The sequence below is a fragment of the Cervus canadensis genome, chromosome 2 (assembly GCF_019320065.1).
Source record: "Cervus canadensis isolate Bull #8, Minnesota chromosome 2, ASM1932006v1, whole genome shotgun sequence".
NCBI lineage: Eukaryota > Metazoa > Chordata > Mammalia > Artiodactyla > Cervidae > Cervus > Cervus canadensis.
The window spans coordinates 28,103,847-28,247,528 of NC_057387.1; the positions used below are offsets into that span (position 1 = coordinate 28,103,847).

Genomic DNA, 143,682 nt, shown 5'->3' on the forward strand with positions numbered 1-143,682 from the left:
TCCTAGAGAGAGCATCTGAGGTCGTGCACCAGCAATGTCACCAGTTCAGCCAACAGGGCGACCAGTGGTACCTCCTCTCGACAGTTCCACAAACTGTTTCGGAATGTAGTTCCCCAGAGATTTTGTGATCTAACTGATATTCTTCAGTAAGTAAATTCATTTTCTGCTTAAAGGAGTTAGAGTTGGTTCCTGATGTTTTGCAACTAGGAATTTTGACCTTTCAGTCTCAAAAAGTCTTTAAGAGCAGAGACTACTGCTTGTTTATTTCTTTATTCTCAGCATAGTACCTAGCTCCAAGTGGCTTCTGTACGCATGTTTGTTGAATGAACAACTGAGTTATCTCGGAGGAGTTTACTTATCCACAGTGCTTGACTTTAATAGCTCCAGGCTGGAGTTTCAGAGCTGAACACAATGTTTATGTTACTTGCTTCAGAAATCTGGTTCCTGCAGTCTATTTCAAGGAGCTCAGAACTACTCAGAGAGAAATGTTGAACAATCTATTCCATTACTTAAACTTTTATGTAGAATTCCTTTTTTGCTTGACTGTTCCATAAAATTCTTAGTCTCAGAATTTCATTTGACTTCATTTTTGAACCCCACTGTGTTCCTGCATTCTCCTTTATTGTTTCTTCCCCACACAGATTAATGGAAAGATTAGATAAATTTCACTGCTTAAAATGTGAAACCATTTTTCAGATACTGTATAGGCCACCTGTATGCTATCTTCTTATAAGGTCCTGGAAATGATTTCCTCTTTTGATAGCTTACCAGGCCAGTAACAAAGAAGAATGCTGGAGGCCTTTGATTTCTTAAGGCCTTTGAGAGAGTCTGATTTTATCTCCCCAAGGACAAAATAGAAAATGTGGGCTGAATGATAATGCATTAGCGACATGGTTGAGGTAAAGATGCCTAGCTGTCCACCAAGTTCCCATCTCCCACTCTTTGTAGTAAGAGGAGTGGAGGGGGACCCAGTCTGCTCAGTTGTATGGCATGTCCCACCTTCCATGCAGGCAAGTGGGCTTCCCAGGTGGTGCTAGTGGTAAAGAATCTGCCTGCTAATGCAGGAGACACGGGTTCGATCTGATCCTTGGGTTGGAAACATCCTCTGGAGAAGGAAATGGTAAACCACTCCAGTATTCTTGCCTGCAAAATTCCATGGACAGAGGAGCCTTGTGGGCTGCAGTCTTTGGGGTTTCAAAGAGTCAGACACGACTGAGCACACGTACACACACATGCAGGCAGGTCCCCACTGGCACATGAGCAGAAGTGACGTTTGCCACTTCTGGGCCTGGCCCCCATAATCTCTCTCCTTCCTTCAAATTCTTCCCCTTCCTGTTGGCTGTATTGGTGACCAGCAGAGTAACTGAAGCCACATGTTAAAGATGGAGGAACTGCCCTCAGCCTGGGTCCTTGACTGACAGTGGAAGGATGGCTTTCTGCCCACGTGGTATCTCCACTGATGGTTATGTGAGAGAAAAAGAAACTTGAATGGCCGTTAAGCCTCTGAATTGTTGCAGGATCTCTTAATACTGGACTCGCTTTCCCCTAATGCACTGCATTAGCTGGTTTGACAGCCACATCCAAAGAAGAGAGACCAATGCATCAACATGAACTTGAAAAGAGAACACCAGAGACAGGCCACAGGATTCTGTCTTAGATGCTGTCACAGGTTATTTTAAGCAATAATTCAGACAAAGCAGTGGAAGTCATACTTATCAGATTTAAAGATGACACAATATGGAGAGGGATAGCTGCTCAAATTCAGAAAGAGCTCAAGAAGCTAAAAATAACAGGTGATATTTTCTAAGCACTTACTGCAAGCCAGGCTCTGGGTTAAATGCTTTCCATAAATGATCTTATTTGATGCTTGTGATAACCCTATGATGTAGGACTTTTATCTCCCTTTTCAAGATGGGAAAACAGAAACTTTGAGAAATGAAGTACAGAGCTGGTAAATAAGAGCACTGGGTTTTGAACCTGGACTCTGTGGTCCTAACCTCTATGCTGAGGGTGGTCTGTGTCCAGGATTGACTGGGACAGTCCTGGTTATGCCTGCTGTCTCAATATGATTATTTTCACACACACATATATAGTGTAATTTTATTTATTTTTATTGTATGTATTTATTGTTAAAATTTATTTACTTATTTTTGGGCGTGCTGGGTCTTCATTGCTGTGAAGGCTTTTCTCTAGTTGCAGCAAGTAGGGGCTATTCTCTCATTGCAGAGTGTGGGCTTTTCATTGCAGAGGCTTTTCTTTTTGTAGAACACAGGCTCCAGGGCACGTAGGTTACAGTGGTTGCAGCACTCAGGCTCTAGAGTACAGGCTCAATAGTTGTGGAGCACAGGCCTAGCCACTGCGCGGCATGTGGGATCCTCCCAGACCAGGGATCAAACCCAGGTCTCCTGAATTAGCAGACCGACTCTCTACTGAGCCACCAGGAAAGCCCTGTTTATTTTTTTTTATTGGAGTAAATCACTTGACGCTGTTTTGTTAGTTTCTGCTGTACGATGAAGTGAATCGGTTGTTTGTATACGTATATTCCCTCTTTTTTGGACCTTCCTTCCACCTCCCCCAACCCAATCCCACTCACCTAGGTCATCACAGGGTACTGAACTTAGCTCCCTGTGCTTCAATGTGATTATTAATAGCAATAATAGCACCCCCTTCACTCTCAAAAGTTTCCTGATGTGGATGATGATTTATATGGTCACCTTTGTGATTCTGCCCAGTCTGAAACTGACAAAATAAGATTAAGGAGAAATCAATATCGAGTTCCATATATCAAATGTTCAAATATGGAAAATTCATTGAATTTTTTCCCTGATAACATAATACTGAACCAATAGTACGATGAGGCTGTCAAAATGACACTGGAAATTTGATGTCATTATTAATAAATGTGGTGAAAAAAAAAATGTGGTGAGTCCAGAAGGTGTGTCTGTGTATGCTAAGTTGCTTCAGTCATGTCCAACTCTTTGCAATCCTAAGGACTGTAGCTTGCCAGGCTTTTCTGTCCATGGGATTCTCTAGGCAAGACTGCTGGAGTGGGTTGCTATGCTCTCCTCCAGGGTATCTTCCCAACCCAGGGATCAAACCCAAGTCTCTTATGTCTCGTGCATTGGCAGGTGGGCTCTTTACCACTAGTGCCACGCGGGAAGCCCCAGACGTTACAAGATGGTTCTATTGTACTTGGTGCTGGACAGGCCCTATCTAGACTGTTGAGATCTCTTCAAGGAGCTGTATTTTTGCAGAGCCAACCACACATCGGAGCACATCCAGAGGATGATGTGCTAGTACATTGTCAGGAGGCTGAATCACTGGAGGACTGGGTGAGGGCACAAGGGATTCTGTGCCTGGAGTCAAGCAGCCTTCAGGGACATGCGAGCTGTCCTCATATATCCCAGTGGCTGCCATGTGTGGAAGGGAAGAGGCTGATGCCAGCAACTCCAGATGGCAGACCCAGGACTAGGTGGAATGACAAGAAAACAGATTCCAGCTCAATTTCAGGAAGAACTTTCTAACAATCTGAGCTGTCTGACAACATGCCTGCTTTGCAAAGGATGGAGCAGCCGGTCCCTGATGTGTTCAAGCCAAGGCATGCTAGACCCCTACCCTGGGAGGGGGTTGAAATAAATGACCTCTATGTTTCTTTCCCAAATTCTGTGATTCCAACAACAGGAGTAGAAATAGACTGCTGACACTGACAGGGCACAGAATTCATTCAGAGTTTGAGTAGAAGAACCAATCACAGCCTGGATTTTTTTTTCTTTCTTTAAGGCAAGTAGACTGTACTGTAAATCTGTGCTTTGAGTGGCCCATGGTCCCTAGCCAGCTCTGAGGTATTGGACCTGCTAAGCCAAGCCGGGGGCTTGAATGAAGCTAGTCAGGGATGATTCTATAAGTGGGACCAGGAGTTGGGGATTGTATCTCAGTCAGACAGAAGACTGATGCGTCTGCAGGGCCTGGGAGGCTGAAGGAGAGATGTCTGACCAGCCCTTGAGTAGGAATAGGGGAGAAAGAGGTAGATCTAACCTTTCCTAGCCTTCAGCTACCAGAGTATAGAGGGTTGATGCTTCCAGGGCCTGCCTGTACCAAGCTGGGGGCATAGAACTGCCAGTCCTCTGATTGCTTACCCAGATCAATTGATCTGGGTAAGCAATCAGAGGACTGGCTGTGAGATGGTGGTCATAAGGCAGAATTTGAAATTAGCATGTTCCTTAGTTGCAAGTAGCAACAACAAATAAACAAACCCTCAGCTAGTTTAGGCTTCCCTGTGGCTCAGACAGTAAAGAATCTGCCTGCAATGCAGGAGACCCAGGTTCAATCCCTGGGTCAGGAAGATCCCCTGGAGAAGGAAATGGCAACCCACTCCAGTGTTCTTGCCTGGAGAATCCCATAGACAGAAAAGCCTGGCAGACTACAGTCCATGGGGTCGCAAAGAGTCGGACATGACTGACATTTTCACTTTCACTTTGGAGCTAGTTTAAATACAAAGGTAATTTATTGGTCTGTGTAACTGACAAGTCTCAAGGTAACTCTAGGTTCAGGCAATGCTTGATCCAGGGGCTCAAATAACATGACCGGGACTTTGTCTTTTTCTCTCCATTTCCTACCTCTGCTTGGTTCCATTGCTGGCCATACTCGCCGACCCTAAGCCTCACCCCCACCAGTCCTGGGTGACTTCCAGTATCTTAGGAGTCTACATGTGCAGCAGGGGAGAAAGGACAGGTACATCATTTCCAGGGGAAGCCCTGAGGTTCAACCTGATTGGACCTAAATCACATGTCACCCCAAGTCAGTCACTGTGACAGGGAGAATGGAGACACAGGAGGCTGGTTAATTTAAGCTCCACAGCTGGAGCTGAACACTGGTGTCAACCTCACACGAAGCAGATGGCTCAAGTGGGGAGGAAGGACATTTCCCAAAGAAAATTTGATAAACTTTCTTGGAGGAGAGTGAATAAACAGTCGGCTGCCAAGAGATTCCCAAGAGGTGTGGTCATTGATCTCAGTGAGCCTCTGCGGAAATACCAGGTAATTGTGAATCCAAGGTGGTAGTCCCCTACTGTAGAGGAAATCTTGGTTGCCAGCAGAGCAGAGAGATATCTAGGCAGGGCGTGGGGTGGTTAAAGAAGCCCCTCCTGGAAGAAGCGGCATTTGCACTGAGACTGGAAGCATGAATGGGCTTTAAGCAGGCAATCAGAGGATAAGATTGGTCCAGGTAGATGACGTGAGCCAGTAGATGAGAAAACATGACAAGCTCAGGGACTGAAAGGAATTCTGTGTAGTAGGACCAGGAAATGATGAGAGGCAGGCACTCGAGAAGTGGGGTGAAATGGAGGGGTGGGAGCCTTGTTTGTTCACAAGGCTGTAGCTCAGCAGTGGCGGCTGAGCGCTCTGCACTGGGGGACAGTCCTGGCTTGTCCTCTCCCTGCCCCTGGCAGACAGCGCAGAGCCAGGAGGAAAGAGGCCATGCATGGGTAAATGTGGGTGAGGAGGGCAGAGACCCTGAGCTGCACAAGTCTCCGCTGGGACTCTGAGTTGCTCCAAGCTAAATGTCACAGTTTTGTCCCAAACTGGCTTGAGTGTAAATAAATGTTCTATTAAAGTATAGAATGGGGTAGGCACTGCATTAATGTTTTTCACTGGATCTTGACGTATAAGAGAGGATGCTTTAGCACAGGTTCTTATCCCAGTCTGTTCACCAGGATTTCCCAGGGAGAAGCTTTAGAAACGGTCTCATAGTGATTGTGGTTCTATTAACACAGGGCCTGGACTTTGCTCAAACTCATGTCCATTGAATTGGTGATGCCATCCAATCATCTCATCCTCTGTCATCCCCTTCTCCTCTTGCCTGCGATCTTTCCCAGCATCAGGGTCTTTCCCAATGAGTGGTCCTGCAGGTACCCTTGGCAGCTGCTGCCTTGTTGCGGGGGAGACAGTACACCTCAGTGGTGAGTATGGGCTGTGGAGTCAAATAGCCCTAGGTTCAGATCTCAACTCTTCTTTTTACTGTGTGACGGCTGGTGAGTTTCCTCCTCTATAAAATGAGGGTAATGATGATATGCAGATTAAATAAAATTATGTTTGTAAATTTTCAAGAATATAATAACTCCAAAATGGAAAACATTACTGTCACTGTGCCAGAAACGATTTCATCTTGACATACATTTAAATAGCATTCATTCATTCATTCTGGCAACATTTACTGAGAATCCCTTAAATCCAAGGCACTGGGGATATAGTAATGAACAAAATAGACAAAAGTCCCTGCTTTCATGGCTCCTGGGCTTCCCAGGTGGTTCGGTGTTAAAGTATGCACCTGCCACTGCAGGAGACACAGGAGATTTGGGTTTGATCCCTGGCTCGGGGAGATTCCCTGGAGGAGGAAAGGGCAACTCACTCCACTCTTCTTGCCTGGGAAATCCCATGGACAGAAGAGCCTAACAGGCAGAAGTCCATGAGGTCAAAAAGAGTCGGATGCAACTGAGCATGCACACCCACACATAGCTAATCAGAAGTGTGAGAGTTGCAAAAGAATCATGATGAATTCTTTTTTTATTATTTTATTTATTTAAAATTTTTATTTATTTATTTATTTGTTGGCTGTGTTGGGCCTTAGTTACAGCATGCAGGATCTTTGCTGAGGTACATGAGCACTCCCTTGGGGGAGGTGCAGGCTTCTCTTTAGTTGGGGCAAGCAGATTCAGTTGCTCCGTGGCATGGGGGATCTTAGCTCCCCAGCCAGGATTGAACCCGCATCCCCTGCACTGGAAGATGGATTCCAAACCACTGGACCACCAGGAAGTCCCTCGATGAGTTCTCCTCTTGACTATGTCACAGCTCACTCATATCTTCAGTCAAATGTCGTCTTCTCATTGAGGGCCTCCTCAAGCACCTTTAGAAAATGGCACCCCCACCTCCACAGTCCTCTTCTCTCTTGTCACCATCTGACACAGTACACATTGCATTTGCTTATTTTATTACCTGTCTCTCCCATACCCCACCAGCTCCCACATGAGTGGGAATTTTTAGTTCTCTGAATCACCACTGTAATCCCAGTGACTAGAAGCACATATCATGCCTGGAGCATAGTAGGTGCTCCAAAATCCCTGTCTCCACATTTACTGTTGTGCCTGAGCAGGGAAGGTAGGAATGAAAGGAATGACTCGAGTTGGCTGGAGACTCTAGTATTCTGTTCAGCAGAACTCTGCTTACGCGAAGAACAAAGAGAATCAATCAAAGCAAACACGGTGTCTGGGAGGCAGTGAGAATTCCAGAACACAGAACATGCACAGCGAGAGAGGATGTGTGAAAGATGAGGAATGAAAGGGAAGTCTAGAGAGGCAAGATTTGAGGGCAGAACTCACCACACTGAACAACGCTCGCCTTTGTTGCAAGCTGTCCTGGCACCTCGGGCCCCTGCTCCACGTCCCCTGCGGATGAGTGTAATCAGACCCAAGAGTTACTCCGCTGGCTGAGTGAGTGTGTATGTCGGGTTGGGGCATCTAATGCAGCTCTGAACTGTCTACCATGCTCTGTGGTATTTGTACATTATGTAAGCTCTCTTTCTCCCAGTTTTACATAGAAAAAAATCAGCTCTTACTTTTCAGAAGTGGTGTTAGGAGAGAAGGGAAAGGAGCTAGATGGGGAAAGTAATACATGTCCCCGTGGTGAATCTAGAATACATAGTTTCAGACCCTTGATCTTTGATCTATAGACTGAACACCATTGGCTTACATTTGCGGGGAGGATCATGCAGAATTTCCAACATTCACAATTCCGGTAAACTTTTCTTTAGGCTCGTTTGGAACCTCCTTTCCCCGTCCCACAGCATCTGCCTCAGGATAGGCTGTTGCCAGCCTATAAAGTATGCAAATTCTAAGTGGATAACCCTTCTGTGTGGATATACTCCATCAGCATATGGCTTAATGGAAAGCTGCCCCTTTTATGCAAAGACATCCCTTCTTGCAGGACTGGAATTCAGCCCTCCTTGCCTCCTCGGCTGGGCACCTTGGCACAGTGTATAAGCTCATATCCATATGCAGTGGCTCAGTCTTCAAGTTCTTTCCTGCCCTCATCTATAAATGTGAAATGCTTAACGAGTAAACTCTAAACCATCTGAAGCCAAGGGAGGATGTTGAATAGGATTGTTGGAGAAGTGACCTAGAATTTCTGTTTCTTTCCCAATGGGGAGAATCAGTCAGAACCAGTCCAGAAGTAATCCTTGATACCAAAAATCCCAGTTCCCAGCCCAGCCCACCACAGAAGAAGCTGAACAGAGGCAAGCCGATGCTGATGATGGAGCCAAAGGGCACATTGCAAGTGGAGAGAGGAGTCACTGTGGGTTACAAATAGGCAAAAGTAGGCATTTGGCAGAATACATTGGAAAAGGCACTCTCCCTGGATATCAATTGATACAGCCTTTGTTATTTAAAATCTGAGCTTTGAGAGATTATAGGTATGCATATTGAGAATTCTCTCCAATTAATAACAAGAGTTTTGATGTAAGAAACAATTCCCTGAACCTGGGCAAGTATGGACCAAGAATTAAGTGCAATAGAAGAAGCAGATCAGCTAGACCTAGATATCATAACATCAGTGGACTCACCAGTTCCTTACCTTGGTAGGAGCAAAAGTCAGAAGCCCATTGCAGTTTTCCCCAAGTTAACAGTACACTAAATTTTAGGTAGTTCTTATTGCAGAATGTGAGACTCAGCCACCCTCAATTATCCTTGGTTTAATCTTCATTGAAGTCTAAATTAAAGAACACCTCCAAGTATTTTCCTAGATGGAATCCATCTGGGAGAAGAGCCCCAGCTAACCACTGCTGACAGGATCCTGGTGTCCTGAGCAGGCAGGGCAGGGGACACAGGTCCCCGCAGGGGACGCCGCTTTAGTCAGCCCTCTCCCGGTCAGGAAGGGCTGCACATTGAAGTGACATGATGCATGGCTGCTGGCCAGGCTGGCTTTCATGTAGCCATCTGTGTGACAAAGTTTCCACCGAGCTGCCTCTGTGTACATCACCTCATGGCGTTAATAACCCAGCACATTCCTGCATGAGCCTGCGGCTAGCCTGGAGGGATCCCCAGGAGCTCCCGTGTTGCTATGAGCCAGCTCCCCTTCGCAGGTCCGTCTTTGCCTGTCTCGACCCTCTGGGAGCTGTGGGGGTTAGGGTTGGAAGAGGGCAGGGACTAGTAAAATTGAAGTAAGAACTAATTTGTTTCAAGAATGAAATAATGCCAGTTGCAGTAACATGGATGGATCTAGAGATTATTATAGTAAGTGAAATGTCCAAAAGAGAAAGACAAATACTGTATGATATCACTTATATGTGGGACCTAAAATATGACACAACTGAACTTATTTTCAAAACAGAAACAGACTCACAGACCTAGAAAACAAACCTGTTGTTACCAAAGGGGAAGGGGGTGGGAGCTGGCATTAGCAGATACAAGCTTTTATTTGTAAAATAAATAAACAACAAGGTCCTACTGTAGAGCACAAGGAATTACATACAATATCCTATAATAAACCATGATGGAAAAGAATACGAAAAAGAACGTGTAAATATGTGTACAACTGAATCACTTTGCTGTACATAGAGACTAACGCAACACTGTAAATCTTCCACACTTCAATTGAAAAATAAAAGAGTAAATAGAACTAGCTTAAGGCAGAACCAACGTACATGCCACAGTTTTACTGGTGAGATTTGCCCCAGTCTTCTCACCCTTCTTTCACCCCTACCTCCTCCAGATGGTCAATAGTGTTCCCCTTCGTCTCCACAAACTACCTTTTGACAACTCAGAACCCATGGCCTTGCCCTAGTTACCACCATTGGGTTCTACGCTTTCAAACGATTCTTTATCTCCATTCCATTTTCCTTCACTAGATGTGGGGAACGCAATCTGATTAACTCTAAAACACACACCACTGATTGGTGAGGTTTTATTTTAATTAGTCACAGGCACTCTTTCCCTGCCAGCAGCATGAAGGGCTTTTGTGACGGCTATGGCAACACGTTAATACTTTCTACAATGCTGCATATGACACTGCCGCATTATTTTGGGTGTTTTTGTGTATTATTGAAAATAATCCTTTTATAGACGACAACTGCAGCTTGGTTTTCGCCACTCCTTCCTTTCCTCTCCCCTCGTCTTCCTACTTCTGAGTGTTCTGTTTTTGAAATTAATTTCTCCATGTAGATTTTTCTTTTGACATTTATTCTGCCCAAGAAGGGATCACTGTCACTTTTGACTTCTAAAGGCTACTGGGATTTGATTCTGGGACCAATTACTGCCTCCTCATCGTTGCTTTTTTTGTTTGCTTGTTTCAAATGACTGAACTACTCAGCCCTAGTTTTGTCTCTTAAAAACACATTTTAAAATGGTGTAGAAAATGCATAACATAAAATTTACCATCTTAACCATTTTAAAATATATAGTTCACTAGTGTCAACTATATTCACCTTGTTATGTTCTCTGTTAACTTTTCCATCTTATAGCTTCGAAACTCTATATCTCATTCCCCGTTCCCCTCCCTCCAATCCCTGGAGCTCTCATTCCGCTTTCTGTTTCTATGAGCTTGACCTCATGTAAGTGGGTTGGGAAGATTCCCTGGAGAAGGGAAGAGCTACTCACTCCAGTATTCTGGCCTAGAGAATTCCATGGACTGTACAGTTCATGGGGTTGCAAAGAGTTGGACACATCTGAGCAACTTTCACTTTCACTTTTGAAGTGGAATCAAGGCGCTTCCCAGGTGGCGCTAGTGGTAAGGAACCTGCCTGCCAGTACAGGAGACATAAGAGACACAGGTTTGATCCCTGGGTTAGGAAGATCCCCTGAGAAGGGCATGACAACCCCCTCCAGTATTCCTGTCTGGAGGATCCTCATGGACAGAGGAGCCTGGTGGGCTACAGACCACAGGGTCACAAAGAGTTGGACACGACTGAAGTGACATAGCATGCACACGCAAGTGGAATCATGGGCTTCCCAAGTGGCTCAGTGGTAAAGAATCTGCCTGCGAAGCAAGTGACAATCCAGATTCAATCCCTGGATCAGGAAGGTCCCCTGGAGAAGGAAATAGCAACCCACTCCAGTATTCTTGCCTGGGAAATCCCATGGACAGAGGAGCCTGGCAAGTTACAGTCCATGGGGTCACAAAAGAGTCCGACATGACTTAGCAAGTAAGCAACAAGTGGAATCATACAGTATTTGTCTTTCTGTGATGAAATACGAATACTTTCACTTGATGTCTTCTAGGACATTATACTTGAGGATATTACAGTATAATGTAACATTACATGGACGTTACAACCATGTTGTAACATGTCGGAATATACTTCCTTTTTAAAGCTGAATAATATTCCACTGTACATACACACAACTTTTCTTTATCCATTCATCTATTATTGGACATTGGGGTTGTTTCTACCGCTTAGCTCATATGAATAACGTTGCACTGAACAGGGGTGTGTGATCTGGTTCTCTTTTATACTATAAGTACATTAAAAATATCCAGAAAGCAAAAAAAGAACTGAAAGACTAAAGCTCCACCTTAACACAATGGCAAAAAAAAAAAAGAAAAGTCTGCTGCCTACTTTGTCAATCACTCTGGAAGCTGCTTTCTAGTGTGAAAGTTACTTTGCATAAAATTATTAACTCAAAGCTTTCAATTCTATTTAAAGCTCCACTTTAAAGTTTGACTTTTTTTTTAGCCCTTCAGAAGGTTTTATTATCTGAAGGTACTCAGAATTGTCTCCATTCATCTGGGAGCTCTAGAATACCTTATTCTAGAACAAGGGTGTCCAATAATTCACAGTGATATGCCAGTGAATGTTGGACGGTCTCCCAACCCAGTTTTAGCTTTTATTTACTTACTTTTATTAATCTTTGTTGGAATTAATTGCTTTACAGTGTTGTGTTGGTTTCTACTGCACAGCAAAGTGAATCAGCTATATATATATATATGTATATATTTTACACACACACACACACACACATCCCCTCTTTTTTGGATTTCCTTCCTATTTAGGTCATCATAGAGCTTTGAGTAGAGGTCCCTGTGCTATGCAGTTTCTTCTCATTAGTTACTTATTGTATATATAGTATACATATATGTATATATATACATATATATATCAATCCCAATTTCCCAATTCCTCCTATCCCCTTCCCCCTTGATATCCATACATTTGTTCTCTATGTCTGTGTCTCTACTTCCGCTTTGCAAACAAGATCACCTATACCATTTTCCTAGATTCCACATATCTACATTAATATATATAATACTTGTTTTTCTCTTCCTGACTTACTTCACTCTGTGTGGCAGTCTCTAGGTCCATCCATGACTCTACAAATGACCCAAATTTGTTCTTTTTATGACTAATATTCTGTTGTATATATGAACCATATCATTTTTATCCATTCCTCCGTTACTGGACATTTAGCCTGCTTGCACATCCTGGTTATTGTAAACAATGCTGCAATGAACATTGGGGTGCATGTGTCTTTTTGAATTACGATTTTCTCTGGGTATATGCCCGGTAATAGGATTGCTGGGTCATATGGTTGTTCTATTTTTAGTTTTTTAAGGAACTTTCATACTGTTCTCCATAGTGGCTTTAACATTTTACATGCCCACTAACAGTGGAAGAGGGTTATCTTTTTTCCACACCCTCTCCAGCATTTATTGTTTGTAGATTTTTTTTATGATGGTCATTTTGACTGGTGTGTGATGATATCTTATTGTAGTTTTGATTTGTCTTTCTCTAATAATTAGTGACGTTAGTGATTAGTTGAGAATATTTTCATGTGTTTGTTGGCCATCTGTATGTCTTCTTTGGAAAAATGTCTATTTAGGTCTTCCACTCATTTTTTGATTGGGTTTTTTTTTTTTCTTTTTATATTGAGCCACATGAGCTGCTTGTACCCTTTGAAGATTAATCCTTTATTAGCTGCTTTGTTTGCAAATATTTTCTGCGATTCTGCGAGTTGTCTTTTCATCTTGTTTAGGTTTCCTTTGCTGTGCAAAAATGTTTACATTTAATTAGGTTCCATTTGTTTATTTTTGTTTTTATTCAGTTTTAGCTTTTAAAACCAATATACCTTTACTTAGTGGAATAGAAAGTAGGTATGGAGAAGGTATTTGTGGGCAGAAATCTTTCCTTAAATCCATAATTCCCAACCCTTTCTCTAGTAGGGCACCCAAGCAAGAAAATCCTCTCTAACCAATGCCGGGGTGATGACGAGGTCGTGCCTGCTGGCTTTAACATCACCTCTATCTCAGTCAAGAAAGCATAAAATACAAGTGAATGCAATGAGTGTTGTTATATGGGTAGCCTTGAATTTTCTCTGGTTTATTTTTTTAAGAGTAAATCATTTGTAAACTCCAGTGTTTTAACTGTTAATAAAACAGAACATTTGCAAGGCACCTTATGAGTGAGTCACCACACTGGTGTGAACACATTGTGGTTGAGAACCTTTGCCTTAAATGATGATGCTTGGCTTATCCTGCATATTGTGTATTCAGCCTTGAAAGAGATAATGAAGGGTGTGCTTGTGGTTTTCTATTTCTTTCCTTCCATCTAGGAAAAGGCAGAGGAAGAGGAACAGAGCAGAGCAGCACATTCCTTGAGGGTCCAGGAGTCTCAAACTTATTGTCCGGTTCCCTGCAACTTTGGTTATTTTGGGAGCCCTGAATGACAAGACCTAAGTATTTGGAGCTGAAGTCATTTAGCTCCTGGGGATACTGGGACAGTTTAGATAGTAGAGTTTCATGATTTAAGCATACGTTTTGGAGGCAGACAAATGTGGCTTCAAGTCCAAGCTCTGCAACTTCCCAGTTTTGCAATCTTAGGTGAATTATTTAACCAGTCTAAGCCTCAGTTTTCTCACCTGCAAAATGGGTTTTATAAAAAGTCTCTCTGAGGAAATCTCCCTCCTTTGTCTGTCTAGAATCCCTTCTTTACACTCTTCTTTCCTGTAGGTAATATGTGCCCTGGGGTTCAAGTTGGTATGACCCTCACCCACTTCATCCTCCCAGTCACAGGGAGGCATGTGACCCAGGTCTGTCCACTCACAGAACCTCATCCCTTGGCTGCAGAGTTTAATTCAGGGAGTAGCAAGTGACTCAAGCTGGTCAACCAGATTTTTCTGGTGGGGTTAGTGAGATTTTTTTCCTGCTGGAGCTGCTAACTGGAAGTATGGGGTGCAGTAGGCAAATTCTCCTACTCTGTGGGGAATAGGCTGTCTAAAGAATGTAACCAAGTAGAAATAGAAGAGGTTAAAAAAGAGAGAGCCCTAATGAAATAATTTAATTTCTGGGTCCAGCTATGTCTGAAAGCTCCCCTAGGTTTCCTAAGTATCTGAGTCAGTAAATTCCCTTTTGTGTTTAAACTAGTCCGAGCTGAGTTTATGATGTCCATCACCAGAAGTCTTGACCAGTATACGATTTGAAGGGTATTGCGGGATAATATCAGTAAAGGGATTTAAAGCAGGGTCATGGCATCACACCCTCCTCCCCAGGACAAGGCTGGGCCTGCGTCATCAGCCCTCAGGCAGGTAGAAGCCAAGAGAGCTCCTCCTTCTGTGTGTATGGCAGGGCAGAGCCCAGACTCCCTTCCCTTTTCTTTGCTCCATCACTATGCACATGACCGCAGAAAGAGTTGCTCTGGAGGGAGAAGTACCACCAAGTATAACTCTTTGAATGAACTGCTGACCATTTGGTTTTTTGTAGCTCAGAATCAACAGTGGCCATCCTATACCTGTATGGGGTTGATTTGGTTGTAAGTTTTACTTGATTTTTACATTAAATGCCATTTATGGAACTGCCAGAATGTTATAGCTGGGTGGTACCCTATGGGAGAAATGTCTGAATTGAACACCCCCTGAGGACAGAAGGGGAAGCATTGGGTCCATGGTCAGCCCCTTCCTCTAGCCAACTGGCCAAAGCAGGCCTACATCTACTGTGCTGATCTCAGTTCTCTCAAAGAATTCTGCCCTCAAAACACATTCAGCCAGTCTTCCCTCTCTCAGAGCACCCATCTGGTGTTACAATCCCCTAGGGTCTGCTTGACTCACAGGTAAGGTGGGGTACCGCCCCAGTCCAGGTGTCCTAAGCAGCAGGGCCGAGTCCCCACCTGCTTGCAGCGGACTCTCCCTCCCCGACCTCCCCCATCCAGTCCCCAGTCCATCTCCTCTTTGCCTCCTGCTCCCCATAGTTCTCTAGCTCAAGCCCTTGCTATCTACCCTTGACTCCCCTGCTCGCCCCCTCTTTCCTTCTCCCTCTCCCACGCTCCCCTCCTTCTCTCTACTCACCTCTGCTTTCTTGTCTGGTCTTGGTTGGCCTGTTATTCCTGGGAGGTTAAGTCCCAGGTATGGAGGCTAGTATCCTAAAGTCAGAATTTCCCCCCAGACGATCCAATGACCAATTATTTCAAAAGCTGTTAATATAGACTTTTATGTGCTTCCAAAGATTTCTGTGGACAAGTGAAGAGTTATCAGGTTTAAGAATTAAATTCAAACTTGGCTGTGTAAGAACTGCCATAGGATCTCATTTTCTTAAAATCAGCTTTGACGTGACCTGAGTCTCCAACCCACCAGGCTAATGGAAAATTCACCCCCTGATCCCACCTGCCCACTCCAGGGTTATGACAATGTCCTGGGGTTTGACACAAGGCAGGACCCTTGGATGGAGTGGCATCATCAAAGTGCTCTTGGTGCAAGCCCCATGGCCACGTGATGGGTGGCCCTGCTGTGCCTGGGCCAGGACTAGACATGGAGGAGCCTCAGGGCACAGAGCCTGGCGTCCCCACAGACACCCATCATGTCCTGACTACTCCTATTGGGCCCTGATGCCAGCTTCTCCCAGAAGCCCCCAACCTCTGACCCTTTTCATCTTAAAGAATTTCTAGCATCTCTCTCTACTTTTGCCTCCCCACCAGGCAAAAGCACTTGCCTTTGGATAAACTGGTAGCTCAGATGGTTAAGAATCCACCTGCAATGCGGGAGACCTGGGTTCAATACCTGGGTTGGGAAGACCCCCTGGAGAAGGGAATGGCTACCCACTCTGGTATTCTTGGCTGGAGAATCCCATGGGCAGAGGAGCCTGGCAGGCTACAGTCCATGGGGTCGCAAAGAGTCAGACATGACTAAGCAACTTTCCACTTTCACTTTGGATAAACAACCAGGTCCTACTCTATAGCACAGGAAACTATACCATATTCAATATCCTGTGATAAATCATAATGGAAAAGAATATGAAAAAGAATGTATATATTTGTATAACTGAGTCACTTTGCTATAGAGCAGAGATTAACACAACACTGTAAATCAACTATACTGCAATAAAATAAATTAAAAAAAACAAACAAACAACACTTGCCTTGTATTCCACTCCGGGAGAATCTAACTTCCTGGTGGCTCAGTGGTAAAGAGTTCGCCTGCCAATGCAAAACACATGGGTTTGATCCCTGGGTCAGGAAGATGCCCTGGAGAAGGAGATGGCAATCCACTCCAGTAATCTTTGCCTGGGAAATCCCATGGACAGAGAGGCCTGGCAGCCTATAGTCCATGGTGTCAAAGAGCTGGACACGTCTTAGCAATTAAACAACAACAACTGGGAGAATCTAGCAGAATTTCCTCCAAAGGCAGAAAAGGGTGAGTCAACAAGTGGCTACTGAAGTTGTTCAGCACCAATCTCCCATCTGTCGACAGGAACAAAAGGCTGATTACTTTCTCAGGGAGATGGGGTTGGAGAAGGAAAAACAGAGTGAGAACAAAATGCAAAATATGATCTTGATAAATGGTTCCCCACATAGCTCAGCAGGTAAAGAACCTGCTTGCAATGTAGGAGACATGGGTTCAATCCCTAGATCAGGAAGATCCCCTGGAGAAGGGCATGGCAACCCACTGCAGTATTCTTGTCTGGAGAATCCCATGGACAGAGGAACCTGGCGGGCTACAGTTCATGGGGCTGCAAAGAGTCAGACACGCCTGAAACAGCTGAGCCTGTACACACACGCATCTTGATAAATTGCCCTGTCATGCAGAGACTGGTCCCTTCTCAGGAATGTCTCAGGAGGCAGATGGACAACATCTACTATGTGCATTTGACCTGGGACTCCTCTCTAACATCTCAAGAACTAGTCCACAGAACACACCTGGGGAAATTCTGTATCAGGCATTGGCCATTCACGGTTCCTGCCAGCATGGACCAGTTTATGACATTATCCTGTGGACACATGGAAGGACAGAGACACACATAAGTGTAGGGGCGGGGCATGGGCTGAGGGTTCGAATCCTGGCTCTTACACTTTCACACTGTCTTGAGCTCAGTTTTCCCATCTGTAAAATGGGATTAGTGATAATACTGACGTAATAGGAAGGGGTGAAGATCACATGAGTTCACGCACAAGAAGCATCCCAGCTTCTGGAATGTAGCTGAAAGTCAGTAGAGGGAGTGACATTGTCCTTGTAAGCACTGTCAGGAGTCTGAGAGGTCTGTGGGCAGCAGAGTAACCCATCCTAGTGGGCTTGGGAGAGGTTTACCTGGCAGAGCTGAGGAGCGCAAATGAGGAGCAGGGTCTGGAAGTCAGGGGAGCAGCTGGAGGAAGGACGAGGGAGCAGGGGGACTGTCATCCCTCCCAGCACAGGTCCTCAAGGTGGAGCCTCTTCCACAATTGGAAGAAATATGTTAACAAGGCTGCTCTTTGCTCTGCGGTGACCTAGAGGGGTGGGAGTAAGGCTTAAGAGGGAGGGGATACATGTATACTGATAGCTGATTCACACTGATGGACAGCAGACACTCACACGACAGGGTAAAGCAATTATCCTCTGATTAAAACTAAAAAACAGAAAAACAAAACAAGGCTACGCTTAAGACTGTGATAAAAACAATAGCAACAACAACAGTAGAGACTTCTGGAGTGCATGCAGGACTCTGAAACACTGATCCATCAGCTAACAGCACAAGCCCCAGGTCTCTATCTTACTGTTAGAACATAGCTTCACCACTGTATGGAGGCCATTGGGTCTCTAGGTGGGGATGTAAAAGGACCCGAATTCAGGCAGTGTCAGAAGTTGGGGAGCAAGGAGAGTTACCCCTGATCACATGGAATGAGCCTCCCCATCAGACCACCCTGACTGCCTACCCCGCAGGGGACGGGGGTCCCATGGGCCTGGTTTCCTCCAGCCGGACCTCGAGGGCAGCCCCTGGCGGCAGGAACTGGACTGAGCTGTGGTTCAAGGCCGATGTTCAGAGGAATGGGCACCTGATTCATTTTGGGTCCTTTATACTTAGCACAGGGTGTGGTCCTCCTGTAGCTCCTCCCTGAGACGGTATTGCAGGGACAGAAGCATCTCCTGCTTCCTCGTGGCTCTCGTCCCCAGGGCTGCGAGGCTTGTCCCACGGGACAAGACATGGGCTGCTGCAAGACGCAGCTCCCACTGTCCCCTCCACCCCTGCAGAGCTGATCAGGAGCCTGGGCAAGGAGAACACTGAGCAAGGTGTGTGGGCTGCTCCCGCCCTCCTCCTCCCCCCTGCCACCCACCTCACTCCTCGCAGGGTCTCTGTCCCTTTGATTTCTTTGCAGCTGAGATTAACAGTTGTCAGTTTGAAGGGACTCTTGCTCCCAACACACAGCCATCTTCACAGGCACAGCTGGTACTGTGCTCGGCCCCTCCCAATGTGGCTTCAGGAGCAAAGTGATTTCGGCTGCAATGTTAGGAACAGGCTGTCGAGCATTAGCAGCACATTAATTCTGAGCGTGTACAGAGAGGTACAAGTGGCACTTCTGAGCGTAGACATTTTATTCGTATAGAATTAAGGCTGTGACAGCTTCCACCCACTGTCAGTCTTCATTCACTTTGGTTTGTGGAGCAGTGCAGGGCTGTCCTCAATAGCTTGGAGCCTGTGACAGAATCTATGCGATACAGGGCTCTGCACGGTAGAAAAGATGCCTCAGAATCATCAGAGCAGAGGTGGAGAAGGGGCCTCTGATAAGGTCCAATCCCCAAGCCTTGTTTTATGATGTCTCTGACCCTGAAGGCCAAAGAGGTAAAGGAAATTGGGAAAGGACACAGGGTTTATGCCAGAGCAAGGAGAACCCAGGGCTTCTTCCACTTGCATAGAATCCTTTCCAAAGACCTGTATAGTCTAGAATCCTTTTCCCTGAACTGTGTCTGCAGAGGGGACCAGACTTCAGTAGGTCAGATCTGTCTAGGGCAGGGCAGTCCTGAGCATTGAGGAATCCAGGTACAGGTGACTCAGCTACTCTGAAGCATCTTAGGACAGTCCTGTCCATGGGGCCCCACTCACTGAACAGCAGGACCATATTAGTCCACTAACCCTCCTCCTTCCTCACCTGCTCCTCCAGCTCCCATCCTCTCTGCCTTGGAGAAACCACACACTATGGAGAATAACGTGGACATTCCTTAAAAAAACTAAAAAATAGAATTATCATATAATCCAGCAATCCCACTCCTGGGCATATATCCAGACAAGACAAAAAACTCTAATTCAAAATGGGCAAAGGGCAGAAATTATAACTAATAAAATAAGTCAAATGGTAAATAGATGTCCAAAAAAACCTCTTAATTCAAAAAACGCATGCATTTCAATGTTCATGGCAACACTATTTATAACAGCCAAGACAAAGAAGCAACCTAAATGTCTATCAACAGAGGGATGGATAAAAAAAGATGTGGTACATATATAAAATGGAATATTACTCAACCAAAAAAAAAGAATGAAATAATGCCATTTGACACAACATGTATGGACCCAGTGATGATCATACAAAGTGAGGAAAGTTCAAAGACAAATATCACATGATGTCACTTATATGTGGGATATAAAAAGATGATACAAATGAACTTATTTACAAAACAGAAACAGACTCACAGACATAGAAAACAAATTTATGTCACCAAAGGAGAAAGAGTTGGGGGAGGGATAAATTAGGAGTTTGAGATTAACAGATACACACTACTATATACAAAATAGATAATCAATGAGGACCTACTGCATAGCACAGGAACTCTGCTCAATATTCTATAATAACCTCTATGGGAAAAGAATCTGAAAAGAATACACACACACACACACACATATAACTGCGTCACTTTGCTGTATATCTGAAACATTGTAAATCAACTACATTTCAATAAAAAAGTAATATAAAAAGAAAGCAGACAGTTCCACTCCTGATGGGCTGGACTGGGCCCTGCCTCAAAAGCTTTCCTCTTAGAACTGGAGGGACCCTTGGAGTTCATCCAGTCAGTGCCCCAGGAAGAAACTGGCCAGAGGGACCAGGCTAAGGCCACACCACTGGGGAGCAGCTGGTTGAGGTCAGAACTGAGCACTCTTGACCCCAGCCTCAGTGCCCTTCCCTTCTGACCAACCACTTGGGCATGAAAACCCAGGATACTGTAAGTGGGTTCCTCTGAGTGGGGCCTAAGGACCAATCAGCTTCAGAATGGCCCCGGGGAAACTTGCTGAACCTGCAGCTTTCTGAGGCCCATCCCAGACCGACTGGATCCAAATCAGGGGGGTGGACCAGGAATCTGCTTCTGATGCTCCACTTCCTTTGAGAACAGCTGAAGGCACATGTTACAATCAGTTGTGGAGGGTGTTGCAAATTATTTGTTACTAATAATACTTAAAGCTCTCAATCTGGGGGCATCATTTTCTTTCTGAGAAGAACAGATACAATAGCACAGCTCTCATACACTTGCAATAATAATGAGCTTCCTTGACCAACAGAGGAAGTTACTGCGTGCTGGTCCGGCTACTCCACTGTGGCAGGCACGTGCCCCGAGCCTGCGTTTTCCCACACTGCGTGACCAGACCCTCTAACTGTGTTTGGGCCTCCCCTCAGTGGGTATCTGTGGGGAGAGACGAGAGTACCAGCTTCAGAGAGAGATGGAGCTGGATTTGAATCCACGTTCTACAGTTTACCAGCTGTCCATAAAACCCCTGGACCTCAGTCAGTTTCCTCCTGTGCAAACTGGAAATAGCAGTTCCTACCCCCGAGAGTGGCTGTGAAGATTAAACAAAAACATCCTCGTGTACGTGTGTGGATAAAATGAAGGCGCAGGGCGGGGGAGGGGGGAGGGCGCATGGCTCTGGCAGCCTGGAGCAGGGCCTTTGGCATCGCCACCTGGCTGGTTGACCTTCCCCATTCAGAGGAGAAAGAGCCTGGTGACTGGAATTCCTGAAGAATGGCACTTGCAGGGGGCTGTGCTTGTATTGAGTAAGGCTTAACAAATGGAAGAGACAGTATTAGCCCGGCCACAGTCATCTCTCCCCCTCTAGCCTTCCCTCCATCGCTCCTGTGACTGTGACTGAAGCTGGGGTCCTCTCCCTTCTCCTCTCCCATCACGGAAATTTCTGTCCAGCCCTGAATCTGCTTTGGTGAGAACAGAGATGGGCAGGGCATCTGGTGGGAGGCTGGCTTTGGAAGAAATAAAAGACACACCTCTGACTCTTGAGAAGCTTCCAGCAAAGGAGAGAAGGAATGCTAAGCCCAATCATGTCTTACATCTTTGCTTTAATGCAATTCCACTTTGCACTCTGGTCCATCGCCAGCTCCTGTCTGGCAAGGAGACAGCAGGGAGCGCACATGTGGGGATTCCAGTGGGGGGTGGCAAATCTGATTCCTGCTCAAACTCTCCCCCAACACCCCTCCCTCTGCCCCCACCTTACTCCAGAGAGTGCTTACCCCTGATCTGAGCCGCTTAAAGGACTGCTCTGTTGTAGTTTCAATGTATTGATGGACGAGTGTTCACCAATAATGTCAAGCAGCAAGAAACAAATTCTCTTACTCACTACACATCAGACTCATTAAGGCCTGCAGTACTTGTGACATCTCAAGAGCAAATAACCTTTTTCTCAGTGTATCACCCTCTCGTAATCATGGGTGGAGGCCCCATGGGGGTCCCCATCCCTACTAACGTGCTCCCCAATTTCACTCACTGCACAATAAAGAAACACATTCTAAACCAGCTGAGAAATGGATATAATGAGACATCTCCATACTGGATCGATATTCCTCAGAGCATTTGCGAAGAGAGAGGTGACCCATGGCTCTGCTTGGACCAAGAGATTCAGGAGTGGCCTAGTCAGATGAGAGCCCCAGCTTCCATTTCTGAGGGCCGACCCCAGAGAGGCATTTATCAGCAGCGTCTGCTCCCTCCACCTTGCAGACAGCGCTCTGACTCCATGTCCGTGGCCCTCTCTCCACCTGTCAGCCAAGAAGTTCATTAGGGCTTGCGAGCTCACATCAAAGGTGGCTCTTGTCAAAATTTGTAAGAATCAGGTTGCTTTGATTATCCACGTCCTCAGAGGCTGGGTCCTTGGGGCACAGATGATTTTTTCAACTGCAGTTTATCAGGACAGGACTGAATAGCTGTGGAAGGCCTGTGAGATGATTACAGTAATGTGGGTGGTGGGAATCATGTTGGGATGGCATTAAAGAAAAGTTGGGTTTCTAAGCATTTTTTTTAAAATGTTTATTTATTTATTTTTGGCTGCACTGGGTCTTAGTTGCGGCATGCAGGATCTTTGTAAGGTGTGTGGGCTTCTCTCTCGTTGTGGTGTGTGGGCCTCAGACTGTGTGGGCGCTGCAGTTTGTGGCACGCAGCCTGTCTAGTTGAGGTAGTGGGTTTAGTTGCCCCGCAGCATGTGAGATCTTGGTTCCCCAACCAGGAATGGAACCTGCATCCCCTGCATTGGAAGGCAGATTCTCAACCTCTGGACCACCAGGAAAGTCCCTGTAAGCATCCTTAACCTGTTAATTATTTAATCCCTCAGATGCACAGACTCCTAGTAGAGGCAACCCAAAGATACACTTGGGGACCACAGAGAGCTGGACTTGGATTAAAATCTTGCCGTTGACCTGGGCGTTACCAGGAGACAGGCCCCTCCTCCTCCTAGGCAGGATGGAGGCTTCACCAGGGCTCAGGCTGGGCGGGGTTTTTTCTGTTGACATTTTCCTTTCCAAGAACCCACTGTGGCTGAATTGGCTCAGCCTCCCCCACTGTGCCTGGAGAAAGGGGGGCACATTGCAGGGGAGCCAAAGCCCCCACCTCATCACTGCCACCTCCTGTAATGACAGCTCACAGATGCCCCCTAGAGAACCCGGGCCCTTTGTCCTCAGCAGCCTCCACCAAGTCCCAGCTGCCTGACTCCAGGAAGCATTCCGACTGTCCCTCAGACTTCTAGGTTAGGGTTAGGTATCTCTCCTCTGTGCTTCCTTGCCACTCCGGGATCACTTTTAATGGCTTTATTTTACAAACACAAAGTACTTGCAAAGCACTTTTAGGAATATTTAGTCATTGAATGATTGAAGATTTACTCAGTGAAGATCGAAGGCAGGAGAAGGGGACGACAGAGTATGAGATGGTTAGATGGCATCACCAGCTTGATGGACATGAGGTTGAGTAAGCTCCGGGAGTTGGTGATGGACAGGGAAGCCTGGCATGCTGCAGTCCATGGGGTCACAGAGAGTCGGACGTGACTGAACTGAACTGAATTCATTGAATGGGGGCATCCCAGGTGGCTCTAGTGGTAAAGAACGAGCCTGCAAATGCAGAAGACTTAAAGAGACACTGGTTCAATCCCTGGGTTGGGAAGATCCCCTGGGGGAGGACATGGCAACCCACTCCAATAGTCTTGCCTGGAGAACCCTTTGGACAGAGGAGCCTGGCTAGCTACAGTCCATAGTGTCGCAGAGTCAGACACGACAGAAATGACTTAGCACACACACACTCATTGAATTTTCGTAACAACCAAGAATGTAGTTACTAATATGATGCCTCTTTTAGAGATCAGGAAAAAAAAAAAAAAGACACAGAAAGACTGAACAATTTGCAGAAGGTCACACAGCATGTAAATGGCAGGGTCAGAGTTCAAATGCAATCTGGTCACTGAATCTGGGCTCTGAACCACTCTGTTAAACTGTGTGTACCATGCCGTCAAATGCCTTGTAGAATAGTGCCTTTACAGGTCTTTTCTCCCTCACCAGCCCGTGAGTTCAACTGGAACTGGAATTCACTGCCAGGTAGTAGATGCCAGGTAGCATCTACACAGTAGATGCTCCAAAAACTTCAGGGAATAACATGCCCTGTGTACAAACAGTCCTGCCTTGAGTCAAGCAGGAGCATATATCAGCCAGTAATTTTCTCCTGGTGCCAAGAAGGGGGCTCCAAAAACAGAGACAACGCTCCCTGCAAAAAAGAATTTGTGTTGGCTTTAACTGCTCATTCCTATCAGCACATTGATTTCCTTTGGGGAAATTACCTGTTTCCTGCTGGGTAACAAATTGGCAGGATTGTAAAAAGGAGGTGACCTGTCCTCCCCCAGCCAGGGAGGGCATGGACCCCAAGTTAGGCCAGCTGCCCTCTATTTTCCTGGACTTTAAATTTGGAATAGAGTGGCACGTGAATGGAAGCACCAGTGGAAGGCAGGCCTGCCTGTTCCCTCTTGCCTTGTCTGAGCCCCATCCGGATGTTTGCACTCTGCATCTGCCTTCTTCTCCATGCCCAGTCATCACCTCTGCACCTTGACCTTGGTTTATTTTGCACCTGAGTCTATTTGGTCTGGCTAGGCCTGACACCTTGGGCTCCAGTGAGCTTGCACTGCTTTTTATCTGTACAACTATGCTATTTGTGGACTTCCCTGGTGGCTCAGGGGTAAAGAATCCGCCGGCCAATGCAGCAGACACAGGTTCAATCCCTGGTTTGAGACGGTCCCCTGGAGAAGGAAATGGCAAGCCCCTCCAGTATTCTCGCCTGGGAAATCCCATGAACAGAGAAGCCTGGCGGGCTACAGTCCATGGGATTGCAAGAGAGTCGGACATGATGTAGCGGCTAAACGACAAACAATAACATCCTATCTGTACCCTTGCTGGGCGTCACACTGCCACCTGGCTTGTTCTTGCTCTGGACATGTTCTTACCCAGCATCCTGTTCAGGCTCTCCCTGCCCTCTCCTTCAGCCAGAGTTTCTTGCTGTGTTCACTGAGCCTCAGGGTACCATCCCAGGGTGGGAATGGTGGGGCAGAGGCCAGGGGAGAGGCTGAGTGGGAAATCTCCTGGAGCCACTTTTATCTGTCTTATCTGTCAAGTTTTGCTTAAGACTTCAGTTAAAAGATAAAACCCTCTACTTATTAAAAAAAAAAGTTTGCAGACCATTATCTTAGATCTTTCTGAAGCCATCAGCTTATTTCTGTCTATTGTTCTAGCATTCAAGCTTTCCATTTGCTCAGAACTCAGTTAACCATTCATTTGATATGTATTTATTGCCTACTCTGTGCCAGATGCTGTGCTGGCTGCTTGGAAACCTGGTGAGGAAACATTTTCAGTCCTCAAAATGCTGATGAGCTAGAGTGCATACATGTTTGGGTGCTGAGTTACTTCAGTCATGTCTGACTCTTTGTGACTCTATGAACTAGAGCCCACCAGGTTCCTCTGTCCTTGGGATTCTCCAGGCAAGAATACTGGAGTGGGTTGCTATGCCCTCCTCCAGAGGATCTTCCCAACCCTATGTCTCCTGCATTGGCAGTCAAGTTCTCTTCCACTAGCGCCACCTGGAAAACCCCCATGAGCTAGAGTAATGCTCCTCAAGTTTAATGTTCACACAAATCACCTGGGGACCTTTTAAAATGCAGATTTTGATTCTGTAGATCTGAGTTAGGGCCTGAAATTCTGCCTTTCTAACCAGTTCTCAGATGATGGAATCAGGAACCCAGTGCTCCTTCTTGCCCTCTGGGATGCTTTTAACATTTTTTTTTTTTTTTTTTTTATATATGCACACTGCTTTATTTATTTACTTTCTTTCGGCTGGGCTGGGTCTTTGTTGCCACCTGTAGGCTTTCCCTAGTTGCAGAGAGCCACGGCTACTCTCTAGTTGCAGTGCACGGGCTTCTCACTGCGGCGTCTTCTCTTGTAAAGGAGGACAGGCTCTAGGTGCACGGGCTTCAGTAGCTGTGGCACATGGATTCAGTAGGATCTTCCTAAACCGGGAATCAAACCTGTGTCCTCTGCATTGGCAGGCAGACTCTGGAATGCTTTTACAAATCCTAATGTGGGACCTCCATGGTGGGCCAGTGGCTAAGGCTGCCCTCCCAGTGAAGGAGGCCTGGTTTCGATCCCTAGTTGGGGAACTAGATCCCACGTGCTGCAACTAAGACCTGGCACAGCCAAATAAATAAATAATATGTAGGCCATCAATAAATCAACATCTGTAATTTTTAAATATTCTTGATGATTTTAATGTGTAGCTAAGTGGTTCTTAAACCACTGATCTATAGGGAAAGACAGACTATTAGTTTCCTGTATCTGCTGTAACAAACTGCCACAATCTTAGTTAGTTAAAGCAACACAAATTATCTTACAGTTTTGGGAATCAAATTTAAAATGGGTCTCACTAAAATCAAGGTGCTGATAGGTATTACTTTCTAGAGACTTTCAGGGAGAACCTGTTTTCTTGCCTTTTCTAGCTTGTGCAGGCTGGAACATTCCTTGGCTTGAGGTTCCTTCCAATCAGCTCTGATGGAGTCTCTCTCACCTTGTATCACTCTGACTCTCCTGCCTTTCTCTCTAATTTATAAGGACTCTTGGGATTCTACTCAATACATACAGATAATCCAGGATAATCATCCCATCTCAAGGCCAGCTATTAGCAATACAGCATAATTTATTAACAAATTCTGGGGATTAGGACATGGACGCCTTTGAGGGAGCCATTATTCTGTCTATCACACAGACACTGAGTCAGGTAAAGTAGCACAGTCTGGTTCTGCCTTGAAGGAGGTGTACACTGGTCAGGTGGTTCTTATTCAATCTTGGAAAAGGGAAAGGAGGAGGAGTCGGAGTCGGGAAGGACTTTCTGAAGGAAAGTACTGCAGTTGACTCAGGCTGGATCTTGAGAGCTGATTGTCAAATTTCCAGAAGTGGTACCCAAAACAACCCTTGGTAGCTTGAAATCAGTCACAGAAGAATATTTACACCATGAAAGTGTTAGTCATTTAGTTGTGTCTGACTCTTTGTGACCCAATGGACTACAGCCCATCAGGCTCCTCTGTCCATGGAATTCTCCAGGCAAGAAGAATACTGGAGTGGGTAGCCATGCCCTCCTCCAGGGCATCTTCCCTACCCAGAGATTGAACTTGGGTCTTCTGCATTGCAGGCCGATTCTTTACCATCTGAGCTACCAGGGAAGCCGCACTGGCAAATGCTACAAATTTCTTTCCCAGAGATCCAGTTGTTAAACATTTAACAGCACGCTATTGAAGAGGTGCCCCAGAGTCTTAAGAGAGTAGACATCAACCATCAAGGAAGATAAAGCACTTGCCTTTGAAGTATATCTGCTCTCATCAAATATAGTAAAACGTCCCACTGGACAAACCACAGATTTCCATGCCTCTAGGGTAGGGATTCTCAAACCTTAACACGCACACAGATTACCTGGGCATCTTGTTAGACCCGATTTAGGAGGTCTGGGATGGAGCCTGAGATTCTGCTTTTCTAACAAACCCTTAGGTAATGTCCACAGTGCTGGTCCTAAAACATAAACATACTTTGAGTAGCAAGATTCCTGAAAAGTGGTCCCCAAAAGTGATCACAAAACATTCCATTTGGGTCTAGAGAAGATGATTCTAAAATTTCTATTTCTTATATTTTATTTACCAAAGAAGCCATTATTTTGTGTACAGTGGGAAGAAAATTGTTAAAGCTATACCAATTAAACCATTGACATGCTATCAGTTGTAGGATACATCCTAATTTCTGAGATATTAAAATGTAAAAAAATCATCTTTGAATCAATAAAATGCACTGTTTGTATTTTATTGTTAAAAAATAAGATATTACACTTAGCATTATTTAATATTTTAATGACACCAGAACCCTTACCTGGCCTACATTTTGGACGGTTCTGAATCTTGAATGGTCCAGAAAGACTCAGAAGCAAAAGCAGGGGCCCCACACCCAGAGGGTCCCCACATAAGTGGTATCCTCACCTGTCAATGTACTTTTTTGTTTTCCCATAATATTTAGTTTTTATTGAGTTAGAGATTATGATATCCAGTTTTAGCTAAAAGAGCCCTCATAAAACAGACAAATGGTTTAAAAGGATTCCTGTGGTTAGAAGTTAACACCAATAATAGAAGCCTGAATGAGCAATAAGAAAGGCAGAACTGACATTTCTGCTCCTGATACGCATTCTGCATCTGCCACATTCCGCTAAAACAGCGATGATCTAATCAGGTCTGACAAGACATTGCCAAAAACCAAAAGAAGGGACAAGAAAGAAATGATCAGGAACACTCTAAAATGTGGGTTCACATTCAATTTTATTAGGGATGAGTCCCACCCCTGGGAACTTGGAGTGTGTGTTAGTTACGGTGATGCGTGTGCATAATTCATACTAGGAAGAGCGGGTCTGCTCATCGCAGGAGCCCAAGGACCCTCAGAGATCTGGAGGCTCTCACACCAGCAATTAATTGCCCTGGTGTGAAAGTGTTACATGTTTCTTTGGTTTCCAACTCATTGGCCCAAGCCACCACGTGAGCCCAAACACAAGGAGAGCTGGAAATGCCATCCTGGCAGACGGGGCCACTAACTGCCCTGGCTCCTGATTCCTTGTTCTTCTCCCATTGTGCTGTCTCCTGCACGTTTGAGGTCAAGATCATTGCAAAATACAGACATATCTGGGTGCTCTCTGCCAGAGAAAGCTGCCCAGATAAACCTGTATAGCTCAGAAAAAGTCCTGCCTAGGCTACTAAAGGTATTTGAGTACGAAGATGTCTAATGTTTGGAGAAGTTTCAAAGTTTCTGAACAGATGATACAGTCAAATCATGAAGACAACCTACAAGGCCTTCAAAACTTGCCTGTCTCCCAAGTCAGCGCTGTTCTGTGCTGGAAAATGACAGTCAGTTCAGTTGTCAGTCGTGTCCGACTCTTTGCGACCCCGTGAATCGCAGCACGTCAGGCCTCCCTGTCCATCACCAGCTCCCGGAGTTTACTCAGACTCATGCCCATCAGGTCGGTGCTGCCATCCAGCCATCTCATTCCTCTTAGCCTACACCAAAACCTGAGCTAAAAAGAGATCTTTCCTCACCCTTCCCTTTCTGGCTCCAGTGGCATGAAGAGTAAACAAACTTGGTCAATATCACACTGAAGAATGGATTTAATCAGTGAAAAGGATCATGTCAAGCAGAACCCGGAGGCAAGGAAAAAAAAAAAATCTCAGTGCAGATCATCTGTCCAAAGAGAATCCAGAGTTACAAGGGAAAGTTTTCCACCTACAAAGAGTACATATACATTCTGATTTTTAAGAGCACCAGGTGGTATGATAACCATCACAGGAGAAAAAACTTCTTGGTGATGCCATTGGAAGGTGTCAGAGCTGAGTCTTAAATGAAGCAAACTTCATTCACATTTAATACTGAATAAATAAGTGGGAAACAAAAGGCAGTGTTTAATTAGGAGGTAATTATTCATCCACAGTGGGATCTCAGCGCCATTGTGTTCATTAGAGGAACATCATCTCTTCATTAGCAACTGGAGTCGTGTCCCAATTTTACCTACCTGGGGGCCAGTGATGTTTGGAAGAAGCAGCAGCTGCTCCTCAGGGAGGAGACAGCATGATGGGCAAGGAATAGCAGCTCTTGCACTATTTACAGTGATGCTGGGGGCTGGCAACCTCGTGAGCAGATGAACAAGCGAGTCTTTGCTTTGAGGAGTTGTGTTGGGCCAAGAGTATGACCAGTTTGGCCCATTGAATTAGTACCAAAGCTGGGATTTAAAGACATTTATCTATCCTTACAAAGCAGAAAGGGACTCAGACTTAGAGAATGAACTTATGGTTGCTCAGGGGTGGGGGTGGGGGTTGGAGGTGGGGGAGGGATGACGGGGGAAGAGATAGTTAAGGAGTTTGAGATGGAGATGTACACCCCGCTATATTTAAAATGGACAATCGATAAGGATCTACTGTATAACACAGGAAACTCTACTCAGTGCTATGTGGCAGTCTGGATGAGAAGGGAATTTGGGGAAGAATGCATGCATGCATAGGTATGGCTGAGTCCCTTTGCTGTCCACTGGAAACTAACACAACATTGTTAATCGTCTATACCCCAATACAAAATAAAAAGTTAAAAAAGATAGAGGCATTTATCTAAATATGAAACTTTTGGAGGACTTAGCATTCTCTTCTTAAAAGTCCTTCTGATACCCATGATATTTTCACAGAACAAATAGCTCTAAAATGTATATGGACCCACAAGAGACCCAGAATGGCCAAAGTAATCCTGCACAAAAAGAGCAAAGCAGGAGGCGTTTCTCCAAACTTCAGACAAAACCACCAAAGCTACAGTAGTCAAACCAGTGTGGTATTGGCACGAAAGCAGACATACAGATCAATGGAGTAGGATAGACGCCCAGAGATAAACCCACACACCTATGGACAATTCATCTTTGACAGAAGTGGCAAGAATATACAATGGGGAAAAGACAGCCTCTTCAGCAAGTGACATTGGGAAAATGGCACAGCCACATATAAATCAATAAAGCTAGAACATACCCTCACACTATACACAAAAATAAACTCAAAATTGCTTGAAGACTTAAATATAAGACATGACATCATAAAACTCCTAGAAGAGAGTGTGTGCAGAACACTCTCTGACATAAATTGTACCAATGTTTTCTTAGGTCATCTCCCAGGCAATAGAAATGAAAAGCCAAAATAAACAACTAGGACCTAATCAGACTTATAAGCTTATACACAGCAAAGGAAGCCCTAAACAAAACAAAAAAACAATCTATGGATTGGGAGAAAATATTTGCAAATTATGTGACCAACAAGGGCTTAATTTCCAAAATATATAAATAGCTCCTACAATTCAATAACAGAAAAATAAACAACCCAATTGAAAAATGGGCAGAAGACCTAAATAGAAATTTCTCCAAAGAAGACATACAGGTGGCCAGTAGGCACGTGAAAAGATGCTCAACATCACTAATTATTAGAGAAATGCAAATCGAAACAACAATGAGATACCACTTCACAATAGTCAGAATGGCCATCATGAAAAAGTCTACAAATTATAAATGCTGAAAAGAGTGTAGAGGAAAGGAAATGTAAATTGGTGCAGCCACTGTGGAAAACAGTATGGAGGCTCCACAAAACACTAAAAACCAGAGTTGCGATATGATCCTGAAATCCCACTCCAGGGCACATACCCAGATGATACTATAATTCAAAAAGACATGTGCATCCCTATGTTCATAGTAGCGCTATTTGCAATAGCCAAGACATGTAAGTGGGCTTCTCTGGTGGCTCAGATGTTTAAGAATCTGCCTGTAATACAGGAGACCTGAGCTTGATCCCTGGGTTGGGAAGATCCCCTGGAGCAGGGCATGGCAACCCACTCCAGCATTCTTGCCTAGAGAATCCCATGGACAGAGGAGCCTGATGGGCTACAGGCCATGGAGTCGCAAAGAGTTGGACACGACTGAGCTGCTAACACACACACACACACACACACACACACACACATACATAAGCAACCTAAATGTCTATTGATAGATGAATGGATCAAGCAGATGTGTTAGATACAATAGAATATTACTCAGCCATTAAAAAGAATGAAATAATACCATTTGTAGCAACATGGATGGACCTAGAAATTATCATCATAAGCAAAGTAAGTCAGAAAGAGAAAAACAAGTACCATGCAATACGTGGTACAAATACCATGCAATACGTGGAATATAAAACAAATGAACATATCTACAAAATGAAAACAGATTCACAGACATAGAGAACAGACTTATGGTTGCCAAGGGGAGGTGGTGGGGGAGGGAAGGATTGGGAGTTTGGGATAAGCAGATGCAACCTGCTATATACAGGATGGATAAACAAGGTCCTACTGTATAGCATAGAGAATTACATTCAATATCCTGTGATAAACCATAGTGGAAAAGAATATATATATTTGTGTGTGTGCATGTATAATTGAGTCACTTTGCTACATAGCAGAAATTAAACACAGCATTGTAAATCAACTATCCTTCAATAAATTAAAAAAAAAAAATCCTCCTGGAAATACCCAGACAAGGTTACAAGCCTTGTTGCTGTGTGTGCGACATCCTTATACCTGTTATAGTGCTGTTGTTATAACAGCATACTTGTGTAAGTATGATTGCTGACTTGTCCTCTGCCCACTGGACTACAAACTCCCCGAGAAGGGAGACTGCATCCTATGCAGTGCTCTCCCCTGGGGTGTGACACGTGACACACAGTTGATATATTTGATTGAAAGGATGGGTAGATGGGGTGACTCATTTCAAGCCCTCAGTTGAAAACTCTTTTGAAATGCCATGGAGGACCTAACGCTGAGCTGTGTAGGCTTTGTTTAGAGCAGGACTCTTGGTACCCCAAGGGAGGGGGTGTGGTTGATGCATGGGATTCAGGGTGAAGTAGATAAATTTGATGAAGTTGAATACAATATTTTATGTATATGCTCATTTTTTTTTTTTTTTAGAGAAGGTGCTCAGAGCTTTTTATCAGCTTTTCAAAATGATTCATGACCACACACAAAAGAAGCATAAGAAATTCATGTGCTTATGTAATCTTTGGCCTTGACCCTTGTGGAGGAGGAGGGATGGGAATGAGTCCTGGTTTTGCAGGGCAGCACCAGCCATCTGCTGGAGATACTGAGCGGTAGACAGTCACTTTCAGGCCCTTATCCTCTGCAGATCATGTGTCACTCTGCCCAGTATGTCTTCTTCCTTAACACAATGAGATCAACACAGGTCTAAAATGGAGTTGCAATCTTGGAGTTTTACCATTTTGGATTTTAGAAGGCCATGAGCAGCAGAAAAGACCTTAGAAAATGGCAAAGAGAAATAATCAGAAATGCTGGACGCAAGGGAGATGGAAGAGTTGCCTTGTGATCCATGAAGAAATGCTGTGTGGGGAAGGCTCTGGAGGATAAAACTGGAATCCAGAGGTGAATGTGGCAGAAAGTTCATTTCTGTCTTTACAGAAGAAGAACCTTCTCCTAGTTAAAACTGCTTAAAAACAGAATGGTCTGTCTTCTCAGGGAGTGAGTTCCTTGTCAGAGAAATTCAAGCAGAGGCTGAATGAACAAATATCAGGAATACAGTGGGAAGGGGTATTAATTCTAAGGCTCTGAGTTTTCTTTTCAGTCTCTGCTTCTCAAGTAATTCTATTCATTTTGAAAAGCATTTCATTTTTCTTAATTTGGTTTCCGTAAGAGATTCTCTTTCACCAGCCTCACCCACAGTTTCTAAGCTTTTGTCTTCAAGTTGAAGTCAAGGGCTTGTGCAGGCAAGCTGACTCCAAATAAACTGATAAGATTCTGAGCAAAATCTCTCTGGAAAATGTACTGAAATATATTTTTCTAAACTATGAAACAGATAAGCAAAATAGCTTTTATTTCAATGTACTGTTTTCTTGAACACCCTAAAAGCACCCACTTTTGAAGAGTGAGCTGTCAGAGCCAGTCTCTGAAATTAATAGTATGCAATTTTCCACCATTTGTGAAAAATTTTTGGCTTTTCTATGCATATGAAAGTCATAGGGATGAGCAGAAACAAGACTACTAGCCAGGAGGTTATTTTGACAAGCTTCCTCCAGCCATCCCTCTATTGCCTTTTCATGATCACAGCTTTTTGTTTTGCACTGAATACCAATAAAATAAAAAATGAGAACGTGTGAGAGAGAAGACCAATGACACAATGTTCAGACAACAATGAAAAGAGAATAAAAATGTTCTTCGATTTTAGACAGGGAGAGAAGAATTTGGTTAAGGGCAAAAAAAAAAAAAAAAAATGTGGAACTTTATAAAAAGCAAGGATTGGGAATACTGTAACTTTTCAGAGCCACACAGAAATTCAACTAGAATGTAATATATCCTGAAGCATTGTGGACAAACAACTCCAGCTCAAATCCTTGCTTCTTAGGGGCTCTGTTTGGCTAAGTTCTGCTTTCAGACTTAGAGTCTAGCCCCTTAATTCTGAAGGCTCCTGATCTTTTCTGATCTTGCTTCAAGCATACCGTGCTTTTGAACTTGTCTTTGCACTTGCTTTTTCCTCTTCCTGGGACATCTGATCCCTACGGCCAATTCGCTGAGACAACTCTAACTAGAAGACAGCTCCCTCCACTCCCAAGAGCCAGACACCATCAATAACAACACTCTTTTCATTTATATCAAAACACTTCTCATTTTCTTACATTCTCTTGTATATTTATTTGTGTACTTGTATATTATCTGTCTTCCTCTGCTGAAATTTAATCTCCATAAAAATCCATGCCTGTCCGGATCACAGCCCAACACCAGGAGTACAACACCATGTACCCTTCCTTGACCCAGACCTAGGGTCCGTGCCCTCACTCCTTTTTGCCACTTTCAGACGTTTTTCTCTCTTTCCTTCTTAGACTTCTCAGCTGCCTTGGAGCACAGGTCGTCAGATGACACTACTCAGTATCCTCCCTTTTTGCAATTGTCACTGTCCCTCCTGGGCCTCCCAGGTAGCTCAGCGGGTAAAGGATCCACCTGCAGTGCAGGAGACACAGGTTCAATCCCTGGGTCAGAAAGATCCCCTGGAGGAGGGAATGGCAACCTGCTCCAGTATTCTTGCCTGGAGAATCCCATGAACAGAGGAGTCTGGTGGGCTGCACTCCATGGGGTGGCAGAGTTGGACATGACTGAAGCGTCTAAGCACGAATGCACAGTCCCTCCTAGAGACCGCTCCTGTTCACTGCCTACTTTATCACCTGGCTTACCTGCCCTCTCTACCTGTCATGATTCCTGGTGACTTCCACAGCCATGTCAAAGTCTCTGGCCTCCAGCTTGTTGGCGTGTTCACTGCCCTAGTCCCGTCCTCCTTAACCACCTGCTCCCATTCATCTTTACCTACAATGTCACTCTGACTCTATCGCTCCTCACTCTCCATTCCCCAGCTTGTGCCTGCCTCCTGCCTTACCTGGCTTCGATTCTCAGGTCCATCCATAGAAGTGCCACCTTGCATCCTTGTAATAAACTCTCTTGCCCTTATCTCTTTCTTTGTATTTGGCTGGCAAAATTCCAATCCTGATTAAATCCAACTCTGCCTACTCCTCCCTGCAATCATGGCTAAACACCCCCCCACCACACACACATATTGATTTGTCTCATTTTAAATTCATGACCACAAACATTAAGCGGGCCCTCAGTGCCTCTGGGAAGTGCTCCTACATTCACCTAGTTTGCTTATATGCTCCAAGAGGACTTTTTCATACTTTCTCCACCTCCTCAAACCCCGCTTTTCCCACGACCGCATCCTCACTCTCAGTCAATCACTCGGCATCATTAAAGAACAGAAATTCCCATGGCTGTGTCCATCTAGCAGCCTCACAGTGAATGCATGAAGTCCACCTCCCTCCTGTTACCAGGTACGGAGTGGCCATGCTGCCACCAAAGGCCAAGCCCTCTTCCTCAGCAATGGATCTCTTCCATTCCCGCTCAAGGTCATCATTCCTGCACAGACTCCTCTTTCTGCTGCATCATCACTTTCCCCTCCCTCCTAGCTCATCCTTATCAGCATACAAACATGCTGGAACATCTCTCATCTTAAAAATAAAGGTATCCCTTGATACCACAATCTTCTCCAGCAGCTGCCTCCTTTCTCTGTGCCCCTCTATAGCAAAACTCCTTGAAAAACTTGACCATACTCATAATTTCCACAACCCCACAACTACTCACTCTTATATGCCCCCAGTCATGTTTTCTTCCAACCACTCCACGCATGGAGTCATGCTCCCCACTTGTCTCAGCTCGGCTGCTACTTTAAAAATGCCAGAAACTGGGTGACTTAAAAGAAAACGTTCATTTCTCAAAGGTCTAGAAGCGATAATGTCCACGGCTGAGGTGCTGGGTGATTCAGTTCCTGGTAAAGGCTTTACTCCTGGCTTATAGACAGTGGCCTTCCTGCTGTATCCTCATATGGTAGAGTGAGAGTGAGCATGCTCTGGTGCTTTCTTCTTCTTATATGGGCACTAATCCCATCTCAGGGGCCCCACTGCCACGACCTCATCTTAACCTAATCACTTACATCCAGAAGTCTGTGGGAGATAACAGCATGGCAACAAGTACTTGTACAATGTGGAAGATCCTGTGGGAAGTGCTGGGGGCTCCACTGAAATCACTGAGTGCAGTGTAGGTGGGAGGTTCTGCACAGATTAACATGGAGAGCAAAAAGTGATGCAAGAGAAGCTTTCCTAAAGAAGAGTGTGTGAGGGGCAGGACATGGTTGAAAGGTTTTAGGCAGGGTCCCTAAGCCAGGATAGCACCTTGAGCAAGGACACAGGCCATAGACTGGACTGGACGCCTTCCTCTCTCTTCATGTGTGAGACCTCCCTGAACTGAGGACCCATAGCTGCTCCCGGCCCATGCTAAGATAAACTTCCCAACGTCACTCTCTAGGGTCCACTCTAATGAAGTTCTGATGTGTTTACAGTAGCATTTTACAAACTGCCTGTAATTTCTTTAATGTTGCATTCTGTTCTCTACATCCTCAATGCTTCCCTATTGCATTTAGCCTAAAATCACTCAGGATGAGGAGCAGGTAGCCCTTCAGGACTTGGATCTAAGCTGTTTTCTCCAATTCATTGTATTGTTCTTGTTCCATCACTAACTCGTGTCCGACTCTTTGCAACCCCATGGACTCCAGCACACCAGGTTTCCCTGCCCTTCACTATCTCCTGGAGTTTGCTCAAACTCATGTCCAGTGAGTTGATGATGCCATCCAACCATCTCATCCTCTGTTTCCCCTTCTCCTCCTGCCCTCAATCTTTCCTAACATCAGGGTGTTTTCCAATGAGATGGCTCTTGCCATGAGGTGGCCAAAGTATTGGAGCTTAAGCTTCAGCATCAGTCCTTCCAATGAATATTCAGGGTTGATTTCCTTTAGGATTGACTGGTTTGATCTCCTTGCAGTCCAAGGGACTCTCAAGAGTTTTCTCCAGCACTGCAATTTAAAAATCATTGATTCTTTGGTGCTCAGCCTTCTTATTGAGAACCTCAATTCAGCTTCATCTGTATTAAAGCAGATATTTGATTCCTTTCTGATTTCCAAGTCTGTTTCTGATTTAAAATCTAGAGATTAGACTTACTGATTCTCTTGGAAACTTCAAAACCTCCAGAATCAGTTGACAGTGTGGTCCCTCTGGAAGTCTTCCCTGACTCTCAGCAGACACAGGGGCTCCCTCTGCTCTTTGCACACACTTGCCAAAGGGCTTAAGACATTTCTTGTGGCGAGCTCCTATAGCACCATCTATGTCTGCTTCTTGTCTGTTCCTCAGCTCTCAGCTCAGAACACATGCCCATAACCATCCCTTAAATCTATGAATGGAAGACACAGATGCAGCTTCTAAGACAGGAGCAGCACAAAGGCTCTGGCAAAGCCCCCAGCACATTTTGCAGTAATCATGTGATACTTACGCCAGAAGATGGCTATTAAACTGATACTATGCCAAAAGAATATCTCTGCTCCCAAGGCTCCAAGTCACACTCCCCAGCAACCCAAGCATAAAACAATTTTCTGGGGCTCAAGACTTGTCTTTGAAAAATGTAAATTTTTCCCAATGTCTCCAGCCCTACCCTGTATTAATGACTACTGGACTTTTCTCTAGGTCATTCTATCAGATCACCAACTTTAAATAGAGAAAGTCATTGAAAACCAACCACTTTGGATCCTAATTGAAACAAGGCAACTATAAAAAGACATTATTTTTCAGACCACAGAGTAATTTGAATATGACCTGAGTAATACTAAAAATTATTATTTTGTTAGTTTTATTATGTATGCTTAATATATATGGTTTTATTAGAAGCACATGCAGAATTGGTTGACAGGTGAAATGACATAATATCTGTAATTTGCTTCAAAGCACTTTAGGAAAGTAAGGAGTTGGGGGAAGAGATGAAATAAGATTGGGAGGATGTTGATAATCTTTGAAGCTAGGGGAAAGGTGCATGGAATTTTGTTTTACTCTCTTACATATATTTGAACTTTTCTAGTTTTTAAAAAAAAATTCAACATCTTGGTTCTTTCCTCTCAAAGCTGCAAACTAACAGAATCCCCCTCAGGTTCCAGAGGGCCGTGGAGTGCCCTGTGAATTTTTTGTCTGAATGTGCTTGTTTCTATGCATCAATTCAAGAACCCACAGATCTATTAGTATCTCAGCTTCATTAATAACCTTCAGGTTCAACTTTTAAGAAATGAACTGGCAATGATATCAAGCTTAAAAGAATGATAAGCTGATTCTGCAAAGGTCAAGGGATTAGGAGAGCCCAAAGGGGGCCAACTACTGACCTAGGGCGTGACCTTCATCACAGTGAGAGAACTTTCCTCCCACAGAAATAGCTGCACAACCAGGGGGAATGAAAGCAGAAGCTCTATGCCCTGGGCTTTGCTGACTGTGAGCAAAATTTGCCCCCCGGGGACGTAGCACCAGAGCCTGGACCACCCAGCAGAGGGAGTAATTAAACTAGGAAAGGTCACCGATTCATAATTCATGTCAAAGGGCTTGATTTAACCAGGAGCCCCCTCCTCCACTAGTGCCTGTCTCAGTGTTGAGCGAAAGGGACCGTCTGAAGATTTCCAGGCCTGCAAAGACACCTGCCTGCATTACCTGGGGGCAGAGTACTCCTGCTGGACCTGAGGTCAGTCTGGGGCCAGGGCAGGAGTGTGCATGACTGTTCCTACATGGTTAATGTGTTCAGTTGGGCATCTGGAATAGGGCACTTTATCAAGGCCATCCCCTTGTATTTGAGCTCACTCAGTAATCACTTACCGAGTCTGAATAATCTTCACAGAGCTACCATTTAATAAGTGCTTACTGTGTGCTAAGTCTTTCCCAGGTATTACCACATTCAATCCTCCTGGTAGTTTTAGCAGGTGGCCATATTATCCTGTCTTACAGAAGAGGAAAAGGAGGTTAAATGGGGGGCGAGGTGGTTTATATAAATTGAATTAACCAGATCCCCAGAATTTATAACCATCTTTGACTAACTCCAAGGCCCCTGCTCTTAACTTCTGCTGGGTCTTGCCCAGTGACAACTGTCTTGGGCTGAAAATGGAGGTCATCCAACTCTCTGGGTGACAGTTTGTTATTGTTTAGTCACTAAGTCGTGTCCAACTCTTTTGTGACCCCGTGGACTGTAGACTTCCAGACTCCTCTGTCCATAGAATCTCCAGGTAAGAGCACTGGAGTGGGTTGCCATTTCCTTCTCCTGGGGATCTTCCTGACCCAGGAATTGAACCCATGTCTCCTGCGTCTCCTGCATTGCTGGTGGATTCTTTATCACTGAGCCACCTGGGAAGCAGGTGAAAGTTTACTGTGGTCCTATTTATTTGATGTTTTGATTAAAGAGGTCAGTGTAGCCTGATCAGTTCATCCAAAGATGGGCAGTGGCTGGAAGGAAAGGAAGCTTTCTGCTCGGCCCTAAACTCTCTCATCTTGCTTAAACCACTCAACCACATAGCTCAACACCACCTCCCGGTAAAAGCGAGTTGTGAGCATTCTTAAGTGTCTGTGGCACTTGCCTAGGGCCCAGCCTGCTACGTGTTAACACTACCCCTGTTGGCCTCTGGCATTCTGGATCTACAGTGGGGGCCTTGGCTCCTGCTCCAATCCTGGTGGCCTTTAGCTTTGGACTCTCTGGTTGGTTACTGCACAAGCAACCCATGAACTGCCACTGCAGAGCCCACAATGAATGTCAGGAACCATTCACTGGATGGGAAGGACTCATTCCTGGCATTTTGCTGATGACCCCTGAGACCCCAGCCCTACTGGCTCAACCCCACAAGCCCAGGACCTCTGTGAGTGCCAATGCCAAAAGCACGTGCTCTTTCTGGTTTAAGTGTGGTAACTCTTTTCAGAGGTTCTGCTTTGGGAATCTAACTGCACAAAACTTTTTATGTCATCTAAAATTCCTTCCTTAGTTGTTCTGGAGGCTCTTTTTCAAACTGCTGGACTGTCATTGCACCTGAGAATACTCAAGAAATAAAATTCTGTCTTCATTTGGGTAGGGCCATTAAGGGATAGAGACATTCCTCTTAGAAGCACAACATAGAGGTAGCAGTAGGAATCTGCAACAGCTCCCAGGAGAAACTGAGCAGAAGAGATGAGGCTCCTGGTCTGAGAATAGGATTTCCAGAATGTGGAGCCAGGGTTTCTTCGTAGCTCAGATGGTATAGAATCTGCCTGTAGTTCGGGAGACCTAGGTTCAGTCCTTAGGTTGGGAAGATCCACTGGAGGAAGCATGGCAACCCACTCCAGTGATCTTGCCTGGAGAATCCCCATGGACAGAGGAGCCTGGCAGGCTACAGTCCATGGGGTTGCAAAGATTTCAGATGTGACTGAGTGAGTAAGGGCTGAGTGTGGAGCCAGTCAGGCAGCACCTGCCCTGAGTTACTTCTCTGGAGGCACCTAGCATCAGAGCCAGTGAGAACAGGGGAGGGAGACAAAGGCCTCCTAGGAGGGTTGCCCCTGGCTTTGGTCTAAGAGCTTCTGAGAAGATCTCAAAGCTTTAGTTGTTAGATCTTCAAAGCAGTTGCTCTCACTGTGCAGCCTATTTTAGGAATTTCAGGTTGTGGACACACCCTTCTCCCATCCTGTGGTCCACAAACCTACCCTTCGCCTTTAGATACTTCATGGCTATTCCTTTCTTTCCTGGAAAGGAGGAATTGATCAAATTAAAAACAACTCCTATCATCACCACCAATTTTGAAACTCTTATGTCAGTTAATCCACCTGATTAAAATTTATCGAGCACCTACTACGCAACAGATACTAAGCAAGGTCTGGGAAAACAGAAGTGAACAAAACAGATGCATGCCTTGCCTTCACATCACAGATGGTCTGGTCCTTCTCTGGTCTAGGAGTTGGATCATTAAGTAAACCATTCCCGTGAAGTCTGAGGGCAGTTAAGGCAGCAGAAATATAGGGTCTATAAAGGGCCCTCAGGAGTCTAACCAAGATAGGAAGATGGTACCCTTCTCCTAATGCAGAAGTGCAAAGTGAGGAAAGACTCAAGGGCCTTGTGGGGAGGGTGGGGAAGAGAGGAGCATGGGAGTTGCTTGCTTGGCCAAGGAACTGTCTGAGGGTAGCCAGAGGGGACTGAGGAAAGTGGGACCCACATTCTGGTCACAAACCCAGAACCCACATTCTGGTCACAAACCCCAAGGCAGACTCCGGGACGATCAGGATGGCTTTCGGGGAGAGGAACTGACTTCCCTTTGTTGTGCCATTTGGCTGCTCTAACAATTAATCCAATGAATAATGGAAAGCCCCCTGCCTCCCACCCACCCCCTCTCTGCCACCTTCCACCCCAGGTGACCACAGCTGTGAGGAAAGCAATTGGTATTTGGCAATTTTCATGTGCCAGAATCACAGAGAATTGAAAGAGATGAGACAAGCCAGGCTGTCCACCCCTTCTCAGTCTGTGGACTCCCCCCGGGTTGCAGAGCCGTGGCCCCACTGCCAGCCCCATGTCTTCTCAATCTGGAAGTTTCCTCCGCATCCAGGCCACACTTCAGCAACCTCCCGTTCCTGGTTCCTCCTTCTCAAGCCCTAGGCTTAACATTTCCTCCTCCTGCCTTGTCTCTCCCCGGGGCTCCAGTGTTGAGCTCCATCAGCCACTGTTGGTTTCTGCTCACTGGGGTGGGTCAGTGGGTGGTTCTCCACCTCCCCCCCAAAACCCCAATGAAGAAGCTCACTCAGGAACCAAGACTTCAGTGGGCTCTGGGCCACTCCTCCATGATTTTCTCAGCACTTTGAAAACTTCCCACTTCGTCCATTCTACAAAAACTGCTGAGGTTTCCTAAAAGCTCAATAGCCTTCCAGAGGCAAGTCAGAGAAACTGTCAGTGCTTTCAGGAGCAGGGCTGAAAAATCCCCCTGAGTACATGTGTCTGAATGGGGCCTCTGTGTGTATGTCTGTGTGGTAGACTGTGCGTGTGTGTGTGTGAAAGAATTACTCAGAATGAAACAAAACATGTTCCTATCAAGCTTAGCTGTTGTTCCTACCAGCAGCCTAGACAATGCATCACCTGGTTTCAGCACTAGGCCATCTCCACACTGCTGGGGTGAACCCCTTTAGTACCAGGGCTCTGGCACAACAGGTTCCTTGGGTGGGGGTGGCAAATAGTCAATACATACCCTGAGGGGCAGGCTGCCCTCACAGGCTACGGGGCCCCTCCTTTTGAACTTTACAGATGTTGTCCCTGAGGCCAACTTTTACCACCCTCCCCATCCTCCGCCCTTTGTTCTCTGCCACCCTCCCAGCTCTGGTGCACTTTTCTAATTTGGGAGGCCTGAGAGTCCCACCCTCGGCCCTCTCTTCTCCCACAGCCAGCTCAGCAGTTGGAGGGAGAGATGGAAAGAGAATATGTGTGCAGGAGTGAGAAAGAGCGCCCGAAGTAGAAAGGGAGAGAGGCCACAGGAGGTGTGTGGGTAGTAGGGGAGTGGACTCCGCAGTCCCCATTCAGTTCAGTTCAGTCACTCAGCTGCGTCTGACTCTTCAAGACCCCAGGGACTGCAGCACGCCAGGCCTCCCTGTCCATCGCCAACTCCCGTTGTTTACCCAGACTCATGCCCATTGAGTCGCTGATGTCATCCAACAATCTCATCCTCTGTCCTCCCCTTCTCCTCCCGCCTTCAATCATTCCCAGTGTCAGGGTATTTTCCAGTGAGTCAGTTCTTCACATCAGGTGGCCAAAGTATTAAGAGTTTCAGCTTCAGCGTCATTCCTTCTAATCAACATTCAGGACTGATTTCCTTTAGGATGGACTGGGTGGATCTCCTTGCAGTCCAAGGGACTCTCAAGAGTCTTCTCCAACACCACAGTTCAAAAGCATCGATTCTTCAGTGCTCAGCTTTCTTTATAGTCCAACTCTCACATCCATACATGACTACTAGAAAAACCATAGCCTTGACTAAATGGACCTTTGTTGGCAAAGTAATGTCTCTGCTTTTTATTTTATTTTATTTTTTATTATTATTATTTTTTTTATGTCTCTGCTTTTTAATATGCTGTCTAGGTTGGTCATAGCTTTTCTTCCAAGGAGCAAGCGTCTTTCATGGCTGCAGTCACCATCTGCAGTGATTTTGGAGCCCCCCAAAATAAAGTCAGCCACTGTTTCCACTGTTTCCCCATCTATTTGCCATGAAGTGATGGAACCGGATGCCAAGATCTTAGTTTTCTGAATGTTGAGTTTTAAGCCAACTCTTTTACTCCCCTCTTTCACTTTCATCAAGAGGCTCTTTAGTTCTTCTCCACTTTCTGCCATAAGGGTGGTGTCATCTTTGTATCTGAGGTTATTGATATGTCTCCCAGAAATATTGATTCCAGCTTGTGCTTCCTCCAGCCCAACGTTTCTCATGATGTACTCTGCATAGAAGTTAAATAAGCAGAGTGACAATATACAGCCTTGGCGTACTCCTTTTCCTATTTGGAGCCAGTCTGTTGTTCATGTCCAGTTCTAACTGTTGCTTCCTGACCTGCATACAGATTTCTCAAGAGGCAGGTCAGGTGGTCTGGTATTCCCATCTCTTTAAGAATTTTCCAGAGTTTGTTGTGGTCCACACAGTCAAAGGCTTTGGCATAGTCAACAAAGAAGAAGTAGATATTTTTCTGGAACTCTCTTGCTTTTTTGCTGATCCAGAGGATGTTGGCAGTTTGATCTCTCATTCCTCTGCCTTTCTAAATCCAGCTTGAGCGTCTGGAAGTTCATGGTTCACGTACTGTTGAAGCCTAGTTTGGAGAATTTTGAGGATTATTTTACTAGCATGTGAAATGAGTGCAACTGTGCGGTAGTTTGAGCATTCTTTGGGATTGCCTTTCTTAGGGATTGAAAAGAAAACTGACTTTTTCCAGTCCTGTGGCCACTGCTGAGTTTTCCAAATCTGCTGGCATATTGAGCGCAGCACTCTAACATCATCATCTTTTAGGATTTGAAATAGCTCAACTGGAATTCCGTCACCCCCACTAGCTTTGTTGGTAGTGATGCTTCCTAAGGTCCACTTGACTTCGCGTTCTCCATTAGCAGTCCTCACTAGCAGTAGTCCCAATTAGCAGCACTGATTGGACAGTAATTGGTATTATCATCAGAAACGTCCTGGAAAACAGTTAGCTGCCCCAGCAGACACACTTGCTTTCCAGTGATGCCTTGATACTTGGAAAATGAGCAATTTCCTCTCATGAAGAAACTTTTCAGGACCTAGACTATGGTGTGTTCACAGAGGGGCTTGGATCTTGTCCTCCCCAACTTCCTGTAGTTTCATCATACTCCTTCTGAGGGCCAGGTTCTGGTCTTCCTTGGCTGGCCTCCTGACTGGCCGGAACAACCTGGGCTCTGGTAAAAATCCAGGCAAGTGAGACTGAGCTTCCAGCCATGAATGTGGGGATGCGTGAGGGCTGATGGTCCTCTCTCCCACCTGTCCTTAACTGTGCTCCAGCCAAGGAAAGCTGCTCACTCCTGCTTCACTTGGAGTGCTTATTTTTGCCTGAAAGCCTTGTCCCAGGCTGTACCTGGAAAGTGTTCCCATTCCCCTATTCCTTCCAGTCTTACCTGCATAACAAACTCAAAACTCTCCTCCTCCAGGAAGCCTTCCCTGATTTGGCTAGTTTAATTCTACTCTGGAATTCCTTCAGCACTCATACCCTTGCTTTACACTGTATTATATTCACATATCTACCTGCCTTCAGAGCAGTAGTCACTCACTGAGTGTGAATTAGGTTTAAGGTACTGAGGAGATGAAGATAAATGAGACAGAGACCCCAGCTCAATGAGCTCACAGCCTACTGACAAGTCAATGATGTACTGTTGCTAAACTCTGTGGGAAAAAAAATGAGCATTGGGCTGATGACAAAGGGAACATCTGAGACAGCTTTGGAACTCAGGGAAGAGGCTGTTTTGAGTGCTTCATGTATTTAAATTCATTTAAACCTCTTGGTACATTGGTATACCGACAAGAGAGTGCACTCTGATACTACTATTATCAGCTCCATTTTAAGGGCAGGAAAACTGAAGCACAGAGTGATTTAGTAACTTGCTCAAGGTCACACAGCTATTACATGGGAGATCTAAGATTCGAACCCACACAGCCTGGCTCCCAAACCCACAGTCTTAACCTCCATGCCCCACTATGTCCTCTAGGAACCAGCTGAATAATAAGGAAAAGAGAAAAGGTGTTCAAGGCAGAGGGACAAGCAATTGCAAAGTTCCAGAATCTAGAGAGGGCTGCGGTAGAAGAGAGAGGATCTACAGCAACCATCAGCAGAAGCACAGAGGTTGGGTGGGATGTGAGGATGAGAAACAGGGATTATCACTCTGTGATCCTAGCACAAGCAGCCTGTGGGGGTGTAAGAGGTCTCTGGGAGAGGAGGCTAAATAAGTGGACCGAGGCCAGGTCTGGAAGGGACTTGAGTGCTGTACTAGAGAGCGTCAGCCTCATCCTGAAGGCCCTGGGAAGTCAGTAAAGGGTTTTAAGTGAGAGGGTGACATAATTAGAATATCCCATAACGTGACTTCCATGATCCAGAAGAGGGATGTTGAGGGTCTATGCTGGGGTAGTGACAGTGGTGAGGAGAACAGGGGTTCATTCATCATTTTAAAGATTAAAACAAGATGATTTGGTGACAGACTGAATGTGGGCGGATATGGAAGAGGCAAGAGTCAAGGAGCGCCCTGAGATTTACGGTGTAGTTTGGTTTAGTTATGTCCTTCTTTAAGGAAGCAGAGCAGGTTTGTGAAGAAAAATATGAATTCTATCTTGAACAGGTTTGATTCAGGAGGCCTGGGATAAAAGTGTTCACGAGAAGAATTTAGGAATGCAAGCCTAGAACCAAGGAAAGAGTGAAGAGTCAGATTCAGAATTGGGAGTCTTTACAGTCTGGGCTCTGGAGTGAGACTTCCTGGGTTCAAATTCTGGCTCTATCACTTGATACCTATAAGCTGCAGATACTAATAGGGTTGTTGTAAGAATTAAATGATGCAATCCATATTAAGCAGCTTCCCGGGTGGCTTAGACGGTAAAGAATCCGCCTGCAATGCGGGAGACCTGGGTTCAATTTCTGGGTTGGTAAGATCCCCTGGAGGAGGGCAAAACAGCCCACCTCAGTATTCTTGCCTGGAAAATCCCCATGGACAGAGGAGCCTGGGGGACTATAGTCCATGGGGTCGCAAAGAGTCAGATACAACTGAGTGACTAAGCACAGCACAGCACATATTAAGCAAGCAACATAGATTTTGAAACACAATAAATCTTAGTGTTTGATACTGTTAGTATTATTTAGTGTTTAAAGCCCTCAGAGTAGATGAGATCACTCACGAGAATGTGCAGGGACAGAAGAAGGGATGAGAGTTGAACCCTGGAGAAAACGGAAGGGTTGGGAGGAGGCAGACAGAGAGTGAGAGAATCAGGAGAGGAAGGCGATCCAGAGGGAATCATGTCACAGAAGAGAATTTCACAGTCGATGTGGGCCTGGGCACCTCTGCAGCAAAGAGGTCAAAGAACTCATTTTAAACCAATTTCATGTGTGGCCTCTCTCCACAAGTGATTATGGGCATTCTCTCAGGACAGAGTCCGTCATGGGCTGAGGGCTCTGCACGCTGTGTGTGGTCGGAGGCCAGTGCTTACGGGAAACAACATAGGACTGTATCTCATGTGCCTGGTACAGAACTGGGTCTTAGTAGGATCTCAACAAATGCTGAATCAATGAATGATGTGAAAACACAGGCTCAAGTTCTGGCTCTGCCACTTGCTAGTGTGGTCCCGAGACAGTTATTTTTAGCCTCTCTTGAGACCTCACCTTGTAAAAGAAAGATAATAATATCCACTTCTTAGGGCTGTTGCAGGTATGAAGTGAGAGAACATATGAGAACGTGTTGTGTAAACTGTACCACTTTACAAATGTACAGGAGTGGGAATGAAAGTGGGGGCTGCGTCAGTAAAGTCATGCATGGCACCTCTAGCAAACAGACACACATAGATGAGGCTTGGGAGCTGGGATAAAAAAGGATTTTTATTTTACTGAATGGATGGAGGCTACAATTTAGGAAACAGACTTGTTCTTTCCAGGGGGTACAACCCTTCAGTTGCACAGAAAGTGGTAGGCCCCTGACCCAAAACTCACTCTCTTTAGTTCTCCTGCTTGGGTTCTGTTGAAGTCAAGGATTAAGACTTTCTAGTTTTGACAGGACCTTTTGTGGATTTGTCACTTTAATTAGTTTTGGCATTTTATCTGGTTTCTTTTCATTAGTGGAACAGCCAGAGTCCTGAGATTACAAACCCCGTCCAGGCTCCTGGGGGATAATTCCAGTCTTTGGGGTCCTGGTCTTACAAGAGTCTTGGCTTGGCCCTTCCTGGGAGCTGTGCTATGACCACAGGACATAAGCCAGCTGCAGCAGAGACTCCCTGAGCTGCCCTCGGAGGAGTCTTGTCTCTGTCAAGAGCGGAGCAGCCAAGCATGTCCCGAGCCATGAAGCTGTCTGGCCCCAGCCCTGTGTTTCATCAATGATGCTGTTTTCTCTAGACCAGCAACTGGGTCCAAGGGGTAATTGGATGACTAAGGTCAGAGGGCCAAGACCTTTGCAAAGAGATAGGAGTTAATCTTTCACTGCTCTGTAATTTCTTTCCAAGTACTTTTTCTTTATTATGAAGTCAATTTTAAAATATTATAACATTTTTTGTAAAAGAAAAAGTTTTTCATACTCTCACCAGGAATCAGAAGACCCAGATTCCAGTTCTGTTACTTCTTAGCTTGTGTGACCAGGGACCAGTTACTTAATTTCCTCACTTACCAAATGGACTACTAGCACCCTTACATTCTAGCCTCAGGGTTGTTATAAAATTAAATGAATGAGGGGACTTCCCTGGTGGTTTGATGGTTAAGAGTCTGTGTTCCCAATGCAGAGGGCCTGGGTTCAATCCCTGGTCAGGGAAAAGATCCTACACACCACAGTGAAGATCTGGCACAGCCAAAAAAAGAAAAAAAAATTAAGTGAGAGAAATTTTCTCTTGGCAATCTTCAGTTTATGGGTTAATCTCTAGACAATGCACCTGCTGGCTTTCCCTCTATGGTCTGACAGAAAGAAGAAGGGGGTAGGAACTGTTGTTTGTTTGAACACCTGCCATGAATCAGCCATAAAAAAATAAGCATTTAACTCCAGGCATTTAATCCTTGTATACTATAAAGCAGACCTTATATGTCCCAATTTACAGATGAAAAAGTTGAGGTTCAGAGAGCTGAGATACAGTGCCTCAAGTGATACAGTTGGTAAGTGACAGAGCCAAGAGCTGAACACAGGTCTGTATGGCTCCAAAACCCATGCTCTTTCTTCTACACAAAGTCAGTGTGAAGAGGAGCACACTTGGCTTCTTTCCTAGCCCTTCCCGTCCAATATCATTCTCGCTTCTCAGGTAATGCAGAGTGCCCTAGGCTCACCATTGTTAGGTCCAGCTCTAAAACTGCTTTCAATTCAGTTCAGATCAGTCGCTCAGTCGTGTCTGACTCTTTGCGACCTCATGAACTGCAGCATGCCAGGCCTCCCTGTTCATCACCAACTCCTGGAGCCTACGCAAACTCATGTCCATTGAGTCAGTGATGCCGTCCAACCATCTCATCCTCTGTTGTCCCCTTCTCCTCCTGCCCTCAATCTTTCCCAAAATCAGGCTCTTTTTAAATGAGTCAGCTCTTCTCATCAGGTGGCCAAGGTATTGGAGTTTCAGTTTCTACATCAGTCCTTCCAATGAACACCCAGGACTGATCTCCTTCAGGATGGGCTGGGTGGATCTCCTTGCAGTCCAAGGGACTCTCAAGAGTCTTCTCCAACACCACAGTTCAAAAGCATCAATTCTTCAGCACTCAGCTTTCTCTATAGTCCAACTCTCACATCCATACACAACTACTGGAAAAACCATAGCCTTGACTAAACGAACCTTTGTTGGCAAAGCAATGTCTCTGCTTTTTAATATGCTGTCTAGGTTGGTCATAACTTTCTTTCTTTTTTTTTTTTTTTTTTGGTCATAACTTTCCTTTCAAGGAGTAAGTGTCTTTTAATTTCATGGCTGCACTCACCATCTGCAGTGACTTTGGAGCCCCCCACAATAAAGTCAGCCACTGTTTCCACTGTTTCCCCATCTATTTGCCATGAAGTGTTGGAACCAGATGCCAAGATCTTAGTTTTCTGAATGTTGAGCTTTAAGCCAACTTTTTCACTCCCCTCTTTCACTTTCATCAAGAGACTCTTTAGTTCTTCTTTACTTTCTGCCATAAGGGTGGTGTCATCTGCACATCTGAGGTTATTGATATTTCTCCCAGCAACCTTGATTCTAGCTTGTGCTTCATCCAGCCCAGCATTTCTCATGATGTACTCTGCATAGAAGTTAAATAAGCAGAGTGACAATATACAGCCTTGACGTACTCCTTTTCCTATTTGGAACCAGTCTGTTGTTCATGTCCAGTTCTAACTGTTGCTTCCTGACCTGCATACAGATTTCTCAAGAGGCAGGTCAGGTGGTCTGGATTACAGATGATGATTTCTGACCTTGAACCTATATCTGCTTTCCTGGTTCCCAGACTGCTTTGGCCTACAAGTGTTAGTTGCTCAGTCATGTCTGACTCTGTGCGACCCTATGGACTATATATAGCCTGCCAGGTTCCTCTGTCCATGGGATTCTCCAGGCAAGAATACTGGAGTGGGTTGCCATACCCTTCTCTAGGGGATCTTCCTGACTCAGGGATTGAACTCATGTCTCTGTCTCCTGCATTGGCAGGCGGGTTCTTTACCATTAACGCAACCTAGGAATGAGTGAGAGAGGGGCAGATATACCTTTGGCTTAGGTAGTTTGAGGAGGCTTCCCTCATAGCTCAGTTGGAAATGAATCTGCCTGCAATGCAGGAGACCCTGGTTCGATTCCTGGGTTGGGAGAAGCCATTAGAGAAGGGATAGGCTACCCATTCCAGTATGCTTTGGGTTTCCCTTGTGGCTCAGCTAGTAAAGAATCCACCTGCAATGTGCAGGAGACCTGGGTTCAATCCCAGGGTTGAGAAGATCCCCTGGAGAAGGGAAAGGCTACCCACTCCAGTATTATGGCCTGGAGAATTCAGTGGACTGTATAGTCCATGGGGTCACAAAAAGTCGGACACAACTGAGTGACTTTCACTTTCACTTTAGATAGCTTGAATTGTTGAGGACCTTTCTTTGAAGAAAAGCAAGACTGGACTCTCAAAAACACCTGGGCATTGACTTGGAGCTCTGCAATGTCTTCTCTATCTTCCAGCAAGGAGGAATTCCTGGAAACTCTTATGATGGCTTGGAAGGGCAAGGTTTGCAGAAGTCACGGAGCTTTGCCTAGAGTTGCTATGTTGGTGTGGGGGTGAGGGGTACAGGGTGACATCTGCTGGAAATACTGATAAAGCTGTTTTGGCAGAAACCCCATTGGGATTCCATGGAAGAGTGTGTTCCAAATAATGGTATAAAGTTACTCCCACTCCTCACTTCAGGACATCAACTTAATTCTTCACCAGCAGAACAGGTTGAGCTGATGCCTGTTTTCTTAGAGAAAATTGAAAACCTTCACAAAAGTGGCCAGATGCTTCAGTAAGCAGGAGATGGGAGAGGTGGAAAGAGGGGAAATCAGTGGTCCTCAAGGTTGGGTCAGAGTCCTCTTGGCTCCAATCTGCTTGGCAGAGTGGTGGGTCTGCTTGTGTCTATTTCTCTGTATCTATGAATGTCAGACTGCTCCCTTTACATCTCTGCTGGGGGTATGGAGGGGAGGAGGGAATGGGGAAAGGGTTCCCTATTTAGAAATTGCATTGAGATGGAAAGACAATATGACACATCGGCTCATGTCAAAGGAGCTCATTCTTCCCGCCTACAGCATTAGCAATTTCCTACTGAGGTTTAATTTTTTAGAAATTATTATTTTGTTTTAATTTATTTTATTTGTAGCATAACTCAACAGGACATTGCAGCTCAGAGCAGGGTGGGAAGTTTCCAAGGGCAATCAGGCCACTGCCTAAGAGACTTGGGGTGGGGGGCAGGGGAAGTGTACTTCAGTTATTTCTGATCAGAGGAGAGCATAGGAGTGGGAGGCCGCTGGCTTTTGCCTCAGACCTCCTCTCACTTTGCCTCCTGCCTCACCTCCGCCTCCTTCTCCTTCTTCTGAGCAGTCTGGCCTGGGGAGTGGGGTGGGGAATCCAGCTTACTGTGCTCCAGCAATGACCGTACAGAAGTGAGAGTAATGAGGGAGGAGAAGCCCAAAGTGAGTCTGGACATTTTAAACTCACCCTCTTCTTCAGAGCCAGAAAAACCTCACTCCCTCCTTTTCCCTGCTCAGCTTTCTCCTTTCCTCTCCTGTAAAATCCTAGAGTGTGGTTGCTGGAAGAAGCCTCAAAAAGCTTCTCATCCCACTTAGTCATCCTGTCGATAAAGAAACCAAGGCTCTCACGGGAGCGTGACTGTCCCAGGACTGGTTTGGTGCACCAGCTCTGGGACCCAGCCCCCTGGGGTGGGGGGGCAACTCTGTACCTTTGTTTGCTTATGTCTTGCTGGCTCTGTGCCTCCTTCACTTTCCCATCTTGAACCCAAAAACTTAGAATGTCTTCCTGGGACTTCCCTGGCAGTCCAGTGGTTAAGACTCTGAACTTCCACTGCAGGGGGTGTGGGTTGGATCCCTGGTCAGGGAAAGAAGATCCTGCAAGCCAAAAAGAGGACAAAGAATAATCTTCTTCTGAGAGATAAGAGTTGAGGGATAACAATTTCACTGCTTTCTCTCCTTCCCTACCCAGGTCTGAATAGGACCATGGAGTCTGAATTTAGTCTTTTCATATGGAAAGAAACCTAGATGTGTTTTGGGAGTGGGCTTGCAGTAGAAAGGGATTCTAAAGAGGAAAGAGTTCCATCTTTACGTGAGGATTTTTTCTTTCTGCTTTGTGGCTGGTTATGTGACCAAATGTATCAGCAATTAACTGTGAGGGAGAGGGCAGGAAGATGACAACTAGGGCAGAGCTTTTCTCTTAATGTAAGAATTATTAAATAACTACTTTTCTCTTTTATCTCTCTTTCTGAATCAGTGTTTCTTTATGGGTCCCTTTATATACTTGCCAGTTCTGTGTCTCTCTGTTCTCTGTATCTCTCTTACATTTGTCTCAGTACATATCCCTTTCATCCTCTGCCTCTCCATGTGTCTCTCTTTCTCTTATCTCTGTCTCTCTCATCACTCTCATACACACACATGATCACTTACACAGTCCAAATTCAATAGTTATTGACTGAACGGGGAGCCTGAGACCCCTGCCCGCAGCCCTGTCAGAGCGAACCTTTTTCTCCCAGCGTGGTTGAGAAATGCCAGGTCCGGAGCTGCTGCCGGGGCGCCAGAGACGCTGCAGAGCTGCCTGCCGAGTGTGGAGGCAGAATCCGGGAACAATGAGAAATTATCTGTTAATTTTCGGTTCCTGCCACCTGCTCTGCTCCGAACAGGCTCCTTTGCCTTCAGTTTAGATGCAAATTCCCCCACTCGTTGTAAAGCAAAATATTGATTTCCCTGCATCACAGGCCTGGGCCCTTGGAACGGGCCAGTGTTTTTTTTTTTCATTCTCTGCAAAGGCAAAACAAGGCGCTTTGTTCTGCAAATTTCCCCAGGAACTGGAGAAGGGGAGGGAGAACTCGCTGCTGAGTAACAGAGCTGCCATAAACAGGGGCAAAGAGCGGTTAGTCTCCATTTGTTATTTTATATAAACACAAACCTACCCCCTCAGAAATTGCTAATGAGTGTGTGACAAGTCTGAGTGTGTGTGACTGGCCTCTGAGCTCCAGTCTCTCCAGGTGGTAGAGGAAAAACTGATGGGACCGCTGGGCTCCTCAGGTGGGTTCTTAAAGCTCTGGGAGGAGAATGGGGACTCGACAGCCGCATTCGTTCTTGGCACTGCAACTGAGCACCTCTCACGGGAAGGTGGCCTGGATTGCATTGTGTGGCCGGGATCAGGCCTTCTCAGTCACTCCCGCCTGAGTGCCAAGTCCTCCCCTATCGCAAGCTCCTGAAGTCAGAGCAGAAGTTTCCAACCCGCCGTAATTGTCCGGCCTACCTCCCTCTCCTAATGGGGTGCCCATGCCACTAGTTGCAGCAACTGAGCCTTCAGCACCATGGACAGAGCTGGGAAGCGCAGGCGGTTTGCCAGGGTCCTCTTAGGCACCGTCCCGACCCTCCGTACCCGGGGCACCAGCTGCCCAGGGCTGTCACGGGCCGGCCAGCGCAGATGGCGCACGAGGGAGACCGCCAGGAGCTGGGGCTCCGAATCTCCTCTCTCCGGAAAATGAGTCACCGCCGGAGCCACTTCCAATTAGCGTGTTAATTAGGAGGAAAGACCCTCCTCCTCCACCCGCCGCCCGGACACACACCAGCCCCCTGGCTTCCAGAGACTGCAGCTAAAGTTTCCTTCTCAGCTCCGGGAAGGCAAAGGGACTTGAACCTGGAGTTTCGGGTGAACCCCACAGAGGAAGAGGCCCACCAGCCGAGAATGCAAGATTTTTGTGACACAGGGGCCTGGCGGCTGTTCACAGACCTCCAGGTTGAAAGGGGCACCTAAGAGCCCCTCAGTCAACCTGCTTCTGGACCTTACACCACAGTTCCGAGAGGGGAGTTCTGCCCAGTCTAGCCTCAATCCTTACGTTTAATTTTCGGTCTTTTTGGCCCTTGTTATGCTTGATAGCAAGCGTAACATCGGTAGTGTTGCACCGAAGCGGGGAGATGGGTCTGGCGGGAACGGAGGGCCCTCTTGAAATGCCCCCCGTTCTTATTCGCCAGAAACTTTCCCCTCCGGTTGCCATGGAGAGAGACGGCCGCTGCCTCCCGTCGCCATAGTAACGTGCGGGTACCGAGGACAGCAGGAATGCGGGGCTCAGAAAGTCTTTTTGCAGTTCGCATCGCCCCACAGTCTTGGGGTCTTCTGCCTTCGAAGCTGGGACAGGGGGCGAGTCTGACTAACTCCCCCGATTAGGAACCTTGGCCAAGGTCCTCCCATTCCTAGCAGGGTCATCCATCTTTCTAGAACAGGTTTCTCCATTTCGTTGCCACTTGTGTGGCATGTGGCAATTTACCCAGTGTTTTCACAACCACTGTCTTTACATCTCCCCGCAGCCCGTGAAGCACTCGTTTTCATTTGTACCCCTTTCACAGAGAGGAAAAATTGAGGTTCAGGGAGGCCCAAGGTCACACCAGGCCGTGAATGCGGAGCTGGATCCCAGGCTCTTTCCCAGGTCTTGAACCCTCCAGGATGCGGGACAACTCGGTCCCTCCGTCTTGAACCGCCCGGCCTCAGACCGGTCGCTGAGTGTAGAGGGGGCGGCCCTGAGGCGCCAGACTTGCCAGCTGCCGCGGGATGCCACGTGAGGGGCGGAGACCCTGCGGGGAAGTGATTAAAAGCCGAACGGAGCCGGAGGGGGCCGCTGCGGGGAGGGTCTTCTTGGGGCCGCCTTGCCCCGCCCCAGTCCGGCCGCGGCGCGGGTTCCGGCGGCTGCTTGGAGGGCTGCGGTGTCCGGGGCATGAGTGGGGTGCGGGGGACCGGGGAGCCTCGGTGCCAGGCGGCGCTCGCGGTCCTGGCCTCTCTGTGCCGGGCCCGGCCGCCCCCTCTCGGGCTGGACGTGGAGACTTGTCGAAGCTTCGAGCTAGAGCCCCCAGAGCGGAGTCCGAGCGCTGCCGACTCAGGTAACAGGAAAGCAGAGGGCCCTTCCCTTTCTGGGGTCTCGCCCTGGCTGTCCCTGCTCCCCAAAGCCCCAGCCTCGGGAAACCCGGAGCCTAGGTGGAGAACTCTAGCTCAGGATCCTGGATTCGGATCCAGCCCCGGCTAGTACACTGGCCATCGCTCGCAGGACAAGCATAGAGACGCGAAAGGGACCCGGGAGGGAGAGAATACCCCTGCTCCAGCCTGTGTGACTCTGCGGGGCCCCCGCGGAAAGCCGGGCTCCCAGGATGCGGCTCCCCGAGGGGCCTCAGTTTCCCTCTTGCTCTCTCTGCTCGCCCCGCGGGCGATCTTCCAGGGGAGGGGGTCCGTGGAGCAAGCAGGAGACCAGGGACATCCTGGCTGAGGAAGTAACTCGTCTCTTCGGAGGGTGTCAGGTCCCTGGGTGCGTCTGTCGGTCTGTCCCGTCAGTTGGTCTGATCTCTCGGGGAACGCGGCCCCAGCTCCCTGGGTCTCTCAGGGAGAAACTTGGGTCTGCGCCCGGCACGAGGTCTTTGTGTCCGGTGTCTCCGGCTGCGAGTCGCTTTCTGCGTCTCCGCCGGGGGGCGGGGGGCGGGGTGGGGGAGGGTGTCTCGGCATCCTCTCCGCCGCACCCCCCACTCCCCATCCCTATAACTCGCTCCCTCGGTCTCTCTCTGACTCACTCGGACTCGGGGCCGATGAGCTAAGGAGCCGGTGTCTCTTGCCGACTTCGCCAAGCGGGCGCCTCCTGCCCGAACGGCGCGGACTCTGCTCCGGACGCAGTCCCAGGCGGCTGCCGAGCCCAGGAGGGAGCCCGAGCCGGGTCGAGCTCGCCGGAGCCGGTGAGTCCGGAGCGCGAGCCCCGCGGGGCCCGGGCCTGGCGCGCAACTGCGGCGTCTCCCTGGGAGTCGCGACAGCGGGAATGGCGTGTCGCGCCCTGGCGGCGGGAACCGCGGGAGGGTGGGCGGCGTGGCGGCCGGCCCCCGGCGGGTATTTACCTGCCTCACCCTCGCCGCGCGGCCGCGCTTGCCCCCGGCAGCCGGGCTTCTTTGTCCGGATCCCGATGTCTGGAGGGTCCTGGGCGGGAGGGAGTAACGGGCGATGGGGAGAGGCTGGGGGCAGTGTGAAGCCTCGAGAGAGGATGTGGAGTGGGGGTAGGGAGGTCCTGCAGGGACCCGGGCTCCGGGGTTCCTTTGGCTCCACAGACTCCATCCCTCCTTGTACCCCAACCCTGACCCCCGTGGCGCTGGGCCTAGAGTTACGCTGGGGTCGCCCGGCGGCGGCGCATCATCCGCGCGGGAGAGCGAGGAGGGGGCCCCAAGAGGCGGGAATTTCATCTCCACGCGCTTCTCCTGGGACCAGAAGCGGGGACTGGAGCCGCGGCTCTGGGAGGAGATACAGGTGGGGTAAGCTCTCCAGAGGCCGTAGGTTCCAGGGCCCTGTTTTCACTTGAGGTTAAAGGTCGGAGATGTAGCTAGGTCCTAGGTTAGGAACAGGGCCGCTGGGGAGTAGGGGAGAGGGAGGAGGGTAATGGGCCCGGGGGAGGCTTGTGTGCGTGAGGGGGCTGTGTCCAACCGTGGGGCGGGTGGAACCCACTTCGGCTCTGTGTGGGTTGTAGGGGGCTCTGCTCCCCCCAACTCTGGTCCTGGCAGTGTTTAATCAATGAGTTGATTACTGCAGCAGAAAGGACTGAGGTTAGATATGCAGAAGAACTTTTAGAGGGTGGTACGATGATGGAGGTTGATTCTTCCTGAAGAATCTCTGAACAAATTAGGCCCAGTAAGTATTATCAGATTTTGGTTCTCAGGTGCCATCACCTCCTGCACTACCCAACTCTGTATGCCCGTCAGACACACAATTTTCCCCAAATCAGGGAGTCTCTTCCTGCTGCCTCCCCAGCTCCCTTCCCTTCTTTGCTCCAATGATCCTTCTCCAGTGGGTCTCTTAATGCTTGCTCTGACCCCCTCAGACCCTAAAGGGGCTAATTCAAGGTGAGAACACACCTGTCGAGTTCTGCCTGGGATGGAGACTGTTCTTCCTGTCTGTTTAGAGCAGAAATGCTAAGGGTGAGGGGCAGCTGGCATACATGTGTACACATCATACAGGGAGATACAGGGAGGCACTGGTGTTCTGACTCCAGAGGGACACGCCGTAGTCTGCAATGACAGGTACCTGGATGGCCAGGCTGGGTATGAGGGAAGGCTGAGGAGTAAGAGCCAGCAGGCCCAGATGAATCAGTATGCCTTCCCTGCAGGCTGCTTCAGAAAGCAAGGTTGAGTTGTCAGCCCTGGGGAACTTTAACTTTAGCTGCTGAGTCACAAGCCCTGGGGCCAAGCTGTGGGGGGAGGGGTCTGAAAGGGATGGGAGAGGCAGAAGAAGACCCTTGATCAGAACAGGAAAAAGAAAAATGGTTAAGTGTGGCTTTGGGATCTTGGAGGCTTAGGTGTGCATGGAGTCTGGGGTGATGCTGTGGAATTTGGGATCAGGCCCCAAGGTATCCCACCTCCCAGGCATCCCAGAACAACTGCATTCCAGAACAACTGTCTGGGTCCAGATTCTCCATTCAGAGAAATGCTGCATCTTTTTATTTGCAGTTTCATGAAAAATGCAAGTATTCCCAGATCCCTTTGCCATTGAATGTTTTCCTCTGCCTTTCTACTCCTGTAAGTCTCTAGCTCATGGGATTTCAAGTAATACCCTGAGATTCAACAACTGAGATTCAGACTCTACTATCATTTTCAGGGACTCTCTTATATGCCAAGGTCTGTGATATCAATTGCACAAGAAATCTCAATCAGACCCTGAATTGGAAACATCTGTACACAGCTGTCTGCGCTAAAAGCAAGTCCCATCTTTTCTTTAAAAACTCTAAAGGTAAAGGGTCTGCTTTCCTTTTTACTATCCACCTACCCTCACCTCCCACCCCCACCCCAGGGATACTAGCAGGCAGTTCTTCACCTTTCTTTGTGTCCTTTGCCTTACGGAGGTGAATAAACTTTTTTTCATAACCCAAGTTGCAGAGTGTTAGGTGTGGGTAGCTTGGGGTCTGATAGCATTCTCAAGGTAGTGAGAAGTACAGAGTTGCTCCAGAAAATGCAAGAATCTGTTGAGAGAGCCTGAGCGGCCCTGCCCCTCCCAGACTGGCATGCAGGAATGATTTTCTCTGGTGTACTTATGGCCATGAGATGTATGTGATGTTTGTTCACTTTTCTAATGATTCTGGAGATGTTCTGTGATTCAGCCACCTGGCTTTGAAGTTGGCCTTTTGCAGCACAGATAATATTTCTCCTGCTTGTGATGCCAAATTAAATGCACAGCATTTCATCCAAACACACAAAAAAATTCTGTTTCTGTAACTGAGTCAGTCCCTCACTCCTTGATGGAAGGAAGGAACTCTGCAGATTTTGCCCTCTCTGGGGAAAAGTGCAATACAGAATCCTTTAGAACCCATGGTGATGATATTCAGACTATGGTGTGTCTTGGGCTTTAAGATTCTAGAACCAGGATTGAGGATGTAGGAGTTGTAGAGCCTTTGGATTTACAGTTCTAGAAGTTACCCTCTCTCTGTGGAAACGTCAAGAGTGGGGATGGTAGATACAGAATGTTCCATCCTCCCAAGCTCTGCACAAAAGATGTGTTGTTTTCTAACTGTTCTAGCATGACTGTGTCCCCCCTGTCCGCAGAGTTGGGGTATGATGTGTGACTGAAAATAATGAGGACTAGGATTGAAGCATGTGGATCAGGCCAGGTTTTTTTAGGTCTGTGTAGGGCTTCCCTGGTGACTCTTTATGGTAAAGAATCTGCCAGCAATGCAGGAGACACAGGTTCAACCCCTGGGTCAGGAAGATCCCCTGGAGAGGGAAATGGCAACCCACTCCAGTATTCTTGCCTGGAGAATTCCAAGGACAGTGGAGCCTGGTGGGCTACAGTCCATGGGGTTGCAAAGAGTCGAACACAACTGAGTGATTAACACTTTCACTTTCCCACAGAACTGTCTGGAGTGGGGTGGGGGGTAGGGGGAACATAGGGTAAGAGAAAAGTCCTGACCCAGCTAAGTGGCACCCCTACTAGTCCAACTTAGGAAAAGACGCCTAAAAACAGAAGGTGGAGAAAAAAGGGGGTAAAAAAGTTAAAAAATAAATACAGAAGGACACAGCCAACTTAGGAATTGAAAGCAGAGGGACTGAAAAGTGGAAGTGAGCAGTACATCCAGCCCTGGATTCTCCAGGTATATGACACTACTTTATCCCTCCCTTCTCTCTATACGGGGGCTGAACTGTTTTTCTTGCTCCATGAGGACCAGGCAGACCTCTTTTCTCACCGGTTGCAGGTATAAACAGGGAGATGGAGGTAGAGGAAAAAGAATCCAACTTTCTGTCTGCCCCTCTCCCCATCCCAGCCTTGACTGCTCCATTCATAGGGGCCACATGTCCTGACCACCAGGCAGAAAGGTACAGTTACCATCCACCAAAATAATAATACTAAAATAATCCCTAAATTAATGCCAATGCTCTGTTAGCTATGACACTTCATATTAGTCTCTGATTTATCCCTGAATCCTCTAATGATGGTGGAAACAGGCACCCAGTCATAAAGCTTGGTGCGGCCATAATTAGTCCAGCATTGTCTCTCCTCATCACAGCTTTTCCAAGAGCGTTAATTCCTTCTCTGTTTGTACTCCACTAATTATCCCCATCGGTAGTTCAGCCTGGATCTTTGAAAGAAGGAAAGGAAGCAAAGGCTTCCTGCTTCCCCTCCCCCAACCCTGAATTTTAATTACACCAGGTTCTCCTAATAAATTTACAAGCAGAGCTTATTATTAATGGAAGATGTCTGTGAGCCTCAGAACAAAATAGCCTTCATTGCCCCCGCCCCAACCACCCCCCCCCCCCACACACACACACACTCTCTCTCTCTCAGGGATTTCTCAGGTACATTTCCTGGTTGGACTTTTCCAGGTGCCATTGATTATTTGCCTGATAGCTATAGTTTCTGCATCTTCCAGGCAAGGAGAAAGAGATAGGGGATGAGGAGGCTGGCCCCCAGAATTCTGCCCAGGTTCAGAGGGTCAGGCCAAAAACCTGAATGATGCTCCCCACCCTCTCCTAATTATAGTGAAGAAATGCCTCCCCAGCTTCTCTGCCCAGACTTTGCCTCTGGAATACTTCAGCTCCACTTCCAGACCCCTTAGGGAACTGCTCAAGACCCTGGGCTTCGACATCAGAAAGTCCCCAGTTCAAATCCCAACTCTTCCGCTTAACTGAAGTGCACTCTGTACAAGTTACTACCTTAACCTCTCTGCACTTGGTTACTTTATCTTTGAGAAAGTGAAAGTGAAGTCGCTCAGTTGTGTCAGACTCTTTGCGACCCTGTGGACTGTAGCCTGCCAGGCTCCTCTGTCCATGGGATTCTCCAGGCAAGAATACTGGAGTGGGTTGCCATTTCCTTCTCCAGGGGATCTTCCCGACCTAGGGATTGAACCCGCGTCTCCCACATTGCAGGCAGACGCTTCACCCTCTGAGCCAGGGAAGCCCTTCTTTGAGAGGTGAATACTAATTTCTTAGGGAGGATGTAAAGATTAAGAGATCTTGTAAGGGGCACAGCACTTACTATATAGAAATAAATAACAAATACTGTTACTAGGGCTTCCTTGGTGGCTCAGACAGTAAAGAATCTGCCCACAAAGCAGGAAATGTAAGAGACATGGGTTTGACCCTGGGTCAGGAAGATCCCCTGGAGAAGAGCATGGCAACCCACTCCAGTATTCTTGCCTAGACAATCCCATGGACAGAGGAGCCTAGTGGGCTACAGTAGTCCATGGGGTCACAAAGAGTCAGACGCGTCTGAGCAACTAACACTTTCATTACTAGTGTTCCTATTAATGGTTCTGACCAGAGTCTTTTCCCTTCCTAGATTAGACACTGCACCTTCCAGGGTTTGGGGCCTCTGAGTTTCTTGCTGGCTGCTCCCTAAGTTATGCGGGTCTGTGCCTCCAGCTGTGTCTGCCTGGGACCTCTTTCACTGAGGCAGCTTTCGCTCTGCAGAGACTGACATTGCCCATTTCTGAGGGTCCATCAGCAAACCCAGACCCTGAAGCCCGCCTTCTCCAGCTTTGAGGGGAGCAGAGGAAATGGTCCTTTCTTTTCACTTCCTCTCTCCAGTTTATCTTTTCAATTACAGTCTGTTAGCAAGAATGTCTGTTACTATTACAAAACGGATCTTCCTGACACTGAAGCCCATTAGAAAAATGGGAACAATAGCAAACGATGAGAAAGGCTGATAAATCCTAACACTATGGGTGGAGAGAAGAGGAGGGAGCCCTGGAGTATCAGGGCTCTGTCTCTGGAGAAAGAAGTGTCAGTGGGGAGATAAGAAAGGCTGGGTTGCTAATTAATAGCTTACCATTTTCCAGAGAGAGAGGGAGGCCATGAGCCATTCCCCCCTGTCAGACAGTCTCACTTAAGGTGACAAGCAGGTCCTGCCCTGATGGCCTTCAGGGAATCATCAGGAAAGAACGGGCCTGATCATCATCACCAGGAAAGAAGGGTCTTGAGGTCTGTCTCAGGTTTGCCCACTGGTCCCATGTCTCCCTCCCCTGCCTCAATGGCCAAGCTTTGGGTCCATTCTGTAAATGGAAGCTTTGGGTCCACCCAGTAAACTATTATCCACCACAAAAGCAAACACCAGGAAGAAATAACAGCAACTTACCTTTGGGAACTTTCACCACATGTTGGGCTTCCCCGATGGCTCCGTGGGCAGAGACTCCACCTGGTAATGCAGGAGACACAGGAGGCGCGGTTCAATCCCTGGGTTGGGAAGATCCCCTGGAGGAGGAAATGCAACCCACTCCAGTATTCTTGCCTGGAGAATCCTGTGGACAGAGGAGCCTGCTGGGCTACAGTCCAAAGGATCACAAATAGTCGGACACGACTGAGCACCTAAGCACACACACACCATGTATCCAGTATTGTGCTCAAAGCCTTACTTTATCTAATATTTACAGTGATTCTTTGAAGTAAAAGAGGAGACCAATGTTTGGAGAAGTTAAGTAACTTGTTCAAGGTCACACAGTTGATGGGCTTGCTCTGTGGTCATTCTGACGCTGGTGCTCAGTGCAGATGTCTGCCTCGTGTCTCTGAGCACTTCCCCAGTCCAGGCTAGAACCCACCTGCCCTGCAGAGCACCAGATCACTGGGTGTGTTTCCGAAGCCAAGTCCCATCACTATCTGCTCTCCCAGAGGCTGCTGGGTAATATGGTCAATATGGTTCCCCAAACCAGGTGCCCATAAAATACTGGTCTCCTCTGATACCTAATACTGAGTAACGGACTTCTTTCCCCCAGTTTTCAAGCAAACTTTGCAAAAGCATAGTATGTTCTGAATTGTACATTTTTCTTCCATGAATTTCTTCTTATTCCTTTGGAGATTGCTTCTGTTCACCAGCTGGTTGGTGACAGTAATGGCAAAGCAACTGAACAATGAGTATTGACAGAAAAACTTGGAGATGTGAGATCTTTCACATAGTATGTATTACATCTTGAGATACAGGGAGATCTAGCTACAATATATATGTATTATAATATATATTATAATATATATAGACATAATAGAATAATTGTATTATATTAATATATATATTATATAATAGAATAATTATATTATTTCTACTGGTAAAATTGTTCCTAGTTTGTAATGATAAAGTTAAAGCGATCTCTCTTATTAGTATTCATGGTTTGCATGTGTTCTGCCCACTAAACAAATTTTAAAATTAAAAGATGTTCAAAATCAGACTGGGCAGAACTAGATAATTCTAATAAAAATAGCAAATATTTATTATATGGCTTACTACATTCTAGGCACTGTCCTTTGCACTTTTGATACACTTGATCTCATTTGAATCTCACAATGACCCTATGAGGTAGATACTATTACTCTACCCATTTTACAGATGATGAAACAGAGGCTGAGAGAGATTAAGAGTCACAGTTGATAACCAGTAGAGATGGACATTGAATGAGCCCAGTCTGACTCCAGGACAATGCTTCTTTCTCTCCAGGCTGAAGGGGAAATAAAGAAGGAAAAGGAGAGGAAGAAAGAATACGAATACAAACACTCAGGAAGTTTGTCCTCTTTTTCAATGTGTAGGACTTTCTCCCTTACCAGAGGCTTACCTCTCTTTCTTTTATTGGAGGATAATTGCTTTACAATGCTGTGGTGGTCTCTGCCCTACCCTCTCCTTCCCCAACTGTGTCCTTCCTCTCTCTTACCATGAAGCTAGTGTATGGTATAATATGAAGAGCACTGGGTCAGAACTCAAAAGGTGGCTAAACTGCCCATCAAAATGCTATCTGCCTCACAGGGTTGAGGTTCAAACAAGACTTGAGTGGGAAAAAAAAAAAAAAGACTTGAGTGGGGAAAAGGCTTTGAAGGCTGTGTATGCACTTGCAGTTTACTAAAGGCAATTCATCCTGGTGGGTTGGTCCCAGCAGGCCCGGGGTCGGAAGGCAAGTGTCTTAGGTCACCTGGGCCTTTGGACAGCCCTTGGTGACACATTTTCAGCCAGGCTCTGCGGGCAGGCTGAATTCCAGGCCACATGCAGTGATTTTAAAGGAGCTAAATCCGCTGCAAATCATACCCACCGTGGCCTAATTCTGGTCTTACCAGCCTTGCCCCCCACCTTGTTCCCCTGTGGTGTGAACCCATTCAGCATCGGGACCTAATTCTCTTTGCATGGCCTGCCTGTGAGGTATCCTGGAAGAAGAGTCTCCAGGCAGAGGAAGGGCCTCCTGGCCTTACATAACCAGTATTGAGCACCGGGTGCCAATTCCCAATAATCTCACAGTGCTGAGGGAACAACAGCCAGGGGTCATGTGGAGACACATTCCAAATAGCAACCATGCCGAGGAAAAATTGATTCCTCCACCTCTCTTTTCATTTATGAATTCAGTTGTTTTTTTTTTTTTTGGTCAGACTGAACATTTAAATGCATGCTCTGCTCTCTGGATTCCCCCTATTTCTCCCCCTTTCTCATTAAAATTCTAATTATTACCAGAGCAAGAAAGATGTATGATCAAAGGAAAGCAAAACCCTAGAAATACCTTTTGTTTTAAGGTGACTCATATTGCAGAGAATGCACTCGGAACCACTGTAACAAAGAACAGATGTGGAGGGCTCAGAGATGGCCAGATACTTTTAAATATATATACATACATATATATACATATATATATATATATATATATGTGGTATATACTTATCTATATCTGTGGTAGCATTCCTGTGAACCCCAAGGGTATCAGGGCTTAAGGAAACAGTCTCCAAACTATTTAGATCATGAAATCATAACAGCAAAATTTGTTTTTATTTAATACTTCCAATATGTGTTTATTTGCTGCCATGTTCTATACACACGTACAAAAGGGGTATTGTAAAGGTGACTCTCCAAACACTTAGCAGTTGTGTGACCCTGGGCAATCTATTTAACCTTCTGTGCCTTAGTTTCCTCATCTGCAAAATGAGGATAATAATCTTCACCTATTTCACTGGAGAGTCTTAAATGAGTGAATACATAAGAAGCACTTTGTGCCTTGGACATTGCAATGTTCATAACTTGACTAAATTCAATAACAAAATTCATTACTATCAGTTTGTATATTACAATTCTGATTTTTTTATTTTTCAGATAATGAATAAATATTCAAGAAATCTGATATTTTTTTCTCTAACGCTCCCAGGACGCATGCACACCTGTAGTCTAGAAGTTAACTTAGAATCAGTTTGTCTGGTCCCTAGCAGTCTCTAGTGGACTAACCTCAATTCCTATGCTGAGGAAAGGCTCCCAGGTCTCTGTGCAGGGGCCTAGGGGCTGGAGAAGGTGGCAAAAGGCATGAGGGTCCAATGTTCCTATTCCTTAGTCCTGAAGGTGGTAGCTGATCAAGGCCAATACCCTACACAGCCAGGGAGTCGAGAGGCAATGCTAGCTCCCCAGAGAGGATGACTGATGTTTTGGCCTCTTCCTCAGGTCCCTCTGGAAGGAGGAGAGCTCTCCCTGCGGCCTGTGCTGTGAGAGTTCTCTTGATTCCCCAAGAGGGACCAAGCATCTCCCAACCTAGTTCAGTACCAGGAACATGGCAAGTGCTCAGTAAATATTGGTTGAGTGATAATGACAGCTGTTTTATTTGACATCGATCGGCTGATTCATTCATTCATTCTCATGTATCAATTTCTATGCTGAGCCCTGAGTCAGACAAATAAAAAATAACACAGGGTTGTAGTAACCTACAGTTTAATCCAGGACAAACAGTCTGGGACAGTGGATGAGCCCCAGGCTGGGCAGGCAGTGGACATCTGGACCCTGGTCTAGGCTCTGTTCTCCGACCACAGGCAAGTCCCTCGTCTGGAACACTGCTCCCACCTGCGAAAGCACAGCCTGACCTCAGTACTTGCAGGGTCATTCCTCACCTTAAAGCCCAAGATTCTTAAGGCTTGGGACAGGATAATTCAGAGGCTGCAAGTTATAGGCCTGCAGTGGCAGGCAAGTAACAGGGACAGGAGCGGGTGAGCACACAGCCTTCCGAAGGGCATCGCCAGTTCTCAGTCTGTGGGAGCACAGGTCCAGTTACCAAGTCCTCAGGCCATTTCCAGAGAAGCCAGGAATCTGGTGTGATGATGACAATGGTGATGATGGAACTGCTTGATTTTTCAGTCACATGCAAGCCAAACAAGCCTCCTCTGCTGGCTTGTCTACAAGTGACCTTTGTGCAAACCCATTGGTTCAAGGCTTCCTGATGTCTCAGAGTAAGAAGAGGCCTTGAGCGCAAAGGTTCATTCCTAAAGGTGGGATGGGGGTAGGGGGGCGTGCTTAGTAACTTCTCCCAGAGAGAGGCATCCTTCACAACTCCCCTGGGGTAATGGACATCCGGCTTGGGGCAGAGGGTGGAACAGTGAGTGCCCGCCTCTGAACTAATCACGACATTCAAAAATACCAGTGTTACAGCAGAGCTCTCACATAGCCACAGGAATGGGCACAAAGGACAGCTACTGGAATTGTTTGTATTTACCTCTGAAGTAAACTGTGGATCAGATTCCAACTTGGTGTGGTGTGTGTGGGCTCAGTCATGTCCAACTCTGTGTAACCCTATGGACTGTTGCTCTTCAGGCTCCTCTGTCCATGGGACTTTTCCAAGCAAGAATACTGGAAAGGGTTGCCATTTCCTTCTCCAGGGAGATTACAACTTCATACAAGTATTTGTTGAGCCTACTATGTGCACACTTCTGGGAATACAGGAGAAGCATTAGACCTAATCCCCACCCTCAAGGAGATTATGCCTGATCTCGTTCACTTCAAGTCAACCTACTCACTAATTATTAGCTCCTGTGGTGGGCTTGGCGGGCTTGGGGTGAGCGAAGAGAATGAAGTATCTCAGCCTGGGGCCCCTGGCTGCCTCACCACCTGTGGAGGAAGAGAGCTGTCTGCAAAAAACTACTCTGCAGTAAGTCTGGCCATAGTAACAGTTCTAATAGAAATTCAAGCAGCATCCAAATGTGAACGCTTCACGAATTTGCACATTTGCTTAGGCTGCTATTTAAATTACTTTCCCTTCCCTGGGCACATGCCAGTAGGGAGTCGGGGAGGCAGCCCAGGTGCTCCCCAAGCTGGCGGTGGGGGGAGGGGCGAAGCTGGAGAAATCAGCCTGAGGTGAACACAAGGCTGCAGATATTTCACAAGTTGGATGTGGAGCACTGACCCTACAACCATCCCTCCTCTGCCTGGGCAGCCTTCTCACGACCACTCTTTTCTCTTCTTCCGTCTCTGTCCCTTGTGTGTGGCCCCTCTTTGAACACCCTTCCCGGCTTCTCCCCACCTCTGTCTGTCTCTGTCCCTCCCTGCCTGGCTGAGGGCAGGCACCTCTGTCAGCCTCCTCGCAGTGGTAGTGATTGTGTGTGGCGTGGCCCTGGTGGCAGTTTTTCTCTTTCTCTTTTGGAAGCTGTGCTGGATGCCCTGGAGGAACAAGGAGGCCTCCAGCCCCTCCTCTGCTAACCCCTCCCCGGAGGCCCTCCAGAGCCCCAGCTCCAGAGGCAACATGGCGGACAAGCTCAAGGACCCCCACACCCTGGGCTTCCTAGAGGCGGCTGTGAAGATCAGCCACACGTCCCCAGATATCCCGGCCGAGGTGCAGATGTCCGTCAAAGAGCACATCAAGCGTCACACACGGCTGCAGCGACAGACCACAGAGCCAGCGTCGTCCACCAGGTGAGGGGTGGACCCCTCCCTTCCTTACCTCCACATTCCTCAACCCATACATGAATGAGATTCCAGCCCGTGAGGACCAGAGACCAGAAATAATCATATGCGTATTCTGGTTGGAGAATATGTCAGATGATGTCTTCCATGGTGGGTGCTCGGCTTGGAGGTAGCCACCAGGAGGGACTTCAGGAGAGGGGAACCTTTGAGGTGGGGTGCTGTGCAGGTGGTCAACCCTGAGATGTGTGTGGGTGGGAGGTGTTGGCTTGTCCAGAGGGAGAAGAATATGCAAAGGTGCAGAGGCATAAAAGTTAATGATGTGTCTATGTCCGTACCGCCTCTGAGATGGAGTCTGCAGTATGTGAGACAGAAGCAAGAGATTCCTAACATTTTGAGAAGGAGAAGAGCCTTTGACAGAGTTCCCTGCCTTACAATAATTGTATACATGACATTCTTTATTTGAACAAACAAAATGACAAAAAAACAACCACCATGTAATGACAAACACGCTAAATTCAGAAACTTTTAAAAGATGTGGAACATGCACGCATAAGGCATTGTATTTATTAAAAATTGGGGGGCTCCTATGGATTCCTGGGTCCAGGATCCCAGCAGACCGGCCAAAGGAAAGCAGGCCCGGTCTTCGGATTGAAAGCCAGAAATGGTGCAAGTGCTGGGTCACATTTACAGAGTTTGTTTTTTGACATCAGGCAAATTGCTCATTTTCCTAAGCCTCAGTTTTCCCAACTGTAAAATAGGGCTAATGATGCTCATAAGGTTGCTGTGAGGAGCCAATATAAGAATCCATGAGATAATAAGAGCTTCTTATATACCTGGCTCTGTTCTAAGCACTTTGTGTGTATTCATTTCACCCCTACAGCAATCCTATGCAATGGCTACTTTTATTTTTCCTTATCTTATAGCACAGAGAGATTAAATAATGTGTCCCAGGTCATGTAGCTAGAAAGTGGCAGAGGGAAAGGGGGTGATGATCGTGGTGGTGATGAAGGAATGCTGTAAGGAGAGTGGGAAAAGATGGTCCTTCTAAATAGGGGAGCTTATTTAATAGGCGAACCAGAGTCACCTCTACCAGGAAAGAAACCTAGAAAGCCAGAAGCAGAAAAGCAGGGGAAAAGATAATGATCACAATGGCTAACATTTACTAAAGCTTGTTATGTACCAGGCCCCATTCCAACTACTTTACATGGATTAAGACATGCGCACAAAGTGCGGCAGAGGTAAAGGGGGTCAATTAGCAAGAAGTAAAGGGGGCCTCACCGGGGCTATGATGAGCCGGGGCCCTGAGCCATGTCGGCCTGCACCCCTCTCTCCCCTCCCCCGACCTCACTCACTCACCCCTCCCCGCCTCCTCCAGGCACACGTCCTTCAAGCGCCACCTGCCACGGCAGATGCACGTGTCCAGCGTGGACTACGGCAACGAGCTGCCCCCAGCGGCGGAGCAGCCCACCAGCATTGGCCGCATCAAGCCCGAACTGTATAAGCAGAAGTCGGTGGATGGGGACGATGCCAAATCCGAGGCCAAGAGCTGCGGGAAAATCAACTTCAGCCTGCGCTACGACTACGAGAACGAGACCCTGATTGTGCGCATCCTGAAGGCCTTCGACCTCCCAGCCAAGGACTTTTGCGGCAGCTCCGACCCTTATGTCAAGATCTACCTCCTGCCCGACCGCAAGTGCAAGCTGCAGACCCGGGTGCACCGCAAAACCCTGAACCCCACCTTCGACGAGAATTTCCACTTCCCAGTGCCCTACGAGGAGCTGGCCGACCGCAAGCTGCATCTCAGCGTCTTTGACTTTGACCGCTTCTCCCGCCACGACATGATCGGGGAGGTGATCCTGGACAACCTCTTTGAGGCCTCCGACCTGTCCCGGGAAACCTCCATCTGGAAGGACATCCAGTACGCCACAAGTGTGAGTACCGCCGGCCACAGGGGCCTCTTGAGGGTTTATAGTTCTAGATTTAAGTGGATGTGTCCCTGAACCTCTGAACCCCTAGAAACAAATGGGCCTCTGCCCTTCAGGATGTGAAAGGGGACCCTAACTCATAGACCAGCCCACCCCGGGGGAAATCCTTGCACTGGGCCCCAGATTGGGGGGTGAGTGGGGAGGGAGGTTGAGAGCAGAGCTCTCAAGAGGTTGGGAAGGGAAGGAAAGGTAATTTGTATCTATTGCTTCTGATGCATCTTCTGCAGTGGTTGCCTCTACCTGCTAGGCCTCAGGACTACCACCTATAATGTATGTCTTTAATCACGGGTGAGGATGGGGCCGGGCCTGTAGACTGACTCAGCAGCGTGTGCCAAGGGCCTTGATGTGTACTAGAAGCCTGGCACAGGCGATCAAGGACAGGCTGTATTAATCAGGATAAACCAGGTTATGCCGTGGCAACGAATAATCCTAGGATTTGGTAGCTTAAAGCAGCCAAGATGTAGTTCTCGTTCATGTTACGTGTGCTTTGCAGCTTGACCAGGGTTCCATTCTACCTTGCCACCAAGTTTACAGAGGCTCCGTTTTGACCCTGTGCTCCTAGTTACCACCTCAGGAAGGAGGAGATGTGGCAAATCATGCACTATTTCTTAAAGCTTCCATGCTGAAGTGACACACGTCACTTCCACTCACGTGTCATTAGCCGAAGCAAGATACATGTGACTCCTAATATTAAGGGGACCGGGCAAAGCAATCCTACCACATGTCCAGAAGGGGGACTGGAAGTACTTAACAACCAGAACTAGAAACTACCATGCCACAGAGCCCCTGCTCTTAGGCCCTGCCTGCCTGGGCCATCTAGAATGTGGTAGGGGAGGAGGCCAGCCTGAAAGGAGACCTAGCTAATTCACACACTACAGAGGCAGATGCTGGGCTCTTCATGATCAATTAGAATTAACCAGGAAGGTTTCAAGGCACACAAGGAAAGGGTTATGTATCGGTGTACAAGGAAAGGATTATTAAAGAAGCAATGGGAGTTGGATGCGGTTAACCTGGGAAGACTTCTTGGAGGAGAAAGTCAAGCACTATTTTGAAAATGAGTAGGGCTTGAGTTGGCTTTTTAAGAGGGGGGTAGGTTTGGCACAGAGAATGAAGAGGGCATCTCCAAAACCCTTGGGTCCAGTGTAGACAGTGTTCTCCAGGGCCCTGGGTGGCTGTTGAAGAAGCTGTGTAATTGCATCCCGCAGATGTGGGTGTGGGATGTGCCTCTCTCTAAGTCCAGCCAGGCAGCTGAGAGCCCTGAAGGGCTGTTGCCACCAAATGCCAATGGCCTTATGTCTGGTGTCTTGAACGCCAGGTGGTTGAGTGTCCCCTGGGATATTTCTTTCACTATTTCTCTGGGTGCAGACTCTCCCACTGTCTGGGTGGACAATCAGTGCTCAATATCTATGTATTAAATTTGTAAGGAGAGAGGCTGGGAAAATCAACCCCACTCTGGTGGGAAAAGGAATTGAGAGAATTGGTAAGGCTCTGTTTCTGCTCTGGGAAGTCTCTGGGATAGCCCATTCTCCTAGCTGGTGCTCACTTTGGTCCAGTTTGCTATCCCAGCACCTCCCCTACTTTTGCTTTCCTGAAATGTCATCCCCAAGAACACAGAACAGCACAGGCAGGGGGGCTTGCAGACGGGGCGGGCAGACGGGGCCGGCTGGAACAGCAGCTGTGTGCCGGCCCCAAGCTCAGGAGCTCTGCTCTATAAATCACTGTGAAGTTTACATCTGGTGCAGCTCTTCCCTTGCGGTCTCAAGTGGCAGCAGCTTCATTATGGTGACTGTACAGGTAGCGAAGAGCTGCTTAGACCTCCCCATACTGAGGCTGAGGCCCAGGGGCTCAGGGAGAGAGGAGGGGTGGGGGCCAGGGGCTGTGAGGAACAGGGCTCAACTCAGCCCTCTGAGGAGCCTCCCTTCTCCTCCCCAGAGACCTCCCTTTCCTGTGACTTTAGCTCCAGGCACAATGGACACCCTCATCCTAGAGCAGGCAGTCCGCTCAGGGATGCCCCTCACCTGAATGGTAACTTCCTAGAATTCCGTGGCTGTCCCTACCCTCGTCCCACACCTCTTCCCCAGCTTGAGAAAAAGGACAGACCCTCACCATCCTCATCACCCTCAGTCAGTACCATTATACTCCTCCTCCATCTTCTCTTAGGCAGGACCCTATGAGAAGCACTGGGGAGCAACGGGGGTCTGGGATAGAAGACAGCCTCTTTGACCCAATGCAGAACTTGAATTATAGAGACAAGAAATGTTCATGCAGTAGCTAGTGATGCAAAGTAGCAAATAATGTGAGAGGTTGTAAGATCTGAGAGTTAGGACAGTAAGGGACGGTTTCTTGGGTGAAGGAGAATTTAGCTGTGTGGGGAGGAACTGGTATACATAACTTGATACGCAAAGAGGAAGGGGAAGCATTCTAGCCAAGGGCAGGAGGAGTCTGGGACCAGGAGTTTCCGAAGCTGAAGGTGGGGTGACTTGCTCATACACCCATCTTGCTTGCAGTCTGTGGGATGAATGTTCTGTCTGGCGAGGCCACCAGGGCCCTCCTCTCTGCAGCTTCTCAGCAGGCTGGCTCTCAGGGGCGGTCTCTTTATTCTGGGGGGGTGAGCATTCAGGCAAAAGAAGGGAAAAGGAAATAAAGGGCTGGTGCTTTTGCCTGAGCTGACTCTAAAATTGTAATTACGTTGAGGCCAGAGAGGCCCAAGTCGCAATGACGGGGAATGATCGAGCACTCCGTGTCAGTAAAATCCTGCAGCCAGTGCCAGGGGGGCCGGTGCGGATGAGCCCAGTCGGCTCCCATCTCTCCTGCTTGCCAGATTCCTGCCGGATTCCATTCCTAGAGTTGCATTTTGGCCTCCAGCTCCTCTAACCTGCAGGCTGGTCCCTGAACACACCTGGCATTTCTGCCTCTTGCCTTTGCCCCCAAGATTCTCTCTGGCAGGCAGGCCTTTCCCCCACCTCTCTGACCCAAACCAACCCACCTTTGAAAGCTTCCCCCGAAGTCCTTCCACTCTCAGAGCAGTCACGCCTGGATTTATTCTCTGGCTCCCTCAGTTATACACCAAATCATATTCTGTCTTGCAAAGTCCTCCCAGTGGCTTGGGAATGGTTTGTGTCCCACATTTGACTTTTTTATTTTCCCTCAGGGCTGAGCGTGTCATTTTATGCAAACGTAAGAACTCAGTACCTTCTTGCTGAATGACCGATGGCTTAGTTAATCCAAATAAAACTACATATTGGTGCACAGGGAAAGGATTATTAAAGAAGCAGTGAAGTTAACCTAGGAAGCCTTCCTGGAGGAGAAAGTCAAGTAGTATTTTGAAAATGAGCAGAGCTAGGCATGGCTCTGCATTCCTTCAGAGTGATGGTTCAGGTAGATGGCTTATGTCTGGAGTAGCAAAGAAATGAACCAGTGGGATCAGGTGGTCTGGACTGAAGTGGAGGGTCAGTGACTCACAGTCTGGTAGAAGGGGAGGCCCTGTGAGAAGCGGGCTGGGGAGGCTGCTCTGAGGTCACACCAGTCTATGAATGCTGTCCACTTGTTGCTCCTTGCACGCGTGGGGAGGATCATGTGCAGCCCTAGCAGGTGGAACCAAGCAGGTTCCTTGTTTTGGTCCATGCCCCGGTGCTTAAGGTGGTTTAGAGTAGCAAAGCCTGGAGCATTTGTGTTGTTTCCTTACAAGCACTGAACGTGGAGCTTCAAAGCTAGTGAAGGGAAGGTATGCATCCGATTGGGCGAGCTTTTTTCATTGCAAACCCTTAAGGCCCAAGGGACACTGGCCTCAGCATCCCCAGGTTGTTCTGGGCGAAGCTTAGGCTGTAACAGTTATCCCTCCCCCTCAACTGGAGGGTGAGAAGCAGGCACAGCAGACGTGTTGGGGCCATCGGAGCCCTCTTCTGTTCCTGGAATAAAGACACTCAGGCTGCCACTGAGGCTTCCCCCTCTTGCTGGCTTGACTAAGGTCCCCTGGAGGTCTCCTGGGAGTTCCCTGTGGTTTGCCATTTTTCTCTCCACCCAGAACTTCCATTGGCTGAGATCATTATGCTCTTCCCTTCCCCCCCTCCAGCCCCCAGTCTCATTATTTCTATATAAAGCTGTAGATTTATCATTATAATAGAGCCGCCGTCACCAAGGTTTGCTAACGTCTCTGTAATCTTGTAGTTATTGCTACAGAGGCCTCAGACCCCAGTGCACACAACTATTCTTGTCCCCACTCCTGCTCCTTCATAGAGGCAGTAATTGGGGCCATAAATATGTGCCATGCTTGGTGGACTTGGCCGTCTTTCTGCCTTACCGGGTTCCCCATAGGTCAGAGTGAGCGTGTGTGGTCATGTGCGTGTGCGTGTGTGTGTATGTGTGAGTGCATGTATGTGTGTGTTTTGGTGGCAAAGCAGTACTCTCTAGATTATCAGGGAGCCTGGACTCAGTCTGCAGGGGGGAAGGGAGGCCTCGTGTGGTGGGACAATCTGTTCTCTAGCCTGGGAATGAGCAGAGCTGGGTACAAAGAGCTCAGGCTTTGGTACCAGACAAACTTGTGTTGTATTCTAGCTTTTGCACTTTCTAGCTTTGAGACCCCGGGGACATTGTCTAAACCGTGCCTCAGTTTCTTCATCAGGAAAGTGGGGATAATAATGGTACCTAGCTTGTATTCTATGTAGTCAATTAAATAAAGTGGTATTATATGTAGTCAATTAAATAAAATGCACAGATGCCCAGGGCAGCCCTGTCACAGGCAGCCTGCTGAGCCCCACTCTTACAGTGCCTTTCTTCTAACGTGGCCTCCAGGGCACTGTTTATACCACCCCCAGGTCTGAGCCCCAGCTTTGGTCCGGACCATCTATTCCAACAGGTGGTTGGCTATTATTAATTCCTATTTTATTTATTTCTCTCTTTTATGTATTGTCCTACCATAAGTTCTCTGTGTGACCTTGGGAAAATGACTTGACCTCTCTGGGCTGCACTTTCCTCAGAAACCAGTTTTAAAGTTATGAGATTCTGAGATTCTCAGCTTCTCCCATAAAGAAGCGATTTCAGAGCAGAAACACCCAGTGCGCAGGAGTGTGGTCTCCCTAGTAGAAGCCCAAACCCTGGGTTGATAGGCCACTGGGCAGAATTCCCTCCCTTCCGTGTCAATAAGCATCAGTCCTCTCTTCAAGCCCCTGGGAAATGTCCTCCAGGGAGTTGCTACCACAAGCAAGGCCCCGTCAACAAACTGTCTGCCTCCTTTTCCTCCGAGATACAGTCCTGCACCTGGGCGCAGTGCCCGCCCCACCTTTCAGGTCCCCCATCTACCAGTTATTAATATGCAGGTTATCACTTGAGTTCCTACCAGGATCCAAGAGCACAAGCAACTTTATCCCATTTCATCCTCACCATAAGCCTTATTACTGTGCCCTGTATGTAAGCAAAGAAACAAAGCTTGCAGGCTCAGTGACACCCACTATCACCCAGACAGTTAGTGGTAGAGATAGCCTTCAGAAAGTCCAGGCCTTCAGCAGAGCCCACGTCCTGACACGGCTAGAGGGGAGTAAGTGTGATTATGTTGCTCCTTGGGCAGAAGACAGACCCTGAAATTGTGCAGCTCATCAGGAAATCCAGAAGAGTGTTTGGTTTGGATTTTTCTTCGTGACCTGGTTCATTCCTCTTGTTCCAGGGGATTTTTGTGCTGACACTTGGATTCTGTTACCATCTCCCCAGTGTTCTTCCTATGGGCACTGAGTTTGACATTCATTCCTCTTTCAGTCAACAAACACGTACTGAGTGTCAACTCTGCGCTGTCAGTTTGATCACTGAGCACATGTTGTGTATAGAAGCCGGGCTGGGCTGTGGAAAGGATGACAAAGAAAGAGCCCAGCTCCTACAGCTTAGGCTAATGGGAATTGTGTCCCGTGACCCCTCTGCCAACCTCCCATCCCTCTCACACAGAGGGCACACACTTGGGGACAGAGAACTCAGATGTTCACAAACAAAATTACCCAAGCTGCTGTACTGCAAGCTGTAAGCAGAAATGTTGAGCAGAGATGGAGAAAAGAAATCAGAGTCAGACGAGGTTGGTTTGGGAAAGTTTCTAGAAAAAGAAAATGTTAGGCCAGGCTTTGATGGCCGCGAAGGAAGAGAGTATTAAGAGAGAGTCAGAGGGAAGGGAGTGTGTTTCTCTATTTCCTTTGGAATGGGGGAAAGATCTAGAAAGAACGTCTCTCTTGGTGCAGTAACTACTTGTGGCGTAATTACCACGTACCAGACACCAGGCTAGCCCAGGGGATATGAAAACTTCAACTCGGTCCTGTCCTCAAAGCTTCACAATCATCAGATTGTGATCCCCCATCAGATGGGGGAGGTAGGAAGGCAGTTCTGTTGTCCCAGGGGGACATGCAGGTCCCAGTGTGTTGGTGAAAGACTGGCCTCCTGGAATGAAATTGCTTTCCTTGCCAGAAAAGAGTTAGTTGCATCCTTTTCTCACACCCATGTGCTTGAGTCCAACGGGATCCAAGGGTAGCTTACAAAAGGCCTTTTCAATTAGAGTCAAAGAATCTGCAAAATTGATTCACTGTGACTCATTCGATCACCCTGGGACAAAGCCTCCCAGATACTCATTGACCAGCAGTTTGACGCAACACCTTCCAAGTGCCCACCTTGGATCTCAGGCTCCCAGTTCTATCCTGGCCAGGAGGGAGGGCAGGAGCAAGAGGGAAGCATGATGAAATTTCACCCACATGTCTTCAGTAACCTCTTAAGAGCTTATTTGGGTCCAAGAATGCTGGGTATTGAAGGACAAACATAGTCCTTATTTTCAAGGAGCTGACGGTTGGGTGAAGGTTTCAGAGCAAGTAAAAATGTAACCAAAAGAACAGTATTTAACTTGGCATGAAAAAGGAATGGGGGAAGACAGAGGTGATATTGAAGCTGGAAGAGTGAGGGAGTGGAATGGGGGATGCAGATAGTGAAAGAGAATTCAAGAATATGATTTGAGTTTGGGGAACAGTCACAGTCAAGAAGAAAGAAGAGAGGGGCCAGCAAAGGATGCCAAGCAGGAGGAGAGCACAGAGAAAAGAGAACTGAGGACAGCCAAGGAGGGACGGTTCAGGAATTGTTCGTCCAGCGGTGATTTCTTCAGGCATCTGCAAGGTACGAAGCACAGTCCTGGACATTGCGGATGGTTGTTGCTATTCAGTCGCTAAGTTGTGTCTGACTCTTTGCGACCCCAGGGACTGCAGTGCGCCAGGCTTCCTTGTCTCTCACTATCTCCTGGAGTTTGTCCAAGTTCATGTCCTTTGAGTCAGTGATGCCATCCAAACTTCTCATCCTCTGTAGTCCTCTTCTCCTCCTGCCCTCAATCTTTCTCAGATCGGGGTCTTTGCCAATGAGTCAGCTGTTCACATCAGGTGGCCAAAGTATTGGAGCTTCAGCTGGCAAACCACTCGGGTATTCTTGCCTGTAAGAACCCCGTGAACAGTGTAAAAAAAACACTGCGGATGCATGGTAAACGAAGCCCCTGTTCTCAGGGAGCTTACACCCTGGTGTGGGGAGACAAATGAGTGAATGAGATAAATAGTATGTTTGAGAGTGGTGAATGGCCTGGAGAAAATAAAGCCTGGAAGTGTGGTGGGGCGTGTTGAGTTGCAAGGATGGCTGGAGGAGAGGTCCTGTGCTTGCGTACTCAGCTGCTCAGTCGTGTCCAGCTCTTTGTGACCCCAGGGACTATAATCCGCCAGGCTCCTCTGTCCATGGGATTCTCCAGGCAAGAATACTGGAGTGGGTTGCCATTTCCTTCTCAGAGGATCTTCCCAACCCAGAGATCAAACCCATGTCTCTTGTGTCTTCTGCATTGGCAGGTGGATTCTTTACAACTTGCACCACCTGGGAAGCCCAATCACAGTGTAAAACAGTTTAGTCAGGGGAGATATCCCTAAAAGGAGGCCAGCTGAGTAGGCCTGAGAAATAAGAGGGAGAGAGCCAAAAAAAAAAAGAGGGAGAGAGCCATACAGAGGCCCAGACAGAGAAAATGCCAAATGCAAAGATCCTGAGGTGGGAGAACACCCAGCTTGTTCAAAGAAGTAAGGGTTCAATGTGGCTGAAGCAGAAATGGGGCTGGAGAGGAGAGAGAATAAAAGATGAAGTAAGAGGGGGATAGGGGCAGGAAAAGTTCATGGAGTTCCACAGTCAAAAGTTTAAAAGCATCACTAGGGCTGACAGGTTGGAAATAGACTATGCAACCAGGGCAAAGACAGGGAAATCCACTGGGAAGCTGTTGCCGTGAAAGAGAGACAGTGGTGGCTTGGACAGGGATGGGGGTAGAGATGTAAGCTGTTCTTGATTCTTGATGTATTTCAAAAGCAGAATTAGCAGCATTTGCTGACGTATTGGGTGCAGGGTCTAAGGTGTAGAGAAAGAGAAGAATCAAGGTTGTCAGCCTGAGCAACTCAGGAGGGAATTGCCATCAACTGAGTTGGGGAATTCTGGAGGGAGAACCCATATGAGGAGGAAGATCAAAAACTCAGATTTGAACATGTGGTAGTTGAGATACTTTTGGGATATCCAAGTGGAGGTGTTGGATAGTAACTTGGATAAAGAATGTACCAGAAGAGAAGCCTTGGCTGAACAACTCAGTATAGGGGATATCAGCATGTAGATGGTGTTAAAATCCATGAGGTTAGTTGAGATCCCAAATTTAGAGAAGAGGAGAGACCCAAGACTGAACCATGGGACACTCTACTGTTTATACCTTTGGGACCATGAGGAAAAGTCAGCAAAGGAGGCTGAAAACCAGCAACCAGTTAATTAGGAGGAAAAAACCAGGAAAGTACAGTTTCCTGGGAAACCAAGACTGTGTGTCCAGGATGAGAGAGGGAAGGATCCACAACATCAGACCCTGCAATAGATCAAGTTAGATGCAGACTGAGATGTGACCATTTTGCTCAGCATCAGCCTGGCCAAGAGCTGTTGGAGCCCCATTGGAGATGAGGTCATTGGTGGAAGACTGGGACATGGTTGTATGTATCATTTTAGGGGAACTTTTGTTTTTCATTTATGATGTGTCATTTAGGGAAGTGAGCTCTCTGTGACTTGGCAGGCTGGTTTTGCAGTGTGCATGTATGTATCTGCACACTTGGGGAGAAGTGGGATGGAGCTGGGGGGAGTGGGTGAGCGGCCCCAGTCCACTCAGAGCAAATCAGGCCAAGACAGCACATTGCATCAGGAATTTGCCGCAAGGCTAGGTATCCCTGGAATTCTGCCTTGAATTCTGGACTGGACTCTTGCAAGCAGGACCAAGCCTGGAGAGAAGCTGAGAGAGAGAACCTTCCAAGAGAGGTGCACAGGGCAGATCAGGGTCCCATGGAGGCTCCAGGAGGTGTGAAAGGAGCAAGGCTGGGCCCGGGGCCCTGGCTGCCCGTCCATACCCATGAAGACTGCTCCCCAGGCCCTCCAGTCAGAGCTGTGCTGAATAATGTATGAAGCCAGCCAGCCCTGCCCCCTGTTTTGGTGGCCTGGCCACTGGGAGCCCTGGTTGTGCCCTCCTGGCAGCCTGATGCCAGCCTGAGTCAGAAGCCCCCGCGTGGCTTGGGGCTGCAGGCCTCACTTGTTTTACTTGCTGCTCAGCTGGAGCTGCCTGTCTCGGCTAATGTTCACTTGCCCCCACACTCCCTGGGGCGTGGCCGCATTATCCTCATTATTCTCAGGAATGCTGAGTTCTCCTGCACCTCCACCCTCAGGCCGTTGTTTGTTGTTGTTCAGTCTCCATGTTCTACTCTTTGCGACCCCATGGACTGCAGCATGCCAGGCCTTCCTGTCCCTCATCATCTCCCAGAGTTTGCCCAAGCTCATGTCCATCGAATCAGTGATGCCATCCAACCATCTCATCCTCTGTCACCCTTTTCATCTGCCTTTAATCTTTCCCAGCATCAGGGTCTTTTCCAGTGAGTCAGCTCTTTGCGTCAGGTGGCCAAAGTATTGGAGCTTCAGCATCAGTCCTTCCAATGAAGATTTAGGGTTGATTTCCTTTAGGATTGATTGATTTGATCTCCTTACTGTCCAAGGGACTCTCAAGAGTCTTCTTCAGTACCACAGTTCAAAAGCATCAATTCTTCAGCAGGGGGAGGGGCAAAAATGTCCAGACCAGACCCCCACACAGCTGGTTCCTTCAGCCCCCCTGCCAATGTAGAATGCAGCCGGCCAGCATCTCTCCTCTGAGAGGGGAGGAGAGGAAGGGCCTGGTTGCTTGCCTCCCTCAAGGATGCCAAGTGATGATGGGGATGTCGAAGCCGGGATTGCTTTCCCTGCTCCAGAAATAAGACCTGCAGCCCTACCTTCTGAGCTCTTGTTCTACTTCCGGAGGAAGTAGGAATGGGGTGCACCAGGGGTCCTACCATGCTCAGAGCTCAGGTCCTGAGAATGTGACTCACCCCACAGGCCCCAGGTTCCACAGCCAATGTGACCTTGACTCTTCTGGGAACTACTCAAAGGGCCAAGGCTCCTCTACACAAGGGTTGCTGAAAAGCCATCAAAAACCCAGCAAGGGAGAGAGGCAGGGCAACAAGTCCAACCCACAGGCAACAAGTCTTTTCTGGGGAGAGAGGGGACAGAATGCCAGAATTGCCGCAGGGTCCCCGCACCACAAGCAAGAGCTCCAGACCTGCAAGTTGTCCCTTCAGTAGAGGTGATGGCTGCACCAGCCTTCCACAACTTCTCATTTGGGTCACCTGGGACCAGTAGCCTTTCTTGGGTACATGGGGTTAAAGGTTTCCCAGTGGGGTTGGAAAACAAAGCTAATTGGTCCAGACAGGGCTCTGACCCAGTTATAAGCAGAGTTGCTCAGTAACCGCTCCATTGGCCTTGGGTGTTCTCTTTCAAGTCATTTCTAAACTCAGCCTTTCACAATAGGTCCATCTCTGCAGCTTCAGATGAAATGGCCTTAAGAGGCTGCCAGAGGCTCAGAACTGTGGAGACAGTTCCCTCCTCACCCTAGCATCCAGACAGCCCCAGTGCCCACTCTAGTCAGCTGCCCGCAGAACCCAGCTTCTACAGGCAACCAGACACAGCCCTGTTCTGCCTCCCTTCTCTGCTGGCACCTTGCGATAGCTCCATGCTGGCTGGGCCAGCCGACCCTGCCCTGCCCTGGCCCCATGTGCTCCTCATTAGTATGCTGTGCATCTCAATGGTATAAATACCTAATCTTCCCCTTACAAGAGAATGAATGGGAAATCATTAGGCAACAAGCTCATGCATCAACCAAAATTTATTCCTCCAACACTGGTGCATTTGATGTGCTTCCCCCAACCTTGCTGTGCAGAGCACACACTTGTCTTGTGGCTTCTACCACCTGATAACCTACAGTGACATTTTCTCCTGGAGAGATATTATTTGGCCACCAGCTTCCCAGGTGGCACAGTGGTGAAGAATCCACCTGCCAGGGCAGGAGATGCAAGAGACTCTGGTTCAGTCCCTGGATTGGGGAGATCCCTTGGAGAAGAAAATAGCAACCTGCTCCAGTGTTCTTGCCTGGAAAATCCCATGGACAGAGGAGCCTGGTGGGCTACAACCTATGGGGTCACAAAGAGTCAGACACAGCTAAGCAACTGAGCACAGACACGCAGGGAAGCAACAGGCAAACATCCCCTCTGGACACTGTCAAGGACATTCAGACCGCAGGATTCATTCCAGAGGAAGGGATTACAGCGAGTCCCCTAGATCAGCTGCAATCCATAGAGACTCAGATCAGTGGGTGTAGCCATGGCTAGAATGGCAACCAGCTGGAAAGAATTGGGGCCGTCCCTGAGGGGTGTCTAGTTTCTTTGGTCCCTGGTGTTATGACTCCATTTTCTCGAGGACTTAGGGAAAGTCAGAGCTAGAAAGGGCCTCGGAGATAATCTGGCCCAGTGTCTTCCTGTAACAGATGAGCAAGACGAGACCAGAGAAATCACAGAGCTTGTCTGGGGCGGCTCCGTGAGTCTGTGCAGCTCGGGACCCCAACCTCAGTCTCATGAGACCCAGCCTCATGCTCTTCTCACTGGCTTCCTTGTCTCTAGGCTTTTACAGGGAATTCTCTTCCCCTGGCTATTTCACTCATTCGCTCTCCCCTTCCCTCCCAGGCCTCTGCCCACTCCCATCTTCATTCTGTGCCTGTGAGCCTCTCTGTCCTGTAAGGGAAAGGGCCAAGACTTGGAGCATGAAGTTCAAAAGGCACAAAGACGACATTCTTTCTGCCAGTTAGTCTCTTCCACGCAGGAGACTCCCAGTCTCTACTGGGAATGGAAATAGGCAAACCAACAAGCAACGTCAGCAAGAAAACCAAGGAGGAAAGAGAAGCTATAGACCAAAGAGCCTCAGATCCTAAGCCAACTAACCCCTGACCACCAAGTCTCCCACCGCACATATGTATTTCTTCCTAGGAGAAGGAAGGAAACAGAGCTAGCTGTAGAGTCTAGGTCAACCTTGCCCAAGTGTTAGCATATTTTTATGGTGTTTCATTGTCAGCAGCAATGTAGATGACTGTGATCTCTCCAGGAGGCAGCCACCTACTACAATCCCCACCCCTGCCAACCCCATGCCCATCTGGCCCTCATTCATCCCCATCAATCCACCCCTGTAGCTGTGTTTTCCTCTCAGGTCTGAAATGACACCTACTCATTCTCCATGAATGTTTAATGCCTTCCTTTCTGGACAAAGTCTCCGAGACCTTGAGGGTGTCTCTGTTGTTCTTGTTCAGTCGCCAAGTCACGTCTAAGTCTTTGCGACCCCATCGACTGCAGCACGCCAGGCTTCCCTGTCCCTCACCATTTCCCGGAGTTTGCCGAAGTTCACATCCATTGCATCAGTGATCTCTAAAGACAGTCTCTCTAGGGCTGCAGCAAAACTTGGGATGAGAGTTTTCCATGGAGTCCACTTGGCCTTGGAAATTAGAGTAGAGAGACAGTACCCAGGATGGGAGGGACTGAGCAGGATGTTTAAAAGCCCATCCCTCTCTGAAGTGTCCCTCTGGCCCACATGGCTGGAGTCACCCAGTCTTGATGGCCTGAGAAGCACCAGCAACTGCTTCAGAAAACTCCCTGTCTTCCTGCCGATGCTCTGGACTTAGAGCAGCTTGGTGCTCAGGGAGGGCACCAACAACATCCTTAACAATAAACCTTGTTTCTCCAGGAACTGTTTCCTACTGTGATCAGAAATCATGAGTCTGAGCGTGTGTGTGCCCAGTGGGAGGGAATTGAGGTGAGATGGTGCCGGATGAGAGAACTAGACTCACAAGATCACCGTCTGCGTGCAGAATTCCAATTGCAGGTGGAAGCGGGCCATCAGCTGGGGCCTCTCTGTCCCCACATGCCAGGCTCTATGTGCTTATATTTAATCCTCACTGCCACCCTGCAGGGCAAGTACTGTTATTATCTGGTTTCCAGACGGGAGAACTCAGGCAACCTGCTCAAGGTCACAAAGCCAGTGGGAGGCGGAGCCAGGAGTCAGACTGGGTGCGTTGGCTCCACTGAATGTGTTCCTAACTCCCCTCTTTGCTGCCTCAAGGCTGGCTCTGGGAGTGGGGTGGTTGGGGGGGCTCTCCCTGAGAGCCTGCCTCTTCCTGGGATGGGGACAGCAGTTGTTCTCCTAGTCCCTTCTGGCTCTAATTTCCTGCCTCTTCTGAAGGGTCCCGCTCTTGGCCTCTTCTTTCATTGACTTGCTCATGGGATGCAAGCATGGTTCCACCCCACCCCAAGTTATACAAAGTGAATAGCAGCGCTTTGATCAGAGGTTTGTTCTTGTGGGAACTGGATGTCTCTGCCCCATTGCCTGATCCATGGCCACCTGGGGAGGCTTCAGGGGGCACTTGCTCCCCAAGGTTTTTCCCGCCGTGCCTCCCATGGAATGCCTGCATCCATTAGCTGGCTGGCTCCTCTCCACCTTCCCCAGCTTCTCTGCCTCAGTCACAAACAAACCATGCCCCTCTTTAAACTGCCCTAGGGAATTTAGTTCTCGCTAGCCTCTAAGCCCAGACTCAGTTCCAGCCCCGTCTTCAAACATTCAGAACCAAGAAGGTGTTCAAATAAATGATGGACCACCTTCCTCACAAGTGGTGGGACCTGATCGGTATATTGTTTTTGCAGTGTGGAAAGCTCCACCCTTCATAGAAGGCAATTGTGGTTTTAAGTAGCGTTTGTGGCCTCTTGTTACCTAAGAATGGCTATGGCCATTGGCCTTCTGCGAGCTCATAAAGGGGCATCTAGGGCCATCCCTGTATATGCAGGAGAGGCCCTTCTTTGGGGAGTGCAGATGAAATTGCTACCTGAGATAGAAAGTGGGACTCACTCTCCGTCTCAGCCCACTAGGCTGAGAATGAAACCACCCTGCCCACCAAAGTGAGGCCTAAGAGGGAGGCCCCAGGTGGTAGGAGAATGGGATGAGGTTTCAGTCAAGAAGGATACAGGCTCTTAGGAGTACACAGACAAGTATCCAGAAAAGAGAGAGTGCTGCGCGCCAGAAATGGGCAGAGAGCTGCCGGGGAAGGGCCTGAGAAGTCGTCCCAGCCCTTTGGGCCTGGAGTTCGGTGGTGAAAGATTCCGAAAGCACCCTATTAGTGTGCCGTTGTGTCCTCTGTGGTTATTTCTTTTGTTCACCGTTAGCATTTGGAGAAGTTCTTTTTCACATTGCCAGGCTGTCTCCGGGATGTGGTGGGAACCAGGAGTAGGCCAGGTTTGGGTCTACACTTGGGTTGGAGCTTTAAAGAGGGTGAGGAAAGGGCACAGGGCAAAGATGACACTCTCTCTGCCACTGTTAGTCTCTTGCCCACAGGAGACTCCCAGTCTCTACTGGGAGTGGAAATGGGCAAAGCAACAAGCAACGTCAGCAGGAAAACCAAGGAGGAAACAGAAGCTGTAGATCAGAGTGCCTTGGACCCTAAGCCAACTAACCCCTGACCTCCAAGCCTCTTCCTACACATACATTTTTCTTCCTGGGACAAGGGAGGAGACAGAACTAGCTGTAGAGTTTGGGTCAACCGTGTCCAAGTGTTAGCCTATTTTTTATGGTGTTTCTCTATCAGCAACAATATAGATGAATGTGGCCTCTCCAGTAGGCCTCCCCGCACTCCACAGCCAACTCCGTCCCCATCTGGCCCTCATTCATCCTCATCAGTTGTCCCCTATAGCCGTGTTTTCCTCTAAGGACTGAACTGATTCTCATTCTCTACTCTGAATTCTCTACTCATTCTCCATGAAGGGGCAGCTAGTCCCAAAGAGAAAACCCAAAGAGGAAGATGGGGTAGCTTGGGATGGGGAATAAGGGCAGTACTGCTTCAGGCTAGCCCTCTCCAGAGTCCTTGTGGGAGGAATGGGGAGCAGGGTTCCCCCAGCCCAGCCCCGTAACAGCACTGGCCTGGGGCTCCTTCCCCCGGGGCCCAGTGAGTCCACCTTCTCCGAGAGCCTTTGGTGTTGACTCATATCCCTGGAGTGACACATTGGATCATGTGGTCAGATCAGTCCAAATTCCAGAAAGAGAAAAACAGCTCTGGTGGTGTGTCATGAAAACACGAGAAGTTGGGGACAGGCTGGCTGTGTGACTGGAGGCACCTGCTTGAAAATGCCTCCCCCACACTGTCAGAAACCATCTCCCGCTGAGTCAGTCCCCAAGGGTGCTGCTAGAGGGACAGTTCAGGGGCCCTCCCCCCCAAGCCTGTCTCCCCAAGACCAACACATCAGACTAACTGAGAGTTAGCCAGCAAGTGAAAAAGTAGGAGGAAAAGACGCAGAACAGCTAAGTTTTAAGTGCCTGGAGGGCAGCGGGGAAGGGCAGTGTAATTAGGAAGAGTTCTGCAGCCCGCGTGCTGTCCGGGGAGGCAGACCCTGCACAGGCATTTTGAAAGTGGGGGTTAGCCCTCTGAGGTGACTTTTAAGAGGAAAAACAGGGGAACAAACTTTCTTCTTGCTTCTGGGCCATTTTGGTAGGCGTAGGAAGAAAAAGAGCCCCGAGAAAAAGACAGACAGCAACTGCCTTTGTAATTCCAATTCCTGCTGACAGGGCTTTTTTTTTTTTTATATTAGTAAATCCCATCCAAGGCTGGGCAGACACCCAGCTCTCTTTCGAAAGTGAGAGTTCCCTAAGGAAAAATATTCCCCCAACCCAATTTGGGCAATGTTTACCAGAGAAACTCTGGCTGAGCAACTTGTTTTCTCTTGCATGAGAGAGGAAGCGAGCCTCTCAACAGAGTCCCCTGACCACCTTGGGTCTGGTCGGCTGGAGCTGGCCTGGTCTTCCCTGGTCCGGACCTCAGGCAACCCTGCACACACACACACACACACACACACAGTCGCACACACGCACACTGTGTCCCTCAGACACTAGGGACCCAACAAGGGGCTTCTACCCATTCGATCTTGCTTGATTGACTCTTGTCACCTCCCCTCTGAGGACTCCAGGCCCCCAGAGAGGGACATCTTTTGGTTGCCCTGAGAAACTGCATTTGGAAAAGAAAAATTTCAGGAAGACCTTGTGTCCCAAAGATCATTCAGCTGTGACATGCCCATATGGGTGACTGTAATAAACCCACAACTGCTTCTACATTAGACTGTCCCCCACATGTTGAGAAGCAGGGATAAGGATTATCTCTTCACTTCTGGGGAAGCCGAGGCATGGATGGAGGTGCAGGACTGTTCAAGGCCACTTGGTCAGCTCTGTTCTGTCAGTCAGGCTCCAAGAGGCTCCTGCAAGGCATTTGGCAAACACGGGGCCAGCCTGCAAGAACCTGCAGGTCAGCAGGACTTGGAGTCAGGAAACCGGCGTGTGAATCCTGCCTTTGCCTTGTGGCCTTAGACAAATCACATCACCTGTCTGTTTCCTCATTAGTAAAACGTGGGAAATAGCCTTTATTTCACAAGGTTGAAGTGAACTATCCATGAGAAAGGGCCTCCAGAGGTTCTTGCCACAGTTTATTGTTCCCATGTCTAACAGCAATACCTAACATGTTTATAAAGTGTGTTCTAGGTATATATCTCATTTAATCCTCTCAACACAGTAAGAAATCAGCATTTCAGTTTTATAGATGAAGCACACTGAGGAGATTCCCTGGAGTCAGTTTGAAAGTGGTAGAACAGAAAACCAAAACTCGGATCGTTTTCTTTAAAAGCTGCACGACTGTAATATATTTTACCCTTCCTTGCCTCAAGGCAAAGCATTATATTCTTGTTTTAGATATTCTGGAAAATACAGAAAGCCACAAAAAGAGAAATCCAATTCACCATAAGCCCATTATCCTGAGATAACCGCCATTAACATTTTGATGAAATCCAAAATCTTCCTATTACTTAGAAAAATCACACGAATGCAATGAGGGGCAGGAACGCTATGGAGGCTGAGAGAGGGTTGATACATTGTCTGGTTTAGGCCTGGAAGTTTCCGAGATGAAGATTCTGGAGGAATGCTGGCCTGAAGGGAAGGATGTGGTGTGGAGAACAGGAGGAGGAGACTGTTATGTGAGCAGGGTGGAGGAGTCGAGGGAGATGACAGACCCAGGAGCCTGGTGCCCCTCCCACACCTCCAGACCTGCCTTCTCACTCTGTACCATGGCCACTGCTCATCTTTGTCAGTAAAACCCTGGTCTCCCTGGTGAGGAGTGGTTTCCTTCTCCTAGCTGATGAGATTGGAACATCCTGGAAGACCCTCAGGGGGAGACCAACAACCTCACAGTGAACATTGACCTTCTGGGGACTGGGGGTGGCCCTGGCGATATCATTGGTCCTTCTTCGGTCAGCTGGCTTCCTAGTGACCAGAGACCCGGGGACAGCCTCCAGGTAAGGGCGGGGTGGTCTTGCACAGCTCTAACCCCACCACGGCAGCCTGGGGCCCCTCCGAGAAACCCATCCACAGCTCTGAGTATCTTCCCAACACGGAGGACTGGGTCCCAGCCAGCCGGGGCCCCTCACTAGCCTCCGGGCCAGGTGCCCCGGGGGCCGGGATCCCATCTTGTTACCATATTGAAAACAATATTACCAGTAAGTCCACCTGGCCCTGACGTGGCATGATTGAATTTACAAAGCCCTTTTGCACACATTGTCTCATTCAGTCCTCAGCAAGTCTTTGTAGGAACATTATCCTAATTCTGCCGATAAAGAAAATCAAGCTGAGACAGAGTGAATTGTCTGAAAGTTGCACAACAAGCACTATAAACTTTCCTTTATTTGTGTCTGTCATTTTGTGTTGCTCTAAAAGGATTTAGCTGGCTCACAAGACCTATGATATGATTCAAATTAAACTTAAGATAGCATTCAAATGTGGCAAAACAAAAAATGAAAGAAAGTCAAATGGAGTCCAAGGAGGCCACTACCCAGCACCCATGCCCCACCATCCGAACACTGGCCAGAGCCTACTCACACTGGGCCTGGAAGCATTCTAGCAGCTACGTGAGAAAGGAAGCCTGGTCACAGAGTTCTGTGTCCATGAAATAAATATAAACCAGATGCTTGAGGAAAACAAAGCTACTCCTGCTCCTAGGACAGTAGAGTATAATGAACAACATCACAGGGACAATTCAGAGCATGGTCTCCAAATTCAGAAACCTTATGAATACCTCTGGGCTTCAGTTTCTTCATTTGCAAAGTGGGGGTAATCATAAGACCTAGTTCATGAATTTGTGGGGCACTAAATGAGGTTCTTTTTAAAAGATTTATAAAAACAAGTAATTGAGAAAACAGATGTAAAGCACTGTCACGCACTGCTTAACCAGGGCTCCAGAAGCATTAGAGGAAACCAGAACACCGGGTAATGAGTGGAGCTATATGATTCCTGAGGACAACCTTTCGGCAAACCAGCAGGGTTTGGCACAGTGGATGAGAGGCGCGGCGCTCTGGGGTCTGGCTGCATGCGTTTGAACCACATTTCTCTTCTCTTTAGCAAAGTGAGCTGGTTAGTATCTTTGTGAGTATCTCTCTGCTTGCTTCCTCATCTGTAAAATGTGGGTAAGACTTTATAGAACCATTATAGAACCCTGATCTATAAGCCCAGAGTTCTTAGCCAAATACCCGGCACGCAGCTAGTTCGTGATGAATGTGAGCTATGAGTGGCCTCTTGAAGGCTCTTCTTTGTCATCATCCTTACCGTGGTAGAGGTCTGCAGTCTCTGAAATCCAGGGTTCTCGACTTTCCACTGCCACCACTCAGTCTTATTTATTTGTACATCCCCTGTGGTCCTTAGGGCTTCCCAGGTGGCTCAGTGGTAAAGAATCCGCCTGCCAAGGCAGGAGACCTGGGTTTGATTCCTGGGTCTGGAAGATCCCCTGGAGTAGGAAATGGCAACCCACTCCAGTATTCTTGATTGAAAAATTCCATGGATAGAGGAGCTTGGCGGGCTACAGTCCATAGTGCTGCAGAGTCAAACATGACTGAGTATGCAATATGTGTACATGCTGTAGCTCTTAACCATGGCCTTCATCCTGCAGATGCTTAATTTATACATGTGGAATGAAATTGGAAAGTGAGAGACAGGGGCATTGAAGAACTCCAGCTAGCACCAACTGGCCACCCAGCCTTTCAAAGCCTCCATTTTCTGATCTGTAAAATGAGAAGGGATCTTTGTAATATCCAAAGCCCCTTGAGCTCTTATATTGATTAAATCACAGAGACTTCTTTACTCTCAAACTGATAATTGCAGTAGTTGCAGAAGGTGCTTGGCTAGGAATTCCATAAGAGACCCAGTTCCCACCCTAATCTCTAAGAAAGGCGTGGGCTAGAACCAAGTCGTGGGTGCCCTGCAGAGCCCTGGGGCATGTGGATGGTGGTGAACAGAGGTCCCAGAATCAGTGATTTCCCATGGCCTGGCCTGGAGGGAAGGGGCCTGGGCTGGCCTGGACATGTCCTACCACCTTGAGGAAGAGTGGCCTCTCTGACACAGACAGGAGATGGAGCTGTCTGGTAGGAGGGGGAGGCCGATGAGGGTGGGGTGGGAGGAGGAGGTGAGAGGATGGCTCTGCTCTGTGTGGGAAGCAGGGAAAGCTGGGCAGTGACTTGGATAAGGAGCCTGAAAGTTGGAGGGGGCAGCGGGCAAGGAGTGTGTCCAGGGAGCAGCAGGCCTCCTTGTCAGCAGCAGCAGCCACACCAGGAGAAGCGAGAACCCTGGGGATGCCCGGTCTGGGGATGCCCTGAGGCTTGAGGGAGTATGGCCTTGCCTTGATGCCAGGCTGGCCTCTTCCTGAGCCTGGGGGCCGTTCAGCTCACTCAGTGCCAAGAGGCAGTCCCTCTGGGAGAGGGAAGGAAGGACTTGAAAGAACTTCCCCTGTGGAACTCAGGCCTCACCAGTGGTGGCCCTAGTACGGGGTCAAGCAAGAGCCCCGGCTCCATGATCCCCTCCTCCACACCCCCAGGGCTGCCTCCCAGCCTGAGCCTTGCTCTTTGTTTCTGCCACTGGGCACTCGGTGCCTGGAAAAGAGGAAATAACCATTAGTGTCACCTGCTCACCAGTGGGAGACATTAGCTTCTCTGGCAGAGCATGCGGCCTGTAATTTTTGGAGGAGTTACAATAATGGAGCTAATTTGGTGTTTCATCATTATGCTCCTGGGTGAGCAGCGGGGGAGGGGAGGCCCAAGGCCTCAGGATCACCTCCCAGCACAGAGCTCTGTGCTTCCTTGGGTATCTTTAGGGGTCCTGGAGCCAGGCTCCCTCCTCCCTTGCCCTCCTCTCCCACCAGTAGCTTCTCCTTCCAGAGGTGGATTGTCAGAATGCAGCTTGGAGACTACCAAGGCCAACCCCAGCCAGACGCACGTCCACAGCAGGACAGAGCAGGAAGGGGGCTGAAAGCTAGAGGAGGGGTATGAAGAGCCTGGGGCTTCCCTGGTGGCTTGGATGGTAAAGAATCAGCCTGCAATGCAGGAGACCTGGGTTCAGTCCCTGGGTCAGGAAGATCCCCTGGAGAAGGGCATGGCAGCCCACTCCAGTATGTATTCTTGCCTGGAGAATCCCATGGACAGAGGAGCCTGGCAGGCTACAGTCCATAGGGTCATGCAGAGTCGTCAGACATGACTGAATCAACTTAGCAAGCAGCCATGCGTGAAGAGTCTGCTCTGCACTAGACACCATCCAGGGGGTTTAAGTGCACACGTCTGTTCATCTTCATGGTTAAGCCCATTTTATAGATGAGAAGGTGAGGTCATCTGGTATGATGCTTTCATTTTACAGCTGAGAAAACTGCATCTCAGGGAGGCCCAGTAACAACATGTAGGCTATCAGAGCTGACATTTGAAGCTAGGCCTCCTGGCTCCAAGTTCAGTGCTTGTTGTTCAGTTGCTCAGCTGTGTCCAACTCTTTGTGACCACATGGACTGTGCCATGCCAGGCTTCCCTGTCCTTCACTGTCTCCTGAAGTTTGCTCAAACTCCTGTCCATTGAGTCCGTGATGCCATCCAACCATCTTATCCTCTGTTGCCCGCTTCTCCTCCTGCCCTCAGTCTTTCCCAGTATGAGGGTCTTTTCCAATGAGTCAGCACTTCGCATCACCCCTAAGTTTATCCTGTTGCTGGGGACACGTGAGCTGGAGCCTAGAGTCCAAGAAGTCACCCAAAGATGCCCTTCCATGGTGCCCCACGTCTTAAAGATGCTGCTGGGTGGGGAAGCCCTGGGACAGGAAGAAGAAAGAGGCAGCCTACCAGCCAGCACAGCTTCTCTTGGGCCTTGAAACCAGGAGCTGTGGCCTCTGAAATCCAGACTAGAAGATGTCCTTGTTTCCATCCTCCACCTAGGAATGCGCCCAAGGCAATTGCTCCTCCTCCTGTTGACTCAGACATCCCCAGAGCACGGTGGCCTCTCAGCCCACCAGGTGCAGGGCGGTTGCCTGCCCCAGAACGGCAGGAGAATGAAAGATTTACAACCCTGTGAGCTTACTGCACGTAAATCTTGATTTTTTTTCTACTAGCAGCTGGCAAAGTCTTCCTTGTGATTTCCTCATATGCCTCCAGATCAGGGGCTTAGAGCAGCTGCTGCATAGGGGACCACCTCTGATGCTTGTTGTCAGAGAGGGTTAAGCAAGTTCAAAGACATGCACAGCTATGCAGCTGGAACGCAGTAGAGCAGGGATTTGAACCCTGCCCCAAACCCCATGCATTCCCCATTGGGTTATATGAAGAGCCAGGATCTCAGCTTCCCACCAGCCCAGCAATCAAGAGTTCTTTATTGATGACTACTGTGGGTCTAGAAGAAGGCTGCCGAAATACCTGGAAACTTTAGAAGGCCAAGGACCCTGGATTTCTCAGTTTTAGAGAAAGGAAGGCAGTCAAAACTGATACTGTCTTCAAGACTCTGAAGACATAATGGCTGTGTTATGATGAAATAGCAAGTGTGGACTAGGAGGGAAGGGCATAAATGACCTGGGAGGCACGGGATTGGACATCAAGGAGAATTTTGATTTCCAGGAGGATGCAACACTGGAAAAGGTGATAGTGAGATTTTTTTTTTTTTTAAAGAGACCACAGTTGTTGAATTTGATGTGGTTCTGCTTGGGAGCTAGGACTGGGTGAGTTGACCAATCACTCATGGTCTCTTGCTGCCTAGTGACGTGTGATTGGGGCTGTCTTGCTCTGATCCACAAAGATCACACATTGAAGGAGTGAGTCCACTTGCAGCTCTCCTAGGAGGCCCACAAGGACTGCAGACTGTCCCCTTGCCCCACCTCAAGACCTATAGAAGCAAGAAGACAAAAATGAGGAAAATAACTCCAACTCTGCAGGAGACAGAGGGAAACACTTTATATGCCCAAACATCTTCGTGAAGGGTTTTGTCCTCCCAGACATGGTATCTGCACCCCAGAGAAGCTCAGTGGGGAAGTTCATGCAGAGAGAGCCCAGGGTTCTTCCATGCTGGCCCAGCTTCCTTCTCACCCATCTTCTTGCACGAGACAGTGTCCATTGGAGCAACTTAGCACTGGGTGAGATGATGACATACAGGGGTATTTCATGAGGAACGGCTGACTGAGGCCAGGATGTGGGCGCTGGCTGGCTGAAGTGAGCAGGAGATGGAGCCCTACATATTGTACTTGTCCCCCTTCAAGAGGAAGCAGGCAGAGGGAAGCCACAACTTTAAATCTCAGGGGCTTCCTCTTTAGTGCTTCTTGCTTTTGGAACACCAAGAAATTTTGCTTTCAAAACTCACATGGGTCCTTAGCTGGTCTGAGCCTCATTAACCAGGGGCTGAAGGTAGCTGGCATGGAGCACAATTCCAAAGGAGCCTGGGTGGCATGGAGGAGAAGAGCAAGGCCTCAGAGTCAGCAGCTGGGAGTCCACATCCAGACTTAGGTGATTACTTAACCTCTGTGATCCTCAGTATGGCAGGAATCATGGGTCCTCCCAGGAATGCCGTATGAACAAAATGAATTAAGTCCAGTGTGTTGCATGGTCTCTACACACAAGCTTTTGCTGCATGTCTCTCAGTCCCCTTCTGTCTTGACTTTGGCTTTGATCAACAAAATAAGTAGATGAAGTGGAAGAAACGTCAGAATCCTGATCAGAGTATGTGTGCTCAGTTGCTTCTTCTAACTCCACATGGCAAAGGTTCTCAGCCCCTGAGACCTTCCCTGAGTGCATGCTAAGTCACTTCAGTTGTGTCTGACTCTTTATGACGCTATGGACTGTAGCCCACCAGGCTCTCCTATCCATGGGATTCTTCAAGAAGAGACTTTCCTAGAACACTCGTTAAAACGCGGAGTGCTGGGCCCCACACTGATGAGGGTGGGCCCAATAATTTGCATTTCTGGGAAGCTCTAAGTGCTGCTGCTGGTGGTAGTCAGGGAACCACACTTGGAATAACTACCACAATAAGGAATATTTACAAAATGGTGTCGTACATTTTTAAAACACTATCCAGTTTTCTTAAACCATCTAAATTTGGGTGAGGCACCTTCTTACTAAAATTCAGCTAAGCAGTGTGCCTGAGGTGCAAAGGGAAAAGGTGGAAGGCAAGAGTGAACAAGCCGTCCAGGGGAATTGACATGGCTTTGATCCATTGCAACCTTGTTTGCACCTAACAGAGGAGCAGAGGCCCTTCTGTGATGCTAGCTTTTGCTTGGCAGCACTGATACTGAATCACTTTGCTCGTGGTCATGGAGACTCTACTAGGGTCTCCTCCAGGGCAGCCTGGGAATCTCCTTGTTTGCTTATGTTGCAAACCAAGGATACATAAGAGTCTCTGGGGAAGCCTGTCAATCCTTCACTCATGCAGGCCCCAGCCTCAGAGATCCTGACTCCACAGACCTGGAATGCAGCTCAGGAGTCAAGTCCCCACCTCCCAAGGGAATCCAGAACGGAGCTCCAGACCACTTCCTGGGCAGCACCTTATGAGGCACCGCCCTGAGCTGTTAGCCACAGAGACAAGGGCAGGCCTGAGGCTGAGGTTAAGCAGGGGCCCACACCCGTTCTTTTCATCACCTTCTAACTAAGTGTACCCCACAAAGCCGAGCTGCTCATTAGTTCAACAAATATTGGTGCATGAGTGCATGCTAAGTCGATTCAGTCGTGTCTGACTCTTTGTGACCCTATGGACTGTAGTCCACCAGGCTCTTCTGTCCATGGGTTACTTCAGGCAAGAATACTGGAATGGGTTGCCATGCCCTCCTCCAGGGGATCTTCCCCACAGGTATCAAACCCACGTCTCTTATATCTACCTGCAGTAGCAGGTGGGTCCTTTGCCACTAGCGGCACCTGGGATGCCCCCAAATATTGGTGAGCCTGTGTTATAGATGAGGCACTGTGCTCAGTCCTGGGAATACAATGATGAGTAAAATACGGGATGGGAGGGAGAACAGGGTAAGCAAGGCACCGAGGGGGTGGGATTCAAGGAGGCATTCATGTTGGAGGCACTTATGAGTGAAGCTGAGTGAGGGCCTCCGCCAAGCTTGCCCCTGTACCCTGGGCCCCGGGTTTGCTCGGCCCTGGTCCTGGTCCTGGTCAAACAGGCCCAGTCCCTGTCCGTTGGGAAAGCGCAGTCTAGAGCAGGCGGTGTGGCTTTGGAGGAAGTGCCGGAACAGTGAGGGGACTGCTGTGTGTGAAGAGTTGGGGAAAGAATGAGGAAGCAGGGGGCATACGACGTGCAGGGTCGGGGGGGGGCACACTTGAGGGGCTGATGGAGCCTCAAGGGCCACCATTCAGTGAGGAGGCCTGGGCGAGGGGAGGAGAGGATGCACCCTGATCGCCTAGGGCCCCGCAGGTCATGGTAAGGGTTTTGGCTTTTATTCTACCACAGGATGAAGTCACTGAAGGGTTTTAAATAGACAAGTGGCATGGTCCATCTTACAGTTTTGGAAGCGCTTTCTGCCTGCTGAGTGGAAAGTAGAGCAGGAAAACCAAGGGAGGCAAGGGGTCCATTAGGAGGTGTGGCACGGGCAGGTGAAAGGTGGTGGTGTCCTCTCTGTGGCGCTGGAGACAGAGACAGGTGGGTAGACTCGAGATCGGATTTGGAGATAGAATCCACAGGACTCCGTGATGAGAACTGGCAGGGCTTCGCGATGAACTGATGCAGAGGAGAGAGGAAGGCAGGCATCAACCGTGAGAAACTGGGTGGATGGAGGGGCCGTTTCCCGAGTTGAAGAAAACAAGAGGAAAATGTAAGCAGAAGCTCGGAGTTCTCCCTGAGAATCTCAAGTTTGAGTTTCTCAAGCTTCTGTGAGATGTCCAGGTTGGGATGTCGTGTTGGAACATATGAGTGCAGAGTCTAGAGGCAGAGTCTGTGAAAGCACCGTAAATTCCGGGGTCATGAGCGTGGAGGTGGGCGTTGACATTATGGGTGAGTGAGGAGAGAATGACTGTTTAGAACCCACAGCTTAGAGGCAGGGACGGAAGGATGGTCCAGCCGAAACTGGAAGGAATAGCTGCAGGAGTGGGAGGATAACTGAAAGAAGAGAATGCTTCCAGAATAGCCTGGGCAACTCCACGCAAGGCTGCAGAGAGGGTCTTCAGAGAGCAGCCTCATCGCAGCAAGGCCCAGAGGTCAGACTGTCTGGAACAGGAGATAGATAAAAACCTAAACCTTCCGGTCAGCAAAGAGACGGAGAAGCTAAAGCCCCCATCACTGGTGGTTCAAGCTGGAGCTCTTGTCTGGAACCAGACCCTGCCTGTTGGCATCTCCAGGACACCTGTTTGCAGAAACATTTCTCTGTTGCCCCAGGAGACCATCCCGCCGGGACCAAAGCATCTATCTTCCCTCCTCTGAGAGACCTGCTGCTGCAGCCCTGCCCAGGCAAAAAGCAGATCAATCGCCACTGAGCCACCCACCCCCTCTGGGGGAAACTGACAGCTGTTTGACAGCCATGCAGCAGGACCATTTGAGGCAAGAAATGAAGACAGATGCTCATCATTAGGTTCATTTATGTGCCATTTACTCCTTTCTGTCATTAGTGAAGATGCCTGTGGATGGATCAGAGCGGAGGTGAGGTCCTTGGCCCTGGTGTCTCCAGACAGGCATGAGTGGTGCAGATCTCCAGCTTGACCAGGCATGGCCTCCCTCTCTTCTGGAACTTCCCCAAACTCTGCTCTCCTCAAACTCCTTCTGCCCCCTTGTAGCCCCTCTCCCTCTCCGCCCACCTTTTAAAAAGTCATTAGGAAGAGATCTGTACCTCCCAGTGTGAATCTGACTCATGGATATTTGCCCAAAAGTAATGGTGCATGCCAAACGCTAAACCTCTTTTCAAGGGCAGGTTCCTGAAGGAGAGGCTGTGGAAAAGTTTCCTAAATAAAGCCAGCTGTTTCCCTGAAGATGCTCAGATAGAGAAGCACTTGCCACCCACTGATGTGCTGTCATGTCTGGAGGTGTCCCCGGGACAGAGCCCACCTTGAGGATCTCACCCACTTCCTCTCTCCCCTCCCCACCATCTGTGAGCCCGAGGGTCTCTCTCTTCTCCACTGGCCGGCCCCAGGCTCTCTGTCCACAACATGGGCTGCAGCTGGAGTGTATGGAGTTCGTTTAAAGTGCCTCCATTTTGCTAGATCATTTATTCATCACGCTGCAAAGCCCTTGGGGCAAAGAGCACTTGAGAGAAAAAGCAGGCTTGGAAGTTAGAACAAACAGAAGCAGCCCCGGCTCCCAGCAGGATCCCAAGCAACACAACAGACACAGCCCGCCCTTCCACCCAGGCCGCCCCCAGCAAATGGCATTCTCCCCAGCCCTGCAAGCCCAGGCCCCCAGAGGAGCAGGGAGCAGCCCATGTCAGCCAGCCTGGTGCTCACAGCAGGAGCCCCCCTCGTGGCACCCCAGGAGAAGCACCCACCCTCTTGGCTCCTCTCCCCCAGCAGAGAGTTGATCCAGCCTTGGGAGATGTATGGGGTGGATGGAATGTTGGTTTCTGCCCTCCTCCACTGCAGCCCCCTCATCTAGTGGGTCACTGGATCCTGCTGATGGCATCTCAGATGTGCCTTGCCTTGCTTCAAGGCCTTTGTAACCCCTGTCCCCAGGCCATGAGACCCAGGGGCCATGGGAGACACCCCAAGCCTGACCAGAGGAGTGAGGAGAAGGGACCCAAGAGGAGAGAACGGGACAGCTGGGCTGGAAAGACGAGTGTTGTCCAGGACAGTCAGGAGGGAGGCAGTGGAAAGAGCAGGGCCAAGGCATGAAGGTACAGGAGAACCTGGGCTTTGGGAGGGGGAGCTGTAGAGAGACAGGATATTGTAGTAACCGAAACTGTGGGCTCTCGAACCTGGCTGCCTGAGGTCACATCCCAGCTCTGCCACGGAGTAGCTGTGTGCTGGGCTGGTGGAACAGTCTCGAGGTACGTCAGGATCCCCATGAAGAAAATGCAGATAATCATAGCATCTATCTCATAAGGCTTCTGTGAAATTTATGACTCGGCATGTATGAGCACTTAGGACAAAATGGCCCATAATAGGGCACCTGGGCTGGAATGATTGGCAAGAAAGGCAAGAGCCACATCATGAAGAAGCCTGAATCCACTGGATGCTGTGGATGAGTGATTTTCACCCTGACTCCTAGACGCTCCAAGGAGGCAGGCTGAGGGGTTGAAGGTAGGAATTCTGGGTGGTGGTGGTGGTGTAATCGTGTCCTACTCTTGGTGACAGTTAACTCTGGGTGGTGGTGTTCAGACGTTAAGTCTTGTTCCACTCTGCGACCCCACGAACTGCAGCACGCCAGGCTTCCCTGTCCTCCACTATCTGCCAGAGTTGCTCAAACTCGCATCCATCGAGTCAGTGATTTCATCCAACCATCTCATCCTCTACACAGAGAGATCACAACAAACTGTAGACGAAAACAAACTGTGGAAATTCTTAAAGAGATGGGAACACCAGACCAGCTGACCTGCCTCCTGAGAAGTCTGTATGCAGGTCAAGAAGCAACAGTTAGAACTGGACATGGAACAACAGACTGGTTCCAAATAGGAAAAGGAGTTTGTCAAGGCTGTATATCATCACCCTGCTTAAACTTATTTGCAGAGTACCTCATGTGAAATGCCGGGCTGGATGAAGCACAAGCTGGAATCAAGGTTGCCGGGAGAAATATAAATAACCTCACCATTATGGCAGAAAGCAAAGAGGAACTAAAGAGCCTCTTGATGAAAGTGAAAGAGAAGAGTGAAAAAGTTGACTTAAAACTCAACATTCAGAAAACTAAGATCATGGCATCTGGTCCCATCACTTCGTGGCAAATAGATGGGGTAACAATGGAAACAGTGACAGACTTTATTTTTTTGGCTTCAAAATCACTGCAGATGGTAACTGCAGTCATGAAATTAAAAAGCGCTTGCTCCTTGGAAGAAAAGCTATGACCAACCTAGACAGCATATTAAAAAGCAGAGACATTACTTTGCCGCAAAGGTCTGTCTAGTCAAAGCTATGGTTTTTCCAGTAGTCATGTATGGATAGAGTTGCTATAAAGAAAGCTGAGTGCTGAAAAATTGATGCTTTTGAACTGTGATGTTGGGAAAACTCTTGAGAGTCCCTTGGACTGCAAGGAGATCCAACCAGTCAATCCTAAAGGAAATCAGTCCTGAATGTTGATTGGAAGGACTGATGCAAAAGCTGAAGCTCCAATACTTTGGCCACCTGATGCAAAGAATTGACTCACTGGAAAAGACCCTGATGCTGGGAAAGATTGAAGAGGGGAGGAGAAGGGGACGACAGAGGATGAGATGGTTGGGTGGCATCACCAACTCGATGGACATGAGTTTGAGTAAGCTCTGGGAGTTGGTGATAGACAGGGAAGCCTGCGTGCTGCAGTTCATGGGGTCACAAAGAGCAACTGAACTGAACTGATCTCATTCTCTGTCATCCCCTTCTCCTGCCCTCAATCTTTCCCAGCATCAGGGTCTTTTCCAATGAGTCAGCTCTTCATATCAGGTGGTCAAAGTATTGGGGCTTCAGCTGCAGCATCGGTCCTTCCAACGAATATTCAGGGTTGCCTCATTTCTAAACCACTTTTCATCCATTGTGTATATCTGATTTGAAGAAGAGTTTTCCAGCTACAAAACTAGTTTGGAATGGGGGGCCACTGAACGATTTGGGGCAGGAGAACCCTCTGATTACAGCAAGGAGGATAGATCCGAGGGGCTGGGGGCTGTGCTTATGCTTAGTCGCTCAGTTGTGTCTGACATTTTGCAACCCTATAGACTGTAGCCCGCCAGGCTCCTCTGTCCATGGGGATTCTCTCCAGGCAAGAATACTGGAGTGGGTTGCTATTTCCTCCTCCAGGGGATCTTCCCAACCCAGGGATGGAACCCAGGTCTCCCTCATTGCAGGCGGAGTCTTTACCATCTGAGCCACCGGGGGCTGTAGGAGGGAGTCAGAAAACTGGGAGGTTCCTGGTATGGGTCAGAGCTAAGGAGGTGCAGAGGGGAGGGGAGGAGCAGGCCTCAGAGTCTGCAGACTCTTACGGGGGCAGAACAGCCTGGCTGGGAAACTGACTGGGTATGGAGACCACAGGAGGGCTAGGAAGCTGGGATCCTATCGACTTCTCTTCCCCGTGCGTGTGTGCTAAATCGCTTCAGTCATGTCCGACTCTTCGTGACCCTATGGACTGTAGACCGCCAGGCTCCACTGTCCATGAGATTTCCCAGGCAAGAGGACTAGAGTGGGTTGCCAGTTCTTCCTCCAGGGGATCTTCCCGACCCGGGGATCCACTCTTCCCCAGCCACCCATTTTTTTCTGCAATTCTGCTGAAGTCCTGCTTTCCCCAGGGGAGAAAACCCAAACACCCCTCAGGGCCTCTGAGACCTGGCCCTGCCTCCCTTCCCCACTGCTCCCCAGCACACCAACCACCCCTCCCCTCCCCGCGTGCCACTCCCTTGGCATCACTTGCTGTCCCCTCGTGGCAGTCCACCTCCCCCCCATCTCAGGTCTGACTGGCCTCCCAATCACTCTGTCTAAACAGCTTCCACCCTGCCCCCCACTCTTTACCCTCTGTCCCTGCCCAGGTTCACTCAGCACCCTACAATACTCTCTTGCTTACTTTAGTTTTGTCTCCCTCCCCTAGAACACAAGCTCCTGGAGGGCTGGGACTCTTGTCTCATTACTGTTGTCTCCCTGTATTTGGAAACATTTGGTAGGCAGTCGAGAATGAATGATACAGGTGCAGATGGTCTCTGGTGTGGGCGTCTCGGTGGAAGGTGATGCTGTGGGCTGAGAGGGAAATAGGGATGGAAGAGCAGGTGGAGAGAGGTCTCGGGCACCTGCTGAGTCAAGGGCAAACTGTGAGATGTGGGCCCCGATGCAGACACACCAGCCTGGTCTGGGCTGCCCTCAGCCTTCCCTGTGGTCCACACTGCCCTCTAGCCTCGCTGGACCTCCATGCCTCTGCTATCTTTATGCACCCAGTGACGCCTGCCTAGGAACTGCTTGCTTGTTTCTTCTCCCGTAAGCTCTTTTCACTCACCTTGCTAGATCCTACCTAGTGTCACCCTCTCTGGGAAGCCTACCCTGAAATTCCTGGCAGAGTTTCTTCTCTCCTCCTCTAGGTCCCACGTCTTGTCCACAGCCCTCTTCCAGCACTAATCAAGCCAGACCCTGCAGCTTACCCATGTGCCTTTCTCTCTCCTGCCTTATACCAAGACTGTGAGCTCTCGGTAATAGTTGTGGTAGTCATAACAAATTATAATAGCGGCTAATGCTTACTGTGTGCTAAGCGCTATGCCAAGTACTTGGCACAAATTACCTCATTTAATCTTTATTTAACAACCTTAGGAGGTAGGTACTGTTTTTAGCCCCATTTCACAGATTAGAAAACCAAGACTAGAAAAGGATTAAAGTAAGTCAAACTCCTCATAAATGGAGCTGGACCCTGGACCCAGAGTTGCCTGACCTCAAGTCCACAGGCTCAATCATTCCTTCATCAGCCAGTATTTCCTGAGCTCTTACTGTGAATTGGGCCCTGGGCTAGACATGGGGGATTGATAATGAGTAAAACCAATCCGTATCCCTGCTCCCACAGAGCCCCCCATCTAATGAGAACACTGCATTCATCATAAAATCCCCACAATCAAATAGAAGCTATGGTCGTGGCGTGGGCTCTAAAGAGGTCTGGGGGGCCGTGGGGGTGGATATCAGTCCCGGCGTCCAGCTTCCACATCTGACTCATCTCTACCCCCAATTTCAAGCCCCAGGCCTACACAGAGGGATTGCTCACTGGCTCTTTCTTTACCCATTGAAGCCAAATTGGCTTCCACCCCATCTCCCTTCCAGCCCCCCAGCCCCGGGGTGACTTAACAGCACTTCCTGCCCAGTGCTTCAAAGATCCTTTTACTCTCCTGTGACTTTTCTGAAAGTGTAGCGGATACTTCTCTGCTGATGCTGAGTGATTCAGACAAGCCACTTAATGATTAAGAGACTAGAAGTGTTCTCTAAGAGATGGGGAAGCATCGTTCTTGCTTCGCTCAGCCTGGATTCCCCAGATGGATGCAGAGGCATTGACGCCACTCATTGCCTATTTAAGAGGATGAAGGCCAGCCCTGGAGAGGAACAAAACAGGTGGGGGACAGTAGGAACTGAAGGAGTGATAGCATATGAATTTCAAAACAAAGTTCCTGGATACCTTGAGGTGGGTAAACAGACAGATACCAGTTAAGCATCCTTGAAAGTGTGAAAGTGAAAGTGTTAATCGCTCAGTCGTGTCTAACTCTTTGCAACCCCATGGACTGTAGCCCTCCAGGCTCCTCTGTCAATGGAATTCCCCAGAAAAGAATACTGGAGTGGATTGCCACTCCCTTCTCCGGGTGTCTTCCCTACCCAGGGATCGAACCCTGGTCTCCTGTATTGCAGGCAGATTCTTTACCCTCTGAGCCACCAGGGAAGCCCTTAAGCATCCTTGGACCATCTTAATTGGTAATGGCTGATGATGGATTTTTCCAGTTTGAATGCTTGGTTTCTATGGCTGGCAGGGACCTTAAGGCTACAGCATCTAGGGTAATGCTCTCATTTTCTAGACCGAAGCCCAGAGATGTGAAATGACAAGCCTGAGTACTTAGTGGTGGAGGGACTAAATAAAGTCCGGCTCTTTCCTGGTCAGTCCACAGATAGAAAATTTTTTTTTCTACACCTAAGGCTGTGTGAGTGCATCAAGAAGAGAAAAGTGCTTTAATGAGCTGTTGCAGATGGACTCCTGGGAGCCAGCAAGGGCAGTGTGGTACAGTGGATGGGCCTTTACAAATCTTACTGCCCAGACGTCTGGGCATGGCAGCTAGGGGAGATTGCTACTAGAATGGGCAATGATGTAGGTGGACAGGCTTCGTGAAATTAAGGACAGGATTCTCCAAGTGCCAACATCGTGGCTGCAGGCCTGCCTCCCTCCAAGCAATAGCCAAGACTTTCACCAGCTGCTGCTGGGCTCAGACCCACCCTATCAGCCCCTTGGGTCAGCAGTCCAGAGGGCTAAGTTGGAGTCTGCTGCTTTCTGGACAGCAGTGACCTCTTCTGCACCAGGGAGCTCATTGCCAGTCAGGGGCCCTATGGTGGCCTCTCTTGACAGAAGGTGAAGATGAAAGCAATAATGAGCTGGCTGTTCTGCAGCCCCTGGTCACCCCTGGTTTTATTAAAGCCAAAGCTGCAAACATCCTCAGTGAGGATAAAAGGCTGGCAATTGTGCCGGATCTGGGGCTGAAACCTCCTGAGAAAATGGGTGGTGCTGAGAGGATGCAGCAAGGCTGCCCATGGGGCCAGCCTGGGCCTGGCTTTCCAGAGATGCTGACTTTCTGTCTGCTTAGCCCCATCTATGAGCTCAAAAGTAAACTATTTTCCTTTATCAAGTAACCCGGTCCTCTGCTGTCTACAAGGGCTTCCCAGGTGGTGCTAGTGGTAAAGAACCCCCCTGCCAATGCAGGAGACATAACAGATGCAGGTTTGATCCCTGGGTAGAGGAGATCGCCTGGAGAAGGGCATGGCAACCCACTCCAGTGTTCTTGCCTGGAGAATCCCCACGGATAGAGGAGCCTGGCAGGCTACAGTCCATGGAGTCACAAGAGTTGGACATGACTGAAGCGATTGATCACCCACCGCTGTCTACATGTACAGGGGAATTAATATTTGCCTTGACCCATTGAGCCAAGAGTAGCTGTTTTGCCATCAGGCCCAATCACCCACTGCAGAAGGTCCAAGATGGGACTTCAGGCCACTTGGCACCAGTTTCCTCTCTGACCCCAAGTCATAGGGGACTCTTGACCCACTGCTTTTGCCTGCTGGGGCCCAGGGATGGAGGGTAGAGCTCATTATTGGGTGCAGGAACCAGGAGGGGGCTGGGGAGTTCCAAATCTGGCTTCAGACTCAGCACCTCGTGTGCCCCCAGCTGGTGGCTCTACTGAGGAAGGAGGGGCTCGCTGACTCTGCGCTGTCCCTGCAGGGAGCCATCTCTGAGGGCAGCCTAGAGAGCCTCAGGGGATTCCGCTCACCCTGAGGGCTCTCCCATAGCCCCAGGCAAGTCTCCCAAGCTCACAAACAAACCAGCTTAGACTCCTGCGGAAAGACTGCCTCTGAAGGCTTCACTCTGCATCTGTCAGGTGGCTGAGTGGGAAAACGGGACAGCAGCTTTGTGCTCACTCCTCTCACAGGAAAGAGTCAGACGTGACTGAGCACATGCTCACAGGAACCCTGGGAACTTCCAGGTTGCTTACCAGGGCCCTAACTTGATGGTAACATTGATATGGAGTACCATTTCTTTCGAGGGTTCTTCTGCTTAAAGTGTAACCGTCTGTGTAGCTCCTCTTGGGCTATCAAGCATCTCTGAAGCACAGTAGGTGTAAAGCAAAGGCCCTGTCTCAAAGGGGCCTCTAGTCCCTGGACGCTATAGGAGGGCTTGGCTGTAGCAAAGCAGGGACTTGTTCACCCCTGTGAGCACTTCAGGGGCAGAAAGTGCATCAGGGACACATACTCAGTATGGGCTGGACCCTGAGCGAGGGTCCCTGTGAGGGGCGTGGCCCTGGGCCCTCCAAGGTGCATGGGATTGTCATCCAAACAAAGACAAGAGGAGGAGGCATGTTGGCCAAGCGGACCAAAGATACACCAGCCGGTTGGAACAGAAGGTTGGCAAGGAGGGATACAGAAAAATAATCAGGTGAGTGGTAGGACAGGACTAATCGTTAAGTGTCCCGCTAGGAGGATGGGTCTTGATTCTGGAAGCCACACAGAGGGCGCTACCGAGAGCATTCAGCCCTGGCCTATAAAAGTCTGGCCCCAGAGCACTCATTTGACCTCAGCAAGTCGCTTAACTTCACCAGTCATTTCCTCCTGCATGCGGTGGGGGTACTAAGGTCACCCATCCCACAGGGCTGTGGTGAGACTCACAGAGGTAATTTAGCAAAGACTTGACACATGGTACGCATGCAATGACCTTGGTTCTTCTTGCTGTTATTGAGGCTGAATGGGTTTCTTGAACACTGGGCAGGATTGGACCTTGGAGGGTTATAAGGAAATCAAGGGAGTCGGGGGGCCTTCTTGTAGCTCGGTGCCTCCTCTAGAGATGGAACATTCAGCCAGGTGCACTGCTGACCTGACCCCTGCTGCCTGAGGGGACAGTCACGCTCCCCTGTGCCACTTGCCATGGGCCACTTCCTGTTTCTCTCTCCCTGGACTAGGGGACTCCGGAGGGAGACAGGAGATGCACCTGAGTGAGATGGAGATCCTGGCTCCTTCTTTCCTCCCTCCCTCCCTTCTCTCCTTTCTCCTTTTCTCTCTCCCTCCTCCCTTCTCTCCTGTCTCCTTTTCTCTCTCCCTCCTTCCCTCCTCTCCCTTCTCCTTTTCTCTCTCCCTCCCTCTCTTTCTCTCTCCCTCCCTCCCTCCTCCTTTTCCCTCTCCCTCCCTCCCTCCCTTCCTCTGCACCATGTCTTAGTTCTGCCATTTGGGATCCTTAGGGGCAGCATGTGGGATCTAGTTTCCCAACCAGGGATCAAACCCAGGTCCCCTGCATTGGGAGCACAGAGTCTCAGCCACTGGACCACCAAGGAAATCCTCTTGGCGCCTTCCTTTAACTGGTTACACCCCTCTAGGCTTCATGCATGTTGAGGGGGACAGCACACTCTCCACAAAACATGGAGCGTCTAGCAGGGTCTCAGTAAATCCAAATGGCAAGAACAGGTGAAGTTGTAGCCTAAGGTCTAGAGGAGCCAGGGTCACCTTGAGATGTTCCCTAGGTGGGCTGCTATCCTGAGGGTCGGAGTCCAGCTGTGCCTCCCAGCTGCACAGGCCTGGCCAGGACATTACACCTGAGTTTAACCTCTGAGTTCTTGTCTGTGAAATGGAGGGAATAATGACAATACTCCCTGCCTTTCACAGTGACTGTAAGCCTCAAAGGTGGAAATGCCCGTCACAGAAGAGCTTCACAGGGCACGGTTCATTTTGGTCTCGGCTCCATGTACTAGGGCATGTGTGGGGGGGGGGGGGCGGGTAGCTCTCTCTACAGTGCGTCCAGCTCTGCCCCAGCCAGACACCCCCCTTCCACCCCTCACCCCCACCCACAATACCCCCACCCCCTTCTTTTCCAGGGAGCTGGGTGGATTCACCTGCTACTCCTGGGATTTGATTTGGGAGTGGGTTGAAAAAGGACAAATCTTGGGCTAGGGAAAGGGTGGGTGTAGTGCCACCTAGAGGAGAGCCTTGGGACCACGTACTCTGGAAGGGGTGGGGGGATTATTCTGCAGGAGGGGCCAAGTGTCAGGAGTCTCTCAGAGTCCCCAGAAGAGGGTGGTTCTTTGTGAGAAGAAGAGACAAAAACCTTGGTGTGATCCTTGACTCCTCTGTTTCTCTGAAGTCACCTCCTCCAGGAGGCCTCCCCAACCAGCCTGAAATCAGAGCCAGCCCAAACCCTGACCTCTTCCTCTTCCGCCCTGGATCTGGGGGCTTTAAGGGAGGAAACATCTCTACGTCCTAGAGCCCCACGTCAGCCTCAGAGTCTGAGAGAGAGATTTTGCAGTGATAGCACCCTCCTCTGCCAGCTGGGGGAACAGGAAGAGGAGGCAGTCCAGCAAAGTGCTGTTTAACTCAACAGTCGGACATGCTTACCATCTTTGAAGTTCTCCTATTCCCTGTTGCTCAGAAACTTCCTGGGATCCCTGGTCACGATGCTTCTGGGGTCAGAAGAGGCAGCAGGGTGTATGCTCCTGGCTGGGTTCATAGCTGGATAAGGGGTGACCACGCCTAAGGGCAGGGTGGATCCGAGACCTGGCACAAACATGGAATGGCAAGTGTGCGTCTTCTTGGTCAGTACCATGCCCTGAGCAGGTCCTGATTCCTTGTGCTTCCACACGCAAGCCTGGAAGTTGGAGTGCTAGGGGTGTTTCAGGAGAGGCAAGGAAGCTGCCAGGGCTTCCCAGGTGGCCCTAGCAATAAAGAACCTGCCTGCCAATGCAGGAGACTCAAGAGAGGAGGGTTCAATCCCTGGGTCGGGAAGATCCCCTGCAGGAGGGCATGGCAACCCACCCCAGTATTCTTGCCTAGAGAATTCCATGGACAGAGGAGCCTGGAGGGCTATAGTCCATGGGGTCACAAAGAGCCGGACACAACTGAAGCGACTTAGCACACAAAGAAGCTTCCAAGGCAGAGGGCCTCGTGACGAATGACTGAGCTGAGAGCTAGAATCAGATATGCTGGGAGAGGGGACCCCTGCTGGCCAGAGTGGGTCTTGTACAGGATACTCTCTTGGCCACAGGCCAGCAGGGTGGGGAGTCAAGGGCTCACGTGACCGAGAAAGGAAAACTGGAAAATAGGGTTGGGCCCCCAAGGGCGTGGTGGCCTGGAGGGGCTGCAGCCAAAAGGCAGAGGTAGGGCAGGTGAGGCCAAAGCAGGAGGGAAGGACCAGGACCAGAGTCTGAGCAGAGCTGAGAAGGAAAGGAAGAGGACAGTGTCTGCTGAAGAGCCAATGTCGTTATCACTGCCTTTTATACCCAGTTACTCCCAGGACAGAGGCCAGACCATCCGGCCTTACAGCACTCTTCCTCAGAGAGCTTCTCCTGGGCTCCGGAGCGGCCCTGCGGCTGCACAGGAGCTGTGTGGCCCTCACCTGCCCTCCTGTCTGCTTCTTTGCAGGAAAGTGTGGATTTGGGCGAGATCATGTTCTCCCTCTGCTACCTGCCCACAGCAGGCAGGCTCACCCTCACCGTGATCAAGTGCCGGAACCTCAAGGCAATGGACATCACAGGCTACTCAGGTACCTCTCCTACCCAGGTGCTTGCCACGTGGCCTCCCCACAGTCCCGACTTTAGGATGTGGAGAGATGTTCAGAGAGAAGGGGGAGGAATTGCCAGTATTCTTCGATTGGAGCACAGCCCTTCAGGCAAATGGCCAGGCTTTGAATACCAGTCCTACCATTTCCTTGCTGTGTAATGTTTTGGCTTCCTGATCTGAACAGGACGGAAAACCTTACAGGTTGCTTTAAGGATAAACAAGTTAATTCATGTAAATGCTTAGAAATGAGCCAGACACCTAACAAGCAGTCAGTTGTTGTTCAGTCACTCGGTCGTGTCCAACTCTGCGACTGAGCCGTCAGTAGATATTAGCTATTACAATCATTCTTTCTCTTGGAGGATGGAGAGGATAAGAAGCAAATAAATAGGAGGAAAAAACAAGAAGGAAAAATCTTTCTAGTTGGTGTGAGGCCTCAGGACTTCCAAGGGTTATGTCAAGCTTGAGTGTCTTAAGTGTTTGTTGATCCACAAAGCCCTGCAGCAGCCCTATAGTGGGTCAGAGGAACAGAGTCACTGAAAAGCAAAGTGCATTTGTATTTGAGGTTTTCCTGCAGTGCTCTGGGCCTCTGTCTCAGCACCAGGAGAGCCGCTAGGTACCACAGGAGAGACAAGTGCTGTTCTAGCAACTGAGGAAATGCTTGTTTGGAGGCAGCCTCAGAGCCTGCGGGCTGGACACAAGGTCAGAGGTTTGATCCTTTCCCATGATTCTGCAAGTTGTTGTCATTGCGCAGGGTTTTCGGTTGTAATATAACAGCAGAGTCTCAGGAACCTTCTGCCCCGAGTTGACTCAAATTAGCCCAAGAAGTGGAAGAGGGTGGAGCATTCCAAGAAGCAGGCAGGTAGAATAGCCTGGGCTGCACTCAAAGTAGCGAATGCTTGGTTTGTTTCCCTAAAACTCCCTCCTAAGAGGCTCTGCTCCAGATTCTGATTACAAACATAAATCCACTCCAGAGGTGCCTCTGAACTTGGCTGGGAGTATATGGAAGATTTTCCCTTTCATTCCTTATTTCCTTAGTATAATCACACTTGCTGCAAAGAGGTGATGATCCAGATGAACGCATCTGGGCCCAGACCCAACCTGGTGCAGTTGGAAGAAGACAAGATACTAGGCTTTGGAAAATGAAATTTCAGGGAAGGGTGGCCAAGAAATGCTAAAGTCAGGTGTATTTGTGGCAGCTTTGAATGCCTCTGCTCCCAGACCTCCCCTCTACTGCCCCCTCCCCACGTCTCTGTGCATCACCCACACCTTCCAGGCTGAAAGCTGCCCCTGAAAGCGCCTGCCCTGATGCTTTTCCTTCCACAGAAGCTATCACCACACATCAGAACGTGGTGGGGAGCTTAAAGAACCTCTTCCAACATGTACAAGGCTCTTAGGCATCAGCAAGCTGGCTTCCTCCAAAAATGCAACCAATGTAGATTTCATTTTAATAACAAAATAAGTATGTGCAGGGACAGAAATTCGCTGAGGCCTCTCAAAACTGCTGAAGGAAATAGGATTTTGCTGCCCAAGTCCCCGCACTATCTTCTCTGGTGTAATTAAATTGATGTGCTAGAGAGAGAGTGCTTACGGCGAAGCCACCAAGATAATCATGTGGGTTGTTGCACACCAGAGGGTTGGGGGTGAGATTTTTCTCATGCTAAGTTCCAACCTCTCTCTCACAATTGCCTCTCTTTTCTACCTGGGTTTGGAATTGGGTATTTTGTTTGTTTTCATTTGGAATCTGGTATTATATCTCAGCTTGATTCTGAAGATTCAAGGGTTCTCTTTTTGCTAGGAATTTCCATCTTGTTCACTGATGTAAGCAAGTGTCTGGGACAGTTCATGGAACATAATAAGTGTTAAATAAGTATGTATTGAATGATGAATGAATGGGTAACTTCGTCAAAGGGTGATGCACCTGGGACACTCATGCCAGGGGTCTCTCAAACTCGATCTCCTGTTTTGGAGGATAAGTGTGAGTTTGCCTTCAACCCAGATTTGCTTTACTGTTGGCCTAAACTCAGGGGTGCATGAAGCTCATTAATTGCCTGTTCTTGATTTATATGACATTGACCTCTAAAACCGAGGAAATTTCTGTTCTCCTTGATCTAAACTAGTCATGAGTCAATTCCCTAAGCCTATCCACTGGAACCATGACCATAAAAAACAATAAAGATAATCATAAGTATCAGTATCCCCAAAAAGGATGGTGAGTGAGTACACCCACCTATCTCTGCCACATGTAGTCTGCACTACTTTGAGTCTAGTGGTTACAAATGTAAGCTTTGGAGTCAGACCTAAATAGAAATCTTAGGCAAGTTTCTTGATCTCTCAATCAAATTCTTTATCTATAAAAGGGGGATAATCATAAATATTTTATAGGATTGACATTTTAAATAACATGATATACATAAATCTCTCAGCACAATGCCTGGCATATACCAATTGCTGGATTATGATGGCCCTCATGACAAGGAGGCTGAAACAAATGCTGGGCTTTGTGCCCCTCCCTCAGCTGCATCCTAGGTTACTGGAGAGGAAAGGACCTCAAGGTCGTTTGGAGCCAGCATTCCACTAGAAGCTCAAGCTTCTGCCCCAGCGCAAACCACCCAGGGAACAGTCCTATCTCTGTTTAGCCTCTTGGACAATAATGAGATTATGTGTTCCTTCAAAGGAAATACCCACGGAATTTTATAAATTAGATATGCCTCATAGGAGTGAATAGAGATGGGGAAGGAAGCTGAGAATCTCCCAGTTAGTCATCAGGCATTTGCCTAGTGGCCCAGGGGACAGCAGAGAAGGCAATGGCAACCCACTCCAGTATTCTTGCCTGGAGAATCCCAGGGACGGCAGAGCCTGGTGGGCTGCTGTCTATGGGGTCGCACAGACTCGGACACGACTGAAGCAACTTAACAGCAGCAGCAGCCAGGGGACAGGATTCGATCTCTGGGTCGGGAAGATTCCCCTGGAGAAGGAAATGGCAACCCACTCCAGTATTCTTGCCTGGAGAATCCCATGGACAGAGGAGCCTGGCAGACTACAGTCCACAGGGGCCGCAAGAATAGGACACAACTGAAGTGACTTGGCAGCACCAGGGGCAGAGGGCTCTGTCACACATTTCTAAATCTGGCCACGTGGGCATTTGCTCTGCTGTGGGAGTGTATGGACATAGGCATGGGAGGGGATGAGCGGCCCTTGGCAGCCTCAAGCCTGAAGACACTCTCCAAGGCAACGTTCACACTTGAGGAGTGTAGAGGTTGTCATGTCAGCAACCTGTCTCGGAAGTAACTTTCCCACTTGTCTGCTTGGACCTGAACACGGTCCAGGGCATGTCCATAGAGAACAGAGCCTGAGGACATGAGAAAGCTGTCTCACGGCCGTTCTAGGAACTCCTCCTCCCTTTTTACTGAGCATCCTCCTGAGGGAAACCTTGCCAGTGGGTTATGAGACCCAGCAGGGTGGTCTCCCCAGGTCCCCCATAAACCCAAGCACCCCCATGGCTAAGGCACAGCTGCTGTCATCATAGGTGGTTAGTCAGCGGCGCACCTGGGCGACCGTGGAACTGCCTTGAAGGCTTGAGTTTCTGATCAGGTGGCGAGGTTCTCTGTAGCTTCCCCAAAGCTGTGCACCTCTTCCACCACCTGAACGATTCCCCCGGGAGCGTAAGGTCGTCGTGGGTGCCCAGGAGTTAGAGTCACATGCTTGTGAGTGAGAAGCCAGGGAGCAGGCTGCTGGGCCCGCATCTCCTGACAGAGTCGCATGAGCCCTGGCTTCTGGGCAAGAAGGCGTCTCAGCACATCAGTGTCTCAAAAGCTGTTATTACCTGTGAGTTGCCCTCCTGTGTCTTGAGCTGTGCAGCATAAATAACAATTATGATGGTGACCGAGACACCTGCACGGTGAGATACAATAGGTGTCGCTTCACTTGGATGAGCAGAAAATTTCAGGGTAGGAAGCTGACTGTGAAATACCCATTCAGAAAACTAAAGAAGAGACAAGGATGGGAGGTGCATGGGAGGTCAGTAAAAAGACATCTCTTTGAGGGCTGGAGAGATTTCAAGATCACAATGAGAAAGGAAATGGCAGCTGGCCACCCTGAGTCCCAGAAGGCTGAGGCACTCAGCCCCCCAGCCACGGCCCCCTCCTCCTCCTCTGCCAAGAGTGGGCAGGAAACCGCTTCCAGGGAGGCCAAGAGCAGGCTCACTCCTCTCCTCCCTGATGCCAGGGAGAAATGAGCTCAAAGGAGCAATAAGACCCATAACCCTGTTGTCAGCTTGGGAGGACCCCACAAGCATCGTGACTGTCGCTGTTCATTTATTCTGTCTTGTGGCTACTCCTTGGGTGTCATCAATTCTATTTTTACCCACTTTATCCTCTGGTTACTAATGCTGACAAGAACCCCTTAGAGAAAAGCCTCCAAGTAGGTAAAAGGAGGAGAGTGCCTTTGTTCAGCTTCAGCACGCTTTGGAGCCAGCCAGCCACCATGGAGCTGAGATTTAGGGTCGTGAACTGTATACCCATGGGCAGGTTTCCTGTCTGATTTGGGGCCAGCTTCCCCATTAGCAAAAGTCCATTAAACACTCTCCTAGAAAGCCTGAGGTCGCAAAAGACTCTGTGTTTATGAAGCACAGAGCATCCACAGAGACAGGTGTGTGACATAAATACAAGGTGGTTTAATTATTTTAACATCCCACTGATACCATCTGAGAACAACAGTAGGTCTGGGGCTCCCATCCCTCTGCCACACATGGTGCTTGAGGACATCTGCTTAACACGCTCCCTTCCCTTCCCGCTGCCCCCACGGGCACAGATCCATATGTCAAAGTGTCCCTGCTCTGTGACGGGCGGAGACTGAAGAAAAAGAAAACCACCATAAAGAAAAACACCCTCAACCCTGTCTACAACGAGGCCATCATCTTCGACATTCCCCCGGAGAACATGGACCAAGTCAGCCTGCTCATCTCCGTTATGGATTATGATCGGTAGGTAAGGTCCTCGGGGGCCATGACTCCCTGCCCCTCACTCCCACCCCAATGCAGCACAGGGCTCTTTGACCTTGGACCTTGTGGTTCATGTGGCTCAGGCAGTCAGTGGCCTCAAATCTGGCTCCACCCAGGGAGGTATAAGAGTTTGAGAAAGAGTGTGGATTTCCAAAGAAGCTCAAGCTTCCCTTCCCAGAGGGCTCATTGCCATCAGGGGCTTCCCCACCCATCAGTTTCCCTGAATTCACTCCTGACTGTTCCCAAGTTCCTCCTTCTGGCATCTGTCCTTGAGAACCCCTCCTTCTCCTCTCCATTCCCACTGCTGCTGCCACTCCCACTTGGGGATGTCTGTGCAGCCTCCAAACTGACCCCTGCCATCATCACTCCCTGCCTCAACCCAGCCACACCTTCCTAATAGATCACTTTGTTCCTGGGCCTGCCCTTCTCAAGAACCATCAGTGGCTCCTGTTGTCTAAGCTTTTCTCCTGAACTCTCAAGACCTTCCAGATCTGGACCCAGGGTATCCATCCAACTTGACTTCACTCACCTTGTATGAGTTTTTTCTCTTCCACTTTTCAAATCCTGCTCTCCTGTCAAGGCTGGCCCAACAGATTCTCCAACTACGCCAGCCACTGTGCCTCCTTCTCTCCAGTTGTCACTTTTGCTTGAAGGAGGGAAAAAAAAAACCATGCAGTAAAGCCTCAATCCAGGATCTTTAGCACAAGCTCTCAGGCATACTAGGTGCTCGGTGAACAAATGTGAGTGATGACTGATGCTCTTGCTGAGTGAATAAATCAAGTCCTAGCTGCTGGGTGTGGAGAAACGGTACTCAGAGCAGGTTGATTTATTTCCAAGTAGTGCTGATGCCTCAAGCACTCGCTGAGTCAAATAAAGGAAGAGACTTAAACTCCCACTCCCCAAAGTCAAGCCATCTGCCCTCCATTCCTGAGATTCCAAACAAGGTTAGAAGTTTTTGCTCATCTGTCTGTGTCCAAAGTCCATCCAAGGAGGCCGGGGACTGTCTCACTGCAGCTGGCACCCTGAGGCCCTGCCAAGCATCTGTTTAAAGAGCTCAGTGCTCTGAATTAGACCAGTAGGGTTGAGGCCCAGACTGCGGGACCTCCCTTTCTGAGAGCATGTCTGATCACCGATGCCAGGCCCTCTGTTTCTCCCTTAGAGTGGGTCACAACGAGATCATTGGTGTCTGTCGTGTGGGGATCAACGCCGAAGGTCTGGGAAGGGACCACTGGAACGAGATGCTGGCGTACCCACGGAAGCCCATCGCACACTGGCACTCCTTGGTGGAGGTAAAGAAATCCTTCAAAGAGGTGGGTGAGGTCGCACTTGGCCCTTGGCATGTTTGCTGCATGGCAGCGCGGGCTAGAGAATGGCAGTCGGCTGCTGCGAGACCTCACCTTTGTGGGTCCTTGGTGGGGGTGGAGGCGGCTGGGTGCAGGGGGGCACACGCTTTTCACCCAGGGTGTAACAGGCAGGAAGGAAATGGAGGAAGATGGTGGGAACCTGCTTGACAAGAAGGCTTTGATGTGGAGTATATTGAAAGCGACCCTGAGTTCTAAATGGAAAATAAAAACTTGGAGGAAGCCTGGCCAGCTGCTCACCATGCCAGGCCAGGAATGCTTTCACAGAGCCCCTGAGCCAAGTCAGCCGTTTCGAAGAGAGCCCCAAGAGGGTGAGATCAGAACCTGGCAGGAAATCCCACCCCTGTCCAAGCAATAAGTTCCCTGAGGCTCTATCCAGGCCGTCCTGCAGCGGTTTTCACTGTGTGGATGGAGCTGGCCAGAGAGAGGATTCCGCTCTCATGAATGTGGGTTCTTCCCACTGCTGGAGAAGAGAGTGTGGCTTCAAGGACCCACTTTCCAGCCAGGTCCTAACAGAGATGTAATGGGCACAGCACTGCCTGGAAGTCCCGAAACAGGCCCTTTTCTACTTGCTGCATAATCCTGAGCTAGTTATTTCTTTCTCAACTGCAAAGAAAATGTTCCTTCCAGTGACACCTACAATCTGCCCCACCTCCACCAAACTCCACCAGTTTAAGATCCTGCCATTTATCGCCTCGATGGTCCCTTGGCCTGTTTTTTCTTAAATGGGTTGGGACATGGGTTGGGGTGGTCGAAGCCTACAGGCAGGAGTTTAAAACTTTGAGGAAGGTTTTAAACCTCATTTTGAGTCTTTCAGACTCCAGTCCATAGCCTCGAAAGCTAGGTGATCATTCACTCATTTTATTAGCAATAGGTTTCAAGCCAAGAAGTCTCAGGAGTTGTATAAAAATTGGAAAATCTACTAATAAAAAAATAAACCACATGGCCCCTCAGCTTAAAAACAGAGTCTCCTTAAAAACAAAATAACTCCTCCCCCGTGTTCTGTGACACAGAAAAGGTACAGGCAGAAAACCCAGAGGAGCTACCAGCTCCCTTTCCTGCTCAGGGTAGTCAAGCCTGTTTCCAGCAGCATTTGTTGTTGTTGTTCATTCGCCAAGTCATGACCAACTCTTTTTGGCCCCATGGACTGCAGGCCTACCTGTCCCTCACCATCTCTCGGAGTTTGCCTAAGTTCATGCCCGTTGAGTCGGTGACGCCATCCAACCATCTCATCCTCTGTCATCCCTTCTCCTCCTGCCTTCAGTCTTTCCCAGCATCAGGGTCTTTCCCAGTGAATTGACTCTTTGCATCAGGTGGCCAAAGTATTGGCATTTCAGCATCAGTCCTTCTGATGAATATTCAGGGTTGATTTCCTTTAGGATGGACTGGTTTGATCTCATTGCTGTCCAAGAGACTCTCAAGAGTCTTCTCCAGCACCACAGTTCAAAAGCATCAATTCTTCGGTGCTCCGGCAGCATGAAACTTCACATTTATGTCTCCTGGTTGCCTGGATTTTACCACAGCTCTGGAGCTTTATTGAGGGAGCCCAGCTCTTGGTCCCTCCTGCTTTGCCAGAAGGCCCTCTCTGCAAAGTGTGGGTAAGGTACCCACAATCAGCCTCCACCTACACATGAGCCTCCAGTGGGAAGCCAGCACCTCACTTACTGCAGTGCTTATTCAATCTAGGGAGGGGGCATGGCAACTGTCCTCCCCCTTTAAAATCCTTAGGAGATATTTAATGATAGAATAGGTACACTAAAATGCTCAGGAAGGCAGAGAGGTGGGGGCAAGGAACGGGAGCTGAGAGGTCTCAGGCACCTCACTGCCCCACCTGGTCTTCAGTTACCTGGTCTTCAGTTACCTGGTTGGTAAAATGAAGGGGTGAGCTTTTCCCATCTCAGCTTTTCTAAGAAACTCCAACCTAAAATGACTGGGTGAAGAGTGAACCCACATCTTGAAGATGCAATAACCTTGAAGATTCAAATAACCCATTGCTGTTACTGGGTTAGTCTGTCCACACGAACTGGAGTAACCGGTCAGCGGTGGCTGGAGTTGGAAGTCGGGTGCAGGGTAGTACAGTGGGGCTGGGACTCTGCCCCAGAATCATTTTCCATAATGAATACAATCTAATTAAGACAAATAATTGATTCCACGTCCTGTTTCTTTGAGAACTCTGACTCCCTGTTCCAGACTACAAAAGAAAGATAAAGTAGAACCAAGCCCTTGAAGATGAATATTTGATGAGACAGCAAAGGGAAAGCAACAGTATATGGAAAACGAAAAGAGAATAAATTGATTCATATCCTTTGGGTTTACTTTTTTATTGAACTCGTGCACCAGGTTCCCGAGACTGCCCCTCCCCAACTCCCCAGCCTTCCGTTTTTTGTTCAGCTGATCATGTCTCTGTATGAAGAAGCTGAGAATGGCATTCATCTTGGCAACTTAGGATTTCTTTAGTACAAATTTATAAAAATGTGTGCCTATGCTTTTAGCACCCACAGTTGAAGTCCCTTTATAAAGATGCATCTAAAAACCCACCAGGATAATATAAAGTAAGCCTTTTTTGTATTCATGTGATGCATTGTACTTGAATATTTATCATCTCAGTCATCCTTAGAGTTTACATCCTGTCCCCTTTTTGGTCCTGTTCTGGACATTGAGCAAGAACCTGGCTCCTGGAACTTGTTTCTCCTGTTTGTATAATACATTTAAAAAAACCAAAACCTTATTCTCCCACTCCCAGGAAGATGAATGGCATCATATCTAGAAAACACTGTATTTATATTGCACCATTTTTAGAGGGGTTTCAAGCTCTGTGATCATTACTTTTTTATTAACGAGAACAGAGGGCACCATACTTACCTGTTTTAAAATCAGGTCGAGGGAACGAATTAACTGAAAAGGTATTTTTCCCTGCTGGGATTTTTTTCATGAATAAAAATTGATTAAGCCACAGCGAACAACCTTCCCCCTGCAGTGACTGTGGCCGCTCGCCTGTCAGCACTCCTGCTCAATGCTGCGTGTCATCGCTGTCACCACATACAGAGCCCAGGTTGGCCAGCCATCTTCTCCAAAGCGTTTCACTATGAAGGGACAAATCCAAACCGCCTGCCAGGGATGGGACCTATCTGTTGGAACCTGACCCATTTCAGACAATAAAAGATCTCACTGGACCACAGCCACCCTGGACTAATCACCTTCCTTGGTGTGCTGGGGACCAGTTCTCTGCTATTTCAGAGCAGCCACAATAAGCCTGCCAGGAATCATTCACCTTCCCATTGTTCGTGAACCCCCATCTCCTCCCTGTTTATCTTCATAGGAAAAATCAGAGGCTGGCAGGGGAGCCAGTGTGCCTTCTTCATTTGTTCTGGATAAACAATTATGCTCTGTGTGACTTCTCTTTGAGCTATTATGTAAAGGGAAAAAGAAATACTCTATGTGGCCATTTCATTTTTTCTCCTGTGGACTGGCCTATCCATCAGGTGGTTTAAGTGGCATGCTTACCCAGGGGAGAAGCCAGTAATTGCAGTGTACCTTTCACCGACGTTAAAAGTGACGTTAAAGGTGGTAACAGAAAAAAGTAGAACTTCTAAAATGAAGGGCTATTTAATGAAAGCATTGGTAACCGTCTTTTGGCACCTTCTAGTTAAGAACTCTTGAGTCAGAAGTCACAGTGGGCTCAAGAAACAGGCATTTATTTATCTAAAATATTTCACCAGGGAAACCCTCGGTTGTGATTTCATTCACGTGGATGCTGCGAGCAGAGAGACTGCCACCTGGAGTTAGGAGTAAGTACCTGGTGTGGACCCAAAGAGCTTAGGTTTCTTATTCCATCATGTGTCTCCTTCTCCTGGTGTGTTCCGGTGGGAAGGTGGCTGCAGGATGGAGTGGAGGGAACACTGAGTGTGGAGTTAGTAGACTGATTTCAGATCCTAGTTCTGCTCCTAACTGGCTGTGTTGGCTTCCTCTGCATCTTTGTTTTCTTGTCTGCAAGAACAGAAGAGCCAGGGCGATCTCCCAGCTGGTCTCCGGGTCCCGCATGCTGAGATAGGTCAGGCTCAGGTCGTGTGATGGTGGTCGTCAGTACCTCCAGACCAGCCGTTCTTGGCTAGTTGTAAAGATCTGCAGGTTGGCCTGTCCAGGGGTGCAAAGGCACCATTGAAGAACTGAGCCTGGGGACTGAAAGAGAGGATTTCCTTCAATCTGGGAACATGAAGGTGATCAATAGGCCTGGGTCTCAACTCCGTGTTGTGGGCTCCCATGGGAGATGCTGACTGGGATGGTCTCATTCTTAAGTAGCTCAACTCTGTCTAGAAAGGCTGTGTTGTGAGGTAGGGGTTAGAGGCGGGACCTTGTCCTTCCCCATTCCACCCCTACACACTGCGCAAAGGCATAATCCAGTTCTCCTCAGTCCCGTCACTCCACATGGAGACCCAGAAAGCCCGAGAGAAGCAGAAGGGGCTGAGCTTCAGGTTCAGAAAGGCCATCTCAGGACTTCCCTGGTGGTCCAGTGCTTAAGACTCTGATCTCCCACTGCAGGGGCCACGGGTTCGATCCCCAGTCGGGGGACTAAGATCTTGCATGCCACATAGTACAGCTGGAAAGAAAAGAAAGACAGAAACGCCATCTCACCCACCTGCCTAACTTCTCTCCCTGGAGCCTTGTCCTATGTTTCCTCTGCCCCCAGAAAGGATGGAGTATGCAGTGGACATTGACTCACTTTGAGGTTATACAGCAGGTCTAGAATATTCACAGGGTCAGATCCTCGCCCAGAAAGCATTGCTCCAGCTCTGCCTGGCTTTGAAGTGTAAAGAAGGGTTCAGTGACCAAGTGTGGGTCATCCACTCTCAGTCCTCTCTTCCCTCCATTACGCCTCATTATACCACCATCTTCTCAGAGGGGTGAGAACTGGCCTGAGGGGCGGCAGCCTGTGAGACAGGCGAGAAAGAGGGGAAAAGGTGGGGGTACCCCAGAGGGTCGGGGGCTGCCATCTCCTCCTGCCTCCTGCCTCTTCACAAGTCGAATGTAAAGCCCCCAGGAAGTGCAGAGACTGAAGAGGAGAGGCCGGCGCTGAAGCGAGATCAGAGTTTTAGCTGTACTAACAGCTCCCAGACAAATTGCTAATAATTCATGATTGCGGGTTCTTGGCAGTAAGGGCATACTCTGCAGACGGCCTCTTCTGCTGCTAACAAAATCTGATTTTCAGTGTGAAAAATGGCTGAAGCATTCAGAAATGGTCCAGTCATAGCACCTCATTAGCACACACACACATACACTCCACACGCTAAAGAAAGCTTTCATTATCTCTACAGCAAGTCTTTTTTAAAAATCAGGTCTTCCAAACTAGAACCTCAAAAGCTGTTTTCTTTCTTTCTTTTTTTTTTTTTTAATTTTTATTGAGGTGTGGTAGCTTTACATTGTTTTATTAGTTTTTGCTGTACAGAAAAGTGAATCAGCTATACGTATACACAATCTCCTCTTTTTTGATTTCCCTCCCGTTTAGGTCACCACAGAACACTGAGTAGGGTTCCCTGAGCTATACAATAGGTTCTCATTAGTTGTCTGTTTTATACATAATATCAACAGTGTGGATATGTCCATCCCAATCTCCCAATTCATCCCCCTTCCCTAAAGCTGTTTTCCTTGTTTTTGCATGGCTAACAGCAAAATTCACAAAAGCTTACAAAAAGCCGGAGAAAAGTGGATTCAGTGCATGGGCCAGATGAGTTTGGCAAGTTGAGATGTACATTCCCTTGGCATTGGCTAAGTGTTTTTCTCCCCCTCTTCGCAGTGGCAAGGCCGAGCCGCCAGCTTCGACAGCGAGGGTTCGTGCCCGTCTCCGAAACCACCTCCGACACCATGAGCTGCACGGCGGCTGCCAGGCTACACAAACGAGACTCAGCAGCGTTCTTTTTGCACTTGTTCAACCGTCCAAATGCAGTGTTCTGCCGCGGCGGCCGCGGGGGCAGCGCGCCTCTCACTCCGGAGTCTTAGCTGCCCCTGTGTCAGTCAAGGCCGAGACACTTGTCATGTGGTCAGAGCTGTCTTAGTCTTTTCTGTCTCCCACGGTGATGTTTTCATGGTTCTTTCACTTTTTGTGGATCTGCTGTCAAGAAGAAAAGCAGAGAAAAACAAAGAGGGGAGAGCCCAGATGTTGGTTCTATTAAATACAATGTAAAATAGTCGTCTTTGATGGGAAGGTGGTCTGACTTTCTGAAATTTTGTGTCTCCACCGAGCTCCATTACCCTGGAGGAGAAGGATGAGCAATGGCTGCTTTGTTCAGTGGCCCGTGGGAAGTTGCAGATCTGGCCAAGAGCCTTTACAGAGGTGACTTATGACTCTTAGAAGCTCTTTGCTGTTGTGACATAAACCAAGGTTCCGACTCCTGGTCCCATGTTGAAATCTCGAGCACTCAGAGCTACCTGTGAGACTTCAACTGGCTGGTCGTGCAGAGCTCCTGGCTCCCCATCCTTGGAACTTTCCTCCTGAATTGAACATGACTTGATCCCTCATAGGAACTGAGTCGCTTTCGTTAGGAACGGTTCTGCTGAAACAAAACATGCCATATGTTTTCTGGCGCGCCACAGTTAATGACCACATTTGTTTGAAAACAGAATCTTTGTTCTCAAAAATAACCTTCGTTGTAAAAAAAAAAAAGGAAGCACATATGTTCTGGAATGATTTCTGCGTTATACATAGCTTTCTAATTCCATGAAGTATCAAGCAGCTGTTTAAAATGCCTAAACAGATCAAAGGAAAACCTACATAAAATGTTCTTTTCTGAATGGGGAGTTTTGAAATCTAAGTAATAGGTGGAGTGTATCTTTCTATGAAGAGTACCTTCTTGATTGAAACCACGTCAGCTTAAGTCTATTTCAGCCGCCTTGACTCTGGGACAATGTTCATCTTAACTTTAGTTCTATAAATTATTAAGTATTTCAGTGTTTGTTTCAGTGGTAGTGGAGGATTTTTTTTTTTCTTTAAATCTCTACTGTAGGTCAGATTCAGTTTAGGAAAAAAGTATGTTTGAACTATTCTGTATTGTAATCGTATATTTCTGTTGAGTTAATTAGTGGCCTTCCCACCAACCCCCTAGCACTAGGTTGATTTGCTCCATCAGTCTGGTAAATGTGCGGGTGGGTCTTCACTTCGGTGTGTAGCTGAGAAATGCCAGTTTCTAGAGCTGTGTGTGTAACTTGCAAGAGGGAGGTCTGCTGAAGAAGTGCATCTTTCAACAATGGAAGGTCAAGAATGTAAAAACTGTTCCCACACCTTGTGTCTTACTCTTTATATGTGACACATGCTTTAGGAGCAGCAACTCAATAAAGCTACCCTTGTTTTAAGTCAAGTTACTGGATTTCTGGGTTGATATAACATTGAGTAGTGTCTTCTAATCCTCAAGATGACCAAATTGGGCAGGAGGTAACAAGATATTGTGGCAAAAGAGGTTTTCAGCTTTAAAAAATGAAAATAAACCCAGAATTCACCCCGTACTGAGCTTTCAGTTCAGTTCAGTTGCTCAGTCATGTCCGACTCTTTGTAACCCCATGAATCGCAGCACGCCAGGCCTCCCTGTCCATCACCAACTCCCAGAGTTCACCCAAACTCATGTGCATCCAGTTGGTGATGCCATCCAGGCATCCCATCTTCTGTCGTCCCCTTCTCCTCCTACCCCCAATCCCTCCCAGCATCAGGGTCTTTTCCAATGAGTCAGCTCTTCTCATGAGGTAGCCAAAGTATTGGAGTTTCGGCCTCATCATCAGTCCTTCCAATGAACATCCAGGACTGGTCTTCTTTAGGATGGACTGGTTGGATCTCCTTGCAGTCCAAGGGACTCTCAAGAGTCTTCTCCAACACCACAGTTCAAAAGCATCAATTCTTCAGCGCTCAGCTTTCTTCACAGTCCATCTCTCACATCCATACATGACCACTGGAAAAACCATAGCCTTGACTAGACAGACCTTTGTTGACAAAGTAATATCTCTGCTTCCTTCCAAGGAGTAAGTGTCTTTTAATTTCATGGCTGCAATCACCATTTGCAGTGATTCTGGAGCCCCCCAAAATAAAGTCTGACACTGTTTCCACTGTTTCCCCATCTATTTGCCATGAAGTGATGGGACCAGATGCCATGATCTTAGTTTTCTGAATGTTGAGCTTTAAGCCAACTTTTTCACTCTCCTCTTTCACTTTCATCAAGAGGCTTTTTAGTTCCTCTTCACTTTCTGCCATAAGAGTGGTGGCATATGCATATCTGAGGTTATTGATATTTCTCCTGGCAATCTTGATTCCAGCTTGTGCTTCTTCCACCCCAGCATTTCTCATGATGTACTCTGCATATAAGTTAAATAAGCAGGGTGACAATATACAGCTTTGACGTACTCCTTTTCCTATTTGGAACCAGTCTGTTGTTCCATGTCCAGTTCTAACTGTTGCTTCCTGACCTGCATACAGATTTCTCAAGAGGCAGGTCAAGTGATCTGGTATTCCCATCTCTTTCAGAATTTTCCACAGTTTATTGTGATCCACACAGTCAAAGGCTTTGGCATAGTCAATAAAGCAGAAATGGATTTAGGCTGGGGCTAATGTGGCACTGATATAAAGACAAGTTTTCTCCCCAAATGTCTTGTGATTGATAGGCCTTCTCAGTCGAATCATCTTGCGGCTGGATTCTCTTGAGAGTGAGGAAAAACTGAAGGTCATGAAAAGACTTCCAACAGGCCATGAGCTTCATTCTTGACTCTAGAATGATCCCATCAAGATGGCCATTTCAATCATTAGGCAGATGCTACAAGTCCTGCAACTATGAAGGGGGCAGCAGGCTTCCTGAGTCAGGAGCCCAGAAATTAATGTGAAGGGGTCCTTCTAGAAGTAAACTCGAAATGCACATGCAACTGTCCATCATCTTCAAACCTGGAGGCAGATGAGGATGCTGCCTTAGAGTGGTGTCTTCTTGGAAAAGGGAGTGTGATCAGTGTGAATCAGGGAAGGGTTACTGCTCTTAGACATTCCTTTTATGTCCAAGCAACTGTCTCACATGAGTGAGCCTCCCAGTGCCTTTGGAGCTGCTCCCTGAGCAGCTTACTGTCAGCCTCCACACCACCCTGACCACTGCTACCACTCCTGCTCCAGCAGTCTTGGTAAATGTCTGCAGGCTGGCAAGCCCACCCCAGGGAGGCTCTCAGCTCTGGAACCCCATCCCCAGCATCCTCAAGGGAGACCAGTACTCAACCCAAAGCGTGAATTTATGCCAATTTCACTGTCTACCCTGTTCTTTCTCCCTCACAGATGAGAACACAATGATTACAAGTTGCAGAATGATATGAAAGTCAAGGTTGATTCATTTGTCAGCTTCCTCTGCTAGGAGAAATGTCTTTCTTGGGTTGGTGATGTGAGCTTTGCTGAAGTCACGATGTGTGCGTGCATGCATGCTCAGTCACTTCAGCCATGTCCAACTCTTTTGCAACCCCATGGACTGTAGTCCACCAGGCTCATCTGTCCATGGGATCATTCTTGACTCTAGAATGATCCCATCAAGATGGCCATTTCAATCATTAGGCAGATGCTGCCAGTCCTGCAACTATGAAGGGGGCAGTGGGCTTCCTGGATCAGGAGCCCAGAAATTTATGTGAGGGGATCCTTCTAGAAGTGAGCTCAAAATGCACATGCAACTGTCCATCATCTTCAAACCTGGAGGCAGATGAGGATGCCGCCTTAGAGCAGTTCCTTCTTGGAGAAGGGAGTGTGATCAGTGTGAATCAGGCAAGAATACTGGAGTAGGTTGTCATGCCCTCCTCCAGGAATCTTCCCAACCCAGGGATCAAACCTGCATCTCCTGTGTCTCCTGCATTGGCAGGCGGTTCTTTACCAGTAGTGCTACCTGGGAAGCCCCAAAGTCACGCTAACCAGGGCCTTTTGCATATCAGTTTTTGTGTTTTTTTTTAATGCAAAAGTGAAAGTGAAAGTCAGTCATGTCCAACTCTTTACCCCATGAACTATACAGTCCATGGAATTCTCCAGGCCAGAATACTGGAGTGGGTAGCCTTTCCCTTCTCCAGGGGATCTTCTCAACCCAGGGATCAAATCCAGGTCTCCCGTGTTGCAGGTGAATTCTTTACCAGCTGAACCACAAAGGAAGCCCAAGAACACTGGAGTGGATAGCCTATCCCTTCTCCAGGGGATCTTCCTGACCCAGGAATCGAACTGGGGTCTCCTGCATTGCAGGCTGATTCTTTTCCAACTGAGCTATCAGGGAAGCCCTTTAAATGCAAAGTTCCTTTTATTGAGCAGTATTTCCAGGCTGAGGAATGCCTCTCTCCTCCTCTCCCCTTATCCTCAGGATGTTAATTAATTGCATCGTCATTTAAAAAATTATTGTTAATTACTGCTTTGTGTCTGCCCACCCCTGTCACAGCCTGGAGTTTTTATTCAATTAAATCTCTCTCTCTTGCCCATTTCTCTTGTCATTGTACATTCCTGAGCTTTAGCAGTCAGCACACATAGAGGATACTGCAAAGCTTTTACTTTTAATCTCTGTTTCACAGAGGTAACCCACTTCCCTTCAATCAAGGTACAGCAAAGGACTTGTTTGTTTTTTATTCTGCCTGAGGAATACCTGCATGCCCTGGAAGGCTGGAATCCACCTGGAGTTTTGTCAGACTTGTAGCTCACAGAGCATTTGGTACACCGGGCTCTGCTGTTTTCCTCAGCTCTTCGGCTCAACAAGCAGCCCTTCCAGATGCTGAAGCTTCTCCAGGGAAGTGGGTCACACACTCATGTGGGGAAAGAGCGGTGCTTTCGTTTACTTTGCAATACTTGATGAGAAAATCCTGTTGCAGACTCGGAAAAAAAAAACCAACTTAATGGAATAGCCTCTCTGCTCACCCCCAGCTTTTAATTAATTTAGAAAGCAGCCCATAGAGTGGAAAGTTCTCTCCCTTCCAGCACATCTGCATCTAAATTACTGGCACTCCACAATGAGATGCCACCAAGGGAGCTGAACTGCTGAGAGAAGCACTCCGCTGCCCAGAGCGGCAGCTTCCTCTTGCTCCTGCCTTCCCATCAGATCACCCGCCAGCCACCGGCATCTGATGATGTGCTAGTCACATCTAGAGCAGATAACCATCAGGGTTAATGGGTTGGGCTGGCTGGGCTGGGTTATGCAATAGTAACAGCCTTCATATTTCAGCGACTGCAAACAACAAAGGCTTATTTCTCATTCAAGCTTAATGTTCGTCACAGAGGTTCTGTTCTTGGGATTGATTCAGGGGAACTCAGGGCAACAAAGCGGCCAACGCCTTAGACAGTGCCAGTTGCCACGCCTTAGGGTAAAGAGCACGCAGAAGGGTCTCATCCTGGGTTCAGTGCTCTGACTTAAAAGGAACACGTGTCACTTTACTTCACAGTTCATTGCCCAGAACTATTCGTGTGGCCTCCGAAACATAAGGGGTTCAAGCAACCAGAGGAAGAGAAAGTAGAAATATTTGATCATCAGCATGTGGGAAGACCACAGTGAACTCCGCAGACCCATGAAGGGTGACAGCTACTGAAGGACTGATTGAAAGACACTAATAAAGGGAAACTGTAGTCTATTCATTTTTGCATGAAATCAAGAACTGTACCTCGAGTCTCGCAGATGTATGTTGGGTCACACAACTGTGCTAGCCTCAGGCTTAAATCTTGCCCACAAAAAGCTTTCTCGTCTAGTAAGTTGATAACATAAGTAACTCTTAGCCCAATGTACAAAGTGGTCAGTACAGGAAGGGAGGTGAAATAAAAAACTACGGAAGTACAAAAAAGAATAACATAGCTCTGCAAATTGAGTGACAGCTCAAGGAATGAGGCACCCTTGATCTAGGATGGGTAGGACTGGCGGATGCGGAAGTTGTGAGGAGGAGGCACATTCCAGACTGAGGAGTCCATACAGGTAAAGACCCAGAGCAGTGGAATTCCCAGAGCTGCCACGCAGCCTGCATCTTGGGGAGACCAGGAGCCCCTGAACACAATGCCCCCCTTGCTTGCATTATCTGCCCAGGCAGGATGCTGGACTGCTCTCCCAAGGAGTACTCCTTTCCCCTGCCCTGGCCCTTGCCTAGTTCTTGCCAGCCGCCTCCCCTGGGAAATGGACCTGCTGCCCCTCCCCTCTCCATTTCAGGCTTGACTTCTGTTCCCAAAAGGGCTGATCACCTGGAACTTCAAGACTCGCCTGAATCTGAGACTTGGTCCAACTGCCACACCTCATCCACTTACCCAGCCTCACCTCCTAAGGGTATTACTCAGCCACAAGCCACTCTGTTTAGTCACTCAGTCATGTCCAACTCTTTGCGACCCCACCGACTATAGCCCACCAGGCTCCTCTGTCCATGTGATTTCCCAGGCAAGAATACTGGAGTGAGTTGCCATTTCCTTCTCCAACAAGCCACTTGGGACTTCACAATTTGTCCCATGTCCTGCTCTGCTCCTCTTTGGAGTAAGCCCTATCCAAGTGTCTGATCTTCTACTGGAGGGAACAGGACTGGCCTCTTCCTGGCTTTCCTCTGGCTAGGTCACAGCTGCACCCCCAGCACGGATGTGGCAAACCCACAGGGGGAGACTCACGAGTGGACCTAGGGCGGGGCTAGCATAGGCAGTGAACAGGGAAACAAGGGCATCTGTGCAGAACGTGATGCTCACAGATAGAAAACCCCACGGTGCTGATCGCTGAGCAGATCTGAAAGGAGGGAGAGGGAAACGGGATTCAAAGTTGTTGGTCTTACACTTGAGACACCAGAAAAATGATGGCGCCTTCCATGGAAACCAGAAACTCAGCAGAACAAGGGATAAACTGATGGGTCCAGTTTGAGCCCACCTGAGTTTGAGATGCTGGAGGACTGTCTAGCAGACAGCTGCAGTCAACATGTAGCTTGGCAGAGAGGTCAGGCATGAGATGTTAATTCATAGAAAGCTCACATAGCAAAATGAGATGTGAAAACAGGAGGCTGACGCTGCCACGCTGACACCAGCAGAAAAGGAGAGTCTCATAGAGAGGTTCTTCAGCACCCATCAACATTTAGAGGTCAAGGAGAATGGAAGGGATGTGAATAATAACGGAGGTGTGCCCAAGCAAAGCTGACCGATGAAAATGTTAATGAACAAAAATATCAATCAAGGGCTTCATAAAATGATTCTTCATAACAAATTAATCCAAAATGCTTTAATGTAACTTGACACCCATCTATTTTCACCCTATCCTTTTTCCCCACCTCAGCTATGCTCTTGCCTTTTTTTAAAATTGTAGTAGAATATACTTATCATAAAATTTACCATTTTAACCATATTTAAGTGTACATCTCAGTGGCTTTAAAGATATTCACATTTTTGTGCAACTATCACTAACATCCATCCATAGAATTTTTCATCTTGCAAAACTGAAACTCTATACCTGTTATTCAGCAGCCCCCATTTCCTCCTCTCTCCAGACCCTGGCAGTCATAATTCTGATTTCTGTCTGTAAATCTGACTACTCTAGGCACCTTCTAAGAGTGAAATCATATGATGTTTATTCTTTCGTGTCTGGATTATTTCACTTAGCATAATGTCTTGAAGGTTCATCCATGTTACATGTCAGAATTTCCTTCCTTTTTAAGGTTAAGTAATAGTCCATTGTGTGTATGTACCACGTTTTGTTTTCCATTCATCCGTAGTGGACATTTCACCATTTGCTCTTGGAATAATGCTGCTGTGAGTACAGGTACACAAGTATCTCTTCATGATTTCAATTTTGAGGAGGCATATACCCAGAAGTGGAATTGCTGAACCTTGATAATTCTATTTTTAATATTTTGAGGAACTGTCATAATGTTTTCCATAGTAGCTGCACCATTTTATACAAGCAGTACACAAAGATTCCAATTTCTCTATATCATCACCAGTACTTGTTGTCTTTTGATTTTTTTGATGTTAGGCATCCTAATTTATATGAAGTGGTATCTTGTTGTTGTTTTGATTTGCATTTTCCTAATGATTAGTGATGTTGAGTGTCTTTTCAAGTGCTTATTGACTGTATTTCTTCATTGGAAAAATGTCTATTCAAGTCCTTTGGTTACTTTTGAATTTTTGCTGCTGTTATTGTTAATTTTTAAGAGTTCTTTATGTATTCAATATATTAATCCCTTATCAGATTTATGATTTCCTAATATTGTCTCCCATTCTGTGGGCTGCCTTTTTACTCTGTTGATCATGTCCTTTTGATGAACAAAAGTTTTTAATTTTGATGTCCAACTTGTCTATTTTTTCTTCTGTTATCTGTGCTTCTGGTGTCATATTCAAGAAATCATCACCAAATCTAATGCCACGATGATTTCCTTCAGTGTTTTCTTCTAAGAATCTTATAGTTTTAGTTCTTAATCTTAGGTCTTTGATCCATTTTGAGATAAATTTTGTGTAGGCTGTGAGGTAAGGGTCCAACTTTATTCTTTTATCATGTGAATATCCTGTTTTTCCTACATCATTTGTTGCCAAGACTGTCTTTTCCCCATCGAATGATCTTGGCAACCTTGATCATTTGACTGTACGTGTAATGGTTTATTTCAGGGGTCTCTGTTCTGCTTCACTGGTCTTTATTTCTGTTTTTTAGCCAGTATCACATTGTTTTGATTACTATAGCTTAAAGTACTAAGTTTTAAAGTCAGGAAGTATAAATTCTCCAAGTTTGTTCCTTTTCAAAATTGTTTTAGCTCTTTGGGATCCCTTGGGATTCTATATGACTTTTAGGATGAATCCATTTCTGAAAAAAAAAAAAAAGAAAGAAAGAAATCATTGGGACCTTGATGGGGGTTACAAATTGATTGACTCTGTAGAGTGCTTCAAGTAGTATTGATATGGATCCAACTCTTAAGGACACTATAATCACCCACAAGTGCCATTTGCTGACAATCTGTCCACAAATTCATCCTTACATCTGGGGTTTCAACTGATAAGCAGTAGTTGTGATAAGCAGTACTGTTGTAACACTTGGTGCTGGACCAAGTCATGGAGGTCAAATCAGCTAACTAGACCTCTTACACTAAACTCAATTCTTGACAAGTTTCTGTAGAAGTCATCTCCCATAACTCTCAATGTCCTGACCCAACTCTCAACCTGCCGACCCAGCTCAGCCCTATAGCCCAATTTCTCCTTCCTGCCCTGTTCAGTCCCAGAAGACACAAGAACTTCAGCTGGACTCATTCCCATGAATGAAGACTCATCTCTTTCTGCGTGAACATAGGCATTCACTCAATGAACACATATTGAGTACATACAGTGTATCAGGTAACACATAGAGCTGAAGGCACACAAATTAATAATCATTAACAAACATGAAGCATTTCCTATATGCCAGACACTGTGTTCTAAGGACTCTATATCCATTATATCACTTAATTTTTCCTCTAGCCCTAAGATATTAAGAAACTTGAGATGGGAGGGAGGTTCAAAAGGGAGGGGATATATGTATACCTATGGCTGCTTCATGTTGAGGTTTGACAGAAAACAACATAATTCTGTAAAGCAATTATCCTTCAATAAAAAATAAATTAATTAAGAAAAAATAAAAGAAACTAGCCCAAGGTCACACAACTGAACCAAGATATCTAATTTCCAGAGTTCACATGCTTAAACATGATGCCAAGCTGCCTTCTAACATAGCTCTTCAAGGAGCTCACAATTCAGAGGAGGACACAGATAAATAGAAAATTACAGTTTGGTCAGGGCAATGCTAGAGATAAACCAGAGATCGGGAGATGGTGAGGGACAGGGAAGCCTGGCATGCTGCAGTCCATGGGGTCGTGAAGAATTGGCCACAGCTTAGCGACTGAACAACAACAGAGAAGGATTGCCTAACCCAGCCATTTGTGCATATCCCCTTCATGATGCACCCCAAAATGTACCCTTTGAGACTTCAGCCTCATCCTTTCTAGAGAGAGCCCTACAACAGCCTCTTCGTGCACCCTCAGTCACACATACTAATCTGATTCCCTATATCAGTTACTCCTCCAGAGACAGCCAAAGACCTGGGGAGTCTGCCCATCACACCCAGCTCCAGCCAGTCAGCCCATAAACATGTTCCATGTTGGAAAATGCAAGGAAGAGTGAAGGCTGTCCTTCAGCAGCTCTGTGGAAAGGGCTCATCACTCTACGATGTGTAGTTCCCAGCAAAGCCGGCACCATTAAATGATGAAAAGGGAAACTGATGATGAACTGCCATGTTAGAGGACAGACAGAAGAATTCAGAGGAAGCCTGCAGACTCAGGCATGTGAGATGTCTTCTTGCATCTCTTTCCTTTCAGAACCAGAGCAGTGAGCCTCCTCCTGTAGATATCTCAGCTGAGGATGACTAGCTTGCAGTAAATTAGTACCGGGGAAGGAGGAGTGGGGAGCTACGTGACTCTTTCCCCTGAGGTGCCTCTTTTTTTCTGCACAGATTGGGGAGGTTTGGTGACACATCAGGGATTATCCAGAGAGACACAGCACGCCAGTGTGGGCAGGAGCCTCAGGCATCCTGAGACATGTAGCGATTCTTTTCTCTGTGACTTTACCTTGCAGTCTGTGCCTGAGTCAGGTTTGTGGGGACACTTTCAGCTGTGGAGCAATAAGGTCTGAAAACCCGTGGCTAGAAATTCTAAGTGTTTTTAGAAATGTGAGTCCCTGAGATGACAGAGGACTTGCTAATCATGGTTGAAAGGGCTATGGCCCTTTATACCACGGTCTTTCATCTCCATGGAGAAATTACTGACGATGACACACAGCAGTTAAAATGAATCATGAAATCAAAAAGCCAGACGAGCTTCAGACACTGCCTTCCTTCAATTACCAGGAACTTTCTTTCCCAGATGATCCAAATATGAGTGACTTACTATGCAGAGAAGTTCTTCCTGTAACCTCTGGTCTCAAACCTGGAGCTGCCCTGATGCTCCCAGGGGCGCTCTCCCCAGCAATGAAATAGGGGTGGGGGTAGAACTACATTCTCCAGTCTTTTAATCCCAGCAGCTACCTGTTTCCTGCCAGATTTGCCAAGTGAGGGTGGATTCATCTATGACTCCAATACATCCAGAAAACCCAAGAGCCTAGAAGCAAAAGATCTGCATTGTCCTGTACTAAGCTTCTCAAGCTTCCCCAGTCAACCCTGAGTGGATCACAGAACCTCTCTGAGCCTCATTTCCCTCATTCATAGAACTGGGCATAGTTGCTTTGATGGCAGTGGTCAGGCTCTGCCTCAAATCTGCACCCTGAGAGCTTATTGCAGTAGAGCTTATTGCAGTGAAGGCCTGTTTCTTTCACTACTGGGTGACTTGAGAACAAAGGGGCTAAGCCTCTGTGTGGCTCTTAAGCCTGGAGAGGGTCTGAGGGAGCAAGAAGTGGGGAGGTAAGGAATAAATCAAGTGGCTATGTAATTAATTTAGAATACCTTAAGCTCTGAACATTGAAAAGAAACAAAAGTGGTGACATTTAATGAATGTGTCAGTCAATATCTCAGTCATTCCAGCTGTCTTTTTAAATGTCAGATCTCTCACAGTTGTTTTTTTTTTTTTCTTCCTGCTGGAAGGCTCATGCTAACAACCAATTCTGGTTGATGCCCAGTAAGTAGTAGGTCCGCAGGGGCAGGCAATGTCGGAAGTGGGAGGTTTAAGAGGTTGGAACAGAAGACAATGCCCATCACCCCCCAGAGAGCCAGGCACCACAGCTGCTTCCCTGGGGTCCCCCAGTGATCCATTCTCTGTTCTCTTGGCCCTTCACCCACCTTCGGGCCATCAACTCCAAAAAAACACACAGCGTGTCCATACCCAGAGAAAGACAGTCAGAGTGTGTTTTCATGTCCATCCCCATCTGTACCTCCTGAAACTTCTCAGAACTTCAAAGTTTTCAAGAGAAAACCTTAGCTGAACTCCAGGAAGAGAGAAAGCCAAGAGCCCGGTTGCTCCAGAGAACTCCAGGCTCAGGAATTTCCATTCCGAGCTGATTGGCCCTTGGTTCAGTCCTCTATAAATACCAGATACAGCTTCAGAGGCAAACGGCGGGGGGAACGAGCCAGCTGGATTTTCACTTTGGGGAGAAAAAACGTGAAACCAAGCAGCACTGATCGGTTTTCCTCCCCAACTCCACGCCTGCCCCCTGGAGTGAGCCTCCTTGCTTTCAGCCACGGCTGAGCGGCCAGTCTCTTCAGCCTCCCCAGGCACCCAGGTGCGAGGAGGGGCAACTCAAATCCAAGTGGAAAGCTGGCTGGTCTTTAACCGACCTGGAAGTTTAAGTGGCCTAGGCAGTCCTGAAAGTTCCAGCAACTCCAGCTCATTTAGCAGAGTGCAGCTTCTGGCTGGAAGAGCAGAGAAGGGCCAGGCTGTTCTAGGCCGCCTGTGGGGCAGGGCAGGGGGAGCCAGCACGGGGTGATCACGGGGGAACAGCTCAGGCTTGCCCAGCCCAGCTTCGCAGGAGAACACGGTGACATGCTAGAGGAGGGGCTACCGCCCGATTTGCAGCCGGGTAGTGGGAGAGTCCATGCCAGCCCCGAAGGAGAGCCAAACGCACAGGTGCTCCACCGCCCAGGCGTACCCCCTCCCAGAGCAGAGCCAAAGCTCACCAACACTCGCCTCCACAGTCTCCCCGCCAGGACACAAAGCCAATGGCTTATTAAAGTAAATGTTCCCACTCCATCTCTGTGGCTCCCGGATGGAGTGTTTCCTGCATAATCAGCCCTCCCTTCTAGAAGTTCTCTCCTTACCTGACTCTGGTCTTCTTCATGGGATGCTGTTTTGCATCCATCCCAACTCTTATACCTACACCCCTAGAACTAAGAAGGCCCCTAGGCGCAGCACTTGGCCTCTCTCCAACTCTCTGCCCTCTCCCTGGACGATTTCACCCACCACCACCTCCACACCACCTACTGTTTGTGCAGATGTTGGTGGTGGTCTCATCTGCCAAGACCCACCAGGCCCAAACTGTCACCTGCCACAGACAAGGCCTTTGATGACCAGCTGCAGCCTAAACCCAGTATTTCCCAAAGCAAACTTCTCCCTTGGCTTTCCGTGAACTTTAGCATTGGCCCATTGGTTTAATCCTTGGCTCCCAACTCTCCCTCCATCAGTGACCAGGGCGGTCACTACAGCTCCCCCTGATCCCCTGCATGCCACAGTGCCCCATCATGGCAGGCCTGCCAGAGAGGAAACACCTACTGCCAGAGCAAGAGGACTTATGATCCAAGACTAGAGTCAGGTACCCGTATCAGAACACAAGCCTGTGCTTTAGGAAATGGTCTACGGAAAATCAAGAGTCATGGTAATGAGGATGGTCTCCAGCAATGACCCTCAAACTTTACTGTGCATTCAAGCCACCTGGAAACTTTGTTTAAAATGTAAATCACTACCACAAGGATTCTGATGCACTAGACCTGGGGTGGAGCCTAAGAATCTGTTTTTCAACAAGCCGGCAGATGGGTCTGATGCTAGTGAAGTCCAGGCCCATGCATGGAGGACCATTTGGTCCCAGAATTAGAGACTGGCTTTAACTGGAGTAGGACAGCTGTTCCTAATCAAGGAAACCCTGACCCAGACCCAGCTCATATGGTGGCTGTGCTCTGAATTCCTGGATTCCACACGGCAGGCAGTCACAGAGGGCTGAGTTCATGGACAGTCTTGGGGTGGGATTATGCCCCCCAACCCAGGATCTATCTGGCAGTCCCATGGGCAGCACACTGTCATCTGACCAGGAAGGGGTATTAGCAGCAAAGGCACCCACTCTGGAAACTCTGCCGTGTGCCCTGAAGGTCACATCCCCACCACCACCGCCACCAATATTGCAGCTCAGGCACAACTACTGAGGGCAAACCATCTGCTCCCCATTTCACACCCTTGCTGTGTCACCACAGAGCAAAAACAGAGGCTGGACATGACTGAGAACATCTGCTCTAAACCAGGCTAACTGCGAACTGGGCATGGACACAAGAGGTGGTGGCAGAGTGCTGTCCAGAGCTCCTCCATCTACCGCGATTCCTAACCCAGTCTTGGCCTGACAGTCAACAACATGGGCTTCCCAGGTGGTGCTAGCGGTAAAGAATCCACCTGCCAATGCAGGCGACATGAGACGCAGGTTCGATCCCTGGATCAGGAAGATCCCCTGGAGGAGGGCGTGGCAACCTACTCTAGTATTCTTGCCTGGAGAATCCCATGGACAGAGGGGCCTGGTGGGCTACAGTCCATGGGGTCACACAGAGTTGGACATGACTGAAGCGACTTAGCATGCACTCACACAGTCAACAGCATGGTCCAGGTGCCAAGGACGATGCAGGAGAATTTGGGGGAGTAGACTCTGTGATCAGGGACTGATTGGAGCAGATGGTAAGAGATAAGGTGGAGGTCTGTCCAGGAGGGCACTAGTCCCGCCCCCTAGTATTGTGCATTGAGGCTGAGGATGAGAGGGCAATAGAGCCCCAGGTTTTCTGATCATGAGAAAAAGTCTTGCAATACCTCCCAAGCTCCCAACTTCCTGCTGGAGAACTCCATGTGGATGACTGTAGAAACCTACAGTCTGCTTCCCTCTCTCCACTGACTCTCCTCCCTCCCAGCCTCTAGGGCTCCTGGGCCCACTCCCTTGATTAATACACCACTGATAGTCTCATGCCCAGGCCTCTGAATCTCTGAATTTCTATTCCTCCCTCCTCTGGGCCCCAATTACTCACATGCCCTGTTCACTGTACCCACAGACCGTCTCCCACCTGTGCCCGTCTTTCTGCAGCCCTGCCTTAGCTCAGGCCCCCCTGACCCTGGCCCAGGAGACTGCAGACATTTACCAGGGGGTCTGCAGATCTCTGTTCTCTGAACTCTCTTGATGCCCTTGGTTCCCAACCTGGCACTTTCAGATTATCTATGGGTCTTCAGTATTTAAAGAAACTACTAGAAACTGCACATTTATCTCAATACAGCCTCATGAACTATTAATAAATATAATTTGGTAAGTGGCCGAAGTCAAACTATGAGATATATGGAGGTAAATTAATGAAAGGGGTTTCCTGATGGTGAAATACTGGGACCCGAGCTACATTCACACAGACCCGGCTTGCCATCTCTCCGTAATAAATGTCACATTCTGTCAGAGTCACTTCTCTTTGTCTGCACACCCCCACCCTGATCCTTCAGACTCCCTTCCTGGGCATTCAAGTCTAGCACCATGTAGCCCTCTCTCTATGCACGCTGCATTTCCCAGACACCTATGGATCGCCACTTCTCCGTGACTTTGTTAATGCTATTCCCTCATCCTGGAGTCTTCTTCCATTCTTCCTTTGTCTTGAAACCTTTCTTGTCCCTTATGTTGCTGTTTAAATGTCTCTCCTCCATATTCCCTGAGTTCTGTACCTCCCAGATCAACATGAACAGTTCCTTCTTCCTGTTCCTCTAAGGCCAGTGTTTGTATCTCCTTCCTAGATCACATCTCATTCTGATGTACGTCATAGTTAGGGTCTTCCGATCAGAGTAGCCGGAGAAGGCAATGGCACCCCACTCCAGTACTCTCGCCTGGAGAATCCCAGGGACGGGGGAGCCTGGTGGGCTGCAGTCTATGGGGTCGCACAGAGTCGGACACGACTGAAGTGACTTAGCAGCAGCAGCAGCAGCAGCATCAGAGTAAAGGCTGCTTGAGAGCGGATATCCCCACTGTGCTTTGCATAGTAGATGCTCGATAAATGTCTCTTGGATAAGTTGGGATGTGAGTGAATGAGTAGATGACTTCTCCTCAGACTGAAATCAACATCATCAACACGACCCAGAATTATTCTACACCATCCACAGAACATATGGTCTTCTCTGGGAGAAACAAGCTGAAGAGAATATATCTTTGGAAGGTTCTCTAAGTGTTCCTACTATCCCTATGGTCCAGAGTGGCCAATTAGGACCATATGGCCAAACACTGGCAACTATTACCTGTTAATTGATTATGATGGTCAAGTCATCATGCCAGTTACTTTACATGCATTACCTGATTAATTCTGATGTCAATCTGAGGAGGCAGATATTATTAGTATTACCTCTCTATACAGATTAGGAAACAAGGGAAGTAAAGTCACTTGCCCAAGACCAAGGGTAACTGAGAATAAAACCTGGGAAAGGGACTTCTCTGGTGGTCCAGTGGTTAAGATGAAGCACTTCCACTGCAGGGGGCACTGGTTCGACCCCTGGTCAAGGAATTAAGATCCTGCATGTCACGTGGCACAGCCAAAAAAACAGAAAAATAAAAATAAAACCTGGAAAAGTCTGACCCTAACTATTCTCTCCCGCTTCTAGAGAGTGGGGGGGCCACCACAGCCTATACCACTGAGCCTTCAACACAGACGACAGGTTCTTCTCTTGCCGGGGAGCCTGTGAGGTCCACAGTGCAAACTGGGCCTAAGCCACGAAAGACGGACTACTGACTGCTTGCCCCGCCCAAAGCGCAGCTCCTGGACAGGCCCCCAGACGCCGCCCGGGAAGCATCTTCCTTTCCTCCCTAGAAGCCTGGACGCGTGCCACCACCAGATTGAAAAGGCTCCTTCTGCCCCACACCAGCCTTCTTTCCTCTGCAGAGTGGTCACCAGGATCGATTCCTCTGATGATGTGTGTGTGTGCTAAGTCACTTCAGTCGTATCCAACTCTTTGTGACCCCATGGACTGTAGCTCACCAGGCTCCCTATTTCCATGGGATTCTCCAGGCAAGATTACTGCAGTGGTTTTCCATTTCTTTCTCCAGGGGATCTTCCCCAGCCAGGGATTGAACCCACATCTCTTAAGTCTCCTGCAGGTGGATGCTTAACCGCTAGCGCCACCTGGGAAGCCCTGCCTCTGATGATAGATGCATTTAATACTTTGGCCGGTCCCACTAAGAAGGTTTGAATGTAAACTAGGCCAGCAGGAGAAGGTAATTAGGCAGCACGTTTCTGATGAGATGAGAGGATCAGCAGGTGTAAGATCAGGGATCTAAGTCCTGGTGTGCATTTAATTAAGCGTCGGCTGTTTTGTTTACACATTGGATGGCAAAGCTTGAAAAAAATCCCAGCCAACCTCTTTCCTCATAATTTAGGTGAGGGTGGAAGAAGGAGCCTAAGGATGCCCCCCACAAAAAAATCAACAAAACGGAAACACAAAACAGAGCAGCCAGAATCTCAAGCCTTCTGCTTTTACAAGTTCAGTCCTTGATTATGAAAAAGAATAACCAAAAGGGAACAGAGAGAACCCTGGGGAGACAGGGCTCTAGACAACCCCAGGGGGCACACAAAAGGGTTGTAGGAAAGGGAGGGAATGCTTAAAATCAGTAAGGCCAGAGCTAGGAGTCATCCCATTTAAACTCTAACAAGGCCGGTATTCAGAGATAACAAAGGCCACGGTGTTTAATTAAGGGTATAAATGGTAGAAATATGAGACAGGAGCTTTTACCGACTGTTAATGAGGTGGATGGGAAACCTCTAAAAATAAACCAGAGCAAGTTGCAAGGGTAATTAGGGGTGCAAAAATAAACAGAGGGTGTCAGTTTGAATGCAGTTTCCTGCAAGGCTCCTCCCAACTCATCCTCAGTAGGTAGGCAGACCAAAGAAAGGGCCCCCAAGGGGTCAGGGCCAGCGGCAAGGGTCAAGGTGTCCTCTCACCTTGCCTGGTCTCCTTCCAGGCCTTTTCAGAATGAAAAGCTCTTCTGCCCTGCCCTGCTCCACTCCAGCCAGCCAGAACCCCACTTCACCTTCTTTAATAGAGAGTCCACACCTAGCTCTCAAGGGGACCCAAGCAAATATTAGGGGATGGAAGACCTTAAGAGCGAAGTGATAAAAATCAATCTGGTTCCTGCCTTTGAGCTGATAATCAGGAATTCTGTCTGCCTGCATGAGTATATAGACACAAACACACACTGCAGTCGGGAGATTTCTGGTCAAGGCCAGCAGTTTGCAAATAGAGAGAGGTGGTTGCTTAACTTGGAGGTGAATTTGAGGTGTCCCACCTCCAAATGGCCAGTGGTAAGGAATCTGCCTGCCAATGCAGGAGACTTGGGTTCTATCCCTGGGTCAGGAAGATCCCCCGGAGGAGGAAATGGTAAATCACTCCAGTACCCTTGCCTGGAGAATCCCATGGATAGAGGAGCCTGGCATGCTGCAGTCTATGGGGTTGCAAAGAGTTGAACACGACTTATCGACTGAGCACATGCACGGACATTCCTCCACAATATCTTTCTCTCCTCCCCCACTAGAAAACAACCACATTCAGAAGTGTTCTGTGGTCAAGTAGGTTTAGGAAATTCTTCCTGTAATATGCCCCTTGGGGAGATGCACATTAACGCATTTAACACTCTGAGAAAAAGTGTGGTTAAGAAATCTCTATGTGTTTATTTAACTCGGTATTTCCCAAACTAACCCTTTGTCCAAAAAACACATTTTCCATCTCTCCCCACTACCTATCCCCAACTAGTAAAATGTGAGGGCATTAAACACAGCTCTGAGAGGCTGGGAATTGACCCTGGGAAGGACAAGTTTATTGGTTTTTTTTTTTTTTTTTTTTGGCTGTGGGGCAGGTGGGATTTTAGTTCCCTGAACAGAGATCCAACCTGCACCGCCTGAAGTGAAAGGGTAGAGTCCTAACCACCTAAGAAAGATATAGAGAGAAACAGAAAATGTTGCTATTTTGATGATTTTAAAGACTTTACTTGCTGTTAAAGACACTAGCGCAGAGGTCAAGAATCTGCCTGCCACTGCAGAGGACACTAGAGACTCGGGTTTCGTCCCAGGGAGGGATAAGTTTGAAGGACAAGCCACTCCCTCCTCCTGTGATGGGGCATCAGTGATCTTCCTCAAAGGCTCTAGAGAGCAGCAGGCTGGTCATGGGGACCAGAGAGGACGGAACCTACAAAGGGAAACGAGGGGCTCTGGCGACAAACGTCCCTTATTTCATTTACTGTCTTAGCAGCTTCTCTGCAAAGAGCAGGTGAACAGTGGTACCCACCTCAGGGGAGAATGATTCCCCTGGATTCCAGTCCAGACCAAATAGAATGGTTCTGTGGATCCCTATCTGTTCCTAATGGGGGATTAAAATCGGATCAGTCAGAAGACAGGGCCCATCACTGCTATTGCTATAGGCTGTGTGACCTGGGCAAAGTGATTCAACCCATATTATCAACTTTCCTTATTTGTAAAACTATGTTAATACTAATAGCTACCTCACAGAATTGTTTAGAAGGGAAGTAAAACAATATACACAAGCACTTGCGCATGCACCTGCTCGGTCTCTAAGCCATGTGCAACTCTATGGACTGTAGCCCGCCAGGCTCCTCTGACCATGGGATTCTCCAGGCAAGAGTACTGGAGGGGGTTGCCATGCCCTTCTTCAGGGAATCTTCCCAACCCAGGCCCTGAACACGAGTCTCTTACGTCTCCTGAACTGGCAGGCAGATTCTTTACCACTGTGCTAGTGTCTTTAACAGCAAGTAAAGTATTTAAAATGATCAAAATAGCAACATTTTCCGTTTCCCTCTATACAGTCCTGTCCGACTCTTTGCAACCCCATGGACTGGGGCCTCCCAGGCTCCTCAGTCCATGGGATTTTCCAGGCATGAATACTGGAGTGGGTTGCCATTTCCTTCTCCAATACCTTTCTTAGGTGGTTTCATCTCTCACCAAGTCTTGGTTCCATAGAAATGTGGAGGGCCCGAAAACCACATCTCCACCCAGATCTGTCGCCCAAACTCTAGATTTCTGTTACAGTTTGGAATTTACTTTAAGGAAGCAGAAATCCAGTGAATTCCCATGACAGAAAATAAAACATTGTCAGAAATGTGAAGATCTGGAATTGAAGTCAGGAGGAACCCGATAGGAACAGAAGCAGCAATTCTGTCTCCCGCTCTCCAGGGTCTATTCTGTTATCATCTGATACCCCCTCACCTTTCTCTGCCCACTCATTAACCCCCAAAAGTACAGGACCCAACTCCAGAGCCCATGCTGGATGGCAATAGAGTCCATGAATCCTTGTTCAAGTGTTGAGAGAGAGTCTGCTTGAATGAGCGTATACACTCAACCCAGACAAAGTCATAGGACTGGCTGCCCGAGGTTAGGTGTCCATCAAAGGGCCAGGAGCTGTGACACTATAGAGGAGATCATGGGACAGATAGAGCTGTCCCTTCCAGCATCCCTGGACAGGAAAAACAACAAAGGCCTGTCAATTTCATTCTTGTGCTTGCCTGCCTGGCACACAGAATCTTTCCCCTATTCAAACATTTTCAAAGCTACTGTCATCTAACTTGATCACATTTACAGCTACAAATCATACATCTCCTCAACAGAAACAACATGAAGTCACTCTCTGCTCCTCATCCAGAGTCAGTGAGTTATCAGTAGGCTGTCTCAAAGACTGCTTGCTTACCCCAGAATCTATAATGTTCAGCTTCTGTCTGTTCCTCTTCTTTTTCTGTGAGATCGTGCCCAAATAAGACTGCTCACTTTCTCACAGTCTGTGAACTACATGGTACGTGTAACCTCTGCCATTTCCCTAATATCCAACAAAGGAGCAAAAACAGGGTGACAGCAGGGGGAAAAAATGATTCACTTAGCAAAACAGAGGAAGAAAGCAGTCTCTAGGACAAGAATCACACCGTGACTCCTGATCTAAGCATCTGTGCCTGCGTCTGTGTGTATTCTCAGTCGCTTCAGTCATGTCTGAGTCTTTGCGACCCTGTTGACTGTAGCCCACCTGGCTCCTCTGCCCATGGGATTCTCCAGGCAAGAATACTGGAGTGGATCGCCATGCTCTCTTCCAGGGGATCATCCCGACCCTGGGATTGAACACGTGTCTCCTGACTCTTCTGCACTGCAGGCAGATTCTTCACCCACTGAGTCACCTGGGAAACCCAAGCGTATGTTAAATCCTATCAGATCCCAAAGCAATGGGGACATGTAGCTGGCACAGTAAGGCCAATGTCCTCGAGAGGCTGCCTATACTTAACATCCCAAATGAATCCTGAGGACCAGGCTCATACATCGTCTATTGTTTAGAACCCAGGGTTGTTAGTTCTTCAATCTGACCATCCTTCTCTTAATGGCTGATGTCATATAGTACAGAAGGAATGTAGCTGAAAAAAACAAGATACATCTTTTCTAAGCTGAATTCCAACTCCGGCTGTGAGACTGGCCTCTTGGTGGGAGGGTTCTTCTTGGGGAAGGCAGATTGGGAAATGCCTAGGGGGAGCTTGTGGGGATATCATCTTCGCCAGCAACTCCTTCTCCTCCCAAATAATTCTTCCCCAATGGCCTGAACATCCATCTTTGTCAATCAGAGCTTTCAACTTTGGCACTAAAAACTCAATGAGACAGAAAATTAGGACCAGACCAAAGTCTGGCAGGGCCCATTAGTTTCTGGACTTGACTCTAAGTAATCAGACAGCTCCAGCTACAGGCAAAATGGGCTTCCTGCACCAGCATTACATAATCACCCTGCTTTTCTTATTTGCTCATAGACAGACATTCTGGACATAAACCTCTTTGCTGCTGGCCCTTATCTAAGGTGACAAACAGTAGACAATTTGCTTCATTATCCTTACAGTCAGGCATCAAGCCTCCTAAAGCTTCACCTTTGGTGTGCCTGTGGTCTGGGTCTCAAGTGATAGTAGATGACAACTTAATTAGCTATTTTTCCACCAAAAAATCACAGACTGCAAACTTCCTATCCTGAATGAAAAAAAATTTTGTATTATATCTCATTCCAGTGATACCATAGCTGGTTTCAAACCTCAAGCCTTAAGGTTCTAGCACTTTGAAATGCCATTCCTGGTACCAATTTCCATTCTAATTACAACTTTTTTGGCTGTGCACTTTTAAAAGAACTAAAGTAAAATTTTTAAATATGTTTTGTTGTTTGTTGTTCAGTCACTAAGTCATGTCCAATTTTTTGTGACCCCATGGACTGCAGCACACCAGACTTCTCTGTCCTTCACTGTGAAATTAAAAAACACTTGCTCCTTGGAAGGAAAGCTATGACAAACCTAGACAGCATATTAAAAAGCAGAGACATCACTTTGCTGACAAGGGTCCATACAATCACAGCTATGGTTTTTCCAGTAGTCATGTATGGATGTGAGAATTGGACCATAAAGAAGGCTGAGCACCAAAGAAGTGATACTTTAGAATTGTGGTGCTGGAGAAGACTCTTGAGAGTCCCTTGGACTGCAAGGATATCAAACCAGTCAATCCTAAAAGATATCTGAATATTCATTGGAAGGACTGATGCTGAAGCTAAAGTTCCAATACTTTAGCCATCTGATGCAAAGAGCCGACTCACTGGGAAAGACTCTGATGCTAGGAAATGTTGAGGGCAGGAGAAGGGGGAGACAGAGGATGATATGATTAGATAGCATCACCAACTCAATGGACATGATATGTTTATTTAACACAATCATATATGTGTATGTGTGTGCACATATGTGTGCGTACATATATGTGTACATGCGTGTGTACATGTGTGTGTGTGTGTGTGTGTGTGCAGAGAAAGAGAGAAACTAAAGGAGTGAAAGTGCAAGGACAGCTAGGCTCAAGGAAACTGAAAGTAAAAATTAGAAAATAAACTAGGCACCTTCTCTTTCTCTGTCTCTGTATTTCTATCTCAGGGGTGGTGACATGACACCCAGGTTTTCATCAGTTTTCATCAATCTGTGTCTGTTCTATCCTCCTGTCTTTTCAGGCCTTTCAGGAAGACAATGGGAGGCTAATTCACTTCCCTCTTAGCAACTTACATGGCTGCTACAATAGCCCCTGATTCCATAAGACCTTCGAACACCAATGTCCATTCATGACCTTCTGTGCTCAGTGGTTTGGTTGAAACTCTCCAGAGACAAAATCTGATTGGCATAACTCATTTGTTTGAGCCAGACTACACACATAGACTTGCTGGTCAGCCAGTGTGCAGGTATGCCTGCTTACTTAGTCATGTCCGACTTTTTGCGACCCCATGGACTGTAGCCTGCCAGACTCTTCTGTCCATAGGATTTTCCAGGCAAGAATACTAGAATGGATTGCCATTTCCTCCTCCAGGGGATCAGCCAGTGTAGTCTCTGCTAAATCCTGTGTCAAGCCAGCATCAGCAGTCATTTAAGTACCATGCGTTCTGTAATTCTGTCCTTTCCTGGAGTAAGAAGCAGCCAAGCATCACATCAGATCATGCAAATACTATGTCTGTCTCTACATGGACCCCAAAGACCCTGAAAGTGAGTCACAGCCCAAACTGAAATTATCATTTTTTTATATGGCCATCCTCCTTCTGTGATCTTGACCTGAGTGAATGGTACCACCATCCATACAGCTCTTCAAGCTAGAAATAAAGGTGCTACCCTTTACTATCTCTTCTATTCTAACCCTCATATCTAATTCAACATCAAATTTTATTGACTTTTACCTCCCAAAGGTCTCTTGAATCCACCTACTTCTCTTCAACCTTCCAGCATTATCTTAGTGCTGTTATAATCTCTTAGCTAGCTTATCTTTGTAGCCTATTAACTGGTCTTCCTCATTCAGTCTTCTCTTTTTCCAAAATATTCTTCAGATGGCTTTTAGACAAATCTGGTCACATCACTCTTAAAACCTTTCAGTAGCACCCTAATGTTCCAAACCACCCCCCACCACCCATGATCTAGTTCTGCCTACCTCTCTAGCCTTACCACTGGCCTTCACTCTCAGAACCACACTGAGCCACTGTCTTTCCGTCTCTCTCTTGGCTCAGCTTGCATGTACCCCACACCTCTTCCAGGAGGTCTTCTCTTAGGTCTCTTAGTCTAGGTTAGATGTGTTTTCTGTGCATTTGCATAAAGGACTTAGTATTACCATAGCTCTTATCGCTCTGAATTGTGAGCACCTGTTTTCTTGCCTGTATACGACATAAGATTTTAAGTTCCTTAGGCAGGAACTGTGTCTTACTGATCATTGTGCTTGGCACATACTCAATACAGGCTTTGTTGATTTAAAAAGACTTGTGTAGCTATTGCTGTACATACACTTCGCATGTCCTAGAGAGTCTTCTTGGTTATTACAGTGATTGCTAGTTTTAGTGCAGGGTCTTATATTTTGTAAAGGATAGCCACAAGTCCTGTCTCAGATCATCCCAGCAAATGCTCCCAGCCCTGGCACAATGCCACGAAAGAAGGAAGAAGAGTCCCCTGATGGTACAGCATATAAGAATCTGCCATCCAATACCGGGGACATGGGTTCAATCTCTGTTCTGGGAGGATTTCACATGCCGTGGAGCAACTAAGCCTGAGTGCCACAACTACTGAGCCCATGAGCTGCAACTACTGAAGCCCACAGGCCTAAAGCCCATGCTCCAACAACAAAAGAATCCATTGCAGTGAGAAGCCCATGCACCAAAACAGAGTAGCCCCCACCTGCCACAACTAGAGAAAGCTCCCTCGAAGCAACCAAGACCCAGTGCAACCAAAAATAAATTTAAAAATTAAAAATTTAAAAATAAATTTTTAAAAATTATTTTAAAGAAGAAAGAAGGAAGAAAGGAATGTTACTCTTATTTGCATAAGAAGGAAATATGATTCAAATATAAGTGACTTGCCTGATGGCAGGTGGTTAGGGATCATTCCCACTGGGGAAATCCTGTAAGTGACAGCTGGGGAGGAGATGCCAAACTCTGGTAGCAGAAAAAGCACACAAATGAGCCTGTTCTAAGGAAAACTATGTGATGAGGAGTGAGATTTAAGACCCCAACTCAGGAG

General features: G+C 48.0%; 1 protein-coding gene across 7 annotated transcripts; it reads left to right on the forward strand.

Annotated features, from left to right (window-relative positions):
- Positions 1-54,543: 54,543 nt before the first annotated feature.
- On the forward strand, positions 54,544-120,322 carry SYT6 (synaptotagmin 6). Of its 7 annotated transcripts, none has more exons than XR_006267765.1 (8): positions 54,544-54,793; positions 66,692-67,040; positions 68,407-68,962; positions 106,476-106,596; positions 111,423-111,594; positions 112,772-112,922; positions 116,693-116,761; positions 118,765-120,322. XR_006267765.1 is itself a non-coding variant. In XM_043460127.1 (7 exons), exons 1-7 carry the CDS (start codon positions 54,631-54,633, stop codon positions 118,834-118,836), a joined length of 1,584 nt encoding a protein of 527 aa, XP_043316062.1. In that variant the 5' UTR covers positions 54,544-54,630; the 3' UTR covers positions 118,837-120,322. The 7 variants fall into 7 exon arrangements, 5 of the variants coding, with proteins under 5 accessions (XP_043316062.1, XP_043316073.1, XP_043316080.1 ...); XR_006267766.1 differs by having other exon boundaries at positions 112,772-112,901; XM_043460127.1 differs by lacking the exon at positions 116,693-116,761.
- Positions 120,323-143,682: the final 23,360 nt, after the last annotated feature.

Excerpts from the sequence above, each read along its gene's own strand:
- SYT6 (XM_043460127.1), top strand. The coding sequence starts at position 54,631 with ATGAGTGGGGTGCGGGGGACCGGGGAGCCTCGGTGCCAGGCGGCGCTC. Across the intron at positions 54,794-66,691 it reads TCCGAGCGCTGCCGACTCAG|GCACCTCTGTCAGCCTCCTC; the intron begins GTAACAGGAAAG and ends GGCTGAGGGCAG. Across the intron at positions 68,963-106,475 it reads ACATCCAGTACGCCACAAGT|GAAAGTGTGGATTTGGGCGA; the intron begins GTGAGTACCGCC and ends GCTTCTTTGCAG.